This window comes from Pongo pygmaeus, chromosome 3 (assembly GCF_028885625.2).
Source record: "Pongo pygmaeus isolate AG05252 chromosome 3, NHGRI_mPonPyg2-v2.0_pri, whole genome shotgun sequence".
NCBI lineage: Eukaryota > Metazoa > Chordata > Mammalia > Primates > Hominidae > Pongo > Pongo pygmaeus.
The window spans coordinates 123,259,956-123,404,134 of NC_072376.2; the positions used below are offsets into that span (position 1 = coordinate 123,259,956).

At 38.0% G+C, this 144,179-nt stretch overlaps 1 protein-coding gene across 1 annotated transcript; it reads left to right on the plus strand.

The window, feature by feature from the left end:
• Window positions 1–14,250: 14,250 nt before the first annotated feature.
• On the plus strand, window positions 14,251–110,564 carry ENPEP (glutamyl aminopeptidase). The gene is made up of 20 exons (XM_054485806.2): window positions 14,251–15,188; window positions 26,779–26,920; window positions 29,271–29,402; window positions 44,920–45,040; window positions 47,959–48,113; window positions 48,551–48,664; window positions 52,557–52,691; window positions 54,524–54,589; window positions 59,163–59,228; window positions 59,370–59,521; window positions 76,432–76,511; window positions 87,995–88,131; window positions 88,258–88,313; window positions 93,426–93,576; window positions 94,616–94,689; window positions 94,799–94,903; window positions 94,987–95,157; window positions 98,575–98,715; window positions 104,904–104,982; window positions 106,682–110,564. The coding sequence occupies exons 1-20, from the start codon at window positions 14,545–14,547 to the stop codon at window positions 106,832–106,834; spliced, it is 2,874 nt and encodes a 957-aa protein (XP_054341781.1). The 5' UTR covers window positions 14,251–14,544; the 3' UTR covers window positions 106,835–110,564.
• Window positions 110,565–144,179: the final 33,615 nt, after the last annotated feature.

Genomic DNA, 144,179 nt, shown 5'->3' on the forward strand with positions numbered 1-144,179 from the left:
AGAACCTAAACTAAGCAGACAGAATTGGAGGATTACTAAATAAGGTACGTAATAAAGGTAACCAAATATTTATTTATTTATTTATTTATTTTTGAGACAGTGTCTCTTTCTGTCGCCCAGGCTGGAGTGCAGTGATATAATCTCTGCTCACTGCAACCTCTGCCTCCTGGGTTCAGTTGATTCTCATGCCTCAGCCTGCCGAGTAGCTGGGATTACAAGTGTGGGCCACCACGCCCGACTACATTTTGTGTTTTTAGTAAAGATAGGGTTTCACGATGTTGCCAAGGCTGGTCTCAAACTCCTGACCTCAAGTGATCCACCCGCCTTGGCCTCCCAGTGTGTCGGGATTATAGGCCTCAGCCACCACGCCTGGCCACTAAATATTTAATTATATGTATTTTTGCCAAATAGATATAGCTAAAGCAGAGTTTTTCAACCTCAGCCCCACTGACATTTGGATTAAACGATGCATAGGGAGGCTGTCCCGTGCATTGTAGGATGTTCAGCAGCATCCAGGACCTCTACCCCAATCCACCTTCTTCCTCAGTTGTGACAATCAAAAATCTCCAGATACTGCCAAATGTCCTCTGGGAGGATAGCAAAATTACTTGTTTTTTTGTTTTGTTTTGTTTGTTTGTTTGTTTTGAGATGGAGTTTTGCTCTTGTTGCCCAAGCTGGAGTGCAATGGCGTGATCTCGGCTCACTGAAACCTCTGCCGCCTAGGTTCAAGCAATTCTCCTGCCTCAGCCTCCTGAGTAACTGGGACTACAGGTGCACACCAACACGCCTGGCTAACTTTTGTATTTTTGGTAGAGACGGGGTTTCATTCTGTTGGCCAGGCTGGTCTTGAACTCTTGAACCAGGGATCCACTCGCCTCGGCCTCCTAATTTTTTATATTTTTAGTAGAAACAGGTTTCACCATGTTAGCAAGGCTGGTCTCAAACTCCTGACCTCAGGTGATCCACCCACCTCGGCCTCCCAAAGTGTTGGGATTACAGGCGTGAGCCACTGTGCCTGGCCCAAACTTACTCTTGATTGACAACCACTGACCTAAAATAACAATTGAGAGATGAAATAAAAAGAATACCTATGGTGAAGGGTATTCGTTAAAGTCATGCTTGCAGATATTTCCTTCAGCTCTTGGTAGCTTAATACAACAGGCTTTTGTTAGTTGCTCACATAAAGATCAGTTGGTGGTGTGGAGTTGGAAAGGAGGATGTGTTCATTTGGAAGCTCAGGCTCCTTCCATCTTGTGATGCTTCCACCTTCCATATATGGCATTTGAGATCTCCCTGGATGGCAACATGATCTGGAGCCAAAGGAAGAGAGAGCACAGGATTACACAGGTTGTTTTTATACACCAGGTATGGAAGAGAATATACCACTTCTCTCCACATCCTATTAGCCAAAACAGAGTCACATTTCCACAGTAAAGATGGCTGAGAAATTCTGTTCAACTGTGAGTCCAGGAAGATGGGAAATATAGTTCATGAACAATTAGCCAATCACTGCCAATAAGCCAAAAGGTACCTTGAACCTCAAATGTAATTTTGTCTTTGATTATCAAAGGTGAATGTCTACGTGGGTCAAATTAATCAAATTGTTAGACAAATGTTCATGTATTTTATTGCCATGTATGGACATAGTTGCTTTAGAGTCAGCAGTATTGAGTTTCAGTTGTTAAAGAAAAGCAACAAAGCAAATAATTCTATACTAAATGGCACATAGTCATTATGCAAATTATTTTATAGGCAATTGGAGAAAATGAGCAATGCCAGCCTTCAGAAAGACACAGAATAGAAGGATCGAGTATTATCATTGAAATCACAGGAATGGTTCAGAACTTGAATCATAGCCAGAATCACCACAGGAAAATGATGTGGCCAACTTCCTGGATGTGGATTTGGGTAAAGTTACTTTATATCTATAATGCTATATTTGAAACACATAAAAAATTATTGAGAAAGCAAAATAGACAATTAAAATAATCACATAATTAAAATCATCTAAAATTTGAGAAGACTTGATGACTTCTTAAATCTGATTTGTTTAAAAAATAGAATTACAATCAGTTTGCATTAAACAACATTAGTGCATCACACTTGGCCACCTTATTTTTGTTGTTCTTTCCGTATTCTAACATTTGTCATCATTTAACATATAAGCTAGGCAGTATTTATACTACCTAAATTACAAGGCTACTTTCTGAACACGCCAAGCAGTTAGGGACACCCCCAGGACACTAGAGGACAAAAAGTAATGCAATGTCCACCTCAGTTGGCACATGTTGGGGTGGGGATTCTCTCAGTGTATTGATAGGTTTGACACCGAGATAAATATATATGTTGGATCTTGTAGTACAGTTTTCTTTAGAAACTGTATTATAAATGTGATTTGTTGTCAACGCTACCTGCAAAGGTCTGGATAGCCCATAATGTAGCTAAAATACAAAATTATTCATGGGAAGGTCTGGACTAGGCCATAAACAGTACCAAACTCTTTCTATTAGATCTGGAGTCAGCTTGCTATGGTAAGTGGCACCTGGTACTCATAATAACAAACTCATAACTTTGCTGGATGCACTAAAAAGACAGCAAATAAAAGACATCTGGGACCAAGTATGTGCCATGAAGATTGGTTCTATTTCATTCGGTTTCCTTCCTCTTTTCTTCCACCTGAATATGATTACCTTAACTCCCATCTGTTTCTATGATATTCTGAAGTACAAATAAAATTATCTTTTGGGAAATAAAATCAGGAGTTGCAGTACTTGAGCCATCTCTAGAAGCAGTGTGGGGTCTAGGGCAAATCACTTAGCATGTGACCCGCTCACAGTAAACCAAGTCTGCTCAGGAAAAAAACAGTTAAAATAAATATTCAGAACAGCCATGACAAGAAACAAACATAAACTGTGAGCATGTAGCTGAATAGTTTTTCTACAAGTGTGAAGAGAGAAGAGATTTTGCTTCCGTACAAATTTTAGCAGCAACAGTGAAACATTTTTCTTCCTATGGCCTGTCCATCTGAGTCATTGCACTGTACAACAAAGTAAGTCCTAAAATGAGGGGAGGCCAGTATGGGACAGAGCAGCTAGGTGATCACCAAAGAGACCTGCTTCTCTCTCTAAAGGCAGCGTTGTTGATACCTATGTATACCAGCCCCCTCGCTATTAAGAGTAGCCACATGGACAGGGTGCAGTTGGCTCCTGCCTGTAATCCCAGCACTTTGAGAGGCCAAGGCGGGTGCATCACTTGAGGTCAGGAGTTTGAGACCAGCCTGGCCACCACGGCGAAAACCCATCTCTACTAAAAATATAAAAATTAGCTGGGTGTGGTGGTGCATGCCTGTAATCCCAGCTACTCAGGAGGCTGAGGTGGGAGGATCTCTTGAACCTGGGAAATGGAGGTTGCAGTCAACTGAGATCTCGCCACTACACTCCAGCCTGGGTGACAGAGCGAGACTCCTTCTCAGAAAAAAAATAAATAAATAAAATAAAAAATAAGAGTAGTCATAAGATTCCTTCTATTAGATTAAAATAGATTAGAATGGCCAATGAGTATGAGTGAAAGTAATGTGCAGGACTTCTAGGCTGAGGTGATTAGTCATCCAGTGGAAGCTCCTCATGTTCTTTTCTGTGGCATCCTTGGAGGCGATACGAAGAGGGAGGCACCGCAAGATGAAAGGAGCCTAAATCCCTGAGTCACTGCTTGGAAAAATGTTTTCCAATAGAGTTCTCCAACAAAGAATATCCACCTTGAATGTGGCCAGAGTGAGAAATCAAATTTTACTGTGTTCTATCACAGATATATTGGTACTCTTTGTCTCGGCATTAGACTCATCTTATTAACACACAGCGTAATTGGCCAGATTGGGGTTGGTCTGAAGATAGCTGGCAAGTGAATGATATCAAGTGTAAATATTTACAGGAGATTAGAGAAGGATTGATCATTGTGGTCTGTCCGGATCAATGAAGGTTTGCTTGGGAAGAGAAGTAAGTTGGGTCCTGAGAATGTATTAGAAAAGAGGGAGAGGAGAAGAAACCCAGGCAGGAGCATGGTGATGACAATGTGTAATTTACATCTTTAAGACATAAATAGATCAGTTTGGCTTGGAGGTAAATTTGAAAAGGGATTTTGAGAGGCTAGGAACCCTTTGGAGAGAAAGGAAGTGGGGTTTTGAGTCCCATACCAAGAACCTATCTTATCAGTGAGTGGGACTCACTGAAGATGTTTGCATAGTGCAATGGCAATGTGAAAGTGATTCTAGGAAAAAGTGAAGAGATAGGAGAGAAAAAAGAAAAGAAAAACCCAGCTAGTTAATGTGCAGGGGATGAGACGGGTGGCAGGTAGTGAAGGACAGGAAGTGCGAACTTCCTGTTCTCCTCAGCCCTGTCTTTCACTCTCCTATGAGTATCTTGCATTCAGGCCATGTTTGTGCTCCTCGAAGTGTGGCAGCAGTATTATCGTCTACCCGAAAGCCATTTCCCCCTTCTTATTTGCCAACAAATATTCCGACTTTGTGGCAGCAGTGTGTCCTGTTCTGGAGATGAACTGGTGTCATTCAAGTCAGTCGCTTCTATTACATTCCTCTCAACAGAATATGGTTGAAATTACAGAAGTAACTCGTGATTCACCTGGACAAGGCGATATCAGGGGAAGCCTGCTGAGGGCTTCTGGGAAACATCTTCTTCACTGATAAAAGGAAAGAACTACTTAAGAGAAAATCTTTTACTCTTCTTCCCTCTCTCCACTTCTTGCTTTCGAATGATATTGTGATAGTTGAAGCTGTGGCAGTCAGCTTGAGTCCACACAGTAGAGATGGTGGAATGAAAAGATAGGCAGAGCTTAGTTTCTTGATAGCATCATTGAGCTCCAAGGCATGTTGATAGTCTCTACCTCCAGACTCTTTTTTTGAGATAAGATCTCACTCCGTTGCCCAGGCTGGAGTGCAGTGGTGTAATCACAGCTCACTGCAGCCTCGACCTTCCAGGCTCAAGTGACTCTCCTGCCTCAGCCTCCCGAGTAGCTGGGACTACAGGCATGCACCATCACACCTAGCTAATTTTTGTGTTTTCTGTAGAGACAGAATCTAATTATGTTGCCCAGGCTGATCTCAAACTCCAGGGCTCAAGCGATCTACTTGCCTCAGCCTCCCAAAGAGCTGGGATTACAGGTGCGAGCCACCACATCCGGTCCCAGACTTCTTATGATGAGAGATAATTAGATGTCCTTATAGATTAAGCCACAATTAGCTAAGTTTTCTGTTATTTGGAACTAAAAGAATTCCTGATTACTCCAAAATAAATTCCTTCTCAAAAGGTATTAATATCTAAAGTGTTTGTATGCTCCAACCCATGGTGGGCTGTAGCTGATGATTTCACACATGGAAACATATCTGAATCCTGAGTAAAGAGATTTAAACAGTGAAGCTAAGACCCTTACAATACATGCACATAAATATCTTAAGCCCAGATACAAATGATAAACCAAGAATGAAAGAGTCACATTAAAACCCTCTAAAAGCTGAATGGAAAGCAAGATATCAAAGGAAATTATCTAAAATACAGAAGTCAAACAATCCACCAGACTAGCCATCATTGAGGACAGTAGAAATAAATGAGGCAAAGCATTCAGAAGATGGAAGGTAGTTACTGTACCCTCAAGAAATAGTGTTATTTTGCCCTGGATTTGTATATCATTGACCTTAAAAAAGCATCTGTAATGAAAGCTTCAAAATCAGAGATGGGTATAAGATTTCCCCAGACATAAATTTAATGAAAGATTCAAATAAAATCAGTGGGAGTCATATTGCTTATACAAAACGACATACAGCCTGTTAACTGAACAAATAATTTATTAACACTGTAAACAAATATTCTGCCATGAAGACAACTGGAAAATAAACACACAAAAATCTTTGAAACCTTGAGCAAAATACCTCCCAAAGAACAAAAACCAAGTTGTCAAGTATATCTTTAGAAAATCGGAAGTGAATGAAAAAAGAGAGTGTGTTCTTATTCAAAAAGCTAGTATTCTATCTCATTGTGATCCTCTTTCTACTTGAAAAACACCTATTCTGTCCTGAGGCTATGTTTTCATTTGTGTTTTTATTTAGTGCTTTTCCAACATTTGAAGTGCCTGGGACATTATTGTTTTCAATAAATGTTTGTTGAGTGAATACATAAAATCTGCTGTACTCTTTTTCTGTGGCTGCTTTAACAAATTACTACGGACTTGGCTTAAAATAACAGAAATGTATTCTTTCACATTTTTGGAGGCCAGAAGTCCAAAATGAATATCACTAGGCCAAAATCAAGGATAGCAGGGTCGTCTTGATCTAGAAGCTGTAGGGGAGAATCTGTTGCTTCCCTCTTCTGGTGACTGCCAGCATTCCTTGGCTTGTGGCTGCATCACTCCAATCTTAAAGACCAGCACCTTCAACAGCACCTTCAAATCTCTCTCTGCTCTGTCTTTACATCACCTCTGTCTGTGTGTAAAATCTCTCTGCCTCCCTTTTATAAGGACACATGAGATCGTATATTAGGACCTACTCTAATAGTACAGGATAATCTTCCATCTCAAGATCTTAAACTTAATCATATCTGCAAAGACACTTAAAAAAAAACTATATTTTGTAACATGCACAGGTTCCAGGGATTATCAAGTGGATATTTTTTGGAGGGGAGCATTTTTTTTTTTAGCTTAAAACAAAAGCATTCTAAAAAAGTCATAAACTGAAAACAGAAGAGATGCTAAATAAAGAGAACAGCAACAGGAGAAATAATGTTTCTATTACCCATATGGATGACTTTGATCATCTTAATGCAGTTAAAGTCTTTACTTCCAAGGAAAACAAAAATTGAAGACAACTTTATTTGGTTAAAGTTAATGTGGCAATAAAGAAATTTTCAAACCAAACAGCTAGCACTAATAAATAAAAATTGTAAAATTGTAGGCCTTTTCTTTGAAATAAATAATTAATATTACCTAAGGTAAAGAAAGGGTCTATTAGAATTTTTGTGGAGAACATAATCCAAAATAATCATTGCTAGTATAACTCACTTGGACTCTTTATGGAGTAAAGAACATTGGATGAAATAGTTTCCCTATACCAACATTATTTTTGCAGACTCCTGCAGATAGAAGAGAAGAAAATATTGCCAAGAATTCTGATATCATAAAGGCTGAAAGGAAATGTTGAGTAAATTAAACATTTCAGGAAGTTTTAAAACTCTTCAGAATACAGAACTATTATTTAGTGCACTGAAAAAATATATATAATTTCAAAATTCTTAGAACAACAGAAATCTAGACTATATTATCACTATTATTTTTCTCCTGCTGTTTTTATGTCCAACCACTTTCTCCCAATGCATTATTGCACATGAGGGAACTCAATACAAAAGCAGTTAAAAATTATAGGAATCATAAGTGTTTTAGTTTTATTTTGTTTTCTTTTCTAAATATTTTCAAAATCTCTACATGCTGAGAACAAGGCAGGGCTTTACATATATGCCTTTAAGAATATTAAGAATATTCACTATTATTTCTTTTAATGCTCACATTTTGAAGTTTATCCTAGCATTCCTTACCTAATAAATATTTGTTGAAGAGTAAATATTTATTTAGTCAACAAATATTTGTTGAGTTATTGAATGAATGAATAAGTGAATAAATAAATAGTGGCTGAGAAACACTTTTCTGGCAGCGGGGGGTGGGGGGGGGGCAGGAGAAGCAAGTGAAGTGAACAGATTCTCTCTAGAGTGATCCAAATAGCTAACAGGAGCATAATTCTTGCTTGTGAACTGACATCTCCTGGCATTCAGGGATTAGTGGTGAGAGACATTATGAGCATCATTCTGGGTATCCCAGAAAACTGCAGAGAGTTCTCAAATCAGCCTGGAAACAACAAGGAATAGAGAAGATAGAAACTTATTGTTTCACTGATTTTTATTTTTATTTTTTATTTTTTTGAGACAGAGTCTTGCTCTGTTGCCCAGGCTGGAGTGCAGTGACGTGATCTCGGCTCACTGCAACCTCACCCTCCAGGTTCAAGCGATTCTCCTGCCTCAGCCTCGTAAGTAGCTGGGATTACAGGTGCCCACCACCATGCCCGGCTATATGTTTGTACTTTTAATTGAGACGGGGTTTGACCATGTTGGCTAGGCTGGTCTTGAACTCCTGGCCTCAAGTGATCCACCTGCCATGGCCTCCCAAAGTGCTGGGATTACAGGCGTGAGCCACTGTGCCTGGCCTGATTTTTATTTTTTATTAAATTATGTTTTGTGTTTTGGAGGTTTATTTTCCTTCTCATCTATTTTGAAAGTCTTCCTTTTTCCTCTCCCTTTCCTCTGCCTCTTGTCTCTTTCTTCTTCTCCTTTTCCTCATCTTTCCTCCTTCTCCCTTTATTGTGCCAGTCATTAGACAGATTCATCATTTTCCCACCAATAAAAATTAGATGTGGCATGCTGAACATTTTCTGTCTTAAAACTACTCCTGATATCTGAATCAGTTTTCAGCTCTTGGAAAAAGTTAATCTAGTTCACTTAGTCTTAAAACCAACTGAACCTTTTAAAACAGTTGTTGACACCAAATAAAAGATGACAAGTAGGGAACAGGCATTGGAAATACATGTGAATTTACCGGCATCACAAAGAACATTGCCAATATGGATTTAGACCTCACAGTTAGCCAAGTCAGTTGCAATGACTCTCTCCTTTTTCAACTCTCACAGCTCACTAAACCTTTAAAGTTTGGAAATGCCTGAATTGACCAAGGCTGTTTATAGAATTTATGAGTTTAATAATAGTGGCCCTGTGGCTAGATGGACAGAAACTGGTTCAGGCCCTCCTTGTTCTCTATATATACAGTCTAATTTGCAGATTCTATTTCCTCCATTGTGAATCTAGCTTGCCACTTTTTTTTTTTTTTTTTTGGAGACAGAGTCTCGCTCTGTCGCCCAGGCTGGAGTGCAATGGCGTGATCTCAGCTCACTGCAACCTCCGCCTTCTGGGTTCAAGCGGGATTCTCCCACCTCAGCCTCCCGAGTAGCTGGGATTACAGGCACCCACCATCATGCCCAGCTAAGTTTTGTATTTTTGTAGAGTCGGGGTTTCACTGTGTTGGCCAGGCTAGTCTTGAACTCCTGACCTCAGGTGATCAGCCTTGAACCATAGCATTCAGCTCAGATCATTGAGTAAAGGGCCAGCCAAATAATCACACGGTAGTGTTAATTGCTGACTACATTTCCTGAGATGCTCCTAGTGCCCAGGTGAGCCAGCAGCACATGTTATGGTATGGATATGGCTTGTTTGTTCCAACAGAAACTCATGTTGAAATTGGATCCCCAGTGGCAGTGTTGGGAGGTGGGGTCTAATGGGAAGTGTTTAGGTCATGACGACTCTACCCTCATGGGTGGCTTGGTGCCCTTCTGTATTCTACAACAGTAAATGAATTCTTGCTCTGGCAAGACTGAATTAGTTCTTGTGGGAATGAATTAACTCCTGTGAGACTGGGCTGTCATAGAGCCAGGATGCACCTTGGGTTTTGCCACTTTACACGTGTCTGCTTCCCCTTTGACCTTCCCTAATGTTGTAATGGTGCGAAAGCCCTCACCAGAAGCCAAGCAGGTGCTGTTGCCATGCTTCTTGTGCTTCCTAGTCTACAGAAATGTGAGCTAAGTAATCCTCTTTTCTCTATAAATTACCCAGCCTCAGGTATATGTTATAGCAACAAAAAACAGACTAAGACAACACCGTGTATACACAGAAGGCCCAATAGCTCTGTAGGATGTGTAATTCCTGGTACCTAATAGAAAAGCTTTAAATGGAAGCTCTAAGTGAAAAAGAGAGGTGCATACTTGGCCTTTGATGTTACAGTCTACCGCCTATGGGAAGGAATTTGCCAAGAATTTCCTCACCTACTCAAGATCAGATGTGATTTCCAGGTCCTCACCCCAGGGAATGTCTTTCCAGTCTTTTCTGGAATTCGAACAGAGTTTCTCTCAACATTCCTGGCACAGTATGTCTATTAACCCCTCCCATTCTGGATTATTGTTTTTCCTTCCTCTCCTTGTTCATTTATTTGTTCATTTGTTTATTCACTAAAATCAATAAACATTTATTGAGTGTTAAATAGGGAACAGATATCTATTGAATGTTAAATAAGGAACAGATACTGGAATTTTAGTATTCAAAGTAGATCATGATAATGTACGTATCAAAAGGGATGGAGATTGTCATATAGAACCTGCAGTAAACTGTTTTCTTTCACTCCACTGGCTTGGACCTAATAAGCGGAAATTGACCAGCAGTAGTCTTTTGAAATTATTTATATCCAATGTAGATTCATTCAACGTAAGATTACCCAATATCGACTATTTAATCTAGGAGGGTGCCTGTGATGGTGCACGTGCTGGCTGTTCTACCTCTGCTCATCTGGCTGTATTAGGTAACCCTAATATGCTGATCCTCACAAGATGTGGTGCCCTTCATTGGATGCAGTCAGCTCACACAGGTTGGTACTAATAAGATACTGTGGCTAGAACTGGTCTGTGGACTGAAAATCTACACACACCCCCCCCCATATGTGGACTTAGGGTATTTTATTTCTTCTGGCAAAAAAAAATGCATTTAAATAGTATATTCCTTATGGTAGAATTTCAGGCACAGTAGTAGAGCTTTTTCATAGCGGGTGGCCATTCTTAATCTTCCTTAAGTGTACCCAACCCAAAGGTCTATTATCTTCTCTGTACATAAGACCTGGTGATGAGATTGTTGTCTTTCTAAATAAGGGCAAGTTTAAGAGATTTCATATATGTTTGCCACAAGGTCAAGTTTAAGAGATTTCTTTTTTTTTTTTAATTTTATTATTATTATACTTTAAGTTTTAGGGTACATGTGCACAATGTGCAGGTTAGTTACATACGTATACATGTGCCATGCTGGTGTGCTGCACACATTAACTCGTCATTTAGCATTAGGTATACCTTCTAAAGCTATCCTTCCCCACTCCCCCCACCCCACAACAGTCCCCAGAGTGTGATGTTCCCCTTTCTGTGTCCATGTGTTCTCATTGTTCAATTCCCACCTATGAGTGAGAATATGCTGTGTTTGGCTATTTGTCCTTGCGATAGTTTACTGAGAATGATGATTTCCAATTTCATCCGTGTCCCTACAAAAGACATGAACTCATCATTTTTTATGGCTGCGTAGTATTCCATGGTGTACATGTGCCACATTTTCTTAATCCAATCTATCATTGTTGGATATTTGGGTTGGTTCCAAGTCTTTGCTATTGTGAATAGTGCCACAATAAACATACGTGTGCATGTGTCTTTATAGTAGCATGATTTATAGTCCTTTGGGTATATGCCCAGTAACGGGATGGCTGGGTCAAATGGTATTTCTAGTTCTAGATCCCTGAGGATTTGCCACAGACTTCCACAATGGTTGAACTAGTTTACAGTCCCACCAACAGTGTAAAAGTGTTCCTATTTCTCCACATCCTCTCCAGCACCTGTTGTTTCCTGACTTTTTAATGATTGCCATTCTAAGTGGTGTGAGATGGTATCTCATTGTGGTTTTGATTTGCATTTCCCTGATGGCCAGTGATGGTGAGCATTTTTTCATGTGTTTTTTGGCTGCATAAATGTCTTCTTTTGAGAAGTGTCTGTTCATGTCCTTCGCCCACTTTTTGATGGGGTTGTTTGTTTTTTCTTGTAAACTTGTTGGAGTTGATTGTAGATTCTGGATATTAGCCCTTTGTCAGATAAGTAGGTTGCGAAAATTTTCTCCCATTTTGTAGGTTGCCTGTTCACTCTGATGGTAGTTTCTTTTGCTGTGCAGAAGCTCTTTCGTTTCATTAGATCCCATTTGTCAATTTGGGCTTTTGTTGCCATTGCTTTTGGTGTTTTATTCATGAAGTCCTTGCCCATGCCTATGTCCTGAATGGTATTGCCTGGGTTTTCTTCTAGGGTTTTTATGGTTGTAGGTCTAACGTTTAAGTCTTTAATCCATCTTGAGTTAATTTTTGTATAAGGTGTAAGGAAGGGATCCAGTTTCAGCTTTCTACATATGGCTAGCCAGTTTTCCCAGCACCATTTATTAAATAGGGAATCCTTTCCCCATTGCTTGTTTTTGTCAGGTTTGTCAAAGATCAGATAGTTGTAGATATGCGGCGTTATTTCTGAGGGCTCTGTTAAGTTTAAGAAATTTCAAATGTTTGCCACATCTGAGATTTTAAAAAATAATTCCAGTTTAACATAATTTTATGCACATTCTTCCAAATACTTTTTGCTTTTCCTTTCACTATGTTTAGGTAAATTTGAGCCACATTTTTGCCTTTCATTCCTAAGAAACATATAAAAATATTTGACCCATCAAACATTTATTGAAATGTCAGATGATCTTTTCAATAAAAAGAGGGTTTCAAGGGCTAAAATTCAGGAAGTTAATGTGCCAAACTTAAACATGCTATGATCTCAAGAAGTTTAGGATTGCTTCAGAATGTAAAATTAATCAATACAAGATGGGCCTACAATTTAGAAAAACATATCCCTTTTTCCTTTAATTCTTTTTCTGTTACTACTATTTTGTGAGAAAAACAACAGAAATGTTACAGAGTAAAATGGACCTGTTTGCTTTTAAAGTTTTGTTTTTTTGTTTGTTTAGTTTGTAATTTAGAACAGTTTGAAACAACGTTTCTCAGAGTGTGCTCTGTGGAACATAAGGCCCTCAAAAGGTACCTCACCAGAAAAAGCTGTCTTGTCAACTAAATGAGGAAAGCACTCCATCGCGTTTCCTCTCTGGGAGGCTCATAATGTGTGTCACCATCTGGAGGCTCTGCAAGAATGGAGAGTAGTAAAAGAAGATTTTTCACTTTAACCCAGCATTATTTGCTTGGCAAGTAGATCTGTTAATATCCATGGATTGCATACCAAATTTTTCATAGTTACTTAACCCTTGAATATTTATCCTCCTCAGAGCATGGAAGCAGTAGAATGCAATCGTTGATATACGGACTTTAATTTTTTAAATTTTATTTATTTATTTATTTATTTATTTATTTATTTATTTTGAGATGGAGTCTTGCTCTGTCACACAGGATGGAGTACAATGGCACAATCTCTGCTCACTGCAACCTCCGCCTCCCAGCTTCAAGCAATTCTCCTGCCTCAGCCTCCCGAGTAGCTGGGATTACAGACGTGTACCATCACGCCTGGCTAATTTTTGTATTTTTAGTAGAGATGGGGTTTCACCACGTTGGCCAGGCTCTTCTCAAACTCCCGACCTCAGGTGATCCACCTGCCTCAGCCTCCCAAAGTGCTGAGATTACAGGCATGAGCCACCACACCTGGCTGGATATATGGACTTTAGACTCAGACAACCTGGGTTCAAACCCCAGTTCTGCTATTTGCCAGGTGTGTGACCTTGAGCAATCGCTTAACCTCTCTAAATGTCAGTCCATAGCTAAGCTGCCAGTAAATATGAAGTTCATTGCAATTTTTCTTCCTGACCTTGTCATTCAGAAACAAAACGATAGATTTGCATGGATGATGGATTTCCCCACAGGTCAATTTTCACATCTGGAATCTACTTTAAACGTGCTCTACCACATCAAAGTCTAAGGAAGTCAATCTCACTTGGAGGCACACTGCAGAGACAAGCAGTCCTTCCTCCTTGTCCCTCTGTCCTTTCAGACTTCGCCCCCTCTTGTTCCCTCTCTCTTCTTAAGCTTTCCAGCTCCACTACTGCTTTGGCTAATTTCTTTGGGTTCCGCCTCTCTCATTCATCCAGCACCAGCTGAACTGATTTAGGGTTACCTGGCTATGCTTTCCTAATCTAATTCGACAAATATTTACTGAGTACCTAGGTGGTCCTTGAATCACCCTGAGCACCCAATTCCAGGATATGACTTCTCCAAAGACAGAATTGGAATGTTTATATAATATGAGGGGAAAAAAAAATAAAAGAAAACACTTAGCTTCTTTGGCAAGCTATCTGATAAAATAGCTGAAATTCAAGAAGCCCTTTAGTTAGGAGGGAGAGATTGCGAACACAACAGGAAGAAGCCCCAGGCTGAGTGGCAAAGGTTGAGATTTTCTATCGTAAGCACACCTCACCCAAACCCTTCCTCCCTGAAAGCTGCTGACGGAGCTTTGGCGAGGGCTCATCCTCCCGTTGGCTGATAAGCGAAGCCCTGTTTTATATTTAACTCGCTGCAGTGCAGGAGGGGTAGGGGTGGAAATGCGTCGTTTATAAGGGGAGCTGTGACAAACTCCTTGCCAGCCCTCTTCCTCCCACTCGGCTGCTCTTACGGAGTCCTCATTCCACCCCCCTTGTTTCCGCATTCATCCTGAGTGGCTGGTGGGAACGTGAAAAGGGAGAGGAAAAGGCGCAAGAAGCCAGAGAGAGGGGTGTGGGAAAAGCGAAAACAGGCTGCCAAATCAGGGGATTCCTTCCAATTTAAAAAGGAAGTCTGCTGACGTTAGTTAGTTAAATTTAACATCTTTTTATGTGGTAACACTTGACTTCGGAAGCAAAAATGAACTTTGCGGAGAGAGAGGGCTCTAAGAGATACTGCATTCAAACGAAGCATGTGGCCATTCTCTGTGCGGTGGTGGTGGGTGTAGGATTAATAGTGGGACTTGCCGTGGGCTTGACCAGATCGTGTGACTCCAGCGGGGACGGCGGGCCAGGCACTGCGCCAGCTCCTTCCCACCTGCCTTCTTCCACGGCCAGCCCCTCAGGTCCTCCTGCCCAGGACCAGGACATCTGCCCGGCCAGTGAGGATGAGAGCGGACAGTGGAAAAACTTTCGACTGCCGGACTTCGTCAACCCAGTCCACTACGACCTGCACGTGAAGCCCCTGTTGGAGGAGGACACCTACACGGGCACCGTGAGCATCTCCATCAACCTGAGCGCTCCCACCCGGCACCTGTGGCTGCACCTCCGGGAGACCAGGATCACCCGGCTCCCCGAGCTGAAGAGGCCCTCTGGGGACCAGGTGCAAGTCCGGAGGTGTTTCGAATACAAAAAGCAGGAGTACGTGGTGGTCGAGGCTGAGGAAGAGCTTACCCCCAGCAGTGGAGATGGCCTGTATCTCCTGACCATGGAGTTCGCCGGCTGGCTGAACGGCTCCCTCGTGGGGTTTTATAGAACCACCTACACGGAGAACGGACAAGTCAAGTAAATATTAATTTTTGCTTTACCTCCCTTAAGCTCACATATCTGCTTTCCGTTTCTTTTCCTTTCCTTTCCACTTTCCACTTTTGATTATTTTGTTGGTCTGATCTTGATCGGCTCTTGGTTTCCATTCTGGCTGTCCATCTGGGAAGCCAAAATTGTTGCCCTGTTGTATTTCCAAACCCTGTCATAAAACTTGAAAGTAGTGAATGAGCTTCGTAGAGTCAAAAGTCAGTGTGAGTCTTTTATTCCATCAGGAGAAATCATAATATACTGCACCCTATCTTGAAGATTTTCATAAATTATCTCAGGTTTGAGAACTGCCTTTGGTAAATTTCACTAGTGATATTCCCAGGCTATGTAGCAATATATATATAGCAATATATATGAACTTTTAAAGTGGTATTACACTAAATTTATGTGAAACATCAGTAAATTTCAGTTATTATTTTGTCCATTTTTTTTTTGTCCAATGTCTCTTTTTTGGAGAAGAGAGACATTGAAAAATCACATGTGATCCACAGAATTGTCTTTATGTCTTCATCTGGAAAGGAAGACAGGACTGTGTTTTTTTCTGTCTCCTATAGCCAGAACCATGCTTTACACATAGGCTTTCAGGAAATATTCATTGAGTCCACACATCAGTGGCATAGGTAAATTTGGGGGCTTGTTGCTCATCATGCAATATGCAAACCTAATGCTAAGCCTTTTACAACATAAAAGATATATTAAGTAGTTAAATACATACAAATATTTGTATACAAATATCTATCTAGATAGATAGATATTTATTCCACTTACCCACCTATTCGTCTAGCCTTTGTATCGATCAGTGGCTACTACCAGAGCTGTGTTAAAGGCATAAACTCTCTCATGGAACTCCAAAAAACTTTCTTCACACTGTGGATGTAGCCCTTGCATCAGGGAGGAAGGCTACACTACACCTTGTGTTGTCTCTGGACTGCTTTGACCTTTGCTGGCTTAGATTCTGAAGAGGTAAATGATTAAGAAAGCTTCGTGTCACAGTTTAGAGATGTGAGTCTTGGGCCAGTCCACCCACAAATATCCCTTTTTTTTCTGTTGTTTTAAGCATCTTACAAAGCAAGCAAATTTTTTGGTCAAAATTCTTTCTATTGTTTGTCACACAGACCCATGGACTAAAACAAAACATTTAAATATTCCTATATTCCTGTGTGGTAAACTGATAAATTGAGTAGAAGTGATAGTTTGAAGAAAATATCTGGAGGAGTCATGCTTATATAGATCCTATATCTTAATATTGCTAGCAATAAAACACTCTTACCGTTTACATATTTTTTCTGTTCATAAAAATTACATCATTGAAAGCATAAAAATTATCAAAGAGGATAATCAGAAGAATCTGTAAGTAATTTCACTGCCCAGTGGTAATCCCTGCTAGCGTATTAATGTATATTCTGATGTTTTTCTAGGCAATCAAACCTTTAATTGCATTATATCTGTCTATCTATATGCCTTTTTTACTTAATGTCTTGAGAAGTTCCCCTTATTCTTACATGTTTTCAAGAATCTGTTTTTTGTTTTTTATTGAGACAGGGTCTTGCTTGTTGCCCAGGCTGGTCTTGAACTCCTGGGCTCAAGCAATCCTCCTGCCTCCACTTCCCAAAGTGCTGGGATTATAGGCATGAGCCACTGCACACAGCCAAGAATCTGATTTTAAAGATGTGAAGTTATTCCGTTGTTCGAATACACTGTAATTTTTTAAAACAAATTCTATTGTTGAGCATTTGAGTTGTTTCTAGTATTTTATTATTACAAACAAATCACCAGATAACATAGTTCTAAATACCTCTTTGTGTGTACATCTGTTTATTTCCTTAGGTTAGGATATAGTCCTAAAAATAGAATTGCTGGGTCAAAGTGTACAAATATACCAAGATATTGTAATAGTTACTTTGTTTATTGATAACATAAATAATATACAATTATTGAAGAAAACTCAGAAAACAGAGAAAATTATAGGAAAACATAAATTCATCCATAAATTCTTTACCTAAGTATAGCCATTGTCAACATTTAGGCAGAGACTCTTTTAGTACTTTTCTGGACATAGATAGCTGTGGCATAATTATATTACACATAGTATTGTGTAACATGCTTTTTCAATATAACATCAGTGCTTTAATATGTCATTCGATGTTCTTCCACAAATTATTCGATGGATACATGGTAGGCCATTGTGTGACTACAATGTAGTTGATTCACTTTTCCATTAAATATGAGTATTTAAGTTGCCCCTATTTTTTCACCTATAAGGATCTAGAAGAAGGCGCATCCTTATATTGACTATCCTTGTAAATAACTATTTATGAACATTTTCTAATATTTAAGAAAATTCCTAGAAGATGGGCCAAAACTACCTGTGTATAAATGAATGTATGTCTATGTATATATGTGTACATGCATATACATGTATAACATATATATGCATGAACATGTGTATGCATGTGTGTGTGTGTCTTCAAACTGACTTCCAAAAAATATGTCCCAAACTCCATTTCCACCAACAATGTATGAAAGCGACTATTCCTCTGAGCCTTACTAACGATACAATGATTTTTTAAAAGTGTTTGCCAATGGTCGAGGGAAGGGCAATATTCTGAAGAATATCCACCTTAAAGAGATTCTAAAAATTCATTGAAGTGAAAGCAAGTCAAGACTTTTTAAATATTATTGCTAAAACTTTAAAACTGCTTCTTAGATCGTAAAGACAAGAGAAATTTTATCTGAGTAAAACCATCAAAATATTTATAAAATAATAAAATAAAATTTTACACATATTAGGAAGGCCAAAAATTGGAACTATGTAGTTTCCATTAATAAGTTTCTATTATGTACTTTATAAGTCTAAAAAAAGCAATATATACACAAATACTCACTCTCACTCTTTGAGTTATTTTACTGTACCAGTTAATTTTGCTATAAAATATATACCAGAGAGCTGCCCTTCTGAAGCTCAGTTGACTTAACTTTGGATTGGAGATTACGAAATGACGGCAACATTGGTGAGGAAGGCTGATGCTCAGTTCATTTCTCACTGAGGATTGGTGTTCCCAAGTTTGTATGTTTCATTGGGAGCAATTGAAGCTCTCACATTACAAAAGATGCTGCCAGTTCTGTACTGCACACACATGGTTTTGGAACAGATCTGGCGTCTGCTCAATAACCTCATTTAGGCTAAATGGAATACTTTTTGTTTTCCTTGTCTGCAATATTTCAAGCGTATGAGAAAAGTGCATCATGCTTTTTTTTTCTAGCCTGTGAGTAATATTTTGGCAATGCAGCCTCTAGGAGTTCTCATCCACAGGCTCCATATAAGGGCCACCAGAGGGAGTTCACTGGGGGCAGTGCCTTTCTTTCATACTATAGAGTGAGCTTCGTCATATGTGACGTTTGTATCGTTTTAAACGTCATCATAGTAATACATTTGAAGTATGGAGTCAAAATTATATTTTCTGACCTTAATGTAAAATGTAACTCCAGGATTGAGTATTAGCAGTTAGGGATATTAATGTGACAACCACAGTGCAAACTAAACAGGACTGCACTCAGTAGTAACCAAAATTACTTAATTTCTGCAAATACAATCAGGACTTTGAGCTTCACAAACTTCACAGCTACCCAAGTTGCTTTCTCTCAAGATTGAGACATGGGGAAGAAAGGGGACAAAATTTAGAATTCCACATTGTTTTTCTGGGGACAGAGCTGTAGTGGGGCGTGGAAGGAGAAAGTTTGAGAAACATCCAGTCACTTTTCCTTTATTGATCTACCTCTTCCTACTCGCTAGTCTATTCTTCAGGGTCTGAGGAAAATCACTTGGAAGAATTGGAACCTTTGAAATGTTCCTCTGACCACACCCTCCTTCTTCCCATTTTCTCACCATGTTATGTAGGATTTCCAGCTGTTCTCTTCCCTAAAAGAGTTTCCCTCTACTCAAACTCCAAAGTGTATATTTTCTTCTCTCCAAGATTTGGCTTTTCCTTGTCAGCATTTGGATTATGCTTACTTAGCACTTCCCAAAGTATGTACCGCAGAATTCTAGTTGCATGGGGATCTTAGTAGATATTACCAGAAAAATAGCCGGGGAGAGATTCTGTGGCTGAATCAGTTTGTGCAATAATGCTAAATACAAAATGATCTGTTTTGGATTTTGTTTTTAATTATGGAACTTTTCAGAGACTTTTTTTTTTTTTTTTTTTTTTTTTTTTAAAGAGATGAGGTCTGGGCTGGGGTAGAACTCCTGGATCAAACTCATGAGTTCATGAGTTCAAGTGATCCTCCCACCTCAGCTTTCCGAGTAGCTGGGATTATAGGGTTTTCAGAGGCTTTTATATGATAATGTCCTCTATGTAGTTTCCCAGCTATCTGTGACTATGGATTCTTCTGCGGGGTTCCTAAGAGTAGGGATATATGTCTCTCCTTTACTGTTTGGCACACAGTGAGCACTCAAATATTGTCAAATGGAATATATGGAAATATTTTCATATAAGCTCTCACATGACTAGTATCCTCTGGCAAATGCTGAGCCACATTGCATTACCACAGTTCCTCTCCCATAAACGAGCCTAACTTCCACCAATAACATCTCTACATTCCCACTTAGGGTGAAAATTTTCCCTTGGTTCCTTTTCTGCCTACCCTGAGGAAGGGAAGAGTTTATATGTGTATATATATGTGTATATATATGTATATATATATGTGTATATATATGTGTATATATATATATACACATATATATGTGTGTGTATATATATGTGTATATATATATATATATGTACTTAGGAATGCAATCTCCATAGTTTAAAGGCAGAGAAACAGTGGAATTGACAGGAAGTACAACCGGAATTTTAGAGATCATTTCTAGTTTGGGCTTCCAAGGTGTTCTTCGTAGCACTAGTAGGATTTAAGCTGAATTTTGATGTTCTGGTGGGAGTTCAGCAGCAGAGACAAGTGAGAAAGTAAAAGCAGGCAAAAAGGAAAGACACCAAGTCAGAAAAGCAGAGTGGGGACAAGAAAATTAGTTTGTAGGGTAAGTTTATATGAACAGGCTAGCTAGATATCACTGAGGAAAACCCTTATGGAGGAAAAGGAAAAATAGCCATGATAGGCATTATGAAGGAGAAATTACCCCGTGACTTTTTGGATACGGATGGTGAAAGAAAGAGTTAACTCAACTATACACTTGGATATATGAAAGATATTGGAGCAATCCAGGAAAGAGAAGATAAGGATCAGATAGGAAAGGTGATTTCAGGATAGAGAAGAGAGGGCACAATGGAGAAAATAGTTTGGAGGTAAAGTAGTCAAGATTTGCAGATTGATTGACTATGAGGAAGGGTGAGTTAAAGTTATGGGTCTAGGATACCCCAGCTAGCCTTCACCTCAATTGATATTGGAAATAGGTGGGAAGTAGCCAGGTTAGAAGGGAAGGTTGTAAGTTCAGTGTCAGATGTGTTGATGGCTTGTCAGACATCTAAGAAGAGATGACTAGTAGGCACTTGCATAAGTATGTCTGAAGCACAAGGTTAGAGCTTGTAATAAAGATTTAGGAGTTGGGTGGAAACATCGGTGAGATAATCATCATTAAGTGTGTGTGTGTAAGGTGTTCTTACGTGCATGGATGTGTACGTATACTCAAGCACATGTAGTTTCGATCTTGAAATTTTTGTCGTATGTCAGTTTGTTCATTACATTCTTAGATTAGTATGCTGAGCTATTATCCCATTGTCAATAAAAATGTCAATCAAGAATAGATTTTCGGTTGGGCAAGGTGGCTCATGCCTGTAATCCCAGCACTTTGGGAGGCTGAGGTGGACGGATCACCTGAGGTCAGGAGTTCGAGACCAGCCTGGCTAACATGGTGAAACCCCGCCTCTACTAAAAATACGAAAATATGCCAGGGGTAGTGGCACATGCCTGTAATCCCAGCTACTCTGGAGGCTGAGGCAGGAGAATTGCTTGAACCCAGGAGGCAGAGGTTGTAGTGAGTCAAGATCGCGCCACTGCACTCTAGCCTGGGTGACAGAGTGAGACTCCATCTCAAACAAACAAAAAAAGAATACATTTTCTTTTTGGTCTTGTTTACTTGTTGCAGGAGGCTAAGTAAATTTCTTTTATTTTGGAAGCAAGAAAACAAAAAGAAATTTTACTTGACCTTGAATATCTTCTACATAGAAAAAAAGCAATTGGAAAATAAAGTTAAATAACTAACTGGTTCATTCAAACCGCCATAAAAATACATACAGGTCTGAACAATCTAGAGGGGTTGTTTTTCACCAATCTGCTCCTCTATGTAATTCTGGAACCCTTTATTTAGTCTATATAGACCCCTAGCAATTGTACCACCTGTCCTGAATCAGAAGCTCTGTGTTTAAGGATTTCACCCAAAACTTGCTATTTATTTTGCTGGTCCAACATATAAAATTGCTCAGCACAGCCAGAGAGTCTTCACTGGAAACAAAATACCAGATGATTTATGAGATAATTAGGTACCTTTTTTGGATTTTTTTTTTTTAGAGTCAATTCAGAGTGATCCAAGCCATAACTTGTGCCATGGCCCCTTCTCCCTCAGTTTTCTCTAAAGTCACCTTGATCTGATCCACTCAGAGATGCCAGAGAAATGCTCTTCCCTTTTGGAAATGACTAAATTGCATAGACCATCATTTTATCGTGCTAGGTCTAGTAAGTGACTTATTAATGTGGCATAGGGAGGCCCTTGTGGGAAGGTGGTTTACTCCAACACATTTGCCTGGCATGATAATTATTCAGGACGTACCCACAAGTCACTCCTGAACATATTGTGCTATTAGTCAGACTTTTTCTCTTAATTTGCAACACAAGTCATCTGATTTTAATCACTGAATAAAATCTTCCCAAAGAAGTTGTGATCTAGAATTGTTTTGTATTGTTATCTCTTATTCCTTGTTTTCAACTTTGCATACACTTGGAAAAGTTTAGGGCTGACTGATGGAATTTAGGATATATAAAAAGGAGCTTTTGAGTTATTCTGAAGTTCATGAGAAAAAGAACAGGTTACCATTTTAAAAATGCTTATATTGCCTATAGTGTATATACACCAAGTAATTTTGTTCCAGTATATATTGCAGTCAAATGAAATAATTTGAAATATTTCAGATTGTGAAAGTGCTATGTCAGAAAGCACAGTTCGCATTCTAGATTTATAAGATGTAAATTGAGGTATATCCTAACCGCATTATGTAAATTTTAAGGGAGTTTCAAATGTATTACTACATGTAATCTACCCCTTTGCACTTCCCCATAACGCTGTGAGGAGGCCATACATGCTCTGGTGACCAGGTTTTACAGATGAGGACACTAAAAGTCTGGGGTTTTGTGACTTGGTCAAGATCACACTTTAGTAGCTGAAGTGGATTAGAATGTAGGAATTTTTGCTCTTAGAAAAGGGTTTTCCCCATAAAATCATATTGGCTCTGAACTTTAAAAAAGAAAAAGAAAATAAACATTATATAGCTCTTCTGGTTGATGAATGTCACTGTATCTGTATCTGGGTCACTGTGATTGAGTTAGACTTGCTGTGACTGACATTTGCTGAGAGGACCACTGAGCTGGACCAAACACACTGCACAGAGAAATCTCCCACACTGTTCGGTTCCATGTCCATTGGCAAGCTCAGGAATATGCTAGTTTAGGAAGGTAGTTTTTGCCTACAATCAAGCAGAATGGCTTTTAAAAAGAGAAGGTGAGAAAAGGATTGAAAATTATTTTCTTTCCTGGGATCTTAGGAATATATATTATACATATTATATATATATAATATATATTCATATTCTGGCATCCATCCAAGAGTAAAATAGAGTATTTGAAAACATACCCCATGGCTATAGCTTAGGAAAGTGTAATTCCACTCCCTCCTTCCTCTCACCTCCCACACACGAAGATGTGTGTGGTGTGCGCATGCACACGCGCACACTCACACACACTCATCTTCTCAAATTAGTTAGCTGGCATATTTCTGAGGTGTGACTCAGCGGAGACATTCTTGCAAGGAGTGACTTTTGCTTTTCCTCTGCCTCTGAAGACATCAGAAGTCAGAAGAATTCAGAAGAAAAAGGCAGCTGACTAAACATGGGGTTGGAGCTTGGTGGATCTTATAAAACTTTCAAACTCTGGGAAAGTGTACAGGCTTTTTTAGAGTCTGATATATTTGCAATTAACTACGATCTGCAAGATGTTTAGAAACCTCAATTGACTAAACTATTAATGTCACAAAACTAATCAATGATTGTTCTATTGCAGAATGAATTCTTAACTGAGGCTTTTCTTGGGTAACTTTATTGTGACATAATTTCAAACTCAAAGGAAAGTTATAAGAACGGTACTAGGAATTCCTAGAAATACTTAACCTAGATTCACCAATTGTTTACATTTTAGCCTGTACCCCTTCCGCTTCCTTTCCAGAGCACATGGAAACATCCTCTCCCTTTACCCCTTAACATCAGAGCATATTTCTTAAGTACGGGGGCATTCTCTAAAATAAACATAGTGCAGTCATCAAAATCAAGAAATTTAACATTGGTACAATTATCTAATTCACAGTCTGTAATAAAATTTTATCAACTAACCTAATGATGTCTTTTTAAACGATTTTTTTCCCAGTCCAGTACCCAGTCTGGAATGGTGCATTGCATTTAGCGTCATGCCCTTTTAGACTCCTTTAAACTGAAACCAGTCCCTTAGTCCTTCTTTGTCTTTCTAAAGTTAATATTTTTGAAGAATACAGGCCAGCTATTTTGAGAATGTCCCTCAGTTGTAGTTTGTCTGATTTTCCTCATGATTTAAAAATGCAAGTTAAGCTTTTTTTTTCCCCCCCCTCTGTCAGGACTATCACAGAAGTGATGAGTCTCTTTCAGGAAATCACATTAGAGACACATTGTGCTGATTTTAACTATCATTAGTGATGCTTCCTTTGATAGCTTGCTTAAGGTAGTGTCCACCAAGTGTCTCCATTGTAAAGTTACAATGTTTCTCTTTAGGTAACTTTCAGGGAGTTTTTTTTGAAACCTTGCAAATATCCCTTCCTCACCAAACTTTCACCCCCTGGTTTTGGCATCCACTGATGATTTTTTAAAATCATTTTTTCCTCCAAATATTATTAGTAGGCAATCTACTGGAAAGAAGAACTTTCCCTTCTCATCCATTTATTTATTCGTTTTTAAAAAATCAGAGTAAGGACTCAGAGATTGTTAATTTGTTCAATGAGTTATAATCCCATGGTTTATTTTGATGTTCCAATGCTCCCATAATTTGCCAAAGGCAGTCAAATCCTTGGCTGTAATAAATCCTTGAATCAAAATAAAATGCATGCTCTTCTCATGATCTCTGATATTTTCCTGATCTGGTCTCTGCTGACCTCATGTCAAACTTATCTCTGGCTCCAGTCCGTCTGGTTCAGTGTTCTTTAGCCACACTGGACACCTTTCAATTCTTCAACCACAGCAGGTTCTTTTTCATCTTAGGGACTCGCACTTGCGGTTCCTTCTACTTGAACACATTTCCCTGAACCTCCACTTGCCTGGCTTTTTCTCATTATTCAGATCTCGGCAAACCAAGAGATTGTGACTACTCTACCTAATGTTGTTTACCACTTTTCCTAGTCATTCTCTGTCTCTTCCAGTGTTTTATTTTCTAGATAGCTGTCATCACTCTCCTAAATTATTTATTTATTTGTGTGTCTCTTGTCTAACACTCTGTAAGCAGTCTGGAATCTTATCTATACATGTAACCGCCCAATGGGTTCACCTTGCCCACTGCCTAGACAGAGCCGATTTATCAAGATGGGGGGAATTGAAATGGAGGAAGAGTAATTCACACAGAGCCAGCTGTGCAGGAGACTGGAATTTTATTATTACTCAACTTTGTCTCCCCGAGCATTTGGGGATCAGAGTTTTTAAGATAATTTGGCAAGTAGGGGTTTGGGAAGTGGGGAGTGCTGATTGGTTAAGTTGGAGATGGAGTCATAGAGGGTCGAAGTGAGTTTTTCTTGCTGTTTTCTGTTCCTGGGTGGGATGGCAGAACTGGTTGAGCCAGATACTGGTCTGGGTGGTGTCAGCTGATCCATCAAGTATGGAGTCTGCAAAATATCCCAAGCACTAATCTTAGGTTTTACAGTAGTAATATTATCCCCATGAGGAATTTGAGGAGGTTGAGACTCTTGCAGCCAGAGGCTGCATGACCCCTAAACTGTAATTTCTAATCTTGTAGCTAATTTGTTAGTCCTGCAAAGGCAGACTGGTCCCCAGGGAAGGAGGAGGTCTTTTCAGGAAAGGGCTATTATCAATTTTGTTGCAGAGTCAAACCATAAACTGAATTCCTTCCCCAAATTAGTTCGGCCTATGCTCAGGAATGAACAAGTACAGCTTAAAGGTTAAAAGCAAGATGGAGTCGGTTAGGTCTGACTTTTTACACTGTCATAATTTCCTCTGTTATAATTTTGCAAAGGCGGTTTCATACAGCTGCTAGAAAAATGTCTGCAAATGTGTGCATGCATGCATAGTGCTTGTGTGTGCACGTGTGTGTGTGTGGAAGGGACTCAGTATTTCTTGGGTGAATGGATGATATAATAATTTAGCCTGATATTCTTTATGATATGTCTTTCTTAGTTTCGAGAACCCTGAAGGACAAAATTTTTCCTTGTACAAATTATTAATGAATAGAAATTACCATTTCTTTACTTTTATACTTTTTACTTTGCTTCATTTTCTAATAAGCAAATATACACTATTCTCTTACTTTTTACATGTAATATGTTTACATGTAAAAAGTGTATGCTTATTGATTTTTTTGAGCAATTACTCATAAAATAATATTTTCATCTTGAAATTATGAAAATACTAAACATTAACATTTTAGTTTACACAAGCATATGCCTAGTTAGAGCCATTAAAAAAAACGCTGCTGTCTCTTTTTAAGAGTGAGCTTTAAACTAGGACAAAGGTTACTTCACCTAGGAGATTACTCAGCACTGCCTTTACATGGAAATGAAACTGGGGGTTTTGTCCCTGGTGTAATATAAATAACAAAGAATGTGCCATTAGGGACAGGGACTGGGGGCTCTGGAATAAACTCCACTCTGTGACAGAAGACAGCTGTTCACTTCCCATAAGGGCAGTTAGACACAAGCTTTTAAGTTTGGCCTTGTGTTTATCTACTCAATGGGTTTGGGGTGGAGAGAGTACTAGCTCATAATTGGATTTATTTTTGCTCCTCCACAGAGTTTTAGTTATGGCACCAAAATAGCTGTTAGGTTGATGCAAAAGTAACTGTGGTTTTTGACAAATAAATATGTGAATGAAATATCTGAAGCAATCTGACTCAGAATTTTTAAAAAATTTGTTAACCTAAAAATTCCAGGAAAACCTTTGACAAATATTTGATAGTCTTCTAGATGGAACCTCATTTTTAGAAATGTAATAGTTATAATTGCATAGCTGATTTTTTTTTTTTCCTTAGGAATAGAGACATAGGGGTTGTCAGAAGAGGCAGCATGCATTTTGTTTGTGTGTTTGTTTCTAAGGAGCATAGCGGCCACCGATCATGAACCGACAGATGCCAGGAAATCCTTTCCTTGTTTTGATGAGCCCAACAAAAAGGCAACTTATACAATATCTATCACCCATCCCAAAGAATATGGAGCACTTTCAAATATGCCAGTGGCGGTAAGTATTTTTTAAATGCTTTGTTTATGCAGAGAGTCTGTTGATAACATTAGGCCAATTACCTGATTTTCTGTGAAAGAGAACTCATTGAATTCTAAAACTAAATGTGCACTAATAGTTTATTTAGCCGAGTGAAATACATTTTGGCAATCTTTTTCTTTGAGTCCTAGAAGTCTGTAAGGTATCACAGTCCAGTAAGAAAGCCACATTGGTGTTTCTATGCAAGAGACAATGCCATAGACACACACATCAGCTTGGGCTCTGCTTAGCTGCCAGAATCCCTGAGTCGTGACAAATTACAGTAATGACAAACTAATGGAATTACAGACTTGACAATATTTGAGGGCTACTCGCTATTTAGTTTTCAGGTGAATATAAATCCAGTTTTTGTTTTTTGTTTTTTTTAAAAAAAAGATAAAGCTACTATTTAAAAAAATCCTCACTTAAATACTGGGTTGTGGAAGCAAACTCCAGGGAACACTTTGCCCATAGACTCCTTTGGTGAGTGGGAAGTGCTTGTTAAATGTCTGGAGAAAAAAAAACAGGCTATAAAAAAGGATGAGTTCATGTCCTTTGCAAGGACATGTATGAAGCTGGAAACCATCATTCTCAGCAAACTAACACAGGAACAGAAAACCAAACACCACATGTTCTCACTCATAAGTGGGAGTTGAACAACAAGAACACATGGACACAAGGAGGGGAACATCAACACCAAGGCCTGTCAAGGGGTTGGGGGCTAGGGGAGCGACAGCATTGGGAGAAATACCTAATGTAGATGACGGGTTGATGGGTGCAGCAAACCACCGTGGCACGTGTATACCTATGGAACAAACCTGCACATTCTGCACAGGTATCCCAGAACTTGAAGTGTAATAAACAAATAAATAAATAAAATTTAAAAAAGAAAAAAGAGAAAAAATTTTTTAAAAGGCTGATAATTTCTGCCTGTATAAATTATTTATTAACATAAAACTCTTCTCTCTGTTATTGTGTCTCATCCCTATAATGGATAATGTTGTTACCTAAAGTTTCATTACCTCAAAGTTGAGATTTTCATACTTTACATATTCGACATGTAAAAGGGCCAGGGTCATCTTTAGGTATAATAATCAGAAGGACACCAGCCCCAAATTATGTCTCCCATCTTTCTGATCCACTATTTGAAATATTGTCATTAAAATTCACCTTTTTAAGTGATAAAATATTCCTTGAAAAAGCAACGACAAAATAAAGCAAATAAACACTTAAGAGGATTAAAATGTACTCTTAGCAGCCATCCATGCCTCAGTGAGAGTTAATTATCAATTTGTTTTCTTCTAAGGTTTGATTGGAGAAGAAAGAGGAAAGGATAAACTTAAAGTATGACACACCAATCTAGATGAAGTTGGGGGAAAAAATGGCAAATTCACCAATTTCTGCTTAAGATCTTCCCTTATGGCCTTTTCACTGTGCAGAGTTACACTTTACCCTCTACTAGATCCAGATAGTAGTCCTGGAAGAAGGAGAATATTCTGGGTTCTTAGGAGATCAAAACTAACACTACTAGGTTTTTATGGTAGAGTAATGTAGCCTGGAGCCCCACCACGATTATACAAGGGCATGCACACACATGCTTGAAGTGTCAGCCGCACCTATTCTAATCCAGCCTCCCTCACTTAATCTCTTTTTAAACCATCCCAAATAGAGTGGCTGCAGGAGATGTGGAAATGTTTAATAATGGAAACAGGAGTTGGGCAAGTATTCATGGTTGAAGTGTTAGGATTGGTGATCGACAGTGAGGACAGCAGAGCTGGCATGGACAAAACAAGCCAGATAGGTCAGTAGTTGTGTCAAGCAATAGAATCCTCCTCTCTGTCCATGGAGACCGAGCCACTGACTTTGGTGACCATACCTTTGGTCTTTGATGTAGACAACCAAAGATGGAAAAGAGAAGCCAATGTTCCGCTACACCAGGTACAGCAATTGCCCTCCTGCCAGTCGAATCAGCAAGTATCTGAGCACGAGCCTGTTTTTCATTAGGAGATTGCAGTACTCTCAAATATTATGGTCAGCATGATGTGTTTAGTGTAGACAGATAAACTCCTATTCAACTGATAGTCCACTCAAAATTTTATTTCTCCCTGAAAAACCTAATACAGTGTGTAATTCAGTCAGTCTTTAACAGTTCTAAAAACAAAGTAAATTTTCCTATAGTCTTTTCAACATCACCACAAATAGTTTGACCTCTAAGCTTTGACAAAGGACTTCTGGCTAGAAAGCAAGGTTTGGGGCAACCGTTTATTTGTTTGTCTTGCATATATATGATTGATATTTTGATAGATAAAAGTTTATCTTTTCTTTTCAATAGAAAGAAGAGTCAGTGGATGATAAATGGACTCGAACAACTTTTGAGAAGTCTGTCCCCATGAGCACGTACCTGGTGTGCTTTGCTGTACATCAATTTGACTCTGTAAAGAGAATATCAAATAGTGGAAAACCTGTGAGTCTCATTATATTTTAAAAATTTACCACCTATGCATTTGTAGTTAATTTTCTACCGCTTTTGGGTAGTTTTTTTTTTGTTTTTTTTTGTTTTTTTTGGTTTTTTTTCAAACAGCATGCCAGAAAAGCCCATTAGTCCCCAGGGTCTGTGTACTTGATAATACATAGAACAATATAGAAAAATGTAGGCTGAAAGGATACAGGTAAAAAATAAACCAACACAACAGACATAGATATTTATGGCCTTAAATTGTTTCAAGGGAAACATTTGCTGTAAGTCAAAAGCTAGCTCCTAAGTATACCAGCACAAATATATTAAAATGTTTGGGTATGCCCAATGTAATAAAATGTTTGGGTATATGTGTACCTCTCCCAGATATACACTAGAGAGAGAGGAGGAAACCTGAGGTAAAGGAACATCCTTCGAATGACAAGACACTGAAAAGTTTGTGGCTCCATTCCTATATGTAATCAAAATAGGTAGCAACAAAGTATCCAAAAGCATTTTTTAAAAGTATGATAAAATATAAATAAGCTTTTTTAAAAAATATCAAGATGACTAGTTCAACAGTTTTCTTTCTTTCTTTTTTTTTTTTGAGACAGTCTGGCTCTGTCACCCAGGCTAGGGTGCAGTGACACGATCTCAGCTCACTGCAACCTCCACCTCCCGGGTTCAAGTGATTCTCTTGCCTCAGCCTCCTGAGTAGCTGGGACTACAGGCACCCGCCACCACGCCTGGCTAATTTTTGTGTTCTTAGTAGAGACGAGGTTTCACCATATTGGTCAGCCTTGTCTCTAACTCCTGACCTCAGGTGACCCACTGGCCTTGGCCGCCTGAAGTGCTGGGATTACAGGCATGAGCCACCGAGCCCGGCCCAATCGTTTTCTTTTGAAGAACCACATACTTTTACCTAATTAATTTTTTCATTTTGGAGGCCCCCATTTTGCTTATGTCCTGAACATATGTTTAGGTTGTCTATTAGGCCAGTTAATTCACCTCTGTGCCATATATTTTATATATATAAAGCCTCATCATCTTTGCAATATAATTTTATAAGGAGGAAATCATCACCCCCATTTTAGAGATGAGAAAAATTGAAGTTTAATACATTTAGGCTATTTATTCAAGATTACTCAGCTGGCAAGTGGTAGAAACTTAAATTCCAAACTCCTTCCAAATACTGTATCTTGCTTAGCCTTCTGAAGTGTGATATTCTGAAAATATCTTTACCTCTTCATCAGTCACTGGAGGAGAGGGGATGGGTTCCTCTATTTCTGTGAAATGAACAAAGGGAAAATTTGCCTTTGCTTTGGTGTAGTAGGAGTTGATATTCAGATGTCCTCAACCTGGGTTGCCAGCATGCTGCCTATACTGTATCCAAATTATAGCGAGTGGGGGATGTCCACAGACCTTTTCAAAGGGGCTGCATATCATGAGGACTCATCCATATTCTAACTTTCCCTTGCCACATAGGTTGCTTTGATGCAACCTTCAGTCGTGGTAAAGGGAACTACCAGTGGCTGATAGATAATATTGGTATGAAAAGGAAATGGCATCAGAAAGAGGAAGTTGTTTTTTCTAGATTGTGCTGAGTGCAGTCGATGGCATTCCTCTCGCTTAATATAGAGGTGAAAACATTAGTCAAGCTTGTTTTTTTCCTTCAGTCTCATAACAAACATGCAATTTTCATCTGAAGCTGCTTTCTTCACCATTGACAATTCAATTGTATGGCTGTCTTTCATCATGTGCAGGTGTTTCCCACACCAAGTTTTAAAAATTATTATTACATTCTGAGCAAATTTTTCTATTTGAGGTAGAAGTACCAAGAGGAAACAGAAAGGCTAAGCAATTGTACTAAAGATGACAAAGTCTCATAGGTAAGAACAATGCATTTAACCAATCAGCAGAGGACATAGTACTTGGAGTTATTTTCTAATAGTGACAGTGAGCTTGAATTTCCAATATGACTCTATCACCGGGTCCTCTGACCAACGACATTTACTTGTAATATTATACTAACTAGGTAAATCACTAGAGCCTGCACCAGTTAGTTAGCTGGGTTCTTAGGATGGATTTTATATAAAGGATTTGAAGTGACATAATGAAAAAATAGTTTTGCAAAAGATCCCAAAATGTCCTGTAGATGGTAATTATTTCTTAAATGATTCTTCTATGAAAACTGAGAGCATAACATTTTGTCTTAAATAAGTAATGCGTTCCATCATTTGGGAGGGAAACAAACATAATATTGTTTTAATACATTACTGTCCAATCATCTATTTTATAAGAGATCAACAGAAGCCAAATTCCCTTTTGAAACTTCTCAGAGGCTCTGAGCCGGAAAAATTACAAGAAAATGAGATGTGCCACTTTCCCCTTCCTCCAACCCTTCCGTAGAAGACAGGCAGCCAGAGTTTCCCCTCCTGAAAAAACTGTGGGGCCGTTTCCTTTAAAAGTTGAACAGAACCTTATGGGAGAAATTTAAGGCATCTAGTGTGAATGCAAATGCTCCACAGTGAGTTCCTCCTCTTTGGCATTTGGGAGGTTCCCCTCCTGGCTCCCTACCCACTCACTGTAAGTTGAAATCTAATAGTTGACAATCACCCAAGTACAAACTGCTCCTGGTATGATTTCCCACTCCAGAGAGTTACAGAAAAACCAGCCTACTTAAATCTATTGAAATGTAACATCAGAGGAAACTCACACCAGCCTCAGAGTCCTACATTCTTAGAACTTAACAGACAAGCTAAGAACAACCAGGTGTATGAGGAAAACAAGTAACATAAAAGAAAAACATCCAGTACAAATAGAAACACCGTGGGAGTAAATAGTGATAACTGGAGAAACAAAAGAGAATTCCGAAAAAGTCATAACAAAATTAAACATGCACACACACAACCTTTAATTAATATATTCAAAAATTCAAGAATATGATCGTCATAAAAGAAAAACCAAAAAGTGATGAGAAAACAATCAGAAATAGTAGTCAGAGTTTTAGAACATGATTTCCAAAGCATGGCTTGGGTCTGATCCCCAGGAACCTGTTTCTGACCCATCCTTCCAAAACTGGAGCTCAATAAGCTTATAGCTTCTGATCTTTATGTCTTGTTCGCATTTTTATATTTTATCACTAATTTCTGAGTATTAGGATTAGTGGGGTACATCAAAGCATCCCTTTACTGTACCACCTGTACCCAAAGTCCTTTATTACTTTTTTAGTAAAAAACAAAAATAAAAAATGAAGCCATGTATTTGTTATGTACACCATTAATAGGTGACTATTCTTATCCATTCTTCTTCTGACAGTATTATTCTAGTACATTAACCACCTACTATTCATAATTAGATTATACTATGCAATCTAAGAATCTATAATGCCCTGATTCAACTTGCTTGGGTATATTTGCCTCTCTGACAATAGTTCCTTTATATCAATAAACACAGAATCAATGCCTGCATTCTTAATAGTTTAGTTGGAGAGAGTACAGCAGACTTTAGAATTGAGCCATTCATTATGTTTAAAATATCCTTGTTGCTCATGAGAAAAATTAAATTGGTTTTGAAGGTAGCTCAGAAGTCTTTTCACTCTTCATATTTTCTTTTTAAATTAATTGCGTTGCATTTTGATTCAATGCTAAATAGAGTAACATGAAGAGTTACTTAGAATAGTTTAGCAACAATTGAGGCCAGCCACTGATGGAAGGATTTTTTTACAATTCTGCAAGAAATCTATTCCTGTGGCCTTCTTCAGGTTTAGTTGATTGATTAGGGTTTTCAAGTAAATAAAATCACTGAATTTCACCCCAGAAAAACAAACAAGTGGACACACCCTGAACTGTGCATAGTATAGAGAGATTATATGACTTTTTAGTTATGTGAACAAACTGTTGAGTTATTGTTTAAAAAAATATAATCCTATTGTTCCTGCAGAAGTCATCAGAGAGGAAACAATATCCCCAATAAGCATGTCATGAACCTGAGAGTTCAGCACAAAGTTCCCCATTGGAATATATTGCAATTCATTTTCAAACCAAGAACAATGTACATTATAAATATATTTTTGAGTTTTTAAAATTATAGGTTTAATTCATGTACTTTATTGAAAATTTGGAAAATGTAAAGTAGGAAAAAGGAAAATCCCCCGTATTAGTATATATAAAATCATTTGAAGTTGTTAGGTTTGTGATGCCTTCTGAGATACAGTTGACCTACAGTAACTTTCCCAGAATGCTTTAGCTTTGCATGAGTCTTTAAGGAATCAAATTCAGGACCAGTTAAATGGCAATGGTGGCCGGGCGCGGTGGCTCATGCCTGTAATCCCAGCACTTTGGGAGGCTGAGGTGTGCAGATTACTTGAGGTCAGGAGTTTGAGAGCAGCCTGGCCAAAATGGTGAAACCCTGTCTCTACTAAAAATACAAAAATCAGTCGGGCGTGATGGTGCGTGCCTGTAGTCCCAGCTACTCAGGAGGCTCAGGCAGGAGAATCGCTTGAACCCAGGAGGCAGAGGTTGCAGTGAGCCGAGATGGTGCCACTGCACTCCAGCCTGGGTGACAGAGCAAGACTCGGTCTCAAAAATATAAATAAATAAATAAGTAAATAAATAATAAATGGCACGAGTGATTTCATCCCTGAGAAACAAAAATCTCAAGAGCCCTTGAATTTCTTTGGGGGTATTTGGCATCTGTATTTTATAAAGAAGTATGTGCAAAAACAAGAAATTACCTTGTTGGAGATTATTTCAACTCTAGTCAAGTTTTCTTTGGCTTTCCTGAACAGAGGAGGAAGTTGGGAGGAATTATTCACTAAGGGAGTGCTGGTGGAAGATATTATCCATTTAATTAGGTTTGTACTATGACCATATTAATTCTAATATCTCAGTAGAAGGGATTATGTTGTCCTTTCTTCCAAAAATCTTACAGGATGATCGCTGAATAATTGCATCTAGGATTCTCTCTGTGAATGGGTTCTTCCTACTGTCTGTGTCTTCTTACTTGCTTCCATCTTAGTCCATTGTTTGCCTGGATTAGAAAGATAGGCTGAAGGCAGAGTATGTATGTATATATGCCATGGATTTTTAAAAACAGCCTATCTTTATAACAGTTTTAGGTTTTGTGCCATAGACTTTGATTTATGTATTTCTCTTCATAGAAATAATCTTATTTTTTAAGTTTCATTGCTTTAATGCTCAGAGATATATTTTTAAACTTCTTATTTTGAAATAATTTTAGATTTACAGAGAGTTGCAAAGACACAACAGAGTCTCCATGTAACCTTCCCTTAATGTTAATATCTTATATAACCATTTATCAAACATTCGTCAAATCTAAGAAATCAATATAATGCAGTACTATTAACTAAACAACAGTCTTTACTTGGATTTCATCAGTTTTTTCACTAATGTGCCTTTTCTATTCCAAAATCCAATAGATGATACATCTACATTATACTTAGCAGTGCTGTCTCCTTAATTCATTCTGATATATGACATTTCTCAGTTTTTTTTCTTTTTTATGATCCTGACACTTTTTAAGAGTACTGTTCAGGTATTTCGTAGAATGTTTCTTAGTTTGGGTTTGTGTGATATTTCCTCAAGATTAGACTGAGGCTTTGGATTTTGGATTTTGGTTTTGGATTTTGGATTTTGGATTCACAGAGGTGAAGGGTTCTTTTCATCACATCCTATCAGGGGGTATATGACATCCTCATGAATTATTCCTGGTAATGCTAACTTTGATCATTTGGTTGAGATGGTGTCTGCTAGGTTTCTCTGCTGTAGTTTACTAGTTTTTTTTTCATCTTCTGTTTTATAGAAGCAATCACTAAATGCAGTCCACACCCAAGGGGAAGAGAGTTAAGCTCCACTTCCTGGAGGGAGGCGTCACAAAGAATTTATCGATATACATTATGACCACCACAGTGATTAATAAATATTTAGGGAGTGATAATTAAAGGCTATGTGAATATCCTGTTTGTTCTTCAGGTTTTGACCACTTATTGTAGCATTCCCCAGTGGATGTCCACAACAATTATTATTGTGGTGTTCTAAAGGTGATTTTTCTGTTTTCCTCAGAATTATTTTTGACATATGGTCATTTCATTATTTTAAAAAGTTATTTTGGCTGTGGCTTTGCTAAGTTTTCAGAATGAATTTGATTTCTAGAACATTTTAGTTAGTTTTTTTAAATTAATTTCTTTACTGGAAGGGTAATCTTTAAATTGAAGGTTATTAATCTCCTTGAAGGAATCTGTTTAATTTAGTGAGCCATGGAGGATTGCTAATAATTCTTATTTTTTATTTAAATTTACAAAAATATAAACAAAATAAGAAAAATAATGTAAAATTTTATGGGGTAATTTAGATTTTTTAATGTTCATTTTTAAATTTCTTAAAAATTATACTGCAGTAATAATCACTAAGCATCAGACAACTTAAATTTTAACTTAAATGGAAGGTAAGCAGCCAATAAATGTTTTGTGTAGCCTAATGGCCATGCTGAGTACCTTCTCAAACAGCAATTCACAGCAGCTGAGTTCCAACTCAGAGTCTGAACATGTTTTGAACCAGCATAGCCACAGCAGAAAAAAAGGTGTTTTTTCACCTAAACTTCAAACCAAGGTTTTGCATATTCATACTAATTTATCTATGAGGAAAGAGCAAACTAAAATTTAGAAAGAATATATCACATTGATAAGGCAAAACTTAAAAAGAAAAAAACTGATGTATCACTATTCCTTTCTACTAAGTACCCTCCTCTGCTAACTTTCCACCTACCACTGGAAGAATAAAAGAACATAAACTTTATAAAATTTAACACATTAATGGCATGTTCAGTAATACCAGCTATGTACCTTAAATATGCATTTATAGATTTAAAAACAATATAGATTTATTTTCTCTTTCTCATCCTGGCTACCTCAGTATTGATAATGAAACAGTTTCTTCAAACCGATTATTGTATAAGTCTTTATTGAGCATCTACTATGTGCACCAGAGGATGCTAAACCCTGAAGGGAGTGAAATATGCTGATATCTGTACTTCAATTAAGATGTGCACCAGATACAGTCACTACTGCCCTGTGCCACCCAAGTGTGTTTTCGGGTCTTTCTTGGTGTTACTAGCCCTGAGTGCCAAGGATCTCAACTTGTGTTTGCGGGATCCTTTAAGCATGCTCATCATTTAAAATGATGTGACTCTTTGGAGCAGCTCAGATGAGACCTTGCAAAAAAAAAAACCTCAAGAGGTAAATGGTGCTACTTCTGCGGGATGATCAGCAGTGAAAAGTCAGGCTGCTGTCAATAAGTAGAGTGACCATATATTTTATCATCTATAAATATATATATAATAAATAATAGAGGAGGTGTTATTAATTAAGCTGGAACAAGAGGTATAAACAGGTAAGCAACAGATTTACATTCCAGGGACATTCCTGGGCAAACATGAATGTATAGTCACCTCTATCAATAGAAAACACTCAAGAGACAAGCACAATAAGGAAGTGGATCCAGAGCACGGTGGGGCTGCGGCACTTCCAGGTGGAACCATGCAGGGCCCTGCCTGGCTTCTGACCCAGGTGACGGTGGCAATGGTAACGGGCAGTCTGTTTAAGCTGATTCTTTTCTGTTCCATGGTCTTTCCAAGTTCAGGGTTCTCATCTCAGTCCCCTCACACTCTTTCAGGGTCTGTTTCAGGTCTTGTCCCTTCAACCTTCCCTCACCTTCCCTGGCCCAGGTAAGTTTTGTCTAGTTTTTTGAGACAGAGTAGCCTGGACATCTCTTTATTCTCTTTTCAATTATTATTAGAGTTAAAAATCCTGTGGTTTGCTTTTTTTTTTTTTTTTTTTTTTGCCTTCTGTTTTTATTGCTAAAAGACTTTTGAAACCAGGCCCTTACAATCCAAAAAGTTTGGGCTTTTAAATCTGTTGTGTGGGCATCAAGAGCCTATTTTGAAAGTCAAAACCGTAACATTTATTTTTTTCCCCTGCATTTTCCTAATGTTCTTACTGGCAATGTGGACACCACAGTGTGAGTATCAATCACATATAAGGAAGTACGCACACAGAAAATTACAGAGGTTAATAATTCAGTGTATTATCTCTAATGATACTAATACTTTTGATGGGACACATAGAACCATTACATGTCAAACATTTCTTATGCGTTATCTTATTTAATACTTGAAATAACCCTATGACATAAATGCTGTTGTTATATCTCTTTTACAGTTGGGGAGGTCAAGATTCAGTCTTACAAGTAGAGAAAATAGGCAGCATGATATGGTGAAAACAAACTTTGTCCTGAACTCTAGCGTCAGTCCTGTCTTAGACTTCATTTTTCTCATGTATACAATGAGGAAGTTTATTTTCGAATCACCTTCAAACTCTAAAATTATAAATAGAGGTCTACAATCCTTGTCCCAAACCCTCATGGCCAGTTGTATGTTGGAATTCAGAAATTTTCAGATTTGTGAAAGGTAATGTAGTTTGAATACTATATGTTAGTGATTAACTACAGTGGGATTTGGGGCAACGCCTTATAATCAGTGATACTTCTGCAGCAATTTTTTATAGTGAGAAAAATAAAGATTTTTGAAAACCTCTTAACAGTTCAGGTCATATGATATTGCCAAATTAGTTTGCTTAGACATATAAAAAGCTTTTGATTTTTAGAACTCATTGGATTTATTAGTGTGGATTAGGGGTTGTGGGAACTGGACCAGTGAAAGGATTGGGGTAATTATCAGTGATGCAAAGTATTTTTCTATTATTATTAATAATTCTGGATTCATAGAATTGATGTGTGGAGTAAAAGAAATGTTGCATGGAAAATGCTTATCACATTCCTTGAAAAAATTTAAGTTCTCAATAATAAGACTAATAAGTAATCATAATACTATCGCCGAGCTTTGTGCTTGGTTTTGGTTGCAGGGACATAAATAATCATTGAAGATAAAGATGGTGTACAGCCTCATTAAATTGTTCAAGGAAGATTGATCTAGTGCATCTAGTCATGATTGTCAAGTGAAGTCAAGTGTGGCAAAGGGACACATAAAGGAAGTAATGGTAATCAACCGGGAATCAATTCTCATGGACTTAAGTTCTATCTCTCAAATGGTTTGAGACACTTGAATGAAAGGGATAACATTAAGAACTCTAAGAGCCTACATTACAGTAGGCTCCAATATGATAAGGGAAACCAAAAGCTATGTTAAAGCAGATATATCATACCTCCCAAAAGAATATCAGCTGAATAAGGCTGTATAAAGCCCAAAGTTTTTCCACTGATACTAGCTTCATTGATTCAGTGCTTTGAAAGATGACTAATGGTATCCAACAGTAGTATACCAGGTAATTTAATTTGCCTAGGGAAGTTACTGTCTTCAAAAAGTAAATCTATGCATAAAAGTTAGGTTCTTGAAGCCTTACAAACTTCATATTTATGTTTATATATAATGTTTATGTATAAAGTGATAAAGTAGACATACAAACTTTATATTTAAACTTTAATAGGGTTCTTAAATTTAAAAAGTCGTATATGACTCTTTTAAAAGATAAAGAGGAAAGAAAATACATGTATGCATCCCTCCTCACTCCATGTTATTTCAATATGGGTAGTCACACACTTAAAAAATCATCTCAGTAAAGCAAGCACATAAACTAGAAAAATGGCAATTATTAAATAATGACGACAAGTCAGGGGTAATTACCTGAACTTTATCATGGACAGAAGTGCTGAGGCTTAGCAGATGATAGGGGAGAGTCAGTCACCTCTGCCAAAGCCCAGAGAGAGGAGAAGGAGATGCAGATGGAGCATACATTAAAGGTGGGGTCAGAGAGTGGGAAAAGTGTGGTGAGGATGAGTGAAGGCATCAGCACAAGGGAGGATGCTTTTAAAATCACCAAATCCAAACATCACAGATGTTCTGTTGTTACATGGATTACAGAAACCATGTTGGAGCTTTAAATGACAGAAAATGTTGGCATGTTGGTAGAGTCTTTAATATAAAAATGTTTGTGATATATGGTAGTTAAGACACAGTTATGCTTTGGGTAATTATGTTACAAAATTAATGGGCTGTAGCTATATATTCTCTGATTGTTTGGCTCTGTTGATCAAAGTAGCAGTTATAGAATAAAATCTATGACCTGATTTTTTTATGGTAACTTCTGTAAAATATTTCTTTTTTAAACTTTTATTTTAGGTTCAGGGGTATATGTGCGGGTTTAGCTATATAGTAAATTGCATGTCATTGGGTTTTGGTGTACAGATTGTTTCACTTCTCAGGTAATAAGCATAGTGCCCGATAGGTAGTTTTTTCATTCTCACCCTCCTCCCTCTCTACTTTCAAGTAGGCCTCGATGTCTGTTGCTTCCTTCTTGGGGTCCATGAGTACTCAATGTTTAGGTCCCACTTATAAGTGAGAAGATGTGGTATTTGGTTTTATGTTGCTATGCTAGTTCTCTTAGGATAAAAGACTCCAGCTTTATCCATGATGCTGCAAAGGACATGATCTCATTCTTTTTTATGGCTGTGAAGTAGTCCATGGTGTATATATACCACATGTTATTTATCCAGTCTACTGTTGATGAAAATAAGTTGATTCCATCCATGTCTTTGCTACTGTGAATAGTGCTGTGATGAACATATGGAGGCCTGTGTCTTTATGGCAGAACAGTTTATATTTCCTTGGGTATATATATCCTGTAATAAGATGGCTGGATCATTTGGTAATTCCGCTTTAGTTCTTTGAGAAATTGCCAAACTTCTTTCCACAATGGATAAACTAATTTGCATTCCCACCAACAGTGTATAAGTGTTTCTTTTTCTCTACAAGTTTGCCAGCATGTTATTTTTTGACCTTTTAATAATAGCCATTCCGACTGGGTGAGATAGTATCTCATTGTGGTTTTGATTTGCAGTTCTCTAATGATTAGTCCTGTTGAGCATTTTTTCATATGCTTGTGGGCCATATATGAAAACTGTCTTTTGAAAAGGGTCTGTTCACATCCTTTGCCCATTGTTTAATAGGGTTGTTTGTTTTTGCTTGCTGATTTAAGTTCTTTACAGATTCTGGATATTTTACCTTAGTTGGATGCATAGTTTGCAAATATTTTCTCTCATTCTGTATGTTGTCTGTTTACTCTGTTGATAGTTCCTTTTGCTGTGCAGAAGCTCTTTAGTTTAAGTCCATTTGCCTACTTATGGTTTTGTTGCAGTTTCTTTCGGCACCTTTGTCATGAAATCTTTGCCAGGTCCTATGTCTGGAATGGTATTTCCTAGGTTATCTTCCAGGGTTTTTATAGTTTTAAGTTTTACACTTTTTAACCTGTCTTGAGTTGACTTTTGTATATGGTGTAAGGAAGGGGTCCAGTTTCAATCTTCTGCATATGGCTAGTCAGTTATCCCAGCATCATTTATTGAATAGAAAGTCTTATCCCTATTGCTTCTTTTTGTCAACTTTGTTGAAGATCAGATGGTTGCAGGTGTATGGCATTATTTCTGGGCTCTCTATTCTGTGTCATTGGTCTGTGTGTGTATTTTTGTCTTAGTACCATGCTGTTTTGGTTACTATAGGCTTGTAGTATGGTTTAAAGTCAGGTAATGTGATTCCTCCAGCTTTTTCTTTTTGCTTAAAATTACCTTGGCTATTATATTTTTGGTGCCATATAAATTTTAAAATAGTTTTTTCTAATTCTGTCAAAACTATCACTGGTTGTTTGATAGGAACAGCACTGAATCTGTAAATTGCTTTGGGCAGTATGGCCATTTTAACAATATTGATTCTTCTTATTTGATGTTTTCTTTTTTTTAATTATTATACTTTAAGCTCTAGGGTACATGTACACAACATGCAGGTTTGTTACATATGTATACATGTGCCATGTTGGTGTGCTGCACCCATTAACTCGTCATTTACATTAGGTATATCTCCTAATGCTATCCCTCCCCCCTCCCCCTACCCCACGACAGGCCCCAGTGTGTGATGTTCCCCTTCCTGTATCCAAGTGTTCTTATTGTTCAATTCCCACCTATGAGTGAGAACATGCAATGTTTGGTTTTTTGTCCTTGCGATAGTTTGCTGAGAATGATGGTTTCCGGCTTCATCCATGTCCCTACAAAGGACATGAGCTCGATGTTTTCTTTATTTTTGTCTGACTGAGTTAGTTTGGGGAGCCACTTTTGAGCTCCGAGATTCTTTCTTCAGCTTGGCCTATTCTGCTGTTAATAATTGTGATTTCATTATGAAATTCCTGTAGTGTGTTTTTTTTAGCTCTGTCAGTTCATTTTGGTTCTTTCTTATAACGGTTATTTTGTCTTTCAGTTCCTGTACTGTTATATTGTAATCCTTAGTTTCCTTGGATTGGTTTCAACTTTCTCCATGGTTCTCAATGGAATCTCAATGATCTTCCTTCCTATCCATATTCTGAATTCTATTGCTATCATTTCAGTCATTTCAGCCTGGTTAAGAACCCTTGCTGTGGAACTAGTGTGGTTGTTTGGAGGAAACAAGCCAGTCTGGCTTTTTGAGCTGCCAGAGATCCTGCACTAGTTCTTTCTCATCTGTGTGGGCTGGCTTTCCCTCAACTGTGGTGGCTGATGTTCCCTCAAATGTGGTGTAATTTGAGTACAGTCAGTTGATTTCTTTCCTGGATGTTTTCAGAGGACGAGGTGTTTGTGCTGGGTTATTATTTGTGGCTGAATTCATGTCCTTGGTTTCTCAGGGGCGTTATGTTAGCAAAGTATTTTTGGTGCTGAAGTTTGGGCTACGATCCAGTAGATGGTGCTTAAGCATAATGGCCAGTAGTTAGGCTCTTGCTCAGCCGCATGGCTCCTCTGTGTTTCCTATTGATTGCAGCTGTGCTCTCTCTCAGTGCTCTGAAACTGTGGGCTCCTCTCCCACTCGAGTACTGGCTGCAGATCTCAGCTTGGCACTCCTGGGCTGCTCACCACAGCCTTGGAGCAAGCTCAGGCTTTATGCTCCTTCTGCAGCTTGGAGGCAGGAGGGGAAGGGACCTTGGCAGTCACTGTGGCAGAGGGCTTTTCACTGGTCTTTTGGAACTCCACCCCAGAGAAATGCAGAGCCACTACCAATTGGTGCAATCAGCCCAGGTACAGGTGGTTATATTGTGGGCCCAAGCCAAGGGTCTGCCTGGTGATGAGCACGGGTAACAGGAGGTTGTGGCTGGGACAAACTGGCTTATTTTCCTTAGGGTGGCTGCGGCTTACTGGAGATATGATTAAAGCACTCAGGGTCTTTGATCCATACCTAGTCCAAGGGCAGCAAGGGCAGTACCATTGCAGCAGCCATGGCAGAGGGGCTTTCAGTTGCCTCTGGGAGATCCACCTTAGAGAAATGCAGAGCTGCTGCTACTGGGAATGTTCAGCCAGGGGATGGGGCTGCTGCGCTGCTGGCCTGAGCTGAGGTCCCTACTTGGTGAAGAGCTGACCCTGATTATGAAGGGTTGTAGATCACAGATGATCTGCAGACTGACCAGGCTGCAAGGACAGAGCATATTTCTATGGATTTGAGTTTCTCAGAAACAAAAGAGGAAGGGACTGCTTTTATTTTTATTGAATTTACATTAACATCAATCTTCTTTAAACACATTGCCTTCCACTGTCACCAACAGAAATACAGAGAAAGAAAAATGAATTACGTCGTCTCAGACGCATACTGCTTAAAGCATACTGCTTAAAGGGGAAATGAGAAAATATTAGCAGAAAGAACACATTGAGTCTTTCTCCTTCCCATTGCTCCACCTACGGTGGGAGACCTCACCATGATCTTTCAACTTCTTTCACAATTCTCTTTCGCTCACCAAATATTATGTGCAGCACCAAAGCACTGAGTGTGTAGACAACAGTGGAGTAGGTCAAGAGGACTGCCCTTCCTGAAGTTTTTAATGGTAGAGAACAGATGTGTTAGAAAATCTGAGAGTTTTGACACACCAATTAGTTCACAGAAGAAAAATTCTGAGACTCTCGGTTTATGACATGGCAATCCTGTATGAACGTGGTGACTTTTATTTTAGATGGTCAATTCCCTTTACTCTGTTCAATGGCCAAAAACTGGAGCCTTAGTGTCACTCAATTTCTTGGAAAAATACGTGTCATTGTTCACAAAGAGGACAGGAGGGTAATCCAAACAGTTTCACTTTTTGATTGCTTAACAACTATTAGAGAAAATGCATCATCACTTCTGTAAGAAAAAAAACTTCTAAGAATATTGACATGATTGAGTGAGTTGTGCCGTCTTCGGAGGTGAAGATGAACACATCTTTATTTATGCAAATAAAGCAAGAATGCCAATTACCCAATGGATGTGAGAATAGTGAGCCAGCACTGGTAATTTAAGGGATGCTCTTTCAGAATGTGTTCTTTATATTAGTGAATCATTCCAGTGCTCTTTGCTTCTAGGAAAAGGTGGTTCAAGATGTGTGCCTAAGCGAATACCAAAACTAGGAATGCATTGGGAATAATAAAGAGAGTGGGCAATATTTTCTTTTTTTCCTGTTTAAATCCTGAGTCAGCTGTTCTAATTAGGTAAATGGTCTTGAACTTACTAAATGATACATCTTTTGCTTTCCTTGAGGGTTTTGAATCAGGTTGTAGGCTTAGCAGGTATATTTTATTTGAATTTCTCACAAACTTTTAGCAGACACTAGTTGTCTGAAGCACTGCTTCCTCTTTCAGATATTGAGAAATGCCTACACACCTGTAATATTCTTGTCCAGAGACCACATCTGCTTTCACGACACTATGTTGAAGAGGATTCTTGAAAATTTTTTATAAAGTCAGACATGCTTAGAATTGGGGACAAAAATCTGTACTTGGTTTGATTTATAAATTATGTCATAAGGACACAAAGTAGCGACTTAGAGAATTGATGTAGCTTACCAAGATGACTTTCTCTCAGGGAAAGTTTGGATCATTATATTTTAGGCTCTGGAGCTGAATGGTTGGAATATCAGAAGGGTTATTTCGAAATAACTAGATAGAATAGCACAAGTAGATAACATGTATTCAGGGGCTCTTTACATGAGAAAAATCCCATTAATTCAATTCCTCAAGGACAAATGACACAGAGAGAAAGAGACAGAGAAAGAGAAAGAGCGCGCAAGAGAGAAATTGATAGGTGGGTATATGGATGGATGAATAGATAAATTCATAGATTTTAAAAAGATAATATACGTTCTAAGTCAAAAAAATTAATAACATTTTTCAAATGTCTGGGACATTGTGCCAACCGTTGTGTCTTACATTATTTCTAGTCATTAAAATCACTTAGTGAGTTGTGAAGTTTTATTAACATTTTACATAAAATTCCTCCAGAGTCTCAGAGATATGAAGTGATTTATGAGACAACACAGCTAGTATGAGGCAGAATTGGAATTCAAATTAGACATATCTGGCTCCAAAGCCCACTTTCTTTCAAGTATGTTATGCATCACAGTTTTTGTATTTTGTTGAATGAAGAATAATTTTCACTGAAATTTTTGTGTTTCGTTTAATAGCTTACAATTTATGTCCAGCCAGAGCAAAAGCACACAGCCGAATATGCTGCAAACATAACTAAAAGTGTGTTTGATTATTTTGAAGAATACTTTGCTATGAATTATTCTCTTCCTAAATTAGGTGAGGATCATTTTTTAATTTTCTTATTTTTAATATTGCCTTTGTTTTTATCTAAGTTAACTCATTTCTTCTAATTATGTCACCATCAGTTAACAGTTATCCTTAAGTCCTTTTATTATATGCCTACAATATCTTGGGCTCAAGTGAGCCACCTGCCTCAGCCTCCCAAAGTGCTAGGATTACAGGCATAATCAACCATGCCCAGCCTGTACTCTGTTCTTATCTGATAAATATATAGTCTTGTGTTTCCAAATAAAGATGAAAGTATGTGCACAAAATTGCAGAGCTTGGTAGTGATGGAGCCACAAATAGCAACCTAGATCAGTTGATTTCAAAATCAGCATTCATCTCAATACTTGCTCTGCCTCCCTGTCATCAGCGAGTTAAAAAATAATAGGGATAAATGATGTTGTAAGAGTCCCATGTGCTTCCAGTCTTTCCATTGTTGTACAAGGAAAATTCTAGATTCCCCAGCAGTTTAATGAAATACTGGTGCTTCTTCCAGCAATAATTTTTTCTAATACAGAGGGAGACATGCATTCTTCATAAAGCAAAAGTGGGGCTACAACCAAAATGGTGTGCATATGACATTTCTATCAATAGCGGAAATGCTTTATTAATAATCTCGAGAGCTATTAACAAAGACTTTAAATATAACACCCATATAGATGTTTGTGGGGATGAAATGAAGGCAGTAAGAAAACAAATTAGCCAACAGTTGGCCTCCCTGTTTCTGTTTCTGCCTTTACTTTAATAAATTATCAATGCACACAAGGGGAATGCCAAATTCTCTGCATGAGAATGGCTGTGGCTCGGAGCAAGCTTGTAGATGCTGCATGTCTCTTCAATGGATACAATTCTATTTTTTGATTGCTTAACAAATGTTAGAGAAGGAGCTGGAAAAAGAAACAAGTTTTCATCCAAATCAGAATATTGGGCCAGGTGCAGTGGCTCACGCCTGTAATTCCAACATTTTGGGAGGCCCAGGCGGGCGGATCGCTTGACCCCAGAGGTTCAAGACCAGCCTGGCAACATGGTGAAACCCCATTGCTACAAAAAATACAAAAATTAGCCAGGTGTTGTGGCACACACCTGTAGTCTCAGCTACTCAGGAGGCTGAGGTGGGAGGATCACTTGAGCCCAGGAGGTTGAGGCTGCAGTGAGCCATGATTGTGTCACTGCAGTCTAGGTGACAGAAGACCTCATCTCAATTTAAAAATATCAGAATAATATTTAATAAAATATTGTGCACATGAATTTAAAGATCCTTTGCCTTTTATATCAGTTGTAGCACCCAGGATAACCTGAAAAGTGGAAATCTCACAAATTTATAACTCTCTTCTCCTCTCTTTCTTTCTCCCTCTCCCCAATGCCTTTATTCTGTTTTATGTGCATTTTCAACCCTCTCAGAATTAATTATATCTTAGACTCCTTACAAGTGACTTCTGCATTTATTAGACTCCAAAGAGTTAAATATACAAGAATTAGTTAGTTATAATGCCAATACTGACCAAAAAAAAAAAAATGAGATTGCAAAAAATTCCTTTTGTTCAAGGATTAAGTGCAAACTGCCCTCCACAACATTAAGAAAAATATTGGCCCTTGGGGGAGATACTTCTCTACTTTTGAAATGACTGTCTTGTGATAAAATAACCAAACCTAAAAATGACAATAACATGAAAAGGAAACTACTATTGTAATCTTGACCTCTACTTAAGATACATCCCTCTTCATTCTTTTACAAAAAGCTTTAAGAATATTTATTTTGGCCGGGTGTGGTGGCTCACGCCTGTAATCCCAGCACTTTGGGAGGCTGAGGCGGGTGGATCACAAGGTCAGGAGATCGAGACCATCCTGGCTAACACGGTGAATCCCTGTCTCTACTAAAAATTCAAAAAATTAGCTGGGCGTGGTGGCGGGTGCCTGTAGTTCCAGCTGCTCAGGAGGCTGAGGTGGGAGAATGGTGTGAACCCAGGAGGCAGAGCTTGCAGTGAGCTGAGATCGCGCCACTGCACTCCAGTCTGGGCAACAGAGCGAGACTCCGTCTCAAAAAAAAAAAAAAAAAAAAAATATATATATATATATATATATATATATATATTTTAACCAAAAAGAAAGGGCCTTCTCTTATATGTTAAGTGAAAAATCAATTTGTTTTCATTTCTGTGCCTCATTTAAATTATATATAATAATAAAGAAATTACATTCTGTTTACAGTTCATTAACTGGAAGCTGTATTTTGGCCACTAATCAACTGAGCATTTTCTGTCTTGGGATTTAACATAGAACTGATCAACACTGCCTCCTCCTGTCACATATTATGTGTAAGACTATAGAAACTCCTGTTCAACATTTTAGAACTGTAATGGAATCTAGAGAGAATATAGTCAACTCCATGTTTCTCCAACCGATTTAATACATAAAAGCAGATGATAAGCTATTAGATTGGTATTCCTATCAATATTTTATAGAATTAGAGAAAAATGGAGTTTTATATTCTTGAATAATCTGTGTCTTTGGATGGAAAACTATATCTGTACACTTGGAAGCTCAGAGCTTCTAAATACTAATTTGAAAACTTCTCTTTGTCCTCACAGCTTATCCCCTAAAACACATGTAGCTAATAAAAATGAAATACAGAGAGAAACAAAAGACATAAAATTATAGAGGCATTGCCATTAGTATCCTTCTTTAAAACAAAAACAAAGCATTGATATCTGGAGCCAGCAGGGAATGCTCTATGGAAATTTTGAGTGCATTAGGACTGAAATGTTTGCACACATGATTACAGTTCTTTACTCTAAGAAATTATTTTTAGCCTTTTAAAAAACATTCATCCAAATAACTTAATTTGGTAAGAAATGCTGTGAACAAATGGAAAGAATGTATTTCTCACTGGACTCTTTCTTCTTCTATAGATAAAATCGCTATTCCAGATTTTGGCACTGGTGCTATGGAGAACTGGGGACTCATCACGTACAGAGAAACGAACCTGCTTTACGACCCTAAGGAATCAGCCTCATCAAACCAACAGCGGGTGGCCATTGTGGTTGCCCATGAACTTGTGCATCAGGTATAGAATCTTAGCACTGAATCAGCTTGTTTTTTTAAAGTGGCTTAAGACCACAGGAATAATTCAAATTATTTACGACTTAGCAAATAAAAAACAGCCAACTCAGAAAAACTTGCATGAAAATCTTTCTTGGTACTAATAAGTATTTAGCCATAAAGAGACTTTGAACCACATTATTTTGCCTGTAGGAAATACACACGAGGCCTTCATATAAATTTATGTATCCCAGTAATAACTAAATAAAGGCAATAAACTAAAGACAATTTAATATCATTTAAATAATCAGAATAAAGCAGGAAATAAATGTTAAGTACAATGCCTGCCACTTCTGTCACAGTGACAACACTGGCACGGACAAATAAATGTTTTGACATTTTCTAGGCCTCTCTACCATACCCATAAGAATGTAATTATCTCTTTATTGCTTATAATTTCAGTGGTTTGGAAATATTGTGACCATGGACTGGTGGGAAGACTTGTGGCTAAACGAAGGATTTGCTTCTTTCTTTGAGTTTCTGGGAGTAAACCATGCAGAAACAGACTGGCAAATGGTGAGTCCTAAACACATAAACTTGAAATCTCTCTTTTCCTCACGCAAAGCAGATGGAAGCCTTTGGACTATGATAATGGTCCCGAGTCAGATGGCAAGTACAGTGGTGAGCGGGAATTCCACTGTAAAGACAGGGTGGAGCTAGCTGACTTCCACTGACTACACCTTGCCTACAGCCTTTTCCCAGTCCCCAGAAGGGCAGCTGATCATCACAATCTGGGGATATCCTTGACGGAGTCACTCAAAACACATTATCAAGGCAGGAAAAAAAATAGGTGGCATAGAAAATGTTAACTCTGTGTTCCAGAAAGTATCTATATCACTAACCCTTTGAAAAAAATGTCAGAGTCTCATTTGTGAATGACTTACTTTATTTCAGACAGATTGCAGAAATAGTGTGATGAAGAGATAACATAAACTTAGCAGTTAGATTAGTTAGATTGAAGTTCAAATCCTGAACACGTCATTTCTTAGGTGCATGACAGGGAATATGACCTTGAGCAAGTTATATAATATCTCTGAGTCCATTTTCTCCTTTATGAAATGGAACATTGTTTTCTATCTTGTAAGCTTAAAAGCTTCCAAATGTGCATGTAATGACTATATTAACATGTAGTGTGTCCCTCAGAGGCCTAGAATAGAAACTTTTATGAACCCTAAAATTTTTTTTCAGAAAAGCTAGGTATATTTGTTATTTATATTTATATCATGGGAGTATTCTTATCTGATTGCATATATGAATGTACAAATATGTGGATGTGTCTAATTACAAAGAGGTTTTGTACTGTGTAAAATACTGCCCTCTACTGGACAGAACAAAAAAGTTAAATGCTTGAAGCCCTTACAGTTTCTCTAGCCTACTTTACAAAGCGAAAGGGCTAATTTACAACAATTTTTTTAATATATAGAATAAATTAAAATGTTAGTAAAATATGTATTAAAAACTATGTACAATTGAATGTGGTTTACAGGGTACATAATTATGCTTCTCACATCAATTATAGTTGAGGACAATTATAGTTGAGGTTATCTAAAAGAAAGTGTAATACAGACACGACCACTCATAAGTAAAAGGCTGGAAGTCTCCCTGTAGTTTATGCAGATGATTTTTACTTGTTATTGCACAGTGTGAATTGGTAGGGGAAAAAATAATACACTAACCCTTGGGTCCCATACAGGCAAATTAAGATTGCATTCTTCAGGCTGTTTCAATAGCACTGGATTTGGCCATTCCCTGTTTAAAAAGATTGTAGCACTTGATAAGACTATTGGATATTACCATCTAAACATATTTTGTTAAACATACAGCATTTGTGAATGTGATTCTTCTTCATTCTGCCTTCTTGGTACATACAACGTTTTATTCCTTTCTGACAACATTAGACTACTCAAAATCTTTTTCTCCTAACTATGAAATGAACTTAAACCATTTGGTAGCGTTCTCAGACTGAAACCAAAAACGTTCTCTGCCACTCAAAGAACTTTAAAGGACTATTTAAATAAAGAAGTACCATCCCAAGATAATGATGTGTCCACTTCAAACTTGAACAGAATAATTCTCCACTGAAAGACAAAATTCCTGCCTTTATACTAGTTCCATCCAAAGTCAATTGGTAATTTTAAAAGTTACTTCTGATCATAGGCAAAGGGGTATGAATAATTATAGGATTCATGACTTAAAAGTGGTAAGACAAGTGTAGTAGTAAAACTTGGTGGCATAAACACATTTTCATATGTGTTCCATAAACCAGCTACTTTAAAAATCTTATCTACATCTGGGTTTTTTTCAACTATGGAACTATTGACATTTTGGAGTAGATAATTCTTTTTTTGTGGAGGGACTTTCCTGTGCGTTATAGGATACTTAGCATCCCCGACTTCTATTAACTAAATGCCAGTAACCTGCCAGCTCCTGTTGTGACAACTAAAAATGTCTCCACATATTTCCAGGTGTCCCGTGGGGGACAAAAATCTCCTCCAGTTGAAAACCACTCATCTACATGGAAAATTGCTGATTTTATAACTTATTGAAAATAAACTGTATAAATGGAAATTTGTGTTGTCCTTTATTTTCTCCCATACAGTATCCTGAGGTCCTTATGGCAAACTGTTATAAGAAATTATAACATTTTAATATTGTCTAATATTCCAAGTTCTGTGTTTCAAAAGCAGTGGCTAAATTCCAGAAGAATTTGCTATGCACTTCTTAAATGAAATTTAATCACATCGTTCAACACACCAATTAATTCATTCCTTCATCTATTCATTCATTCCTTCTTTTTTTTCCTTTTGGAGATGGAGCCTCGCTCTGTTACCCAGACTGGAGTACAGTGGAGCAATCTCAGGTCACTGCAACCTCCACCTCCTGGGTTCAAGCGATTCTCCTGCCTCAGCCTCCTGAGTAGCTGGGACTACAAGCCCTCACCAGCACTCCTGGCTAATTTTTATATGTTTAGTAGAGATGGGGTTTTGCCATGTTGGCCAGGCTGATCTTGAACTCCTTACCTCAAGTGATCTGCCTGCCTTGGCCTCCCCAAATGCTGGGATTACTGGCGTGAGCCACCGAGCTCAGCCCATTCATTCATTCTTCATTCAGCAAATGGAGGACCCCAAAATGAATAATGAATAAAATACATTTCTATCCCTTAAGGAGTTCTGAATTTAAGGTCTTGTGGATGGAAGGGTCAGATAAATAAAGATTTTTTATAAGTGAGCTCAATAAATACCACAATCATGGACCCTCATTTCACTGGTGAAAAATCGGAAGGCCAGGAAAATGATGTAACTTTCCAACATCACAGAGATAGCTGGTAGCAAAATCCAAAATCACACACACAGTTGGTATAGTCAGTCTTCCTGACACTGAGAACAGGATCTTTCTACTCACCATACCTAAACTTCCTAGGTATACAAAAATAAAAATCCAAGTCAAAATTATCTTGATTGGCAGTCATCACTTGACAGCAGTACCTTTCCTGTTATAAATGAAACCCGCAAAATTGGAAAATGTAAGCTAATACAGCATACTCCTCTTTTGGAAATATTTTTAATTAAGTAGAGCCAATGAAATTTTTAAAGTTAGTAGTGATTTAGCAGAGTTAGATTTCAGAATCTTACCGCTTAAGAATCAAAATAACTATAGCAGCTAATGGGTTAGGTTCTCATTCTGTGCCAGGTACTATGCCAAGTACTAACCATGAATTTTATCATTGAGTCCTGTGCACAGTTCCAAAAAGTAGAGGCCATAATTACTTCTATTTAATGGGTGAGGAAACTTGCTTAAACTTACATGTCTAGAAAGTGAAAAGACTGAGCTTTGAACCTAGGAAGTCTGACAGTACTGCCAGGCCTGTCAACCACTCTGTATTGCTGATAAAACCTAGGAGGGAAAAGAGAGGTGATTAGAACTGAAGGATAAACTGCTAATATTTTCTTTCATTAATTATGAAGTATCCAAATTCCAATAACAAGTTGATATCAGAAAAACCTGAACATCAATATTTGGCAAATTGATATGCTACCTCATTTAATTCTTAGATCAAATCTGTGGGGTGATGTCATCATTCTCATTGCACAGATATAGAAATGAGGCTTGAAAAGTTTGGCACATGACCAAAAGTCATACAGAAGTAGCAGAAGCAGAATTCACAGAAGTCGATGTCTTCTTGGCCTGTCATCTGGGGGAAAAATTAAAAGGAATTATAAGTAGAAGAAGGGAATGAAATCAATATGGCTCAATCAGTGTAAAATATGATTAATTTGAAGACCTAATGTTTAAGTAACTGAAGTCATTTACATTTATTTTCCTCCAATTTTTCTTATATATGGTATTCTAATTTATAAACTAGTATAAAGGAAATACTATATTTCTTTGGCTCATTCTTTCATTTCAGCGTGACCAAATGTTACTTGAAGATGTATTACCTGTACAAGAGGATGATTCTTTGATGTCTTCGCATCCAATTATTGTGACTGTGACAACCCCTGATGAAATCACATCTGTTTTTGATGGAATATCCTATAGCAAGGTGGGAGAAATAGAGCATTGTTTTGAACATCTTCCTGTTTAGTGACTTTTCTTTTAGTGGATACCTAAAAATGGTAAGAATGGTCACACTGTGCCAGTGAGCTTTGGAAAACGGTGTAGAAGTTATTCTGAGTGCTGAATATTCAATAGTTTGTACTTTTCAGTAGAACTGAGTGCTGCTCATTGTCACAGGATTTTAAAAGAGATTTTTAAGAATTTCTCATTACACACTTGTATGTAATTATTTTCATTCTGATAATTGAATATTTAGACTTTAAGCATCACATTTCAAATTGTTTTATTTAATTTTTTAAAAGACAATAAATCTTTTTCTTCTATGTGGTCAACAAGAAATGCCACATATGTGCACAGGTTTTCTAGCAGAACATTTTAGTGCCTGCAATAAACATTTAAATCCAACTCAGAAGGAAATACTTTTATTCCTTTTTAGAAGATGTAAAGATGAATTTGTTAGCATATTGTAGGTGAGGATTTTTTCTCCACTAACATTTTATGAAAAGTTGCTGAAAATCTATAACTCCAAGATTTATGTGACACATTCTGTCCCACAATATTTCATATAGTCTCTCCTTCAAACATATTCCATATCTGTATGTAACATAATTTAAATTTTTATTTTAGTCATTTTCTACTTCAGTTTCTCATGGGTTTCCCACTACACTGAGGTGCTGAGAAGCTACTGCAGGCTAATACATTTTGTTACCCTGAGTGATACCTAAAGCTTTATTTGAGTCAAAAATATTATAATTATTAAAATGAATACTTGAGTGAAAAAAACTTCTATGTATTAGCATTTGAAATTTTTAGCATCGTATTTTTTACTTTCCCTCTCATATTATTCCCATGGTGTATGTTCAGCCTTCTTGTATTCATTTTTCTTTGATATTATGAATGATTCCTTTTATCTTCATGTCAAAATGAAAATTTCGAATCCACTTATAGCCTATTCTAATTATTCACATGGGAGAAGTTTAAATTTATTCAATCATTTTTCTCCTTAGTCCTAGATACTCCTCAGGTTTAAGATATTATGTCCAAGATAAATAAATGTTTCTAGGCCTTTAGCTTTCTAAATAGGTATAAAATTGATTTAGAATGCTTAATAACTTACAGTAAAAATTGCTAACTTAAGTGGGGGGCAGTGTTTTTTTTTTCATTCAGTTACTTGAAAATTGATTTAAAATATTATAAATTGTGCATTTCACTACTAACCTTATAACACATAAAAAGAAAGTACAGGGCCAAGAGGTTCATCAGATTCTTCAGATGAAAGGAAAGCAAATGAGATAGACCACTGAGAAGAGAAAGATTGTATGCCTAAATTATGTATCCATGTATATTAAGCTATTTGACCAGATAATTCCTTGACTATCTACTTCCCTCTGCTAAATCTAATTCTTATTTTCAAGTATGAAAATATATTTAATAAGTTGGCAGAATTTTACCCTGAAACTACTTTCCTCATTCATCAAAGAATGTGATTTTTTAGACTATTTCTCTTTCATTAAGAAAGCCCCATCTGCTGGCTTATTTGCGGAAGTGCAATAATTATTTGAATCTGAAGTCCCTGAAATGATGGCCATTTTAGCAATTTCTCTTTACCTTTTAGTTATTTTAGATGCATAGATACAGGGACTGTGCCAAGTGGTATTTTCATCCTAAAATCATAGAGCCATATAATTTAGCAGAATCATCTTGAGGAACTAATCTCACAAATATGATCATGAAATACTAGTTGCAAGAGTAATAACTGATAATTGTTCCTTACATAGCCTTTATTAGTTTCATTTGTCTTTTTTTCCCCCATTGTAGGGGTCTTCCATTTTGAGAATGCTTGAAGACTGGATAAAACCAGAGAATTTTCAAAAAGGATGTCAGGTATGATTTATTACTTTTAGTGATATCAAAAGTAAACTACATTGATATGTGGCTGGTGAATGTTAAGATACGTGATTAATCAAGGATAATTTCCCTTTTAATCTCTTTACTGAGGCATAGATAATATAGCAAAAGATAAAAAGATGATTTTACATCCAATTGAGTACCTACATTGTATCTGTAATGATCATTTAGCAGAAGTCTCATGGAGAAGTTGAAACAGATTACTTAGTTATTTTTGAAACTCCTTACATGTGTATTAGTCAGCTTGGGCTGCCATAAGGAAATACCATAGACTGGGTGGCTTAAATAATAGAAATGCATTTTTCTCGCAGTTATGGAGGCTGGAAAGTCCAAGATCAAAGTGCTGGCTGATTCAGTTCCTGGTGAAGCCTCTCTTCCGGGCTTGCAGATGGTAGACTTCCCACTGTGTCCTCACATAGCAGAGAGAGAGAGGGAGAGAGAGAGAGCACTCTGGTGCTCCAGTATCCTCTTATAAGGATACTGGTTCCATCATAAGGGTCCCAGCCTCCTGATCTCATCTAAATGTGACACCTCCCAAAGGCTTCGTTTCTAAATACTATCACACTGGGGGTTAGGGCTTATATGAATTTCAGTGAATACGATTCTTTCCATAGCAACATGATATAAACATTTAAATTTATCTATAAAGGTCATCCCTTATACTGAGTATAAGACTTTTCCCTTATTATTAGATTAGAAAAGGCCAATATTAGTACGCTTATTACAATGGAGTCAGTGAATAAAGAGGCTTACTTCCTTTTGGTAACAGAAATGACAATAAACTTTCTGAAACATTTCACACATCCCACTTAAGCGTATTATTCCAGGAGATGTTTCTGTTTCATTTTCGTTCTTCTAACAGACCCTAAGCCAATCGTCCCAGGTTTGTTTTTATTTTTAATTTTATCAAAGTAGCTACAATGTGTCCCTATAACTGCCGTCTCCCCAGGTTGGCCCCATTCCAGCCTAGAAATGAAGTTTTCTTCCTACTCTTTCCCTTCCACCTACATCCTGCCTACTTCCATAACCCAGGTAGTCAGGAGTAGCAGTGCTAACGGTATCCATCCCAGAGAGCAGAAAACAGGTTGGAGAAATGCCCCCTGCTGGCTGCCACAGAAAGTACTTCTTCTGTATGTGATTCCCCAGAAGGTCACCATTCACATAGATCTCACTCCCATCAAGCCTTCTTGTGTGGCATTTAGCCCTCTCTACACTACTCTAAAAGAAAACGGCCCCCTTCTACCCAATAGTGAAACACCTAGGTGATTATTAAAGTAAGAAATAAAGTCAAGATTTCGGAAATATTTGGGAAGTATATCAGCATATTTTAACCCTTTGTCTATTAGTAAAATATTTTGTAGAGACATTAGGTACAAAGAGAGAAGCTACGTGCTTGTGCTTCTGCATACATGAGAACATCTTGTAACTTTTCCATAAGTTTCAAACTCAAATGTTATCATATCTTCCCTCACTGTAAGCATTATTATTATTATTATTGTTATTGAGACAGAGTCTCGCTCTGTCGCCGAGGCTGGAGTGCAATGGCGTGATCTTGGCTCATTGCAACCTCTGCCTCCCAGGTTCAAGCGATTCTCATGTCTCAGTCTCCCGAGTAGCTGGGATTACAGGCACCACCACACCTGGCTAATTTTTATATTTTTAGTAGAGATGGGGTGTCTCCATGTTGCCCAGGCTGGTCTTGAACTTGTGAGCTCAAGAGATCTGCCCACCTCGGCCTCCCAAAGTGCTGGGAGTACAGCCATGAGCCACTGTGCCCAGCCTATTGTAAGCATCTTTAATCAGGAACTCTGTCTTCTATATCTTTACCTATACTGCAGGGCCTAGTTTAATTACACATGTTAAGTCGTCCTGCAAATGTTTGTTAAACGAATGAATGAGTGAATAGCCTACAATAAATTATACAGGACATAGAAATAAAGAAGATTCATTTTCAAAAATTAAGTTAAAATTAGGTTTGTATAGTTTTGATCCTAAATTAAATTGTACTTAATAAATAACATACTTTTGGCATCTTCAGAGCTGGATTCAAATTAAATAATCTTTCATATTGACTTTGATAGAGAAGTACCAAGATTCCTTGAAAATGAATAGCTATCCTAATAATTGAATAAAACTCTCATATTTCCTTTAACCCAGTATCTATGTTATAATTAATTTAAAAAACCAGTTTTGTCTAAAACTAATAATTCTTAAGTTAAAAGTCTTCCTTTAACTGTGATCACAGATGGTGCTAAAAACTGAACTAGGAAGGATAGATATTAATATTTCATGCCATTATAGTGCTATGGAATGAATTTACACAAAACACCCAAACACCCTTTTCCTTCAATCTTCAAACACTAGCTAATATCTGAAAATAGTATATGATCGATATAGGCCACATCCAACAAGCTCTCAGACCAACTGGAACATAGTTCCATAGTTCACATAGTTCGAGCATCCCAACAATATCCTCCTTGAGTTGTCATCATCACTCTATGATTGTTGCCCTGAAATTCCACAGGCTATGAATGGGAGTTCAAGGTATTTCTGTTGCAAATACTAACTTTCTGCCAAAAGTGACTCTTTATTAGCTAACCTGGTGTGGAACTAAATCTGGGGCTGGCCAGTTGTCTATTCTCTTTCGTGCTCATCATCTTGCCCCAAACTCAACCTCCAACAGCAAAATAGGTGCAGGATGGGGGAAATAAGAGCAAAATTATCAACTGGAAAATCTTTAAGGCTATATGTGTACATAAAAGATGTCATAGAGAAGGGGACATTCATAACAATATGTGGTCATGAAATAGAAACCGAGAATATATTCTTCCTTTCTTTTTCTTCTAGTATCAGTAGTACTGTCAATAAGACAGGAATGGGTCAGCTGGAAAATGTCTTTTCCCTTCTTGGGATACTAGTAACAGAAACATTGTTCATTTCCTTTTGTGCTCACTGATTCCAACTAATAATGAACTGTGACCTAGATCATCATGTAATTTTGACTTGAATGATTACATGATTATTCAAGTTGAAGAGGGAAGTGTCTTAATATAGAATATTCAGAAGCACTAATCTAGACAATATAAAATTAGTACCTTTTAATATGCTGATTACATAAATTTCCATTCAGCCGGTGGTTCATGAGAAGCAAGAAACTGAAATTTTAAAAACAGTAACAACAATAACAGTGATGAAAACCACACACACTGATCCAGGGTTCAGAATTCTCCTCATCATAATCTCAGGCAAATCTCTTCACCTCTGAAGGCACCCAGGTAGTTAGGGAGAGCAGTTTCCTTCACCTCAAAATGTGGGAGCTTTATTAAATAATATTTAAAGTCCCTTCCAGTTCCACGATTGCATGTTTCTAAGCTCAAGACCTTGTAGTAGTCAAATAAACTCCTCTAAATTAATTTTAAAAGATACTCAATAGAAATTGTCATCAAAACACAGCTATGGTTATAATTATTACTATGCCAAGTATTCAATTATTATTATTTAAAAATATTAGACATTTGATTTACCAAATATCAATTATTTTATTAAGATATGATGAATGATTTGTGCAACTTTCTGTAATGAATACCTGAAAGTGATTGCTGCTTCTCCCTTCCTTTGCCTGCCCTCTGGTGGTAGTGCCAAGAAGTGAATTAACCAAAAGAACAAATATGGAGGCAGCATTCCAAAGTGGCTTCATCCCTCTTCCAGGCTTCTCGGAGTCCTTCTAATACTGTTTTATCTCTATGCCTGAAAAGAAGAGGAATTTAGGAGGTAATGTGATTTAGGTACAGCACCTACTGAAAATTATAGCAACTTAGACTGAAAATGATATGTGCAAAGTTAACATTAAGAACACTGAAGATGGTTCCATTTCTATCAAAGACCTCCACTTTCAGTCAGGACAATTCTAGAAATCAACAGAGGAGTGATACAGCAGGAACTTAGGAAAGTTTACTGGCAAACTCCAAGTGGCTCCCAGTTATGGGATTAGAAGACTGGGAATTTTTTTCTGGGGATAAATCACACTATATTTGAAAACTCATATATAGAAAGAGGTTTTGTAAAGAAAATTGCCAAAAGAAGCTTAAATCTAAAAGACTTGTACTTTAAAATATTTGAAGAGTGAAGACTCATGCTTTACAGTGAAAAATGTCCCCAATTCATCCACCACCACCACCATCATCATCATTATTATTCAAAAGGTTGTATATTTATTTCCTTACAGCAGAGATCAGCAAGCTACTGTCTGCAGGCCAAATCTGGCCCACCATCCATGTATTTTTTTTTTAAGGCTCATAAACTAAATATGGCTTCCACATTATTAAATGGTTGAAAAAAATCCAAAGAAGAAGAAAATATTTTATGATACATGAACATTGTATGGAATTCACATATCAGTGCAACAGCCGTGCTCATTCATGTACAGGTTATCTATGGCTGGTTTTGAGCAATGGAGGTAGAATCGAGTAGTAGGGGTTCGGTTCATCTTGTGAAAGTATGAGAAAAGCAAACATTGACTTCTAACATGCTGATTATGTTTCACACACAGCTGTACTTGGAAAAATACCAATTCAAGAATGCAAAAACTTCTGATTTTTGGGCAGCACTGGAAGAGGTAAGGAAGAGTATATGTCTCCAAATATTTCTTTGTCTGAGTTACAAATGGCTTACCAATCATTTTCTAATCTAACTATTCTATCCTTTTATTTTCTCATATTTGTTAATTAATTAATCTCCATTTTGTTTTCAATCTTAGGCAAGTAGGCTACCAGTGAAAGAAGTAATGGACACCTGGACCAGACAGATGGGTTATCCTGTGCTTAACGTGAATGGTGTCAAGAACATCACACAGAAACGCTTTTTGTTGGACCCAAGAGCTAACCCTTCTCAGCCCCCTTCAGATCTTGGGTAAGGCTTTATAATGCATTGAAAAAAAGCACAGAAATTTGGCAGAAGTATTGGTCATTTGTTTATATCCTGTTCTTGAGTACATGATGGATGAATGATATACAAGTATAAAGCCACAGTGCCTTTAGGAGAACAAGGAATTCAAAAATAGCCGAGTGATTTCCAGGTTTGAAATGGTGGGCAGAGTACATGCTATCTGCATCCTGTTCTTTACAGATATTGAAGACAGGAATGGAATTACCTAAAGAAATAAACCTACAAGAATAAAGAAAATAAAGGGAGGGGCTGTGTCACAAGTTCTGAAGAAGAAAAGCAGAAGGAGAAATACAGACTGAGGAAAATACAACCAGATAATAATAAGGGAACTTCCCTATCCCTAGACAGGTTCTAGGTTCAGTGTTAGCATGAAGACTGAAGGGTAAGGGTGAGAAGTGAGGCTGAAAATAGGACAATGAATTAAAAGTCTAGTTTCAGGACAATTGTGCCAGTTGGACCCACCCCTCACCCCTACTTTCTCTCTGCCACCTACCATTTCTTTCTCTGCAGAGAGCTCTCAGAAATCTGGCAATGGCTCCAGGAAAATATACAGTGGGCTTGTTTCCCAAAGAAATTGACTAAAACAGTAGAGGAGAGCTAAGGATTTCCATTTGGTTGAGACTCTCAGAGTAAAGCCTCCCTCATTATGTTATTTGCAGGATGGGTGGGCTGGAGCTGACGGCACCCCTCATACACACACGCAGAGCTCCCAGTCAGACCTTCTGCTCAGCAGAGAAACTAACTTCAAAAATACAACTCCCTTCAGACTAGGCAACATAACAAGAGCCTGTCTCTACAAAAAAATTTTAAAAAGGCACTGGAGTATGGTAGTTCATGCCGGTAGTCCTAGCTTGTCAGGAGGCTGAGGCGTGAAGATGACTTGAGTCATCTCAAGTCAGGAGTTTGAGGCTTCGGTGAGCCATGATCACAACACTGCACTCCAGCCTAGGTGGCAGAGCAAGAGCTCATCCCTAAAGATAATAAAATAAAATAAAATAAATAATTATATATATATATACATGCATATATATACACATATATGTATATATAAAATCCCTTCTCGATAATAGAGAGAGTACACACGAGCCACTAGAATCAATTTAATTCTTTCTTAAATATGAATGACAAAGATCACAAGATACATGAAAAAAATTTGGAAGGATAAAAGGTTAAAATTTCATGTGAACAAACAATTCCTGACTTTATAAGATGCATCATTAAGGAAACAAAATAAATGTATGAGATACATTCAGAGAAGAAGAACTATTACACCAATGAACTAGGAGCAGAATGTCTTAGAAAGGACAAATTGAGGGGGGGAGGAGCCAAGATGGCCGAATAGGAACAGCTCCGGTCTACAGCTCCCAGCGCGAGCGACGCAGAAGACGGGTGATTTCTGCATTTCCATCAGAGGTACCGTGTTCATCTCACTAGGGAGTGCCAGACAGTGGGCGCAGGTCAGTGGGTGAGCGCACCGTGCGCCAGCCGAAGCAGGGGCGAGGCATTGCCTCACTCGGGAAGCGCAAGGGGTCAGGGAGTTCCCCTTCCAGGGGTGACAGACGGCACCTGGAAAATCGGGCCACTCCCACCCGAATACTGTGCTTTTCCGATGGCTTAGGAAACGGGGCACCAGGAGAGTATAGCCCGCACCTGGCTCAGAGGGTCCTACGCCCACGGAGTCTCGCTGATTGCTAGCACAGCAGTCTGAGATCAAACAGCAAGTCGGCAGCGAGGCTGGGGGAGGGGCGCCCGCCATTGCCCAGGCTCGCTTAGGTAAACAAAGCAGCCTGGAAGCTTGAACTGGGTGGAGCCCACCACAGCTCAGGGAGGCCTGCCTGCCTCTGTAGGCTCCACCTCTGGGGGCAGGACACAGACAAACAAAAAGACAGCAGTAACCTCTGCAGACTTAAATGTCCCTGTCTGACAGCTGTGAGGAGAGCAGTGGTTCTCCCAGCACGCAGCTGGAGATCTGAGAACGGGCTGACTGCCTCCTCAAGTGGGTCCCTGACCCCTGACCCCTGAGCAGCCTAACTGGGAGGCACCCCCCAGCAGGGGCAGACTGACACCTCACACGACCGGCCAGGTACTCCAACAGACCTGCAGCTGAGGGTTCTGTCTGTTAGAAGGAAAACTAACAGAAAGGACATCCACACCAAAAACCCATCTGTACATCACCATCATCAAAGACCAAAAGTAGATAAAACCACAAAGATGGGGAAAAAACAGAGCAGAAAAACTGGAAACTCTAAAAACCAGAGTACCTCTCCTCCTCCAAAGGAACGCAGTTCCTCACCAGCAACGGAACAAAGCTGGACGGAGAATGACTTTGACGAGCTGAGAGAAGAAGGCTTCAGACGATCAAATTACTCCGAGCTACGGGAGGATATTCAAACCAAAGGCAAAGAAGTTGAAAACTTTGAAAAAAATTTAGAAGAATGTATAACTAGAATAACCAATACAGAGAAGTGCTTAAAGGAGCTGATGGAGCTGAAAACCAAGGCTCGAGAACTACGTGAAGAATGCAGAAGCCTCAGGAGCCGATGCGATCAAATGGAAGAAAGGGTATCAGCCCTGGAAGATGAAATGAATGAAATGAAGCGAGAAGGGAAGTTTAGAGAAAAAAGAATAAAAAGAAACGAGCAAAGCCTCCAAGAAATGTGGGACTATGTGAAAAGACCAAATCTACGTCTGATTGGTGTACCTGAAAGTGACGGGGAGAATGGAAACAAGTTGGAAAACACTCTGCAGGATATTATCCAGGAGAACTTCCCCAATCTAGCAAGGCAGGCCAACATTCAGATTCAGGAAATACAGAGAACGCCACAAAGATACTCCTCGAGAAGAGCAACTCCAAGACACATAATTGTCAGATTCACCAAAGTTGAAATGAAGGAAAAAATGTTAAGGGCAGCCAGAGAGAAAGGTCGGGTTACCATCAAAGGGAAGCCCATCAGACTAACAGCGGATCTCTCGGCAGAAACCCTACAAGCCAGAAGAGAGTGGGGGCCAATATTCAACATTCTTAAAGAAAAGAATTTTCAACCCAGAATTTCATATCCTGCCAAACTAAGCTTCATAAGTGAAGGAGAAATAAAATACTTTACAGACAAGCAAATGCTGAGAGATTTTGTCACCACCAGGCCTGCCCTAAAAGAGCTCCTGAAGGAAGCGCTAAACATGGAAAGGCACAACCGGTACCAGCCACTGCAAAATCATACCGAAATGTAAAGAACATCGAGACTAGGAAGAGACTGCATCAACTAACGAGCAAAATATCCAGCTAACATCATAATGACAGGATCAAATTCACAAATAACAATATTAACTTTAAATGTAAATGGACTAAATGCTCCAATTAAAAGACACAGACTGGCAAACTGGATAAAGACTCAAGACCCATCAGTGTGCTGTATTCAGGAAACCCATCTCACGTGCAGAGACACACATAGGCTCAAAATAAAAGGATGGAGGAAGATCTACCAAGCAAATGGAAAACAAAAAAAGGCAGGGGTTGCAATCCTAGTCTCTGATAAAACAGACTTTAAACCAACAAAGATCAAAAGAGACAAAGAAGGCCATTACATAATGGTAAAGGGATTAATTCAACAAGAAGAGCTAACTATCCTAAATATATATGCACCCAATACAGGAGCACCCAGATTCATAAAGCAAGTCCTGAGTGACCTACAAAGAGACTTAGACTCCCACACATTAATAATGGGAGACTTTAACACTCCACTATCAACATTAGACAGATCAACGAGACAGAAAGTCAACAAGGATACCCAGGAATTGAACTCAGCTCTGCACCAAGCGGACCTAATAGACATCTACAGAACTCTCCACCCCAAATCAACAGAATATACATTTTTTTCAGCACCACACCACACCTATTCCAAAATTGACCATATACTTGGAAGTAAAGCTCTCCTCAATAAATGTAAAAGAACAGAAATTGTAACAAACTGTCTCTCAGATCACAGTGCAATCAAGCTAGAACTCAGGATTAAGAATCTCACTCAAAACCGCTCAACTACGTGGAAACTGAACAACCTGCTCCTGAATGACTACTGGGTACATAACGAAATGAAGGCAGAAATAAAGATGTTCTTTGACCAACGAGAACCAAGACACAACATACCAGAATCTCTGGGATGCATTCAAAGCAGTGTGTAGAGGGAAATTTATAGCACTAAATGCCCACAAGAGAAAGCAGGAAAGATCCAAAATTGACACCCTAACATCACAATTAAAAGAACTAGAAAAGCAAGAGCAAACACATTCAAAAGCTAGCAGAAGGCAAGAAATAACTAAAATCAGAGCAGAACTGAAGGAAATAGAGACACAAAAAACCCTTCAAAAAATAAATGAATCCAGGAGCTGGTTTTTTGAAAGGATCAACAAAATTGATAGACCGCTAGCAAGATTAATAAAGAAAAAAAGAGAGAAGAATCAAATAGATGCAATAAAAAATGATAAAGGGGATATCACCACTGATCCCACAGAAATACAAACTACCATCAGAGAATATTACAAACACCTCTATGCAAATAAACTAGAAAATCTAGAAGAAATGGATAAATTCCTCAACACATACACCCTCCCAAGACTAAACCAGGAAGAAGTTGAATCTCTGAATAGACCAATAACAGGAGCTGAAATTGTGGCAATAATCAATAGCTTACCAACCAAAAAAAGTCCAGGTCCAGATGGATTCACAGCCGAATTCTACCAGAGGTACAAGGAGGAGCTGGTACCATTCCTTCTGAAACTATTCCAATCAATAGAAAAAGAGGGAATCCTCCCTAACTCATTTTATGAGGCCAGCATCATCCTGATACCAAAGCCTGGCAGAGACACAACAAAAAAAGAGAATTTTAGACCAATATCCTTGATGAACATTGATGCAAAAATCCTCAATAAAATACTGGCAAACAGAATCCAGCAGCACATCAAAAAGCTTATCCACCATGATCAAGTGGGCTTCATCCCTGGGATGCAAGGCTGGTTCAATATACGCAAATCAATAAATGTAATCCAGCATATAAACAGAACGAAAGACAAAAACCACATGATTATCTCAATAGATGCAGAAAAGGCCTTTGACAAAATTCAACAACCCTTCATGCTAAAAACTCTCAATAAATTAGGAATGGATGGGACGTATCTCAAAATAATAAGAGCTATTTATGACAAACCCACAGCCAATATCATACTGAATGGGCAAAAACTGGAAGCATTCCCTTTGAAAACTGGCACAAGACAGGGATGCCCTCTCTCACCACTTCTATTCAACATAGTGTTGGAAGTTCTGGCCAGGGCAATTAGGCAGGAGAAGGAAATCAAGGGTATTCAATTAGGAAAAGAGGAAGTCAAATTGTCCCTGTTTGCAGATGACATGATAGTATATCTAGAAAACCCCATTGTCTCAGCCCAAAATCTCCTTAAGCTGATAAGCAACTTCAGCAAAGTCTCAGGATACAAAATCAATGTGCAAAAATCACAAGCATTCTTATACATCAATAACAGACAAACAGAGAGCCAAATCATGAGTGAACTCCCATTCACAATTGCTTCAAAGAGAATAAAATACCTAGGAATCCAACTTACAAGGGATGTGAAAGACCTCTTCAAGGAGAACTACAAACCACTGCTCAAGGAAATAAAAGAGGATACAAACAAATGGAAGAACATTCCATGCTCATGGGTAGGAAGAATCAATATCATGAAAATGGCCATCCTTCCCAAGGTAATTTACAGATTCAATGCCATCCCCATTAAGCTACCAATGACTTTCTTCACAGAATTGGAAAAAACTACTTTAAAGTTCATATGGAACCAAAAAAGAGCCCGCATCGCCAAGTCAATCCTAAGCCAAAAGAACAAAGCTGGAGGCATCACACTACCTGACTTCAAACTATACTACAAGGCTACAGTAACCAAAACAGCATGGTACTGGTACCAAAACAGAGATATAGATCAATGGAACAGAACAGAGCCGTCAGAAATAATGCCACATATCTACAAGTATCTGATCTTTGACAAACCTGACAAAAACAAGAAATGGGGAAAGGATTCCCTATTTAATCAATGGTGCTGGGAAAACTGGCTAGCCATATGTAGAAAGCTGAAACTGGATCCCTTCCTTACACCTTATACAAAAATCAATTCAAGATGGATTAAAGATTTAAATGTTAGACCTAAAACCATAAAAACCCTAGAAAAAAACCTAGGCATTACCATTCAGGACATAGGCATGGGCAAGGACTTCATGTCTAAAACACCAAAAGCAATGGCAACAAAAGCCAAAATTGACAAATGGGATCTAATTAAACTCAAGAGCTTCTGCACAGCAAAAGAAACTACCATCAGAGTGAACAGGCAACCTACAAAATGGGAGAAAATTTTCGCAACCTACTCATCTGACAAAGGGCTAATATCCAGAATCTACAATGAACTCCAACAAATTTACAAGAAAAAAACTAACAACCCCATCAAAAAGTGGGCGAAGGACATGAACAGACACTTCTCAAAAGAAGACATTTATGCAGCCAAAAAACACATGAAAAAATGCTCACCATCACTGGCCATCAGAGAAATGCAAATCAAAACCACAATGAGATACCATCTCACACCAGTTAGAATGGCAATCATTAAAAAGTCAGGAAACAACAGGTGCTGGAGAGGATGTGGAGAAATAGGAACACTTTTACACTGTTGGTGGGACTGTAAACTAGTTGAACCCTTGTGGAAGTCAGTGTGGCGATTCCTCAGGGATCTAGAACTAGAAATTCCATTCGACCCAGCCATCCCATTACTGGGTATATACCCAAAGGACTATAAATCATGCTGCTATAAAGACACATGCACACGTATGTTTATTGCGGCATTATTCACAATAGCAAAGACTTGGAACCAACCCAAATGTCCAACAATGATAGACTGGATTAAGAAAATGTGGCACATATACACCATGGAATACTATGCAGCCATAAAAAATGATGAGTTCACGTCCTTTGTAGGGACATGGATGAAATTGGAAATCATCATTCTCAGTAAACTATCGCAAGAACAAAAAACCAAACACCGCATATTCTCACTCATAGGTGGGAATTGAACAATGAGAACACATGGACACAGGAAGGGGAACATCACACTCTGGGGACTGTTGTGGGGTGGGGGGAGGGGGGAGGGATAGCATTGGGAGATATACCTAATGCTAGATGACGATTTGGTGGGTGCAGCGCACCAGCATGGCACATGTATACATATGTAACTTACCTGCACATTGCGCACATGTACCATAAAACCTAAAGTATAATAATAATAATAAAAGAAAAAAAAAAGAAAAAAAAAAAAAAAAAAAAAAAAAGAAAGGACAAATTGAGAACACAAAAGAACCTGAAAGATTAAATTTCTGATTCTCGAATTAATAGATCAACTAAAAATAAATTTAGCAAATCATCCAAAAATACAGGGCAAACACACATAGAGCTGGCAAATATGAAAGAGAAGACAAATATGAACAGTCTAGCACCTAACAGATAGGCGTTTTTATTTTTTGGCTTTTTTTTTTTTTTGAGACAGAGTCTCACTCTGTCACCCAGGTTGGAGTGCAGTGGCACGAAGTCAACCCACTGCAACCTCTGCCTCCTGGGTTCAAGCAATTCTCCTGCCTCAACCTCCCGAGTAGCTGGGATTACAGGTGCATGCCACCACACCCGGCTAATTTTTGTATTTTTAGTAAAGGCGGAGTTTCACCATGTTGACCAGGCTGGTCTTAAACTCTTGACCTTCGGTGATCCACCCACTCAGCCTCCCAAAGTGCTGGGATTACAGGCATGAGCCACTGTGCCTGGATTAGATAGGATTCTTTTTTTTTTTTGAGACGAACTCTTGCTTTGTCGCCAGGCTGGAGTGCAGTGGCAGGATGCTGGCTCACTGCAAGCTCCACTTCTCGGGTTCAAGCCATTCTCCTCCCTCAGCCTCCTAAGTAACTGGGACTGTAGGTGCACGCCACCACACACAGCTAATTTTTGTATTTTTTTAGTAGAGATGGGGTTGTACCATGTTGGCCAGGATGGTCTTGATCTTCTGACCTCATGATCCATGCACCTTGGCCTCCCAAAGTGCTGGGATTACAGGTGTGAGCCACTGTGCCTGGCCAATAGGCATTCTTTAAAAGGAAAACAGAGAAACTTGGAGGCAAATAATATCAAATACATAATAGAGGACACAAGGATTCTGATTAACAGACCCCACTTAGTAAACAGTACAAACAGGAAAAACCAAAACCCCAAAACACACATAGATACACCCTCACAAAATTTCAGAAAACAAAGACATAAGTTAGTGTGGCACTAGACTTCTCCACATCAACCCTGAATGCAAGAAGCGAATGAGGCAATGCTTCCAAAATACTGAAGCAAAAAATATTTGCAACCTCTAGTTCTATACCCAGTAAAATTAAACCAAGTATGAAAGTACATTAAAGACATTTGCAGAAATGCAGCCCCAGAAAATGATTTCCACATAACACTTCTTTGAAAGTTACTTAAGGATGCACTTTAGAAAGGGTTTTGGGGGTTGGAGGAGAAAGAGAAAGAAAAGAAGGGAGGATATGAATAAATTAAAAAAAAAAGTGAAATACATAGGACACGGGATTCAGGAAATGGTACATCCAACCTAGGAAAGCCACGAAAGGAAATGCTCAGGGTGCTGTGAGTGCCTGTAAGGGCAGGATGACTGGGGCTGAGGTAGGCAATCTCCAGGAAAAAGAGAAATTCTCTCCAGTGGGTAGTGCGGTTGGGAAGATGAAAAAACTTGAGGATTTGGTGAAAGCCCATCCGTTTGGTCAACTATAAAAAAGAAAATTAGAAAAACCCAAATCAAAGATTGTATATAAAAATTATGATCCAAAAATATGAAGCGGAGTTCTCACAAGATCTGATGGTTTTATAAGGCCATTTTCCCTGCTCTTGCTTGCTCTCTCTCACCTGCCGCCATGTAAAATGTCCCTCTCCCTCTTCTGCCATGATTGTAAGTTTCCTGAGGCTGCCCCAGCCGTACAAAACTGTGAGTAAATTAAACCTCTCTTCTTTATTAAAAAAATAACAAAAATATGAAGCAGATAGAATGATTTTATGCCATTGATATAGTATGAGAAAAGGCTCTGATGTTAGAGAAATTTTACTTAAGTGGCTCAGGGGCCATGAAATTGGACCATGGTGTAAGAAATGGATCTCCCCACACTCCTTGACCAACATTATATACAATATACATGCTATAATTTCATAAATATTAGGTATTGACTTTTAACTTTATAATCAGCCAATGGAAAATGTAAACATTTTTGTTATGGTGGCAGAATAAATTGCAAATATAAAGTCTTGACATTGTAACAAGAAAAATCACCTGACAAAAAAAGGACTTGGAAGAGGGAGAAAAGGTGGGAGAAAGTGTTGGGATACTAGTTCAGAGGTGTGCAGGAATGGCTCTCTTCCCAACTTAGTAACATTTTCTTGTCAGTGACATGTTGGTAGCTTGAAAATGCTCCTGATGCGAGTATTACGTGGAAATGAGCAAATACTACATTTTGCCCATATGAAAACTGGGTGTTAAACATTTACCAGTACTCCAGTGGATATCCTCATTTAAGTCAAGAGAGTAGTTAGGACTAAAATTTATGAAGCAAGAAATGGCAGTATGAGTATATTATTTAGAGGCACAATTACAAACTATAGAAAATCTAAAAATAATTTTATTTTATTGAAAGAGAAATGGAAGAGAAAGTAATATATATATAAGCTCAATCACCCTCTTTCAATGGGCAAGTTAATAAATATTGTCTAAATAAAACAGAGGCATTTAAAGTCCAATTAGACTACAAAGGCACTAAAACCAGATCACTTAATAGGGGATGCTTCTGAGCAGGGCTGGCCTGTGGGAAGGGTGAGTAAGGAGATGGTGGTTTTTCAACACTAGCTTTTTAAGTCTTTGAGTAGTGATGAATTTATCTACAAATTGCACACATTAAATTCTCCTGAGCATTTAAACAGCACTTACAAACTTAATCAAGTCCTCTTAAAGATATATCACTTACAAGAAACTTATAAATGTAACCAAATTCTTCTAAACAACACTAGCTAAAATTTTACTGAATTCATTTATAATTTCAAAATACAAGCACCACCAAAGAAGCAGATTTATAAATCTAATTAAAATTTTTTCTATATATTTTATGAATCCAACAAATTAAAACTCAAATATAGTGTATCAAATTTTTTGCACATTTTCATTATGTTAAAAATCAAACCCTTAACAGGATTTTTCTAGACATTTAAATATGGCTACTGAGTTAAGATTTTCTAAGTATTTCAATTAAAACAATTCCAGTATGTCATTTTCTCTACTTTACCAAATGTATTTATTTATTTAATTTGTTTTCTGAGACAGGGTCTTGCTGTATCACATAGGCTGGAGTGCATTGGTGAAATCATAGCTTACTGCAGCCTCAATCTCCTGAGCTCAAGTGATTTTCTCACCTCAGCCTCCCAAGTAACTGGGACTACAGGTGCTCACCAACATGCCCAGCTAATTTGTAAAAAAGTTTTTGTGGAGAAAAGGTTGTTCAGGCTGGTCTCAAACTCCTGAGCTCAAGCGATCCTCCTGCCTTGGCCTCTCAAAGTGTTAGGATTACAAGTGTGAGCCATCACAGCTGACCTCAAATTTTTAAAAATGTTTTATATATTGTAAAGGCTGATAAAGCATGCAAAGCACAGCTGAGGATTTCAAAACTTATCACACCTGCATGAATACAACTTATACAAAAATCTTAATACTATAAACATTTCTGCATAACTAAATCGTTATTTTTGTATGTATTTCTTGGGTGCCAGCTGCTCCCATCTGAAGGAAACAAATTCAAAATCTCAGGAACTCCAGTCCTGGGCCTGGCCCCAGGAGCTGGGATGTACCACTCTGGGGACATCTTCCTAGCCCGGGTTACCCAGCTGAGCCCCTCCTAGAGTGGATCCTGGCAGCATAGCACATCACTAGTCCTCTGGACTTTGTTCCCATTTCACCCATATCCAGTTTATATTGCCCCCTCTTTCAACATTTGAATACTTTGTTTGAGTAGAGAGAATCTTTCACCCATTCCCACCCAGGTGTCCTCTAATCTCCACTGCCTGATTGTCACTGAAGAGATACTTTGTCTTCTTTTTCTCCTTCTTAATGACTTCATTGACATTATTTTATAGTCACATATATAAATTATTGTAAGATCAATTCTCTTGTAGCAATTAGAATAACACAAAAAGATGTTTTAGAAAGTCTTTAATAACTCTAAACTGGTTCCTTTATAGTTACTGGTTTATGTTCTAGCAAATTAGGTTGACCAACTCTAATACCACTGGAATATTTGGATATTAAATCTAAAAATATGTCTCTTGTCAAACAAGCTTCCATTTGGAAAGTTTCGCAGTAATTATTCTCTCTTACTATATGAGTCCACTGATTTGCTGAGCCTCAATTAATTGGGAGAGGGAAGCAGGAAGTGGAGTAGGGCAGGGAGGGTCACAGAAGGCTTTCTTTTCCAAGGATGTGATATTTAAGGTGAACAAATTGGTGTGGGGAAGTGACTGCTCTGGATGTTCAAAATAGAAACTATGGCCCGGCGTGGTGGCTCATGCCTGTAATCCCAGCACTTTGGGAGGCCGAGGTGGGTGGATCACTTGAGGTCAGGAGTTTGAGACCAGCTTGGCCAACATGATGAAACCCCGTCTCTACTGAAAATACAAAAATTAGCTGGGCATGGTAGCACACACCTGTAATCCCAGCTAGTCGGGAGGCTGAGGCAGGAGACTCACTTGAACCTGGCAGATGGGGGCTGCAGTGAGCCAAGATCATGCTACTGCACTCCAGCCTGGGTGATAGAGTGAGACTCTGTCTGAAAAAAACAAAACAAACCCCCTGCCCCAAAACAGAAACTACAACATATATGAAAGCCCCAAAGTCTTGTACACATGATTTACAACACTTATTGAACATTGACCAAGTGGTTGGCACTATTTTAAGCACTTCAGATGTATTTTATTTTATAGTAAATGAGGAATTCGTGGTAAAAGTGATTAAGTAATTTCAAGGTCACACAGTGTAAATGATGGAGCCTTGATGTGAACCCAGGCAGTCTGGTTCCAAGAAACAGGATAGCAGAGAGTGACTGGGAAAAGTGGTGTGAGGTGAAGACGAAGAGGAAGGCAGGGACCAGGTATGCAGACCATGTTAAAGATTTTGGAAAATAGTATGCAAATTGAAGGATTTTAAGGAGATAACTGGCAGGATCACATTTACATTTTTCAAAATTCTCCTCTGGCTGCACTGTGGAGAACTGATCGCAGATCCTGGGCAGTTGGGGAGGAGTGGAGGCAGGGAGACCAGTTAGGACAATATTGCAATGAGCAGCCCACGTGATAGTTGACGGAAACGATAGGCCTGGACTAGGTAGGAGTGGCTGTGGGCTGGAGGGCATGGCAGATGTTCCAAAGATTTTGTTGAGCTAAAATTCCGAATTAAAGAACAATGTGGAAGGAATTCAATCAGGTGAATTGGCAGAGAACAATCTCCTTTTAGAATATTGTTCTCATCTTGCACCATAGTGATCGTAGCCATATTTATTCAGAAGAGAAAGATCCTTATAGTCTCATTTCATGATGAGTACTCTATAAGGGGGGTAACAGAGCCTGTTTCCTGGATTACAATTCAGGGCTTGGAGAAATAAGTCACACTACAGCACACTCAGGTGTTTCCAAAAATTAAAATTGCCAAAGCACTTGACTTTCCAAGGCATCAGAGAATGATGAACTCTCGGAATTATTAAATTAGCTGCTTCCAAGATGCCAGTTGACACCTGAACTGGAGAAGCATTGAGAAAGCCATTGTACTCACCTCGTTGAGGCTCATTTCCGGCCTCTCTTCCTGGAAACCTCAGACACCCAGCCTCCCACACTAAGTGACATTCAGAGAAACTGGGTATCCTGCTATAATGCGAGTTCTGAAAATCAGTAGGTCACACCACAACAAGGGAAAATTTGACTACTTAGACCAATATGAGGTCCCTTCAGGGAGTGTCTGTATACTCCCTGAACTATGCAGATAAGTGTACTCCTTACCTTTATTTTAGAAAGGAAAGATTAGATGATGATGGAGAAAACATTTGTTTTTCACTTTTTCCTCTTCATGATACATGAATTGAAACATAGATCTGACTTGTTTTCAGGTGATAATTCAACTACCAAAATCACAGAATAATCTCTGTGGTTGTTCTGTTAACAACTATAAAGTGTTTCTTTTATAGTTACTGTTTTGTGTTCTAGCAAATTAGATTAACTATTTAATACTGCTGGAGCCTCTGGATATTAAAATTTTAAAAGTATTTCTCTCTTGAGAAATAAACTTACACTGGGAAAATTTCCCAGTAACTGTTACTTCCTCTCATACGTATCCATTAATTTGTTAAGCCAAAGACAGTCAACAATTTAAGCCAAAGACAGTCAACAATTTAAACTAAGGAGTTTTTTTAATTAATGGGGTTGGATTTTTAAAAGCTGCTTGTTGGTTATGAATTTCTCTTCACACAAACCAAACAATCTTACTGCCAAGTGAACTAAATATATCATCAGGGTATAAAATCACTTTTTGTAACAATAAATTTTAAAATTTTATTCACCAAGACTTAGAACATAGAACCGTATTAACATTTATACTGTCTTTAATATTTGTCTTCAGTTTCCACCTTCAGATACCATTTTCATTTTATTTATATCCATAGTTGCATGAATTTTTTGTGGTGGCTTCTCATAAAGTTAATATGTTCGTTCTATTTTTATTTTTTAAGAAGTCATATATGCATAGGAAAAGAAACTTAGAAAAGAGGTTCTTCTCTGTTGAGAAAGTTTGTTAAAAATCAGTAGTAGCTCCTGAACAAATAAGAAAGAGCCTTTATAGCAAAAGGATTCTTCTTTGTTTAAAAGAAGAATTTGATCATAATGAGTGCCTTCATGCACCCATAAAGGAATTAGCTTTTTTTCCAACCCTAACTTCCATCTACTTTCTGTTCAGATGTGTTCCTGTTTGGTAGACAGTGTGGCCAGTTAAGTTGTACTGTGAGTTCAATGATCTTCTCTAAATATTTTCTCACTGTTTAAATAATCCAAGATTAGGAAATTCTTACTGACTAGAACCTTTTTATAATTCAAATGGCTCACCCATGTATAAGTTATTGCTTTAACACCATATCCTCAACCATCTCTTAGAAATGAGCCAGTTTCACATCTCCATCCTGGGATGTCTCTCTCAGGAAAGCATATGTGCCTTTGATAGTCCACTCCATGTAAACAGGCAGAGCGAATGGGAGTAAGTGTGTCACCTTGGTGCAATCAAAGTCAGTTTCCTTAGAGAAAATTAGAGTGGCCATATTTCATACTGCTAGAACCTCTTACATGGTTAGATAATGAACTATGTCTATAAAAATGAATTCTGATACTCTTGAATGTTAGCCAATATGTAGAAAACTCAATTGTTTCATTTATGTAATTTCCATTTCTTCACACTTTATACTCTCAAGTCTGTGATTTTACTCCACTTAGATTACATTAGATTATGTGATTCTAAAACTATAAAATTGTATAGCCTCAACTTTCTATCATTTTTATCTTACGATACTCTTAAAGACCTCAGAGCAGTATTTTTGTACATGAGGTTAGGAGAACAGCTTCTGCCCTTTTGAGGCATGGTGTAGTCCCAGAGGCCATGTTTTAGAGAGGATAGTCAAAACAGGAAATCTTAACTGTGGGCCTAGATCATCCAGACACTGCCTGCTCTGTTGTTTCAGTCAGATTGGCATTGGGGAAAGAAGAGGAAGCATAAAATGTGAGTTTACGTGGCAGCACCAATTCAGCAGACCAGTGAAAGTGAGATATATAGGTAAGATGTGGCGTGTTAGGAATGTTCTTTGTTGGTCTTCTGAGAAGCTGCAAGGGCTCTTAGTTTGGTGTCCCTAGAAGCAGACCCTGAAATGATCATGTGCGTGAAAGTGACTTGTTAGGAAGTATTTCCAGGAAAGATCAGTGGGGGAGCAGGCAGTGGGATAGAGAAGGAAAGGAAGCCCAGCAAAGGTGCTGTATGAAGCAGGCCCTGAAGAGGGTAACTTTGACTCAGTCCTGCAGGAAAGTCCTGGAGCCAGTGCAGCTCATACTTCAGAGTGCTCCTGAAGGATGGGGCAGGAAGCATTCTCACACCTGTCAGTCACTGTTAAGGGCCACATCCAGAAGGACGTAAATTCCCAGGAACTTCTGGCTTTCCTTGCTCAGGTAGCTGGAAGGCAGTCCTCTGTCAGAGAGACCCAGGTATTGATTGTTGGCTGGGAAAGCACACTGGTATCCAGGGTGTACAAAAATGACAAAGGGGGCCGGGCACAGTGGCTTATACCTGTAATGCCAGCACTTTGGGAGGCCGAGGCAGGTGGATCACCCGAGGTCAGGAGTTCCAGACCAACCTGGCCAACATAGTGAAACCCCGTCTCTACTAAAAATGCAAAAAAATTGACTGGGTGTGGTGGCAGGTGCCTGTAATCCCAGCTACTTGGGAGGCTGAGGCAGGAGAATCACTTGAACCTGGTAGGCGGAGGTTGCAGTGAGCCGAGTCCGTGCCATTGCACTCCAGCCTGGGCAACAAGAATGAAACTCCATCTAAAAAGAAAAAGAAAGAGAGAAAGGGGTCTAAGGAGATAAGGGGGAAGCACTGACAGTGTCCACTATAAGGCCCAAGAAGCAATTTATGTGTTGGTTTTATGAAACGTATAGCCAAAAACATTCCACTGCAGTAAAATGCTCCAAAGGAGCTGATTAAAAAAAAAACTCAATGCTGTAAAACACTTCAATAGTTCTAAAACAAGGGATTACTTCTTTCAGGTATATAGCAAAAATATATTCTCCTTGAACGACATAAATTTTGTTATATCTTGAAAAGGTGAAATGTTAACCCTAATTCTCTGTTAGGGAATTGAATGTTGACAGATAAACCAACTTTGAGTTGAAACCTAAACCAGCCAATGGTACGTAGATTCACCTTCTCTCCAGATCTGCATTTTCTGATATGAGAAGATGCAAGAACAAACCAAAAAAAATGAGATTTCAAGACAAAACTCTTAAGTATATATATCAAAATACAAAGTTAACTCCCACCTACCCACTCTGCAAGAAAACACCAAGTAGCTAAAAAGAAGCACTGAAAACTCATGAAACATACTTACCTGATGATTCTTCCCTTGAGCGCATCAGTTCTATTTCTAAATAGGGGATATTTCGAGGAGATTACGAGAGGCTTTAGGGGATGATGATAGTGGTAGAATTTCAGCATAATTTCTAAAATGTGTTATTTCCTTCACGGAGTTTACTATTTGTCTTCTAATTTCTAAAAATGTTTTGTGTTCCTTGATGGAAATGGTAGCAGATTAGACTGTGTGCAAGTACGTGTGTGAATGTTCAATATTATAGCAAGATGTGTTATATTTGTGCAATTTATGCAATATATTTATTCTAAAATGCCAAAGCATTTTATTGAAATAATTTTTTTCATGCTTAGCTAATTTTTGATGCAATTTCTAAATTTTTTAGATTTATAGAAATTGAAAACAGTTATACAGCTTATCTTCATCACTAAAATGTTGTATTAACTACATTAATTGTATAGTATGGACTAGATAATCACTTAAAAGAAAAATATACTTGTCTATTGCTTTTTAGTGATTTTTACTCTTGAAATTTTATCTTTTAGTAATAAAAGTTAAATTTTTCTTTTTAAAAAAATTTTAGTTATACATGGAATATCCCAGTTAAATGGACTGAAGATAATATAACAAGCAGTGTGTTATTTAATAGGTCAGAAAAAGAAGGTAAATATTATTAATTGATTTATTTCTTCTTTGAATTGATGTACCACATTAAACTAATATAAGTATAAAGATGCAACAGTAAAGCTGGAACTTATGTAAACATCAGCTAAGTGATCTCTTCAATAATTTACTGATGATTCCAAATCTTCATCTACAATCAGAACTGTTCTACCTTGCGATATTCTTTTCAATGATTTATCATGACTGACTGATTTATCATAAATACCCATATCCAAAGGAGAAGGGTCACATGCCCAACCATTGTAAGATCAATGTGTAAGTTTCCTTCCTTCCTTCCTTCCTCCCTTCCTTCCTTCCTTCCTTCCTTTTTGCTTTTTCTTTTTATCAGATAAGCCACTGAATTTCTTTAACAGTTGTATGACAAACCTGAGGATTTTTTTCAATGCTCCCATTAAATTAGACCATTTTTTGGAAACATTTGTGTTCTATCTGCATTGATTTATTTTTTCCTTACTTGAAAAATGTTAGAGTTGTATAAAAACAAGTAGACCTTATCACGAAATTCCAGATTGATGAAAAAAAAATAATAGATAAGGCAAGCTTTAGCTGCAATCTCAGAAGAATCCTTCTTTTTATATTTTTTCCATTGTATTTGTTTTGGTGTTTCAAAACTATTTCTTTTCTAAGACAAACCACACTCATCTTTGCCCCGTTTCATGAGGACTTGATTTCAGAATAGTATTTGGTATGGACTTTCACTTGTGTCTTCTTGAGGATAAAAGTAGATCACTCATTTTTTATTTACATATGCCTAGTTGCTCCTGTAAAATATTTTAAAGTATTAATGAGGTATGATTTCTCCTGGCCAATACATTTTTACTGTTTCCAGTAGATTGCCTTTTAAGAACAGCTTTACTGAGATATAATTCACATACCATAAAATTCACCCATTTAAAGTGTACAATCCAATGTTTTTTAGTATATTCACAGATGTGTAATCATCACCACAGTCAGTTTTAGAAACCCCATACCCTTTAGCTATCATGCCTGCAGCCTCCCATATGCCCAGCCCTAAGCAACAACTAATGTATTCCCTACCTCTATAGATTTGTCTCTTCTGGTCATTTCACATAAATAAAAGTGTATATGCAGTATTTTGTGACTTTTCAATTAGCATAATGATTTCAAAGCTCATCCATGATATAGCATGTAACTCTACTTCATTCCTTTTTATTGCCAAATCATATCCCATTATAGGATATATCACCATTTGTTTATCCATTTATCAGTTGATAGATATTTGGATCATTTCCACCTTTTGTCTGTTATGAATAATGCTGCTATAAACATTTGTGTATAAGTTTTTCTGTGGATCCAGCATGTTTTTTTCCACCTTTGGGCCTTTTAAAAAAACGTTTATTGTTAACTGTTTTTGTGATTTTTTTACTATTACTACAAACTACCAGCTTTGTCATTATAGAGGTGAAACTCCTGAAGCCCTTCTGCACAGGGATGGCTATTACAACAAAACTCTCTCTTGCTTATTTATGTTAATAATTATTGTAATACCGTGATAAAAAAAAATTCTAAATTTTTGCAGAATTCCCAGATCAATGCCACTTTGTTTTAGTATTTTATGTTGTGTTTCAGTGCCAAGCTCTATCTTTTGTGGTCTTCTGACCATTTTCTTATTCATAAGTACATTTGCCAGAGGAAAAGGGAGAAGACAGGAAAAAAAAGACATTTTTAACAATGTGTAACAGCACTGATAAAAGGCATAATAAGAATGTTAGAATTCCACTGGAAGGTTTTCAGTGGATTTGGTTTAACTATTACTAAATATTTTCCCCATTGGTCACCATAGTTAATTGAGGATTGGAAGAATATCTCGGCAGCTGTTTGATTTACTGTTTACAAGTTTGAAAGTGTGAATAATTCATCTACCCTAGTACAATTCACCCAGCACTTTCATGGAATGAAGTTTCCATACAAGTGAATTTTCCAGATAACTAAAGCTTACTCAAGTGCTTTGTAAAATGCATTTCAAGAGTTCACAATAGACATTGTTCTAATATGTGTTATGTACTTCTTAGAATATTTGGAATAATAAATTTAATCCTTATTACTAGATTAATTCTTTCAAGCATGTATTGCTTACATGCCAAACACAGAGATAAGAATGGGGGTAGCGCTGGGGCAAAAAAAAAAAAAAAAGAAAAAAGCAATCCTAACCCTTGTGTAGATGGTTGTCTAGGGATGGGTTTGCAGGCAGATGTAATGCTGTGTCCTAAGTGCCTCTGTGGCAATGCAGATCACCAAAAGCACTCATAGAAGCATCAGCCCAGGTTTGGGGGTTCAGGAAGCATTCCTAAAAAATATCTAGGCTGACAGTTCAGAGGCTAAAGATAGAGTATAAATGGGTGATAAAAATTGACTGAATGTAGAGGAGACATGTGCTCTGGACAGAAGCATGACTGTGAAAGGGAAAGAGCAGGGAGTTCTCACACTCCTTCGTATCCCTTTGTCAATACATTTCACACATTTTTTTGTTCTAACTATTGACCTGTCTATGTCTCCCCTCCCCACAGAATATTCTTAGAGGAAATGGAGCTTATTTGTTATTGTTGTTCTGGATCTACAGCAGGCATCTAATAATTGTTTATTGAATAAATGAATGAATAAACAAATAAATGAAGAGGCTGATAGTCACAGAGCTTTGATGACAAATCTGCCTTTATCTGAAACTTCAGAATCATGTCTGGTCACTGAGCCAGAAGCAAACTGGAGGTCTTTTTCTACTTCAAAGTGCCTGCTCCATTTTTAGGCTGTACAATAAGTTCCTGTTTCCTGTTTGAGGACATCTTCAGCTCTCAGCTTAGAGCACAGATGACGAACATGTCCTGAGTGTACTAAATGGGCAACCAGCTCATGTTACCAGTCCTACCTCCCTCCTCTTGGTTTCTTTGATGATTCATTAGTTAGAAATTCTTCAGGCAATAGTGGGACTCTCCCCAAGGTCTTTTATTTACATTTCTATTGTATGTGCTCTTTTAGGCGTTAAAATAACAACTAAACTCATAATTTCTAACGAAAGAAGAGAACCTCTATTACAAAACATTTTCTTGCTACTCCAGTTACCCTGAATAATCTCTCCTGTCATCATCTCCTGTCATAAAATATAGTTTATTTTATCCTGTCAGTTTCATCAGCCCTTATTCCTAGTATTATTACTTTATATTTTAAACAAAATCATTGTTATTAAGCTTCTTATATTCTCTCTTTTCGTTCTTTCTTTCTTTTTTTTGGCGGGGGGACAGAGTTTTGCTCTTGTTGCCCAGGCTGGAGTTTAGTGGAGCAATCTCAGCTCACTGCAACATCTGCCCCCTGGGTTCAAGTGATTCTCCTGCCTCAGCCTCACATGTAGCTGGGATTACAGGTGCCCAACACCTCGGCCGGATTTTTTTTGTATTTTTAGTAGGGATGGGATTTCACAATGTTGGCCAGGCTGGTCTTGAACTCCAGACCTCAGGTCATCCACCTGCCTCAGCCTCCCAAAGTGCTGGGATTATAGGCGTGAGCCACCGCACCTGGCGTCTCTTTTTTCTCAACTAAATTATAAACTTCTTGATGACACAAACTACACATATTTCTTGTCTCCTGTCCGCCCTATTATCAACAAGGTGCTATGTACGTTCTAAGAGTTCAGAAAGTCCTAGTTTAATGAAGGGTTGTTTGCCTCAGAATGCTGTACTTTTAGAGGTTAACTGCATGTATTTTAGTTACGTCTCTATCTTTTAGTATCAGCTGCTATTTTGGCTATTGTTAATGCATCTACATTTAGTAGCATACCACCTTTTTGCATTTAATTTACTGCTTTCTAACATTTAGAAGGATTGAAGGTTGTTATATGGTATCAGCTAACCAATCTTGCTAAAACGTAATATTTTAAAAGAGACATTTCTAAGTGCATGGGATCTGGGTGGGGTCTAAGTTCTAGAAGGTGGTGTAGACTCTACAATAGCTGTTTTCGCAACTCTCACTTCCAGATTTGAGGGTGTCCTCTGGATGGTTTGGACTATCCAGACTGTCCAGTCAATTTCTATCATAGAAATAGATTTACTAAACATCTATGGTAGTTATATATAAATATTTAATACCAAAATAATGATGGGCATGTATTTTTGTATTTGATGACAAGAGGGAAGCACTTTCTTCATTTTTTCAAGCTAAGCCTCATGGAATGCGCAAGCGTTGATTGGATGATTATGGGTTCAGTTTTGCTGGTTTAGAAACTCAATTTGTCAGTTCAGCCCTAGTCAACCAAGTCTTGGAAGATCTACTCATCTAAACCAAACATACAAGAGATTAACTAAGAATGCTAGTTTGTTAATTTACACACTTAAAATATACTAGTTAGTGAATCCGAATACTCATGTCACCTAATTAGGTATCTCTTTCCAGGAAGCAAGTTACTTAGTAAGAATTAAAGGGCTGGGCATGGTGGCTCACGCCTGTAATCCCAACACTTTGGGAGGCCAAGGCAGGCGGATCGCCTGAGGTTGGGAGTTCGAGACCAGCGTGACCAACATGGAGAAACACCATCTCTACTGAAAAAATACAAAGTTAGCTGGGCATAGACATCAACACTGAGGCAAGACCCTCTATCAGTAAAAAAGATTACAACTGGCTGAAGGCTCAGATGTTTGTTAGCATTTTTAGCAATAAATTATTTTAGTTAACATATATACTTTTTTATACATAGCTGCCTGTAATGCCAGCTACTCGGGAGGCTGAAGCAGGAGAATTGCTTGAACCTGGGAGGCAGAGGTTGTGGTGAGCCGAGATTGCACCATTGCACTCCAACCTGGGCAACAAGAGCGAAACTCTGTCTCAAAAAAAAAAAAAAAAAATTAAGGGACAGTTAAGGTAGATTAATTATTTTACAGATGTCTTTAAATTGTGATAGTGTGATATACTGCATTAGCCAGGTGAGTCTAATTATTGCACTTTAGAAACAATCAATAGTGGCTTTGTGCAGTAAAAGTTTCTTGTTCATGCAACATTCTAAAGGAGATATTCCTGACTGTCATCTCTCCTAGGTGGCTCTCCACCAAATAATGACTTGGAAATCCTGTCTTCTTCCTTCTTATGGCTTTACCATCCCCTGCATCTTGGAATCCCTCATTGGATCTTTTGCATCTAGCCCAAAGACAGGGGAAGATAATGAAGGAATCAGGCCTAGAAGTGCATCTATTACTTCTGCCCACATTTTATAGCCAGTTCTCAATCATGTCCTGCAAGGAAAGCTAACATAGTCCAGTTCTGCACCCAGAAAGAAAAGGGAACTGTGTGGTAAATAACTAACAGGTCTCTGTCACATACACTGTTTTCTGTAGGACCAGACCTGTCAAATAGCCTGAAACACATGTTCCAGCTCACTTTGGCACCTACTTCCATGGGCACACTGGAAACACATTAACAGATCTTCACTACCCAACTCTCCTTTGCAGTTATTTTTTTTCAACTACCAAAATTATTGTTAATTGTAATCTTTCCTCACGATAATTGGGTTGCATTTTTCCAGTTTCCTATTCATTGCATGTTATATATTAAAGCCACAGGCATACCTGAGAGATACTGCAGTTTTGGTGCCAAGCCACGCAATAAAGCAAATATCACAATTAAGTGAGTCACATGAGTTTTTTGGTTTCCCAGTGCATATACAAGTTATGTTTACACTATACTGCAGTCTACTAAGTGTGCAATTGCCTTATGTATAAAAAAGTGTATATGTTAACTAAAATAATTTATTGCTAAAAATGCTAACAATCATCTGAACCTTCAGCCAGTTGTAATCTTTTTTACTGATAGAGGGTCTTGCCTCAGCGTTGATGGCTGCTAGCTAATTAGGGTGGTGGTTGCTAAAGACTTGGGTGGCTGTGGCAATTTCTTAAAATAAGACAACACTGAAGTTTGCTGCATTAATTGACCCTTCCTTTCACAAAAGGTTTCTTTGAAGCATGCGATGCTGTTTAGTAGAATTTTACCCACAGTAGAACTTCTCCAAAATCCTGGTGCTGCTTTCTCAATTAAGTTTATGGAATATTTGTAATCCTTTGTTGTCATTTCAAGATGCTCACAGCATCTTCACCAGGAGTAGATTCCATCTCAAGAAACCACTTTCTTTGCTCACTCATAAGAAGCAACTCCTCACCTATTCAAGTTTTATCATGAGATAGCAACAATTCAGATACATCTTCAGGGTTCACTTCTAATTCTAGCTCTCTTGCTATTTTCACCACTCTGCAGTTACATCCTCCATATAGGTCTTGAACACCTCAAAGTCATTCATGACGGTTGCAATCAATTTCTTCCAAACTCCTGTTAATGTTGATATTTTAACCTCCTCTTATGAATCATGAATGTTCTTAATAGCTTCTGGAATGGCGAATGCTTTTCATAAGGTTTCTAATGTACCTTTTCCAGATCCATCAAAGGAATCACTATCTATGACAGCTATCGCCTTACAAAATGTATTTCTTAAATAACAAGACTTGAAAGTCAAAGTCACTCCTTGATCCATGGGCTTCAGAATAGATACTGTGTTAGCAGCTGTGAAAACATTAATCTGCTTGTACATTTCTATAAGAGCTCATGGATGACCAGGCACACTGTCAATAAGCAGTACTATTTTGAAAGGAATCTTTTTTGGTGAGCAGTAGGTCTCAACAATGGGCATACAATATTCAGTAAACCATTCTATTAACAGATGTGCTGTCACCCAGGCTTTGTTGTTCCATTAATAGAGCACATGCAGAGTAGATTTAGCATAACTCTTAAGGGCCTTAGGATTTTTGGAGTGGTAAATGAGTATTGGCTTTAATTTAAAGTTGCCAGCTGCATCCACCCCTAATCAGAGAGTCAACCTGTCCTTTGAAGATTTAAAGCCAGGCATTGACTTCTCTCTAGCTGTGAAAGTCCTTGATGGCATCTTCTTCTAATATAAAGCTGTTTCATCTACACTGAAAATGTTTTTTAGAGTAGCTGCCTTCAAAAATGATCTTAGTTAGATCTTCTTATTAACTTGCTTTAACTTCTATGTCAACACTTGCTGCTTCACCTTGAACTTTTATGTTTGGAGATGGCTTCTTTCCTTAAACCTCAAGAACCAACCTTTGCTAGCTTCCAACTTTTTTTCTGTAGCTTCCTCACCTCTCTCAGGCTTCGCAGAATTGAAGAGAGTTAGGGCCTTTCTCTGGATTAGGCTTTGGATTAAGGGAATGTTGTGGTTAGTTTGGCCATCTATCCAGAGAGCTAGAGCTTTCTCCATATCAGCAATACAGATGTTTCTCTTTCTTATCATTCATGTGTTCACTGGAGTAGCACTTTTAATTTCCTTCAAGGACTTTTTCTTTATGTTTAGAACTTGGCTAAGTGTGTGGTACAAGAGGCCTGGCTTTCAGCCTGTCTCAGCTTTTGACATACTTAACTTACTAAGCTTAATCATTTCTATATTTTAATTTGAAGTGAGAGATGTTTAACTCTTACTTTCATCTGAACACTTAGGGCCATTGAAACATTATTGATTGGCCTAATATCGATATGGTTGTATCTAAAAGAATAGGGAGGCCCAAGGAGAAGGAGAGAGAAAGAGAGAGAGAGAGAGAAAGAGAAAGATAAAAAGAGAGACGGGAATGGCCAGCTGGTGGAGCAGTCAGAACACACACAACACTTACCGATTAAGTTCTCATCTTATATAGGTGTGGTTCATGGCTCCCCAAAACAATTGCAATAGTAAAATCAAAAATCTCTGATCACAGATCACCCTAACAGATATAATAACAATGAAAAGTTTGAAATATTGCAAGAATGATCAAAATGTAACCTAGAGACATGAAGTGAGCACATGCTGTTCAAAAAATGGTGCTGATAGACTGGCTTTGCTACAAACCTTCAATTTGTAAAAAATGCAGTATCTGCAAAGTGCAATAAAGTGACTTCTCTCTAGCACAATAAAGTAAGGTATGCTTGTACACCTTTCTTTACAGGCAGATTCTCTAGGCCACTTGCTGAGATTTAGAATGGACCCTGTAATTGTTATTAAAACAATCACTAATACTTTCTTGAATGGGTAATTTGTTGAAAGTATTACCACAAATGGATAACCAATCCATTTTATTATGGATCATGTTAGCTTTAGTTTCAGAAATTAAAATTTTCTTCTATGACCCCAAAGTCTAATAATGCATTCTACTTGAAGCTTTTAGCTCTTCAAGTATATTTTGCATGTCATTAGTTAAAAAGTACTACTCGTATCTTTCAGTTGTTTTTTGCTTTCTTAAATAAATTGAGATGGGGGTCTTGCTATATTGACCAGGCTGGTCTCAAACTGGTCTCAAGCAGTCCTCCTATCTTGGCCTCCCAAAGTGCTGGGATTACAAGTGTGAGTCACTGTGCCTGGCCTCAGCTGTTTTACCATCAAATGATACACAAAATTTAATAAGAGGTAAACTCTGTAATTTTACATTGAAAAATAATTCACTTAAAGGATTAGTGCAACACAGCATTTATATCACCTAAGAAAAATGTTTTTTTTCTCTAGGAATCTCAGGCTATCATAAGCTGTCTACTTGTCTAAAATTTGTTATAATTATTTATAATAGATAGTAACATTAAAGAACTGTTATCTGTGCTCTGTTACTGAAATCTATCAGGGTTGAAATTAAAGAGGCTCTGGATGAAATTTTGAAAAGGTAATTATCACTTTTCTCTATCATCTAGGCAAATAATAAAAGAAAAGAGTAAGAATTTTCTAGAAAGAGCTCCTACTCAGAAATAACTTATTCAATACTTTTTGGCATAGATAGAACCAATAAGAAACAGAACAAAACAATTTTTAAGTGGATACAGCATTATATGTCCATTAAACTTAGATTTCCAAATATATAAAATGAAATTGCAAGGTGTTTAAAATATAATTTCAAATGAAAAAGGATTACTAATCATAAAAACAGTAGGGTCCCATTATATTTGTTGTGTGTTTGTGCATGTGTGCATATAGAAGATACACACACACACACACACACAACAGGTAAAAACATGCTAACTGTGGTGGGTAATTTTTATATTCTTCTTTATGCTTTTTTGCATTTTCCAAGTGCTCCGTAAAGAATACATACTATTGTTAGAATCAGAAAAAAAGTAGTAAATGGAGTAACAGAAGGAAACATATAGTATATTAGTCCTATATTTTAATCTTACTAGAGTATTTTAGTTCTACTCATTATGTAACTAAACAACTGAACAGTATTTTGCTGTTGACAACTGTTCCAAAAGTAGCATGAACTTGGAAAGTCCTTAACTACTGACTTCCTGGATCTCAGCTTCCTCATCTATAAAGTGAGAAAAATCACAGTAACTCTAGACAGGCTTAACTAGGTACATATAAAGCACACTAAAATATGGCAGTATTTAGATGGATTGCCAGGAACTTCTCAACGTTATTTATATTTGCTTCGCTATTTATAGAACTGGCAGCATATCCCCTTTCATTATAATGGGGATAGCTACCATCTGTTGGATACGTAACACATAACTATGTGACCAACACTTTACCTATGTTATCTTATTTAATCTTCACAACAGCCCTGTGAGGGATTTTTGTCCCTGTCTTCCTTGGGATGAACTGGGACACAGAGGAGTCAAGTGATCTGGCCAAGGTCACACAGCTAGTAAGTCACAGAGCAAGCATTTTATCATAGGTCTGTTAGACTCAAAAGTTCATGCTCTTTCTCCTGTAACATATGGCTTTATGCTTAGCAAGCAACTCTCCTTCTGATACAAACATTCAAAGTGTACAGATGCCAAAAGATTAGCTTTCTTTCAACAACTTGTCCATGGGAGGATGACAAAGAAGGAGAAATTCTACGTGAGTGAGGTAAGGGTTTATAATTTATCAAGTACCTACTCCGAAAGTTCCTAAAGAAACTTATTGTCTTGTTGGAGAGCTTACTTATATATTATGAAAAACTACTGTGTCCTGGATATCTTCCAGACCTTGCAAACACTTCCAAAATTTAAATCATTTCCTCCTGCACTGACTCACCTTCCTCTATTCTCTACTGGCAACACCATTATTCATCCAGTTGTGCAATCCGTTTTCCCCTCCTCTGACTGTCCACATCAAGTCAGAAAAAGGATTTTATTGATTTTACCTGTGATAAGTCTCTCGAATACATCAACTTCTTTCTAGTTTCATCATCTCCACATTAGTGTAAGCCCTCATCCTCTATTGACCTACATGACTACTGTGGACTCCAAATTAGTCTTCTTGTCACTAGAATAGCCTCCAAAATATCTCCCATACCACTATTGAAATCTTTCCAGAAAATAGACTTGAGCATGCTATGTTTCTGCTTAAAACTCTTTTCCCCTCTCATAAGATGGATTCTTAACATGGCATGTGACTCTTCATACTGAGCCAGGCTTTGATTTCCAGCGTCATCTCCTATTTTTCAATATCACAACCTACATTGTTTGTACCTTAAAATATTTGAAACTTCTCAACTATACTATGTTCCTATACCATTATTTAAATTGTATTGTCCATGTAAACAAAAGAGTGTATGGTGTATGAACTGAAAAGTATAGGAGTAATGCTAACAAACATGGTTATATCAAAGCATAGCTATTATTTTAAGTACATATCTTTTACCTAAAACATAAGTCTCTGCTCCTTCAGCATTGGGCTTCTAAAATCTATACAATAGAGCCTGACATATATATGGATGTCGTTTTAGAAAGAATGCTAATTTGATAAATCCATTGATGGAAAAGTATTGTTGTAACCCACTGAAATAGGAAGTAGATGGCTTTACAAAGATAAATAAATTGGAAGAATAAGTATGAAGTCGATTACAAAATCAAGAACGTTTCATTCAGATCTCAATTCTATTGCAGGTCTTCTTGATACAGTTACATTTTAAAAGTGTTGCTGATTATCAATGTATTATGCTGTTTAGCAATAGCCATTTCCATAAACTTCAATGTTGATTTTAATAAACAAAGTATTAATTTTGAGTATTTACATTTGTATCCCCTCCCCAGGATGCCCTGGTGAATATTCTTTGTGTAATCAATCCATTATGATTAGGGATCTATGGACTACCCCTGAAGGCATGGACTTCTTTGTCTTGAGGCATTGTTTTCTTTTATTGATGAATTGACCAGCACAAAATTATTTCACCCATTTGACAAGCTTCTGCCTGTAAAAACTATCCATCATAAATTACAGTATAATTTTTTATATTGCTTATTTCTTTTTTAGCTCACTCATTATAGTGATATTCTAAAGTTAGGCAACTAAGTAAAAATTAGGCTTTGGGTTTTGGATCCAAATCAAACCTGCCTCCTTGAGCTAATATTTCTTTTCTTTTATTTTCTGTTTGCCCTCTGGGTCTAATTTCTCTGTGTTTACAGTGCATGCAAACATGTTGCTCATTAGTGTTTATTTACTACCACAGGAATCACTTTGAACTCTTCTAATCCTAGTGGAAATGCTTTCCTCAAAATAAACCCAGATCATATTGGGTTTTATCGTGTAAATTATGAAGTAGCAACTTGGGACTCGATAGCTACAGCGCTCTCCTTGAACCACAAGGTAAGAGATAGCAATGGTTAGAAACTTTTATTTTTGTTCTAAGAACAGCATCTTAATGATATTAATTTTTTTCAACATGCTTTGCCTTAAGAATTGTTTTTTATCTCTCTTTCTCCCTCTTCCCAGACATTTTCTTCAGCAGATCGTGCAAGTCTTATTGATGATGCTTTTGCCTTGGCAAGGTGCGTTTTAGAATGAGACTAAATTACTTAAAATACTGTGGGTTTTGTCATAAATCTTTTAAAAATGAATTAAACATTGCAGTAGTAATCAATTTTAGCTTAAAATATCCAAAGCCACTATTTAAAACATTATTGTTTTCCTTAACTCTCTTTTCAAAAGTTCACATGAGCCTAATAGTCAAAATACTGACATTAACCCTTAAGGTATACACAAAAACTCACCTAACCTATTGCCTTTGAGTATGGTTTGTCTATATCAGGATCCTTGAGCTAATTAGAAGTGACATTTGCAAATGATCAAAAGTGTATCTTCATAATTTGATTTAATAAAAAGACAATGTATTTTATTAATTCAGTTCTGTGAGCCCAAGCCCAGTGTAAGATTTTATGGCTAGAATTGTCAAATCTTGTTCAGGTCACTGGGGTAAGAAGAATGAGCTATGGTGCTTTAGAACTGATCAGAATTAGGGGACCATTTGGAAAATTTGACTCTTTTTCTCATAGTCTGAAGGTAACCTGCTCTTTAGAAAAAGTGTAGATTGGGAGAACTAAGTAGTATCCATGGTACCTCTATTTTTTTTTAATTCACATAGTCTTAACACCAGTAATTTAACAAGCATTTATTGAGTTCCTGGCACTTTGCAGAAGCTGGGGACACAGCCAGTTTTATTTATCGGGCTTTGTAGTGACCTCATTCTAGATATGAGCAATGTACTAAGAATGAGGAGCCACTTCCCTCAGTAGCCTCCCATGGCCTCTTCCTCTGGATTGGGTATCCTTCTTATGGGACCCTACATTTCCTCATACTATTTTATTGTTACTGTTTATTAACTGTGCATTTCACCCATCAAACTGAAGGTTCATGAGGTTAGGCACCCAAACCCAGCTCCTGACTGTATGTGGCCAATAATAGTTGATACTAAATACTGACTAAATAGAGAGCTGGAAGGATAGTATAGTAGTACTAAAGGCATGGGGAAACTATTTTACATGGAGTTCCTAGATAGTATATTGAAAGTCAGAAAACCTTGACATATTTCAAGGAAGGAATTACGGGGTTCGAAAACAGGCTCTTGAACCCCATTAAAATCCTGGTTCCATATAGCCTTAAGTAAGTCTCTTAACCTCTCTCTGGCTCAATTTTCTTATCACCAAAGTAGAGATGACCTTATAAGACTTCTGTGAGGAATAAATGAGATAATGGACATAAAACACTTAAAAGATTATCTGGCATGTAGAAACTCAATACATTGTATTACATGACCAAAATGCATCAACCATTAATTAGTAGTGAAGATGCGTTTAGAAGAGCTCTTCTGAATTTATAATCTACACTCGTTTTGTAGCTAATAGACAATATGATGTTCTAGTGAATCTCCAAGTTTAACCTCCTGGATATCTAATAGATTATTTTCACTATATTGCAGTATACCACTCACTCATTTAATAAATAAACATTGGCGACTTACCATGTGCCAGGCACTGTGTAGAATAGAATCTGGGAAATTAAATGATGAAATAAGATGATCAATAAGTATTTTAAAACAGAATCATTTAGTTTTTATTTTTAAATTGTCCTGTTCCAAAGCTCAGCTTCTTCACTGTTAGAAATTACAAAGAACTGTACTATCTCTACAGTTTAATTTGCACCACAATGAAGGAGGTCCTTTCTATTCCAAGATGAAGTGAAAGCCTCTTGAACAGCTCTCTCTGAGGAACTGAGTATAAAGCAAATAACTTACACTACTGGAAGACTTTCTCACATTTGCTCAGCTCCTTGGCCACAGCCCCATAAAATTGTGAAGAGCTGTGGAGAGGAAGAAAATGAAACAAATTTGAAATTCAAAACACATGTAGGATCACACAAGAGAGGTAGAAAATACCTGTGCTATCACCTGGCTCAATGATGTTCTGCAGCACATGAGGAAAATGGGACTCGGAGAGAAACAGACTCAACCAGCATTGGTTAGAACCAAGAGGACAGCTTCAAAGACCACTTAAGCTAAGACCACTATAAAGCTTTGGTGGAGGGGGTGGAAGAGAGAAGAAATGTGTAGTTAAATAGGTTAGCAACTGTGGCAGGATTAGAATTTACACAAATCTACTGAGGGATTCAAAGGAATGTAGTAACCATTATATTTAATAATCAGAACTAAATGATACATCTAAAAATAAATGTATTTTTTATTCACCTGTCTCTTCCAACTTGATCTGAAGAGGTAGTACTCTTACTGCCCTGGCTGGGCATATGACTCTTTTGGTCAAGGTAAGAAATTTACCCATCACCACTAGTTCATCCAAACCCTCTCAATTCCATAATTTGCTCAGTCAAGTAAAATCATCAAAGCTTTCTAATTCATTTAAAGCTTCTCCCTGCCGCCAGCTTAGGCCAGGTTCAGGCCAGTCACCTGCAATGGGAATGGGGTGATTGATTTCCTCTTCATTTCTCTGCTTGAAACTTCTACCTCTCCCCAGTCACCGCGCTGCCTCTGGTTTCTCCAAAGTTAAGGCAAAGAGAACAGAGAGGGAGAGTAGGTGAGAGGGAGAAAAATCCAAATGTGGTGCCTACTTTTGGTCCTCTGTGAACTTTGTTGATGTTTAATGCAGATTCTTTTCCTTGTATTGTGTTTTTATGGGATTTTTGTCACCCATATCCATTCCATTGAGAAGGATCTTTCTCCTGCAGTTTCCTTGAGGTGGGCAGGTGGACACTTCTGACCCACTTCTGGTCCATAGGAAGTTGTCATGTATGCTTTGCCTTGGCAATATTTGGAAGAACAGGCCACCCCATGCAGTCCCATCTCTTCACTCTAAGGCCAGAGTAACAGCCAAATAGCCTCTCATCTTTTAGATTTCTCAGGGTGTCAGACACCAAGCCATGGTGCCTCCAAGTTCCAGGAGACACAGGTAAACCTCTTCGAGTGGTCCCACTGAAACCTCTCTCCTGAGCCTTAATTAGACAGAAAAACATCTGGTCCCCTAGCCCTTGGAGGGGAGAGCATTTACAGTGTACTCAGTATACTGACAGCACTCTTCGAAAGGCCTCCACTAAAATGTCTCTCCCTAGTTTCTCCAACATCTTTTATAGGCTGGTGGTGGGCTATCAGCAAAGAGTCCCACAGTCCTGTTCTTGACCATGTTAGTCCTGCTTTGGGGTCCTGCGTCTTTCTTTGGAGCATTGGAGCATAGGACTTAGTCTTGGGGCCTTGCCAAAACAGACACGGAAATAATTCTTCCCCCCACTCCACCCCACCCCATGCTTGTTACAATAGTTTTTGTTGTTTTTTGTTTTCTGTTTGCAATGACTTTATATTGTCCTCTTCCGCCCACTTCTTGCTACAGCCGGGAGAGGGTGGGTGATAACGTAAGGGAAAGCAGAGTGTGCTGGCTGGCAAGGCTGTGGGTGGGGGCAGGAGTCACTAGGTAAGGGAAGAATGGCAAAGAGAACAGCTGAAAGGACCACCTAAGCTAATGATCTAAGCAGAATTTCAGCCAGGTTTCAAGGACCACTGGCTCCAAGGATATCCGAGGTAACGACCATGTTAGCAAATAAGAACCAGCAGGTGAACATCAGTCAAGCCAAAATCATGGACCTTAGATACAAACATTTTTGTAAGTGTTTGCAGAGATGACCAGAGAACAACACAGAACTCTATAAGCAACTTTTCCCATCCTCTCATGGACCTCCCTTAAAGGAAGTGAGAAGATGGGGAATGGGCAAAGAATCCAAAGGTGATTTAGTTAATTGCAAAATGACTGTTTTAAGCCAGAAACCTGAATTTAATTGGCAAGTTCAGTTGAGTGACTAGACAGCTGGGAACTTTTTATGCCCTTCACACCACCCGAAAAACTAGCCAAAGAACCCAAGCACATGGGGTCAGTTTTACTCCCCCAGGTACCTCTCAACCATTTTTATTGTCCCTCTAGAGAGCCATGTTTGACAAGGCACTATACTTAACTACTTAACTTAGGCTTCTCTAAGAAGGACTGTGCAGTCTTTCAAAATTGCACTCAGGAAAACAAAGAACAAACCTTCTGCTGTAAGAGTCCCCTAACCTTCCTAGGTGCCTTAGCTCAATATAGAAGAGCAAGAATGCTCTCATATGACCTTTGTCCTCTTCTCCATTTTATTTGGTGGAAATTTTAAGCTACAGCTTCCAACCTCTCTACACTATAGAATATAGTAAACTTTCATAATTTAAGTCCCCCCTCTCCAGGCTGGGCTCTGACTATATAAACAGAATATTTTTGAACAAAGAAAATTCTCAACCAAGTCTGGCCTTCAGAATTGCTGTTTGCCTATGGACTTAAATGGAGTTTGAGACCCAAAGTTGAGTAAGAATGCTAGCAGTCTTGAGTTGAGTTCCCTAGAAGCAGGGTCAGAAACAGAGGTTCTTGTACTAGTGGTTTCTTGAGAGAGTAATTTCCTGAGACAGGGAGTAAAAAAAACAGGACAGGGAAGTGGGGAAAGCTGAGCTGATTTCAAAAGGTTCTAAAATTCTTTCGAGATGGGAAGAAAGTGGATTCTTTAACCTTTAAAATATCAATAGTATCTTCAAATTTTCTAGAAGAGAAAAATTTACTTTTTAAATGAATATTACTGGGAAGTGTATAAGAAAGAAGATGTTATAAAGGACAATAAAAGTTCAATTTGAATGTTTTAAGCATTCAGGATTAATGAGTACTGTTATTTATGTTTCTTCTTCATAAGCAAATGTAAATAATTTCAACAAAATACATTTATAATGGTGAATTTATATGTTATAATCCACTTGGGAACCTAAAATTTAAAAGTTTCTATTTGTCAATATTAACTGTACAGCTATATAGGCTTTTGTTTTATTTGAAATTTTGCTGTTGTGCTTTTTCAAATGTACATCTTAATGCCTTTCTTCCTCCTTACTATTGAATGTATGAAAGTCCTACTATATAATTTTGGACAAAACTTTTTGATTGGGCTTCAACCAATAAATGCAATTCCTTGATTGTTGAACGGAAGAATCCTTATTAACCTGGAATGCTTTGATCGCCAAAACTTTCAGTTAAATGGAAACTAAAGTCTGTGGTTTTTAATTAACTGTGGGTTTGTTTTTTTTTTTTTGTCTTTCTCAGAGCTGAACTTCTAGATTATAAGGTGGCTTTGAACTTGACCAAGTATCTCAAAAGGGAAGAGAATTTTTTACCATGGCAGAGAGTAATTTCAGCTGTAACCTACATCATTAGCATGTTTGAAGATGATAAAGAGCTATATCCTATGATTGAGGTGACGTTAATGCTATGGTATCTTATGAAAGTAAATGTTTAGCCATTAGTAGAATAGGATGCTTTCTGAGAGAAGGAGCTCTTGGGGACGTAAACCATGTTTGCTTGCCAGGTGGAATCAAAAGAAAGTGCAATGACTTGACTAATCAAAGCAAAACTATGCCGTCTATTCTTTTTCAATTTGAAGTACATCAGAATTTGTTGTTCTGCATACATACCACTTAGGTGCATTTTAGTGTTAGAAGGAATACAACAATTAATATTTTACTTAAAATATACAACATTTTAAACAATAAATACTAATTAGATCTTTTTTAAAATGGACTTTATCCATGTTTCATTTAGAAAAATGAATTATTCTTCTAAAATATAATATTATATCTTCTTATTCTTACTGCTGGTATTTCCACACTGAGATTTTATTATATGTAGTCATTCTAAATACCGTTTCTTTGCTTTGTGATTTCTGTAGCACATACGTAGGACACTTGTAATTTTAAACAAATTCTGGATTCAAATCTCTAGCTCTTCTATTTACAAAATGAAAGATCTTGAACAAATGATTTAACATTTGTGAGTCTTAATTTCCTTTGTACATTAGGAATGCCAGCACTTGCCTGCCTACGGTAATGGGATAGTGAGGATCAAATAATATGAAAGTGCTTTGTAAAACCTAAAGCAATATACAAATATCAGTTGTTTTTATTATTTCATATATGCTTAAACAATCTTCTTAGTGCAGAAAGTACGTTGAGTGTTTTCCTATTTATTACATATGTTAACTAAGAAATAGGGGTTAAAAGGGCCTTACCCAAAGTTTTATAAAACGTTACAGGAAGGTCCAGGACGGTTTATATTTTCAGGATTGAAAAAAATTGCAATGTGATAAAAATTAAATACATTGTTTTTCTAAGGACAAGGGCAAAGTTCTCTGAATTAGTAGGAAAACAGATTATCACAGGGGCTGCTGAGTATAATAATTGGGATACTACTGATATGTAGTAAATTATTACCTATTGTACATAATGCTTTTATTTCAGGAATACTTCCAAGGTCAAGTGAAGCCTATTGCAGATTCTCTGGGATGGAATGATGCTGGAGACCATGTCACAAAGTTATTTCTCACTTTTTAACAACTAAAATTCATTTAACATTTGTTTTTTGTTTTAAGACTTGTTGAAAAGTGCTTAAGGCCCTGGATTTGTGTTTGTTTGTTTTTTAAGGTTACTCCGTTCCTCCGTCTTAGGGTTTGCGTGCAAGATGGGAGACAGAGAAGCCTTGAACAATGCTTCCTCGTTATTTGAGCAGTGGCTAAGTGGGACTGTAAGGTGATTACTCACGTTGTTATGTTTAGAAGACACAATTGAGAAAAGAGTAGTTGAAATCTCTGAAACACTGTTTCTTCTTCTAGTCTTCCCGTAAATCTCAGGCTTCTGGTGTATCGGTATGGGATGCAGAACTCTGGCAATGAGATTTCATGGAACTACACTCTTGAGCAATACCAGAAAACTTCATTAGCTCAAGAAAAAGAAAAACTGCTCTATGGATTAGCATCAGTGAAGAACGTTACTCTTTTGTCAAGGTAAGTTGGGCTTTTATTTCACATATATAAATGGTATTTAATAGTTTATGTGTCACAGTCTCTTTAAGAGTCTGATTAAAGTATGATGTTTTGTTGCCAAAAAAAAATCCATTAAAAGTTATTTTCCCTGCAAGAAACAAACTATCCATGTAAGACTGGCCTAAACAATAAGGAAATGTAATCTCATATGAACACATTCTGGAGGTAGTGTTGTGTGGAGTCCAGTTGTGTGCAGCAGCTCAACATTTTCACCCAGGACCCAGACTCTTCTCTTTCTGATTTTCAATGATCGACATGTTGGATGTCTCATGACTTCCAGAGCTTGAAACATTTTGTTTTTACACAAACATGTGTAATGGAAGTAGAACAGGAGCAAAAGAGTTTCCTCCCAAGGCTCTGTCTCTTATGTCAACAGGACAGTTGTCTCCAATTCCCCTCATAATCCAGAACTGGGTCACCCTTCATCATTGTGAGTCACACTCTGGGTCTACTACTTGATACTTTGCTCACTAGGGTGAACTTGAATTCCTTTGGCTCATTTGAGCCAATTAGAATTGCCTGGGACTGGGGTAGAAGTCTGTTTTACCTAAGATCAAGGATATCTAATGGTATCAGAGCAAAACTGGGCTCTGATACCATTAGTGAGTAGAGAAAGAGGAGTGTCTGCCACAAATGTATTTACGCTTTACTCAGAAGGCACAAAGCTCATCTATGACTCATTTCCCTTTCTGCCTTTATACTCGAAATCAACAAGCTTCTTCCTTAATTCATTTTTTGCTTAGTTATAGTGTCTGAGTTATTTACTTCATTTATTTAACCAACACTTATGGTGTCCTTTCTATGTATAGATATATAGATTGTGGAAATAAAAATGAATAAAACATGAATAAAAATGACATCTATCCTTGAGATACTTATAGCTTCATGGGAGAGGCAGAATGTAAACAGTAAATTACAATGCAATACCAATTTAAAAGGACGACCAGAAGCAGTTTGCTTTTACCAGGTAGAGCCAATAATATACCTCCGGCCTCTTTCCTCCGGGCTATATATTAATTCTCCTGCTCTCTGCCATGACAGTTCATCAAGAACTTGATCATCTTGGCTGGGCATAGTGGCTTATGCCTATAATCCCAGCACTTTGGGAGGCTGAGGCAGGAGGTTTTCTTGAGCCCAGGAGTTCAAGACTAACCTGGGCAACATAGTGAGACCTCGTATCTATTAAAAAAAAAAAAAAAGAACTTGATCATTTTCACATTTCACAAAATATCACTAATTCGTTACTTTGATGGCATTGTGCTGATTGTATTTGGTAAGAAAATTAGCAAGAACTTTAGATGCCTTAGTAAGAACCTTGTGAACTAGGGGATGAAATAAATTCAGGATCCCACCACTTTAGTGCAATTTCTGGAAGTTCAATAGTTTAGAGCATATCACAACATTCCCTCCAAAGTAAAAGAAATTTGTTGCACCTTGACTGACATGCCACAGAAAAAGATTATTTTAGTGGGCTTAGTAAACTTTTTTTTTTAATTTTGGAAGCAACATGTCTCACATTTGAGTGTGTTACTTTAACCATTTACAGAGTCTTCCGGTTTCAAATAATGACTGGAGTAAAGGAAGATTCTGCAGCAAGTCCAGGCTGCAACACTAGCTTCCTTGGAACCCCTTTCTTATTTGAAACATGTGATTGATATGTTGTATTTTCACATAAGTAGATTTACCCACACAATTGCAAGTGCAAAGAAAATGTAGGACCTTGATTTTCTATCTGATTATTCCCAAGAGTCCTCACACTGTTGGGTGATGAGCCAGTGAGAGGGAGAACAACTGATGTTGACTATTTTTGTCTGCCAGTCTAGTTTTTAAACGAGTTGTTAAACTATAATTCTCATTGAAATGGTCTCTTGGAGTAAATGTTCAGTCTTCTAGAGTTCCTTCCCTTCCTCATGGTCCTTCTGCACAGGGAGACATGCCACCCTTGTGGTGATGGAGAAAGAGACCTCTGATTTTTGCTGCTTTGGCCTTAAGGTGCTTACCTATTTTGGTCTGGGCCAGAGTCCACTGAGTTTTCATTGATCACATTTTACCTTCTGGTGCACTATCTGTCATCCAGAGATGAAAGCAGTGGTCCCAGTCACTTGCTTTTCTGTTCATGAAGTACCTGTGCTGTATGTACGGTATTTTTGTTTTCCCATCAGGTCTTCCAGCATCCCTGCCTCTTATTGCTAGGCTGAAGAAACTGATAGGTCCCCATAAACAGGACCCACAAGTCAAAGGAACCAGGATCATTACCTTAAACTCAGTTGTATATTCACCTCACCTTGCCTACGATGTACTATCACTCTCCCATGCCATTTTGGCATAGCACAAAAGTACATGCTGAACTATAGACCTGTTCTTAAGGGGTTGTGTTTTCCAGTTTCTCATGTGGCATGGACTTTATTTAAGCTTGAGTTTTCTCTAGTCTCATTTAGGGTAAATTTCTATGTCAAGTATGCTAAGGGTCTTGATATATTAATAAAAGCATACATAATTTAGAAATATATTTTCTTTTTGACAAAGGCTGACTCTCAGAGGCTCACAACTCAAGTTGAACAGTGATCCCTTTGCTGTAGTTATTATCTTATATCTTCCTAAAGATATAAATGAATTAAGCCAATAGGTAGGATGCCATGGGGCAGCAAGACTTGAGTAACATGAAAATACATCTAATTTATCAGTAGTAGATATCTATTTTTGAGGTTCCCTTGTCACAGTGAATAAAATGTGTGCTGACCTTATTTGGAAACACTTTTTCCATACAATATACACTTGTAAGATCTTGGGCTAGAAATGCTACTCTAGGTATAGCTATGGCATACAATTAAATCTATCCATTTAGTCATTTAATTTATCTTGTACTTATTTGTATTCTTAATTATTGCCAACTAATATAACCATATAGGTTACATTATAGGATTATTTCTTACAATCTAGGGAAGAGCAAACAACTGCTTTCCTATAGAATATAAGAGCATAGATATATTCTCTTAATTTACTGGCTTCTTTTAAAAATCCAGTGGGATAATAGGTAAGCGTGTGAAGTACTCTATTCAATAAATGCTGTTTTAAAATATTAATGGTTAAAATTCTGTGTTTTAAAATTGTTTTTGGTGTTTCTAAAATAATATAATTTAAAATGTTTTATAGTTTACATTCCACTAGTTTTTAAAATCATAGGTTGGTCTTTAAAAACAGTTAAACATATCAGAAAATTTTAAGTTGTCTTTCATCATTTGTCATATTTAATTAACTTTGTCAGTTGATACCTCAAGAATTGAATTGCTGGCATGAAAACTATTTTGTATTGGAATTTAGCTAAGGGTGAACATTAAAAGTTCACTTTGAATTGTTTTTCTGTTTGGCTTCTCTTAGGTATTTGGATTTGCTCAAGGACACAAACCTTATTAAAACTCAGGATGTGTTTACAGTCATTCGATATATCTCATATAACAGCTATGGGAAGAGCATGGCCTGGAATTGGATACAACTCAACTGGGACTATCTAGTCAACAGGTGGGATGATCTGATAATGGTCTGCTGTTCTCTTTGTTTCATACTATCTACTGGTTCCTTCATTTTTCTTTGGGCCACTGTCTCTGACATCTATACAATATCTAAAATGGCATATTATTAGAGGTAAAGGATCATGGTATTGTCCTTCCAGGGAAGCAACATACTAGTTAATTTTAAGAACAGTTTTTTTCTGGAAATTGTTGTTTCAACTGACCTATAGGATTCTGAGATCTGGAAGACTAAATTCCATTATTTTTTGTTTGGTTAAAACAAGTTAATACAATTCTGTCTGTTGTGCTAGTACCTAGCATAATGCCAGGCACATATTTAGTTCTCAATTAATGTTTGATGAAAGCTAGATAAAAATTATTGGACCTGGGTTCAAATTAGAGTTCTATATCATACTGAGCTTATGTAGGTGATAACTATTACCTATCCTGACCAGATAATGAAATTTCAAGTATTTTGAATGGTTCTTAAAAGGCAATTATATTTCCTAGGCAATAGAACTTTTAAAATGGGAACTAGCAAGGACAAGAGCAAAATCAATTAAAGAGATGCCTTTCCAAAATTCATATTTCCTCAGCCCTGTGCAGAAGAAAGATTGCTGCTCTTGGTTCTGATACTCTAAATATAACGCACAATTCCCATCCAAAAGGCAGTTCTTTGACAGAGTATAAAATAGAATATAGAATAAACGTATGTCCCAAATAAACGTATAAACATTGATGAAAGGACCTTTACCATCTGTAATCCCTACATCAGGAAATAGCCTGTGTTATCTCCTCTGAATCTCTCCTGTCAATCCAGCGGCACTGTCTCATTGATAATGACTGCCTTATGAGAAATACCAACTCCAATTATAACTTTTAATTATTTTCTCTTTTCTACCCCACAACTCACCAGAGTGCTATTATGTCCATTTACATTTCTTTTCCTTCTCAGATTCAGATTCTACCTCTAGCTCCCAACCAAAATACACTACATTGCTTCTGCCTATTTGTGATACATTTTTATCTTTTCTATTCTTGTAACTATTGAGTGTCACTGTTCATCCATCTCTATGAAGATTGGTTGGTGTGCATGTGAGTGCGTGTACGTGTGTGTGTGCACGCACACATGTGCATTGTTCATCTGATTGTTTAAATGAAATGCTTAATTTAGAATGAATGAATATATCTATTAAGAATATGTTATTATCTAGATGTAATAGTTTATAATGCATATAAACTGAAAAATATATGGCTAGTGATAAATACTGCGTATTTTGTTTTAATTGAAAAGACCATAAAACTATCTCTTTTCCTGTGGTGTATGGTGCAGGAAACCTATGTAGATGAAGCACAAAAGTTACTTTTGAGTTATTATGAAAAGATAAGTAAATAATGTTTTATTTTGCATAAAATGGCCATTAACTTATTGTTTATCGAATAAATATTTCTCAAGGCCTATTTGAGTAGCTATGCTGTGATTTATTTCAAGTAATGCATTTTTCATTTTTAAAAATTTTTCATTTTTAAAAATTAGTTGTTTCACTTCAGGAAAATTAAGAAGTAGAAAAAAATAGGTTTTACTTTGTCATAAAGTTCATAAGCATCTGGCCTTAAAATAAATGTATTAGGCTTGAGAAATTGATTATTTTTCAAGATAAAAAAAGAAGATAAACTATTTCCAGAAGTATTCCAAAACTCTTGCCCAAGGCTTTAGCATTTCTTCATAATCTAATGATCTAATTCTCATGAGATATTATTTCAAATGGCCCCAAACATAAAATTACATAATAACCACATGTTTAATACACGCAAACACCCAATATTAATTGTACTTGGCTTGAATAAACAGAATTTCCCTATGAAAATTGCATAATAAAAATTAAACAAAAATGAGCCAAACTTTATCCAAATATTTCCAAACACTTGAACATTTTCCAAATTTCAGGATGAATAGTTTTACTATCTCCATTTCTGAACAATTTATTGTCATCCTGAAATAAATAAGCTTCTACTTAAATAAAGCTTTTGTCATGTGATTTTTATGACAACTGATGGCTACACTACTAATGTCCTTGTCAATTTGAGACTTAGCCACAAAGTCCTAAAGATACTTCAGAAATTATTCTTTGCTTTCGTTTCTTCCAATAAACTCTTAGATGAAACCGTGAAGTTGAGTTGACCCAATAATAATGTGGTGTGATTTTAGTTTATGACGGTAGATGAAAAATTAAATCAATAGGACATGATTGAAACCCTTCAAATACTACCTCATAAACCAAACAATTTAATAAGCACTTAAAAGTTTTCTGTGTATTAAAATTATTTCTTTGGATAACATAATAATACTTGTATAAATGTTAAATCCAAGAAGACAATATTTGTAAATTTTTTTCAAATTATTTAAAATATAATTAAATCCTTATTTTAGTTTTTAAAAATAACCAATATGATAAGCATGCAGTATATTTTCCCTTATTTTCTATACTTTATACGATATTAGTTTCCTGGGGTGTACATATTTTGTTCTGACATTTCTGGTATTTAAACAAGTAGTTGCAGTTTTCACTCAGCATATTCATTGCTAATTTCTAAATATGTCCTTTAGACAAAACAGAAATAAATATTACAGAAATTATAGAAGGTCACTGAAAAAATTGTTTTATTAGCTGCAATTAGCAGACTTTCTTTGAATCTATAGAATCTCATCAAAGCAACTCAGTGTGATTTGCTTTTTTAAATTCCTATTTTCTTATCATGAAACTGATATGTGTTTTTTGCACAAAATGCATACAAACAAAAATAAGAGTACAAAAATTACCTGTAATGCAACCACCAAGAAATAACTCCTATTGTCGTATTACTGTTTCTCCTTGAGTTTTTCTATGGCTGTTTACTTAATTTACAGAAATGGAAACATATTACAAATATGGTTTATAACTTGCTTTTTTTCCTCATCATCCTATATTATGGGTGTCTTTTCATGTCTTTAAGTGTGCATCTTCAATGTCATTTTGAATGGCTTAATAATGTTTCAATGTGTACATATATCTTAGTTTATTTAGCCAATCCCTATATGTTGGACAATAGAACTGTCCCCCTACAACTCTACGTAGTGTATTGATGAACAGTCTTGTACACTGAATACTTCATTGTTTTTTTTAATGTCCTTGACAATTTCTTTAGAATACAAGTCATGGTAGAAGTAATATATTGGTTGAAAAGATGTGTTTATTTTTAGGGTTTCTGATAAATTTTGCAGAATTGCCATTCTAAAAACTGTTGCTAATAACTGCCTATTTTCCCAACCCTTTTCAATTCTCAGTGTTGTTATTTTTACGTATCTTTGTTAATTGAATATATGAAAACTGATACCTCATTTTAAATTACATTTCTTTCATCCAGTAAATATTGTGGAGTGCCTACTCTGTGCTAGGCATTATGATTGGCATTGGGAATGCAATAGTAAGGAGAAACAGACCTGGTTCTCTGTCGTCATGAAGCTTTGAGTAGAGACAAACTTTAAGTAAAGAGTCACACAAATACATGTATACTTTATTATACATAAATTATTAAAATATAAAAAAGTTAAGGTCTTAGGCAAAAATGTTATTCAAAATGGTAGACCATGGAATCTAAACTACATAAAGAAATAAATGCAAGAAAAGGAAGATCTGATGGTTTAAGAGATAGTAGGGGTGGGAATAGTCAAAGGGCCAGAAGTCCAGGTAAAGTGAAAGAACAGTCACAGTGGAAACTGAAAGATATAACATGTCATAGAGGGTGACTAAACTAGCAATTTTAGAGGCAGATGACTTATGGATGATCACAAAGTATCACAGGAATTTGGTGGCTGAAGTCGAGTGAAGAAAATATCATCGGAAATAAGGTTAAGGAACTAAGAGAAGAAGTGTTATATTGTTCATCTGTGTGGACCTGGAAATTACCTAGAATGATGGCATGGCTTGGAGGAGTCAGGTACCAGAATGTATCATTAAATGCGAGGGAATAACATAAGGGAATAGAGGTTTTTAAAGAGGCTGGAGGAATGCTGGTCTGAAAGCAGCAATGGGGAGCATGAGCACACTGACTCTATTTCCTGACCCGATGCTACAAAGGATGTGGGAATAGAAACATTCTCTAAGTGAGAATGAGAAGTAGCGTTCCCCGTAAAGGGACAGTTCCAGAGGGCTAGGTGAAAGGGTTCAAGAGCCTGGGGAGATCTAGGAAATGTGTCAGAGGCAAGAAAGTACACACATTTAGGGGCAGCATTACTAATGCCTCACAATCACATTTTATATAATGACTGATGACATTAGGGATGAAACAACATATTGGCTTTAAATTCAGTGGCATCTGTGATAAGAGTGGGCACTGGACCTGGTACACTGAAATCATGCTTGATTACTAGAACATTTTATTCTTTTCCCATTGGTACATTTTTATTCCTTTGCTAAATTCATGCTGGCATATTTCTCCCTGTTACCAATTTGTAAGGGTTCTTTATATGGCAAAAATATTTGCTCTTTATCATATATATTACAATGATTTGCTCTCAATTAGTATTTGGCTTTTAATTTTGTATATGGTAGGATTTTTTTTTTTTTGTATAAAACTCTTTTGTTACCCAGACTAGTCTTGAACTCCTGGGCTCAGTGGATCCTGTCATCTCAGCTTCCCAAGTCACAGGGATTACAAGGCCAAACCATCACCTCCCAGCTCAGTATAAAAGTTTTTAATTTGCATAAAACAAACTATCAGCTTTTATCTTCATGATTTCTGCTTTTGCATATATATATATATAGGAATGGAAACATTTAATACTTATAAAAATTATATATAGTATATATATAAATTTTTTTTTGAGACAAGGTCTCACTCTGTCATCCAGGCTGGAGTGCAGTGGCGCAGTCTTGGTTCACTGCAGCCTCGACCTCCCCAGTTCAAGCGATCCTCCCACCTCAGCTCTGAAAGTAGCTGGGACCACTTGTGGGGTGCACACCACCACGCGCCCAGCTACTTTTTGTATTTTTGTTAGATATGGGGTTTTGCCATGTTGCCCAGGGTGGTCTTGAACTCCTGACCTCAAGCCATCTGTCCACCTTGAGATCGCAAAGGGCTGGGATTACAGGCGTGAGCCACCGCACCCAGCCTGTAATAATTTTTAAGTGTAAAATTTATCCTATTGCTGTGTACATATTTTCTTGTATCCCTCCTCAACATTCCAGGGGTTTAAGGTTTATACATAATTTTGTGGGTTTCTTGCACTGTGATTAGTTGTGATGAGATTTTTTTACCTCTATCACAACCATTTGTGGTCTATACGGAAACTTCTGACTCTTGTTTTTTATGAAAGAAAATGCAAAAAGAGCAGGGATAGAATATCATCTTTAAAATTCTGTCTTGGAACTTAGCTTTAGGTTTCTTTGCTTAGGCAGACTGATATAGATCATAACCCCCAAATGCCAGCAACTAATAAAGCTTTTTGAAAGCAGAATAAATAGCCTATATTTAAATTTCTGTACCAGTAGGAAGATGCATAGAGTATTAGGATAATGATGCTGGAGGTGTTCTGCCGTAACGGAAACATAGAAAGGCAGCCGCTGAAAGGGCGTGTGTGGGTAATTAGTTCTCACTACGGTTAGACTCCTGAAGTGAGTGGTCCAAGTTGTTAGCGTGGTTCTGCTTTGTGAGGCCAGGCCAGTATCCTATCTGCATGGCTGAAGCTGAATCACTGGTATGTACATGTTCTAGCTTGGGAGAAGAGGAGAAAAAAACCAAGAAGTCTAGCAATTTCCCTTTATTTAAGCAAGGAGGCTGCAGTTGAACATTGTGCTAATGTTCTGTTGGTAAGAATTGGGTTACCTGTGGACATCTAGCTATGAGAGAGCCTGAGAAACAGTCTCTAGCAGGGCGCTCATGTGTGCAGGAAGAAAAGAACAGATTTGGGGACTACAACAAGCAGTCTTCCATATCTGAGAGGGTCGTTTCTATTTGTCTACCAAAAGAAGTGCAGAGTTTACTAAGAATTTATCTTGAATAGAATGATTTTAAGTAACATGGGTTTTCTTACTGTGTTTTGCTTACTTTGAAAGTTACTTTTAAAAACTATGAAATAAAAAGGAAACATCTGCATTTAGAGAAAATTTGTAACATTCTGAGCACTTACACTTCCTTTTACTCTAAATTTCTCTCCAGATATACACTCAATAACAGAAACCTTGGCCGAATTGTCACAATAGCAGAGCCATTCAACACTGAACTGCAACTGTGGCAGGTATGAAGATAAATTCCGCTGCATTTGTCCAGGAAGGAGCAGAATGAAACTTTTTTTAAAAAAATTTTACTTTAAGTTCAGGGATACATGTGCAGAATGTGAAGGTTTCTTACATAGGTACACATGTGCCATGGCGGTTTGCTGCACCTATCAACCCGCCATCTAGGTTTTAAGCCCCGCATACATTAGGTATTTGTCCTAATGCTCTCCCTCCCCTTTCTCCCCGCCACTGACAGGCCCTGGTGTGTGATGTTCCCCTCCCTGTGTCCATGTGTTCTCATTGTTTAGCTCCCACTTATGAGTGAGAACATGTGGTGTTTGGTTTTCTGTTCCTGTGATAGTTTGCTGAGGATGATGGTTTCCAGCTTCATCCATGTCCCTGCAAAGGACATGAACTCATTCTTTTTATGGCTGCATAGTATTCCATGGTGTATATGTGCCACATTTTCTTTATCCAGTCCATCATTGATGGGCATTTGGGTTGGTTCCAAGTCTTTGATATTGTAAATAAACATACATGTGCTGAAATAAACATACATGTGCATGTGTCTTTATAGTAGAATGATTTATAATCCTTTGGGTATATACCCAGTAACAGGATAGAATGAAACTATTTTTTCAAATAGGAATGATATTTTCTCAATTCAAATCACAGAAGACATTGAGAAAGAAAGAATTCTTTTTGATTTTGTATTTTTAAATTGTATATATTTAAGGTGTAAAACATGTTTTTATTTATCTTGATAAGTATACATAGTGAATCGAGAAATAATTCTTGTATCTAATAAAATGTACGCCTATTTTTCTTTCTAAACGTAAAACAATTCAAAGAGCCTCTAAGAAAGTTTAAAAGCTGCGAAAGTTGAGGCGGCGGGGGGCTGAGAAGGCCACACCAGACAGTTCAGCTCATGAAAGCATGAAGCATGGGCAGAAAGTCTCGCCTCTCTTGTAAATGTAACTCTGGAACAAGTTGGTCAAGATTTGATTCCATTCAGAATTCATAGTTTTGCAATTTCAAAACTAATCTCAAATCTTTCAGGTTTCAAATATCTCAAGTCCAAAGGAGGAAAAATGTCTATTAATGTTGAACAGGTAGAGATTGTATGAAGTTTCAATATCTGTGTGTTAGATATTAGAATGCTAAGAGTTTTCTGTATGGTAAAAAACCAAATTATTCTTATTTTTATAGCAAATAATCCTAGTATAGTTGAGTTTGGGGTAGGGCTTTGGAGGTCAGAGGGAGTACAGCACTAATTTTAAGAAAGATCTGTTTTATGAGTCCTTAATAAGTGAACTGAAAGTGCATTAAAGTACTCCAGACTCCTGGAGTGAAAGGCTAAGCAAAACCATCACTCCATAGGTGAGATTTTCCAGGGAACACCTTGGGGAATTCAGAGAAAATAGAGAAAGCAGCAGAAACAGAAATGGGCATGCTAGCGATTGACATGCTGCCATCCTTCCCCAAAACGTCAGAGCTTATTTTGGCTTGACATGCTGTGGGGATCCAAAAGCCATGGGTAACTATTGCTAATCTGAGAGATGGGTTCCGTCTGAATGATGCACCAGAGGTGTAGCTCAACATTGTGCAGTGATACTGAATTTCTAGGTAAGAAGGAAGCAAATCCAGTTTGTGAATGAAATTTTTAAAGACTAATTTGGCTATAAATGACAATCCTAATTACTCCCCTCTCTTTTCTAGATGGAGAGCTTTTTTGCAAAATATCCACAAGCTGGAGCAGGAGAAAAACCTAGGGAACAAGTGCTGGAAACAGTGAAAAACAATATCGAGTGGCTAAAACAACACAGAAACACCATCAGAGAATGGTTTTTTAATTTACTTGAGAGTGGTTAATGTATTCAAATGTTAAGAGTTTAATTTTGTGAATCTATTGTTCTCCTCTGAAGCATTTGGTGGCCTAATTTACAAGCACGATGGAGAGAGCCTTATAAACAGATAATGCTTTTACTAAGCACTGTGTTTATATGTCTTGCAAAGCCTTTAAATTGTTCCTCTTTGTTTATGAAGAAAGATACTAATAGAGTACTTAATATACTCAGGGATTTCTTCTAAGTGTACTTCATAAGAGATTCTTTACAAACTGAAGATAATGTAATAGTTATTTTAATACCTTTAAATATCATTCTTTGTATCTTAAATCTGTGAAGTAGAACAATTTGGTCTTAGCTTTACATTTTCAGTACCAAAGAAACACCACTTAATCTTCTCTCTTGATTGATTTTTAAAGTTTAAATACCAGTACTTGAGGGACCAATATTACCATCTTAATCTTTATTTTATTATTCAGAATTACACAGACCTAATATCATTTTATTCACATATGTCTTACTACTTTAAATCCTACCAAAGTAACCTGGGCTTAAGTTTTACTTGAGGATCGTATGAATTAGCCAAAAGAATGGCTGACTGTTGCCTTTGCTCTTATAAAATCAATGAGAACTCTTCTCTCCTTTTAAAAATAAATCTAAATGATTATCTTGAAAAAGTATTGTTTTCTAGTGTCACTTGACTCTTGAATAAAAATGACTGCAGTGTTCCCCAAATAATTTAACACATTGCAAATATGATTCAAGAATCTGGCCTTTTTCAGGCTTGGTACTCTCTTCTCTCGCTCCATTCTTTACAAAGCTCCTTCAAATATGCTATGAAATTAGAGGGAACATAGTGCTTAACTCTGCTCCATGGATTTTAGAGGAAAAAAGCTAAATAATTGGAAACTGTTCAGGAAAGAGAGAAGGCAGATTATTTCTTAAAACTAAATGGAATTAGAATTTAGCTTTGACCTCACCTAGCAATCTAAGTGTGAAAATGGGGAGACCTGTGGGCATCCCCAGCATGACTCTGCATATCTGAGCATATATCTCCTTATAGATCAATTTTATGTATAAACCCTTAGATCCTAATCCATACAGAATAGCACTGATCAAATTTATATGCATGACTTGATTAAAGACATAAATTTCATAGAAGCTGGTGGCAAGAATATGTTTAATATGGCACTTGATACCTCCTAGATCCATAATGTAAGTCCAATAGGCAGAAAAGATGGTAAGTTACTATGTTTCAATCTGCTATATCTAGAAAATCTAAATTTATTTGGAACTTTCAAAAACGTAAGGTAATTTAGAATCGGCTTGATGAGAATTGAAGTATATGGAAACAAAACCTTAGCTTTAACTTTATTTATACAATAATGTGCCCTAATCATGTACTCTGAAACTTTATAAACTTTCCTGTTGCTGTTTCTTAATTATCACTTCTCAATCCATACAGCCAAACTAGTAAATTCAAATGTAGACTGGGTCTCGGGTGGCAGATATAGAAGAAGAAATTTCCAGACCAAAAAATATTAAATATTATTTTAAATTATTTCAGAAGCAAAAACATATTAACATCATAACTTATCAGAAAAACCCCACTATCCTCGTAAGACTTAACTTAAAATTCTGACCACAGTCAGGACCAGCACTTGAAGTCTATGTATTGTTTCAGGTAGGACATATTATGAAGTGAGATGGTTTATCCTTCTGTTTTATGAATTTAATACATTTTAAAAGAAAAATGTTAGTTTAAGGGGGTGGTAAATAAAACAGATTTCAACTTGCCTACAAGACATTCTATTTCATGCCTTTTCCTTTCGTTGTTCTATTTCATTCTATTTTAAGCATTAAACCTGAGAACAAATTCTTTACTTCTTTTCACTCCACATGCGAAAGAACTATATATACTTTGTCAGAATAAGTCTTCTAGACCATCAGGTCCTTCTCAAATAATACCTGGTTTTTAAAAGGCTGATGCCTAATAGATCTATGCCAAGCACAGTTTATTACTTTGCTTGCTTGGTTTTGCACAGTATTCACAGGGGACAAAAAATTTAGTATGATGTTTCCAAAATTAAGCCACAGTAAATTTAAATAATTAATTTTAATTGAAAAAAAATGTAACCATCTAATTTCAAGAATTAACTGGAAAATATGGGAAGCGAGGTCATGTAGCAAAAAGCAAGGCCAGTATTACTGCCTCCCCTCTAGGAAGCCCACTCCTGTATTCCAGATCATTGCTATGTACCCACATAATTATAAATTAGGAGTTTAAATAATAAAACATAGACGTAAAACTGACAGGCAAGGGAGGTTTGGGAAGCAGGGGTGAGATGTACACCTGGGTTGAAGGTAATGATACTCCTACAGCTTACCCTCCAAGTTGGTGAAGTGTTAGTCCAAAAGTAGAAAAAAACAGAGTAGGGGCAAAAATCTAGAACAATAATTCTCAAAGGGAATTGGGGGATGAGAAGGAAGTAGAAAGGAGGGGATTCAAATTACCAGTAGTGCTTTCTAAAACATGGTTAGGTAATCATCATCATCAAACTTTCCTTTTTTTTTTTTTTCAAGCATTTTTATAAACACTAGCACTCCACATAAAATTAATTTTTACAAAACCCCCTTAAAGTAGATACTGTTATTGTTCTTATTTTAGAGTGGAGAAACTGAGATGGAGAAGTTATAGAACTTGCGCAAGGCTATAAAAGTTGTATTTGGCACCAGCCAGTATTTGAACCCAGGCAGTTTATCACTCTAATCTACATTTTAATCTGTATTAGAGTAAAAATATGCTTTTGAAATCAGAGTGACCTGGGTTGGAATATCAACTACTTGGTAGTTGAGTGCTTTTAACCTCTCCATTGTTGTTTCATCTATAAAGTAAGGATCAAAATAGTAGCCACCTCAATGGTAGTTGTGAGGATTAAATACAAAAATGCATGTAGAGGACTTATGTATAGGAAATAACAATCACTCAATAAGTGTTAGCTCTTATTATTGTTACTATTATATCTCCCCATCCCTACTTAAGACACTAGTTTGAAGAATAAAATAAACTTTGGTTCAGGAATAACCAAACCTAAGCAACTGAAGGCACTAAGGGTAGGCTATATGTTAGCCTGTGTTATTGTTCATAAATAGTAATTGCCCTGGTCTGGAAAAGGATTCTATATCCTACCCCATTGTAGTCTAGCATGGTATGTGACTTGCTTTGGCCAGTGAAACAGAGTGGAAATGATGTATGTCAATTTTAGGCAGAAACGTCCAGAGCCAGCACTTGGTTTGCCATGTTCTCCGTGTTTCTTCTGCTCCTAGGTGCAGCAGTATTCCAGATAGAGGCCGCACTATGAGCCTGAATTCCAGGATGAAAACAACATGGAATAGAACTTAGCCAGCACAGAGTACACATGTGCTGTAAATGAGAAATATCCCTTTGTTATTGTAAATCACTGAGATTTTGAGGTTGTCTGTTACTTCAGCATAATCTAGCCTAATATAAACACCAAACTAACATACGCCTCTACCATAGTCATTTATTTCCTGTTCTTTCTCCTCCTCCTTCCTCTATTTCAGGGTTTAGCGACCTTTTGCCTGCCTGTTTTTGTAAGGCCTGAAAGCCAAACATAGTTTTACATTTTTAGATGGTTGAAAAAATCAAAAGGAGAATAATACTTCATGATGTAAAAATTATATAAAATTTAAATAAATGTCAGCATCCTTAAATAAAATTTTATTGGAATACAGCACATACATTCATTTATGTATGGATTATGGCTGCTTTTCCTGCTACAACAGCAGTGCTGAGTAATTGCAATAGATTTTATGGCCCACAAAGACTAAAATATTCATCATCTGGCCCATTACAGAAAGTTTGTTGACACCTGCTGGATATCATCTTTACTCCTTCCCTCCTTTTGCATTCAATTCTTTTTTTTTTTTTTTTTTTTTTGATAGAATCTTGCTCTGTCGCCCAGGCTGGAGTGCAGTAGAAAGATCATGGCTCACCACAGTCTTGATCTCCTGGGCCTAAGTGACCCTCCTGCCTCAGCCTCCCAAGTAGCTGAGACCACAGGTGTGTGCCACCATCCCAGGCTAATTTTTTGTGGAGACAGCATCTCACTATGTTGCCCAGGCTGGTTTCAAACTCCTGACCTCAAGCAATCCTCCTGCCTCAGCCTCCAAAAATTCTTTTTTTTCTTCTTCTTCCGTACTCTAACCCAGAGTTTCTCAACTTCAACGCAATTCACTTCTGGGGCCTGACAATTTTTTTTTTTTTTTTTTTTTTAGATGTAGTCTCGCTCTGTAGCCCAGGCTGGAGTGCAGTGGCACAATCTCTGCTCCCTGCAAGCTCTGCCTCCTGGGTTCACACCATTCTCCTGCCTCAGCCTCCTCAGAAGCTGGGGCTACAGGCGCCCGCCACCACACCCAGCTAATTTTTTTTGTATTTTTAGCAGAGACGGGGTTTCACCGTGTTAGCCAGGATGGTCTCGATCTCTTGACCTCATGATCCACCCGCCTCAGCCTCCCAAAGTGCTGGGATTACAGGCGTGAGCCACCGTGCCCGGCTGGGCCTGACAATTTTTTAGGGCTATTCTGCACACGGTAAAATGTTTAGCACCATCCTTGATCTTTATTCTCTAGTTGCCAGTAACACTTCCTCCAACCAAAAATGTCTTTAGACATTGCCAAATGTCCTCTGGGGGGCCAAATAGCTTCAATTAAGAATCACCGCCTAACCCTAAACTTGTGAATAGAAGCTGCAGGCATTATTTAAGCACCCATAATGGTAAGAGAATGCTGCTGACTTAACGTAGTCCTACCTAAGGTTACAGAAATCAAAAGACCAAAAATGCCTGGGGAAAGGAGCAATAATAAAGAGAATGCTAGCATAAGTCAGGGTTCTCCAGAGAACTAGAACCAATAGGAGCTGTATCTATATATAATTTATATGTGTAAATGGAAATTTATTTTATTTACATATAAAAGAAGATATATAAGACATAAAAAAGAATTTTATGATGAGGAATTGGTTCATGTGATCACGGAGACTGAGAAGTCCCACAATCTGCCATTTGCAAGCTGGAGATCCCAGAAAGCCAGTGGTGGAATTCAGCCTAAGTCTGAAGGCCTCAGAACCAGAGAAGCCGATGGTGTAAATCCCCTTTACAAAGGCAGGAAAAGATGAGATGAGCTCTCCCAAGTCAAGCAGTTAGCAAAAAAGAGGGGAAGGGATGGGCAAATTCCTCCTTCCTTCATCTTCTGTTCTATTCTGGCCCCCAAAAGATTGGATGTTGGATGGTGCCCACCCATGTTGCTGAGTACAATCTACTTTCATGAGTCCCCTGACTCAAATGCTGATCTCATCTGGAAACTTCCTCACAGATAGACCCACATATAATGTTTAATATGGGCACTCTGTGGCCCAGTCAAGTTGACATATGAAACTAGTCATTACAACTGAATAAAGTACTCATTCATTCATTCATTCAAATAACTAATATTTATAAATTTTCTGTTATATAATAAACCCTATTTTAGGTACTGGTTGTCCTACATTAGTGAGTGGATTTAGAAAACAATTGGAAAGAGAAACTAAGTTAAGAGAGTAATGGGATAGGATGAGACAAATGGAGCAAGAAGAATGACTAATTTCAGCAGTTGACAATATGTTGGCCTGATATTCCGCTAGACAGCCCTTAAATATTAACCTTTGCCATGTACATAAATAAAATGTCTATGACCTAATGGCAATTTAGATTGTAAATGGCAATTTAGATGTAAAGATCTGATAGATATTGTCTGCTGGCACTGGGCCACCAATTCTCCCACCTTCTATATCCTGTCCTCCTTAACTGCAGGGCTGGGATGCTAAAGACTGCACTCCCCAGGCTTCCACATGATTTAAGTTCCACTGATGATGTGCAGTTGTATGAGATTCGGAAGGAAATGAGAGAAGAGGCTACTCTTCTTTCCATGACAGTGCAGGGGGAAACAATGTTGAGGGTAGACATGAATTGGCAGCCTCTGAACTCTATGTCCCTGTCTATTTACTAAAACTCTGCGGTGCAGGGAAGCTCAGATATATTCTCATAATGTCCTCATTTCTGGGTGATCTTAGCAGTTTTTAATGTCTGGATCAGAAAGGTGGAGATATGGCACCTTTAAACCAAAAGGCTGGCATGTACCCTCTAATTTCTATTCCTCAAGTCCTTTTAATGGCATGTAATTGCCTAATCTGAAATAATCCATTTCTGCTTGGAATAGCTTGAGGAGTTCCTGAACTGGCACCTGAATTATAAAAAATGGAACTGCAGATTTTGTTTTGGTTTACATTTTCATTTAACTCTGTGTTCCTTTCCTGCCCATTGCCTTTAGCATATAAAAAACTGCAAGCAGGGTCTTTTGCTTGGCACAGACTGATGGAATAGACTGACTCTCAGAGAGTCTACTTCAGCCTTGATAATTTTGGGAGTATTAGAGAAATGATTACATGTAGCATTTGGAACAGATTATTTCCTGTGGTAAAGGGAAAAGAGCTGGAGCAATGTGTTTTTCTTTTCTGTTAGGACACACAGACCTATTCGAATGCACCATTGTTAAAACCATCGATTGATTTTCCTAGTTCCTCAAATGTTAAATGTAGAGTTACCAAATGATATAGCAATTCCACTCCTAAGAATGTATCCAGGAAAAGCAAAGCCTATGTCCATACAAAAACATATACATAAATGTTTACAAAAGGATTATTCAAATAACCAAAAAGCATAAATGGAAATAATTGAAATGTCCATCAGCTGATGAATGGATAAACCAAAGATGGTATAGCCATAAAATGGAATATTATTCAGCCATAAAGAAGAATGCAATGACACATACTTTAACAGGGGTGAACCTTGAAAATATGCTAAATGAAAGAAGATTTTTACAAAAGGCCACATATTATATGATTCTATTCATATGAAATGTCCTGAATAGCCAAATCTGTAGTGACAGAAAGTAGATTGGTGGGTGTCAGGGGTTTGGAATATGGGGAGAGACTGCTAAAGCTTTTTTTTGAGGTGATAAAAATGTTCTAAAATTAGATAATGGTGATGGTTGCACAATTCTGTAAATATACCAAAACCCACTTAACTGTATACTTAAACAGGGGAAATTTTACAGTATATGAATATACTATATTTATCTTTCAATAAAACTACTGTTTTTCCTCCTGGGCATGTCACTAAAATAAATCACAGAGTGGCACTGGCTGAGGAAGAGGTCTTATAGTCCCTGCAACAGACAGTGACAATTTTCCTTTTGTCAAGGTGCTAATGAAGTTTATCTCCTTCAAATTGCTTCTACTTTCATATTTAAGAATTTGCATAATTAATTCTGAAAAATCTTTATATTTTTTTTCAAAGATAAAACCCATTCTTATATTGGATTCTTCATCATCAGGACTCCATGTGATCTTGGTAGAACTGAAAATCACAGAGCTTCATTTTCCCTTACCTCTCACCATAATATCCCATCTGCCAATTGCAGTAGTAAATTCAGGAGTGTTCACTTGATCTGAGCAGAATAGATTAATGTATTTATTCAGGGTTATGGTACATAACTATTAGGGCAGAAAAGTTTCTGTTTCTGCTTGGGTTACTAATCTAGGAGATTCCTGGAGCTGTTGCTGGTCATTTTACTGCTACATGGAGAGAAACCAAGCAGAAAAAAGCTGAGTTAAGAGAGGAAGGATACAGAGAAACCGACATTATTTGGCACCCTAAATGTATTTAATAGCTGCCTGTATATAGACATCCCTTAGATCTTTGAAATAAATGAGCCTATAAATATCAATGTGTAAGCTGGTTTAAATGGTGCCTCTCAGTTTCAATGAAAAGAGTCCCCCAGTGCAATATTTCTTTACATCACCCCAAGAAAAATTTATAAGCTAGGGAAGAATGTTATGGAAAGTAATTGTTAAGACTAACAAAATGAGCCAGTAAGTATTACTGAAAAAAAAAAAGAAAAGAACTATGGAAGGAAGGAAGGAAGGAAAGAAGGAAGGAAGGAGGGAAGAAAATGACAGAAAAGAGGAAGGGAGGGAAACTGAAGTAAAGATGGAAGAAACGCTACAAGTGAGGCCATACTTTACTTGAAAAGGAAGGAAGATAATAAAATTGTCATAATTATCACCATATATCAGCATGTGAATGGAAGGAATCTCATTTCTTTTCCAATAGTTTACTTCCCAAAGGGAAAAATGACAGGCATTTTATTTTTCCATTTGAAAATTTAGAAATAGAAACATTAAACAGTAGTCCTAGTAACTGAGATCAATGTTATATGCATTATCATTAAAATAAAGGCAATCAATTGTTGAAATTCTAGGTCCTTGTGAAATACAAATAAAAACTCTCCCCTTTCACCCATAAACTGAGATTAGTACTGGGGAAAGCAGCTAAACTACACCAGGAAAAAGTAAAAACAAAACGAAGCAGGATAAAATAAATGGCTCAAAAGATATTAGTTTGTTAACTTAATCATGTGTCATATTAAGTTATGTATTTTTAAATGCCTAGAGAAAATTTTAATTTTTATGACAAGCACAAATTTTTAAAAAGTTTATATTATGTGACGTTTACGGGGTGGAGCCAAGAAGGCTGAATAGGAACAGCTCCAGTCTACAGCTCCCAGCGTGAGCGACGCAGAAGACGGGTGATTTCTGCATTTCCATCTGAGGTACCGGGTTCATCTCACTAGGGAGTGCCAGACAGTGGGCGCAGGACAGTGGGTGCAGCGCACCATGAGCAAGCCGAAGCAGAGCGAGGCATTGCCTCACTCGGGAAGCGCAAGGGGTCAGGGAGTTCCCTTTCCTAGTCAAAGAAAGGGGTGTCAGACGGCACCTGGAAAATCGGGTCACTGCCACCCCAATGCTGCACTTTTCCAACGGGCTTAAAAAACGGCGCACCAGGAGATTATATCCCGCACCTGGCTTGGAGGGTCCTACGCCCACGGAGTCTCGCTGATGGCTAGCACTGCAGTCTGAGATCAAACTGCAAGGCAGCAGTGAGGCTGGGGGAGGGGCGCCCGCCATTGCCCAGGCTTGCTTAGGCAAACAAAGCAGCCGGGAAGCTCGAACTGCGTGGAGCCCACCACAGCTCAAGGAGGCCTGCCTGCCTCTGTAGGCTCCACCTCTGGGGGCAGGGCACAGACAAACAAAAAGACAGCAGTAACCTCTGCAGACTTAAATGTCCCTGTCTGACAGCTTTGAAGAGAGCAGTGGTTCTCCCAGCATGCAGCTGGAGATCTGAGAATGGGCAGACTGCCTCCTCAAGTGGGTCCCTGACCCCTGATCCCTGAGCAGCCTAACTGGGAGGCACCCCCCAGTAGAGGCAGACTCACACCTCATACGACCAGGTGCTCCTCTGAGACAAAACTTCCAGAGGAACGATCAGACAGCAGCATTCGCGGTTCATGAAAATCTGCTGTTCTGCAGCCACCGCTGCTGGTACCCAGGAAAACACAGTCTGCAGTGGACCTCTAGAAAACTCCAACAGACCTACAGCTGAGGGTCCTGTCTGTTAGAAGGAAAACTAACAAACAGAAAGGACAGCCACACCAAAAACCCATCTGTACAACACCATCATAAAAGACCAAAAGTAGATAAAACAACAAAGATGGGGAAAAAACAGAGCAGAAAAACTGGAAACTCTAAAAAGCAGAGTGCCTCTCCTCCTCCAAAGGAATGCAGTTCCTCACCAGCAACGGAACAAAGCTGGACGGAGAATGACTTTGACGAGTTGAGAGAAGGAGGCGTCAGACGATCAAACTACTCCGAGCTACAGGAGGAAATTCAAACCAAAGCAAAGAAGTTGAAAACTTTGAAAAAAATTTAGACGAATGTATAACTAGAATAACCAATACAGAGAAGTGCTTAAAGGAGCTGATGGAGCTGAAAGCCAAGGCTCGAGAACTATGTGAAGAATGCAGAAGCCTCAGGAGCCCATGCAATCAACTGGAAGAAAGGGTATCAGTGATGGAAGATGAAATGAATGAAATGAAGCGAGAAGGGAAGTTTAGAGAAAAAGAATAAAAAGAAACAAACAAAGCCTCCAAGAAATATGGGACCATGTGAAAAGACCAAATCTGCGTCTGATTGGTGTACTTGAAAGTAACGGGGAGAATGGAACCAAGTTGGAAAACACTCTGCAGGATATTATCCAGGAGAACTTCCCCAATCTAGCAAGGCAGGCCAACATTCAGATTCAGGAAATACAGAGAACACCACAAAGATACTCCTCGAGAAGAGCAACTCCAAGACACATAATTGTCAGATTCACCAAAGTAGAAATGAAGGAAAAAATGTTAAGGGCAGCCGGAGAGAAAGGTCGGGTTACCCACAAAGGGAAGCCCATCAGACTAACACCGGATCTCTTGGCAGAAACCCTACAAGCCAGAAGAGAGTGGGGGCCAATACTCAACATTCTTAAAGAAAAGAATTTTCAACCCAGAATTTCATATCCAGCCAAAGTAAGCTTCATAAGTGAAGGAGAAATAAAATCCTTTACAGACAAGCAAATGCTGAGAGATTTTGTCACCACCAGGCCTGCCCTAAAACAGCTCCTGAAGGAAGCACTAAACATGGAAAGGAAAAACCGGTACCAGCCGCTGCAAAATCATGCCAAAATGTAAAGACCATCGAGACTAGGAAGAAACTGCATCAACTAATGAGCAAAATAACCAGCTAACATCATAATGACAGGATCAAATTCACACATAACAATATTAACTTTAAATGTAAATGGACTAAATGCTCCAATTAAAAGACACAGACTGGCAAATTGGGTAAAGACTCAAGACCCATCAGTGTGCTGTATTCAGGAAACCCATCTTACGTGCAGAGACACACATAGGCTCAAAATAAAAAAGATGGAGGAAGATCTACCAAGCGAATGGAAAACAAAAAAAGGCAGGGGTTGCAATCCTACTCTCTGATAAAACAGACTTTAAACCAACAAAGATCAAAAGAGACAAAGAAGGCCATTATATAATGGTAAAGGGATCAATTCAACAAGAAGAACTAACTATCCTAAATATATATGCACCCAATACAGTAGCACCCAGATTCATAAAGCAAGTCCTTAGAGACCTACAGAGAGAATTAGACTCCCACACAATAATAATGGGAGACTTTAACACCCCACTGTCAACATTAGACAGATCAACAAGACAGGAAGTTAACAAGGATACCCAGGAATTGAACTCAGCTCTGAACCAAGTGGACCTAATAGACATCTACAGAACTCTCCACCCCAAATCAACAGAATATATATTCTTTTCAGCACCACACCACACCTATTCCAAAATTGACCACATAGTTGGAAGTAAAGCTCTCCTCAGCAATTGTAAAAGAACAGAAATTATAACAAACTGTCTCTCAGACCACAGTGCAATCAAACTAGAACTCAGGATTAAGAAACTCACTGAAAACCACTCAACTACATGGAAACTGAACAACCTGCTCCTGAATGACTACTGGGTACATAACGAAATGAAGGCAGAAATAAAGATGTTCTTTGAAACCAATGAGAACAAAGACACAACATACCAGAATCTCTGGGACACATTCAAAGCAGTGTGTAGAGGGAAATTTATAGTACTAAATGCCCACAAGAGAAAGCAGGAAAGATCTTAAATTGACACCCTAACATCACAATTAAAAGAACAAGAAAAGCAAGAGCAAACACATTCAAAAGCTAGCAGAAGGCAAGAAATAACTAAAATCAGAGCAGAATTGAAGGAAATAGAGACACAAAAAACCCTTCAAAAAATTAATGAATCCAGGATCTGGTTTTTTGAAAGGATCAACAAAATTGATAGACCACTAGCAAGACTAATAAAGAAGAAAAGAGAGAAGAATCAAATAGACGCAATAAAAAATGATAAAGGGGATATCACCACTGATCCCACAGAAATACAAACTACCATCAGAGAATACTACAAACACCTCCATGCAAATAAACTAGAACATCTAGAAGAAATGGATAAATTCCTCAACACATACACCCTCCCAAGACTAAACCAGGAAGAAGTTGAATCTCTGAATAGACCAATAATAGGCTCTGAAATTGAGGCAATAATTAATAGTTTACCAACCAAGAAAAGTCCAGGACCAGATGGACTCATAGCCGAATTCTACCAGAGCTACAAGGAGGAACTGGTACCATTCCTTCTGAAACTATTCCAATCAATAGAAAAAGAGGGAATCCTCCCTAACTCACTTTATGAGGCCAGCATCATCCTGATACCAAAGCCAGGCAGAGACACAACCTAAAAAGAGAATTTTAGACCAATATCCTTGATGAACATTGATGCAAAAATCCTCAATAAAATACTGGCAAACCGAATCCAGCAGCACATCAAAAAGCTTATCCACCATGATCAAGTGGGCTTCATCCCTGGGATGCAAGGCTGGTTCAATATACACAAATCAATAAATGTAATCCAGCATATAAACAGAACCAATGACAAAAACCACATGATTATCTCAATAGATGAAGAAAAGGCCTTTGACAAAATTCAACAACCCTTCATGCTAAAAACTCTCAAAAAATTAGGTATTGATGGGACGTATCTCAAAATAATAAGAGCTATCTATGACAAACCCACAGCCAATATCATACTGAATGGGCAAAAACTGGAAGCATTCACTTTGAAAACTGGCACAAGACAGGGATGCCCTCTTTCACCACTCCTATTCAACATAGTGTTGGAAGTTCTGGCCAGGGCAATTAGGCAGGAGAAGGAAATAAAGGGTATTCAATTAGGAAAAGAGGAAGTCAAATCGTCCCTGTTTGCAGATGACATGATTGTATATTTAGAAAACCCCATTGTCTCAGCCCAAAATCTCCTTAAGCTGATAGGCAACTTCAGCAAACTCTCAGGATACAAAATCAATGTACAAAAATCACAAGCATTCTTATACACCAATAACAGACAAACAGAAAGCCAAATCATGAGTGAACTCCCATTCACAATTGCTTCAAAGAGAATCAAATACCTAGGAATACAACTTACAAGGGATGTGAAGGACCTCTTCAAGGAGAACTATAAACCACTGCTCAATGAAATAAAAGAGGATACAAACAAATGGAAGAACATTCCATGCTCATGGGTAGGAAGAATCAATATCATGAAAATGGCCATACTGCCCAAGGTAATTTATAGATTCAATGCCATCCCCATCAAGCTACCAATGACTTTCTTCACAAAATTGGAAAAAACTACTTTAAAGTTCATATGGAACCAAAAAAGAGCCTGCGTCGCCAAGTCAATCTTAAGCCAAAAGAACAAAGCTGGAGGCATCACGCTACCTGAATTCAAACTATACTACAAGGCTACAGTTACCAAAACAGCATGGTACTGGTACCAAAACAGAGATATAGATCAATGGAACAGAACAGAGCCCTCAGAAATAATGCCGCATATCTACAACTATCTGATCTTTGACAAACCTGAGAAAAACAAGCAATGGGGAAAGGATTCCCTATTTAATAAATGGTGCTGGGAAAACTGGCTAGCCATATGGAGAAAGCTGAAACTGGATCCCTTCCTTACACCTTATACAAAAATTAATTCAAGATGGATTAAAGACTTAAACGTTAGACCTAAAACCATAAAAACCCTAGAAGAAAACCTAGGCATTACCATTCACGACATAGGCATGGGCAAGGACTTCACGTCTAAAACACCAAAAGCAATGGCAACAAAAGCCAAAATTGACAAATGGGATCTAATTAAACTAAAGAGCTTCTGTACAGCAAAAGAAACTACCATCAGAGTGAACAGGCAACCTACAAAATGGGAGAAAATTTTCACAACCTACTCATCTGACAAAGGGCTAATATCCAGAATCTACAATGAACTCCAACAAATTTACAAGATAAAAACAAACAGCCCCATTAAAAAGTGGGTGAAGGACATGAACAGACACTTCTCAAAAGAAACCATTTATGCAGCCAAAAAACACATGAAAAAATGCTCATCATCACTGGCTATCAGAGAAATGCAAATCAAAACCACAATGAGATACCATCTCATACCAGTTAGAATGGCAATCATTAAAAAGTCAGGAAACAACAGGTGCTGGAGAGGATGTGGAGAAATAGGAAGACTTTTACACTGTTGGTGGGACTGTAAACTAGTTCAACCATTGTGGAAGTCGGTGTGGCGATTCCTCAGGGATCTAGAACTAGAAATACCATTTGACACAGCCATCCCATTGCTGGGTATATACCCAAAGGATTATAAATCATGCTGCTATAAAGACACATGCATACATATGTTTATTGCGGCACTATTCACAATAGCAAAGACTTGGAACCAACCCAAATGTCCAAGAATGATAGACTGGATTAAGAAAATGTGGCACATATACACATGGAATACTATGCAGCCATAAAAAATGATGAGTTCATGTCCTTTGTAGGGACATGGATGAAATTGGAAATCATCATTCTCAGTAAACTATCGCAAGAACAAAAAACCAAACACCGCATGTTCTCACTCATAGGTGGGAATTGAACAATGAGAACACATGGACACAGGAAGGGGAACATCACACTCTGGGGACTGTTGTGGGGTGGGGGGAGGGGGGAGGGATAGCTTTAGGAGTTATACCTAATGCTAAATGACGAGTTAATGTGTGCAGCACACCAGCATGGCACATGTATACATATGTAACTAACCTGCACATTGTGCACATGTACCCTAAAACTTAAAGTATAATTAAAAAAAAAAGTTTATATTGTGTTACTTTTCTACAAGAAGGAAAAAGCCTGTCAACTACAAAGCATTATTCTATATTCTTGAATCCTTAGCCTTTTCTGGAATGTACATAATTGTCTAATTAAAAGAACATTATCTGGCTGGACGCGGTGGCTCATGCCTGTAATCCCAGCACTTTGGGAGGCTGAGGTAGGCAGATCATGAGGTCAGGAGTTCGAGACCAGCCTGACCAACATGGTGAAACCTCGTCTGTACTAAAAATACAAAAATTGGCCGGGCCTGGTGGCATGTGCCTATAATCCTAGCTACTCAGGAGGCTGAGGCAGGAGAATCACTTGAACCCGGGAGGCGGAGATTGCAGTGAGCCGAGATTGCGCCACTGCACTCCAGCCTGGTCAACAGAGCAAGACTCCCTCTCAAAAAATTTAGTCTCAGTAGTTGTTTCTGATCATCTAAAATTCGCTCTTGTTCCCATTCTACTCAGACTTCCATCCCCACTCTTCCACTAACACTGTGCTTGCTGAAGTCACCTTTCTAAATTCAGTAGTCAGTTCTCAAGGCAATTCTACAGAAAGCCAAAATAATAATGTCTAAGTACAGACTTAATTGACAACTAGGTAAGTCTAAAGTTAGATTTTAGAATATCTGACAAATAATCTATATTCTTCAGAAAATCTCTAAAATACTCAGTTGAATTTTGGTAAGTTTCATGAAAACAAGTGAGTTTGAGTATACATGTTCTGTACTGCTACTTTCACAGTCAGATGAACTGAGGAAATGTTGACATATTCTTATGAAAGTTGAGAGGTAGCTATCTCAATAAAATCCACTCCAAAAATAGAACCATGGTGCAAAGGTAAGGTTTTCTTACATCAATAATTTTGCATGCATATACTCTAACACAGACGCAAAATTATTAAGTTCCCCAAAATTACAGGATGCAGAACATGGCTCCAGTTGTTTTAGTCTATAAAACGTTTTAAGAAAATATTGCTGAGCTTCCTCCTCAGCCATCTCCCCTTAGAGAAAAATAATAATAAAATAACTCTTGATAAAGTAACATAAAATCTATAACTTTAATCAATACATGTTTGCAATTAACACTTCAAGATAAACTGAATATGTATTATAATTGAAAAGATCTATGTCAAAATTATAACAATGATTATGCCTGAGTGATATAACTGGTTCTTATCCAAAGAGTTAAAGGTCTAAGTCTAAGGATCTATAAAAGCTCAAATGAATATATGCTTTTAGCGAGAGATTTATGCACAACATGATTGTGAAGAGACTACATGCTCTCTAATTTTTCAGAAAAGTTCAAACTTGAAGTTTATTAGGAAGAAAGTTATAAAAATTTAGATACAATGCCTGGTAAACTGAGGAGGGGCTTCAAGATGGCCGACTGGATGCATTTGGTGCTCGCCTCCTTCATGGAGAAGAATCAAAATGAGTAGATAGTCACACTTCCAATAGATCATCTAAGAGAGAACACTGGAATTCAACAGAGAAGTGATGGGAAGCACCTAAAGCAAGTAAGGAGGGGGAAACAAGGCAGCCTGTTCATTTGGGATCAGCTGGGAGGCTGAAGAGTCTCCCTAATGTGGGGAAAGGGAAAATGAGAGACCCACAGCACTACAATTCCCTATAATCCTAGGCACAGGAGAGCCCCTTGACTCTTGAGGGCTTCGAGAATAACATACAGAGCCGCCTGCAGACTGTAAAAAGGCATTGCTCCAGACAGAGAGCTCATGCTGGGTCCCACAAACCACTGAGTCCTAAGCAGCTGCAGCATGGTACCACTTTGAGAGCCCAGCCCCCAGTAGAATGCATCCTGCCCTGGGGCTCAATAGCCTATGAATCTCCACATCCCTGGAGCCCCATTGACACTGCCAGCTCACAGTGGCTACCACCTGGGCTGAGGCAGTAGCCACAATCAGCAACCCTGGCCACCCCAGCAAGAGTGGTTGTTCATGTGTTCTGAGGACAAATTCCACTGTCTGCAGCTGCCATCACTGTGATATTCCCCAACCCCATCCCAAGCCACCTGCCTATTGCTGCTCCCTCTTAATACCACTCTGCCCTCCCCGTTAACAGGGCCACAGTACAGCCACTGTTGCCTCCACATGAGCATTCAGCCAGAGGCCTGAAGATTACCCTCCCCCTGCCTACAAGAGTCATCACCTGCACATACTACAGGGACCTAAAGGCAGTGCTTCCCAGCCTGGATCAATCCCCTACCCTCGTACCTGAGCACACCATCCAAGGACCTAGGGATTGCTCAGCCTAGTCCACTGCTTTTGACACCAGAGCCCTCCTCCCAGGGTCTAAGCTTGGGCTTTCTCAACTTGCTGCTACCAATACATCTGGCACCCACCCACATGTACCACTTGTGGGCCTGGGGACCGATATGCCCAGCCTGTCACAGCCACCAACAACACCAGAGCAGACCTCTTGGGCCCAAGGGGGTCTCACCACTGCTACTGATATCACCCACACCATGCCCACTGCCCAGGGGCTCAAGAGCCTACCCACCTGCCTGGCCCACTGCTGCCATTCCTGGTGTCTGAGCAAGCCATTTGGAGGCCCAATAATTGGCCTGCCAGGGCCCACTAACACCAGTGCCAGCATACACTACCCTGAAACCCAAAGACAGACATGTTCAGCCCATTGCTGCCACCACTGGGACCTAAAGATTGGCCTACCTGGCATCCCACTCCCCAGCAGAACTTGCCTCCACTAATAACTGCACCCTAAGCCACTGAGGAAATCACAGACGCTATTGAAACTGTTTACAGCCAAAGAAATAATATAGAGACTACACTACTGCATGTACTCAGAACCAAAGCCAAAGTACCCTACCCGACCAATGCCATAGATCCATCTTCAAAAAAAGTCCTTTCCTGGGAAAAAAAATTCAAATAATTGGAATAAGTGACTGTTACATCAAATGCACAAATATTAAAGTATGGACACAGGAAACATGAAAAAGCAAAAAAATAAGACACACACCAAAAATAATTAGCAGGAATAGATCTCAGCAAAAAATCTCAGTGAGATACACGGGAATATTGAAAAACAATTCAGGATATGAATGTGAGATTTACCAAAGAGAGATATATCATAAAAATGAACCTAACAGAAATTATGAAACTGAAGAATTCATGGAATGAAATACAAAATACATTCCAGAGCTTCAACAATAGACTAGATCAAGAGGAAGAAAGAGTCTCACAAATTGGGGGCAGGTCTTTTGAAATAATCTAATCAGACAAAAACAAAGAAAGAAGAAGAAGAAGAAAATGAGCAAAGCCTAAGTGACATATGGGACACCATAAAGTGACCAAATACTTGAGTTTTCAGTGCCCCAGAAGGCAAAAAGAAAACAAAAGCATTAAAAACCCCATTTAATAAAATAATAGACGGAAACTCTTCAGGTCTAGCAGGAGATTTAGACATCCAGATACATGAGGCTCAAAGATCCTCAAATAGACACAATTCAAAAAGATTTTCTCTGTGGGACATTATAGTTCAACTGCCAAAAGTTATAGGCAAAGGGAAAATTCTAAAAACAGCAAGAGAAAAGCATCCAGTCACTTATAAAAGAACCCCCATCAGACTAATGGAGGATTTCTCAGCAGAAACCCTACAGGCCAGGAGAGAATGGGATGACATATTCAAAATGCTGAAAAAAAAACTTCCAGCTAAGTGTACAATACTCAGCAAAGTTATCCTTCGTAAGTGGACAACAAGGTGAAGACACAACCTGTGAATGGAAGAAAATCTTTGCAAACTATTCATCCAACAGGGGATGAATATCCAGAATATACAAGCAACTCCAATAGTAAAAAGCTAAATAATCCCATTAAAAAGTGGGCAAAGGGCATGAAGAGACATTTCTCAAAAGAAAACATACAAATGGTCAATAAGTATATGAAAAAATGCTCAACATCATGAGTCATCAGGGAAATAAAAATCAAAAACCAAAATGACATATCATCTTACCTCAGAGTGTCTATAATTAAAAAGCCAAAAGATAACAGATGCTGGTGAGGATGTGGAGAAAAGGGAACTCTTATACACTGTTGGTAGGAATGTAAATTAGTACAGCCGCTATGGAAAACAGTATGGAGATTTCTTAAAAAACTAAAAACAGAACTACCGTATGATCCAGCAATCCCACTACTGGGTATTTATTCAAAGGAAAAGAAATCAGTATATCAAAGGGATACCTGCACTTGTATATTTATTGCAGCACTATTCACATTAGCAAAGATATGGAATCAACCTAAGTGTCCATCAATAGATGAATGGATAAAAAAATGTGGTATATATACACAATGGAGTACTATTTAACCTTAAAAAAGAATGGATCCTTTTATTTGAAACAACATGGATGGAACTGTAGGTCATTATGTTAAGCAGAGAAATAAGCCAGGTACAGAAATATAAATTTCACCTGTGCTCACTCATTGCGGTAGAGAGTAGAATGATAGATACCAGAGATTGGGAAGGGTATGTGGGTGAGAGCAGAGTAGGGGAGGGATGAAAAGAGGTTGGTCAGTGGGTACAAACACACAGATAGATAGAAGGTATAAGTTCTAATGTTCAGTAGCAGAGTGGGGTGACTATAGTTAGCAACAATGTAGTGCGTATTTCAAAATAGCTAAAAGAGAGAACTTGAAATGTTCCAACACATGATAAATGATAAATATTCAAGATGGTGGACACCCCAAATCCTCTGACTTGATCATTACACATTCTATGCATGTAACAAAGTATCACATGTACCCCATACATATGTAACATATTATGTATCAATAAAAAACTTGAATGCCTGGTAAACTAAGAGATCCATAACTTGGGGTAAGTAAAGGGCTGTGCTTTTTTTTTCCTTTTAAATATAAAGCGATAAACTATGCTCTGGATCCAGCTAAGGTTAATCAATGACTGTACATAAAGTTTCAAAATTTAGCTTAAATCCTAAAGTCAAATGTGCAGTCACAAAATGAGAGTAGAACAGAGCAACATGAGACCTATAACATTTAGAGCAGGTGGACTTGATTTATGAAGCAAAGAGTCCCAGGTTTCAATTGAGATCTGAACTTTGTCATTCACCAAATTCATGCTTCAAGTAATTGTGCCCAGGAATCCACTTTAAATCCTGGTTCTGACTGTCATGTTTAAATTTTCTCACATGGATTATTTTTTTTATGTTGGCATTGAGAGGAAGACGTTCTTTATTTTGAGGCAATAAGGAGTAAGATTTAAGTGTGACAAGATCTGATGCGGATGCTTTGATTTCAAATGGTACCTCACACATAGGGCCATAATTTTAGTTGCGCCTTGTTTTGTTAACTGCCAGTCTTTTTCAAACCAACAACTAGAAATTATAACTATTAATTCAAACGTATAGGTATCCACAAAGTAAAATAAAGAGTTAGGTTAATCTTTGGGCTATTTTAGAGACAGTGGAGGGGAAGGATTCTTTCTTGAAGTTTTTCAGAATATTGATCCAAGGGCTACGAGTCCCTAGGAAACTTCTCAGGAAGAAATCTTTCCTGACTGTTAGGTGCGAACTTATTGTAACTCCTAATGTGTCCTATAAAGGGGAGGCACCTTTAAACAGAGCAAAAGTACTGGCCTTTCTCTGCTCCTCTCTCACTTATTCCCTCCTGTTTAGGAGCAGGAATCAGGCATAAATGGGTCAACCTACCCTTTATTTTTTCTTTCAGGGATCTTCTACCTGTTCAAAAAAGCATATGTTCTAATATGCTTTCAGCAATGAAGCAAACTTAGCAATAAAGGCTCCCTATAGGATAGAGGAAGTGAGGATGCAGTTTCCCAGAATGGCTGTGACAGAGTGGCGAGTCTGCCTAATTCTTTGGGTTCGTTGTTATCACCATAAACCTAAGGTATGTCCTCCAATCTAGTTTTAATCTGTAATAACTCCTTATTTATCTCTTGGTTGGCTGAAAATTCAGCTGGAGGAAAAGAAGGCATGTAAATTATGGATGCACTGAAACCCAATATCAATATGGAGTTCCTTCTAGAGTGGCACAAAGCTTTACTTGCTTAGCGATTTTAGTTAACTAATGGCCTATGTAGGATTTTTAGATAAAGGCAGGATTGTTTGACTACTATTATTCAAAAATAGTCCCAATTTTCCACTATTTGCCTCTGTAGATACATCTTTAAATGTATATTTGTAAATAAAACTAAATTGTTAGCTTTTAACTGACATTTTAATAACAGAAGATGGTCTTAATTACCAGTTAGAAGAGACAAAGTCCTAATGGAGATAGAGCTTAAACTTTACCTTGAAGGATAGTAACATATAGCGAGAGGGAAACACAAAAAAAGAAAAGGAGGCTGGAGTTTTTCATAAATTTGATATATGTAAGAGAGAGTGAGGGACTAGGATCCCAATGCAGAAAGGTAAATCTGAATTGGCATAGTAGGGCCCAGAATATGTGAAGTCTTGAAAACTAACCCAAGGCCTTTATCCTACAGGCAATCAAAGAACCACTAAAAATTTTGGAACAGAGAAATAAAATGCTGAAAATAAAAAATTAGAAGGAATAAGCCAGTCACAGTGGCTCACACCTGTAATTCCAGCACTTTGGGAGGCTGAGGCAGGAGGATCACTTGAGGCCAAGAGTTTGAGACAAGCCTGGGCAGCATAGCAATACCCTGTCTCTACAAAAAAATTTTTTTAAGTTGGACAGGCATGGTGATGCATGCCTATAGTCCCAGGTACTCGTGAAGCCGAGGCAGGAGGATCACTTGAGCCCAGGAGGTAGATGTTGCAGTGAGCCATGATCATACCACTGTACTCCTCCAGCCTGGGCGACAGAGCAAGAACCTGTATTAAAAAAAAGAAAAGGAGAAAGACCAATTTAATTTAAAAAAAAAAAAAGAAACAAGACGGACAGAAGTAGCCAGAGAATCAATACAATTAAGTAGGAAGTCTGAAGTGATGAGAGCCTCAACAAACCACCTTCCCTTCCATGTGTCAAGTTTATTTAAAGTAAAACATATGAATGGTCTGTATTTGGTGTGCTACTATGCAATCCTTGATCCACCAAAATAGGATTTCTGCATCTGAAATTGTTCTTGCTAAAGTATCACTGACCTATTAATCACTAACTCAATAGGTGTTTTTTTTTTTTCATTTCTTATCTAACCAGAACAATCATTAGTAAGACGGGCCAGACATAGTGGCTCGTGTCTGTAATCCTAGCACTTTGGGAGGCCAAGGTGGGAGGATCGCCTGAGCCCAGGAATTTGAGAACAGCCTGGGCAACATAGCAAGACGTTATCTCTGCAAAAATTTTAAAAAATAGCCAGGTATGGTGGTGCGTGCCTGTGGTTCCAGCTACTTGGGAGGCTGAGACGAGAGGATTGCTTGAGTCCAGGAGGTCAAGGCTGCAGTGAGCCAAGATCACACCACTGCACTCCAGCCTGGTTGAGAGAGCAAGACCTTCTCTCAAAAAAAGTAAAATAAAATAAGCAAGATGACTGATCATGCCCTCTTATTAGTTTGTTAGGGCTGCTCTAATAAAGTATCACAACCAAGTGGCTTAAACGAGAGAAAGGTATTGTCTTACAGTTCTGGAGGCTTGAAGTCCAAAATCGAAGTGTTGGGAGGGTTGGTTCCTTCTGAGGACTGTGAGGGAAAGATCTGTTCCAGGCCTGTCTTCTTGCTTGTAGATGGCCATCTTCATGTTCACAGAGCATTCTCTCTGTATGTGCATCTCTGTAGCCACATTTTCCCTTTTTCTAAGGATATCAGTCATACTGAATTAGAGACCACCCTAATGATCTCATTTTAACTTGACTGCACCTATAAAGACCCCACCTCCAACTAAGGTCACATCCTGAGATATTGACGGTTACAACTTCAGTACTTGAATTCTAGGGTACACAATTCAACTCTTAACACCCTCCTTGAAATTTTACTCCCCTGGAATCCTTAGGACTCCTTTTTGTACATCTTGGACCTCTCTTTCTCATTCTCTTTTTCTAGATTATTTTCCTCCACCTGCTGCTTAAAATTTAATGCTTTCTATGATTCTGTACTTTTTTTTTTTTTTAGTTTCTGCTTTAAAAAATTTATTTTAGGTTTTGGGGGTACATGTGAAGGTTTGTTACATAAATACATTTCATGAGGGTTTGTTGTACATATTAATACATCACCAAGTATTAAGCTTAGTACCCAATTGTTATCTTTTCTGCTCCTCTCTCTTGTCCCTCTCATCAAATAGACCCAGTATCTGTTGTTTCCATCTTTGTGCTCATAAGTTCTTATTTAGCTCACACTTATAAGTGATAACATGTGGTATTTGGTTTTCTGTTCCTGTGTTAGTTGGCTAAGGATGATAGCCTCCAGCTCCATCTGTGTTACTGCAAAAGACATGATCTCATTCTTTTTTATGGGTGCATAATATTCCATGATGTATATGTACCACATTTTCTTTATCCAGTCTGTCATTGATGAGCATTTAGGTTGACTCCATGTCTTTGCTATTGTGAACAGTGCTGCAATGAACTTATGAGTGCATGTGTCTTTATGGTAGAATGATTTATATTCCTTTGGGTATATACCCAGTAATGGGATTGCTGGGCCAAATGATAGTTCTGCTTTTAACTCTTTGAGGAATCAGCATACCACTTTCCATGATGGCTGAACTAATCTACACTCCCAGCAACAGTTTATAAGTGTTCCCTTTTATCCAAAACCTCACCAGCATCTGTTATTTTTTGACTTTTTAATAATAGCCATTCTGACTGGTGTGAGATAGTATCTCATTGTGGTTTTGGTTTGCGTTTCTCTAATGATCAGTGATATTAAGCTTTTTTTCATATGCCTGTTGGCCTCATCTATGTCTTCTCTTGAGAAATGTGTGTTCGTGTCCTTTGCCCACTTTTTAATGGGGTTGTTTGTTTTTCTCTTGTAAATTTGTTTAAGTTCCTTATAGATGCTGGACATTTGACCTTCATCAGATGCATAGTTGGCCAAAATTTTCTCCCATTCTGTAGATTGTCTGTCTACTCTGTTGATAGTTTCTTTTGCTGTGCAGAAGCTCTTAAGTTTAATTAGATCCCATTTGTCAGTTTTTGCTTTTGTTGTGATTGCTTTTGATGTCTTTGTCATGAAATCTTTGCCCATTCCTATGTCCAGGATGGTATTGCCTAGGTTGTCTTCCAGGGTTTTTTAGTTTTGGGTTTTACATGTAAGTCTTTAATCCATCTTGAGTTGATTTTTGTATATGTTGTAAGGAAGGGGTGCAGCTTCAATCTTCTGCATGTGGCTACTGTGCTCCCTCTGTTTTTATACCACATGCTATTCCCTAGAGCTCCATGGCTGCATGTTTTTTAACTGGCATTGTATAGGGATGCTCTAAAACTTGTATTTGAAGGCCAATATCTTGCCTATACCTTACCTAGACATATATATTCATTTATTAACCTAATACATATTTATTGAGTGCTTATGTGAGTTACACATTATTCCACACAGTAGGTAAAATAGACAATGTTCACATGGACATAATGGGGGAGAGGTAAAAATCTAATAAATATATAATATCAGATCGTGATGAGCTATATTATACCAAAAATAAAAGGCAAAATTAAGGGGATAGAGGGATGAATGCTATTTTAGATAGGGTTGTCAGGAAGGCCTCTCTGAGGAGGTAGCCCTAAAGAGAACTGTACCTCCAAAAGCTAAATGAAAACCTTTCACTGGATAACCCCCAAGCACCCCAAACTTTGTCAAGTTTTAGTCCAGAATGAAACTTATTGTCCACAACCCCCACTAATCTAATCTTCCTGTATTTCTGATTCTGGCCAGTGGCATAATCACTTTTCCAGAAACTTCTGAATCACACTTATCCTATATCCAATTGATTAGTCACTAAATCCTATCCATCTATCAATTTAACTTCTGAAATATCTCTCAAATATAAGTCTTTTTTTCTATCCCCACATTCACTACCTTGGTTCTTACCAATTCTCAAGTAATCTATTACAATAACCTTTCTCTACCCTGCTATACTACTAGCAAAGTAGTCTTTCTTAATGAAAATCTTGGCATGCCATTCGCCAGCTCGCACAGTCTCTTCCTTTCACCCTGTCTTAAGAATAGACTTCAAAGCACTCAACTTGACACTCTCAATCTACTGGGATCTGCACCCCTTCAGCCTCAGTCCTCACTGCCAAGACATTGAACCCTAAGTTCCAAAAGCAAACCGACCAAATACTGTTCCTGCCCAGAGGGCCTCCTGCAAATGTTATCATTTAGCAAATACTTATGTCATTTCTATGATGGTGCTTTCTTTCTCTCCCTATAGAACTATCTACTCCAACCTTTTCTTCCCACAAACCTGTAACACTTATCATCTGTCATTACCGCTATCCATCTCCACTTATTAAATTGTCAGCTTCTTAAGGGCAGCACTCTTCTCAGTTACACCTTTGTAATCCTTGTACCTACGTCATACCTGGTACACAATAAAAATTCTATAACTGAAACTGCAAAACTCTTGTGAAAGAAATTTTAAAAAATCTAAATAAATGAAAAGAGAGTCCACATTCATAGATTGGAAGATTCAACATGGTTAAGATGTCAATTCTTCCTAACCTGATCTATAGATTTAACATAATCCCAATCAAAATCCCAGCAAGGCTTGTAGTAGCTATCGATAAACTAATGCAAATATTATATGTAAGGTAAAATACCTAGAATAGCCAACACAATACTGAAGTAGAAGAAAAAAGTTGGAAGTCTCACACATTCTGACTTTAAAAATTACTATAAAAATACAGTCATCAAGACAGCATGGTATTGGTGAAAGAAGAAACATAGATTAAAAAACACACATACACAGTAGAGAGCCCAGAAACAAGCTACAAAGATAACCAACTGATATTTGACAAAGAAGCAAAGGCAATTCAAATGGAGAGAATGTCATCTTTGTAGCAAATGGTGTGGGAAAAATTGGACATCATATGCAAAAAAACTGAATGCAGACACAGATGTAAGCCTTCACAAAATTAACTCAAAATGGATCATAGGCCAAAATGTAAAATGCAAAGCTATATAAAACTTCTAGAAGAAAATATAGAAAGTGTTAGGTTTGGTGATAATTTTTATATACAACAACAAAAGCACAATCCATAAATAAACTGGTAAGTTGAACTTATTAAAATTAAAAACTTCTGCTCTGTGAAAGATACCGTTCAGAAAATATTTGTAAGACACATATCTGATAAAGGTCTTGTATAAAAAACACACAAAGCATTCCTTTTTTGTTTGTTTGTTTGTTTTTTGGATGGAGTCTCGCTCTGTCACCCAGGGTGGAGTGCAGTAGCATGATCTTGGCTCACTGCAAGCTCTGCCTCCCGAGTTCATGCCATTCTCCTGCCTCAGCCTCCCGAGTAGCTGGGACTACAGGCTCCTGCAACCATGCCAGCTAATTTTTTTTTTTTTTTTTGTATTTTTAGTAGAGACAGGATTTCACCATGTTAGCCAGGATGGTCTCAATCTCCTGACCTCGTGATCCACCTGCCTCTGCCTCCCAAAGTGCTAGGATTACAGGTGAGCCACCACGCCCGGCCACAAAGCATTCTTAAGACCCAGAAAGGAGAAAAAATATGTCCAATTTTTTTTTTTTTTCAGATGATGTCTAGCTCTGTTGCCCAGGCTGGAGTGCAGTGGCACAATCTCGGCTCACTGCAACCTCCACTTCCAGTTTCAAGCGATTCTCCTGTGTCAGCCTCCCTAGTAGCTGGGATTGCAGGCACCTGCCACCATGTCCTGCTAATTTTTGTCTTTTTAGCAGAGTGGGGCTTCACTATGTTGGCCACGCTGCTCTCCAATTCCTGACCTCGTAATCTGCCCGCCTCTGCCTCCCAAAGTGCAGGAAGTCCAATTTTTAAATAGGCAGAAGATGTATATATTTTATCACAATGAAAAAATATGAATACATTTTCATCTACCTCTCTATCTATATCCATGTTCTGTATCTAGTATTCACTAGGATTGTTCATGAATTTTTGATTGTTTACAAGTTTTCTCTTTTTTGGGGCCCATGGTAGAATTGCATCTCCCCACAGCAATAATCAGACATGGTCATTGTACTTGGTTTGATCACTGAAATGTAGATTTAAGTATCATGTGCCATTCTTAAGCAAAAGCTTCCAGAGCAAACAGAACTTCAATGTGTTCTGTTTTCCTTTTGGCGCAGCAACTGTCAAAGCTCTAGATAGTGGCTGCATCAGCCTAGTTTGAGAAGAACAGTTATGTGTGAAAAAGAGCCCTCAACCATACATCAATGGACATTTAACATGAGTAAGAAGTAAACATTTTCCCAGCAATTTGGGAGGCTGAGCGGGAGAATCACTTGAGCCCAGGAGTTCCATACTAGCCTGGGCAACACAGAGATACCCCATCTCTACAAAAAAAATCATTTTTTTAAATTAGCTGGTCGTGGTGGTGTATACCTGTAGTCCCGGCTACTGGGGGTGGGGAGAAAAGGGCAGCCTGAGGTGGGAGGATCACTTGAGCCCAGGAGGTCGAGGCTGCAGTAAGCCCTGATTGCACCACTGCACTGCAGCCTGAGCAACAGAGTGAGACCCTGTCTCAAAATAAATAAATAAAATAAAATAAATAAATAATAAAAAAATAAGAAGTAAACTTTTGATGTATTAAAGTAAAAAAAAGCCTGAACAAACTGTTTACCAATGAAGATCTGAAAGACCAGTAAAATAATCATATTTTACTGATTAAAATATGCAGATGGTAAATTAACATATGAAAATATACTCACCATCATTTGTCATTAGGAAATTGAAAAGTAACATATAACTACAAACCTATTAAATGGCTAAAATTAAAAAACTAGCAATACCAATTGATGTGGAGCAATAGGAAGAAATTCCTTTTTTTTTTTTTTTTTTGAGACAGAGTCTTGCTCTGTCACCCAGGCCGAAGTGCAATGACGCAATCTCAGCTCACTGCAACCTCCGCCTCCCAGGTTCAAGCAATTCTCCTGTCTCAGCCTCCCGAGTAGCTGGGACCTCGGGTGCGTGCCACCATGCCCAGCTAATTTTTGTGTTTTCAGTAGAGACGAGGTTTCGCCATATTGGCCAGGCTGGTCTCGAACTCCTGACCTCGTGATCTGCCCTCCTTGGCCTCCCAAAGTGCTGGGATTACAGGCATGAGCCACCACGCCCGGCCAGGAACTTATTCATTGGTGCTGGGAACACAAAATGGTACTTTTTGGATGAAAATGTTTCTAACAAAGCTAAACATAATCTTACCATATGATCCAGCAATTGCACTCCTAGCCATTTACCTAGCTTATTTGAAAGTTTATGTCTGCAAAAAAACCTGCATATGAATGTCTATAGCAGATTTATGCATAATAGCCAAAAGCTGAAAGCAACAAAAATGCCCTTCAATAAGTGAATGAAAAAGCAAACTATGATAAATCTACAAAATGGAATATTATTCATCAATAAAAAGAAAGGAGCTATCAACGTATAAAAAGGCATGAATGAATCTTCAGTGACTATTACTAAGTGAAAGAAGCCAGTTTGAAAGGGTATGTGCTGTATGATTCCAACTATATACAATTCTGGAAAGCAAAACTATAGAGACGGTAAAAAGATCAGTGGCTGCCAGGGGCTTGAGGCCGGGGGGAGAGGTAAATAGGTGAAGCACAGGGGATATTTCAGGGCAATAAAACTACTGGATGATATTGTGATGGTGGATACATGGCATTAGGCATTTGTCAAAACCTAGAGAATATACAGCACAGGAATAAACCTTAATATGTGCAAATAAAGTCATTTAGGGGCTTTAGAGGGGGTCCCAGATCAAATACAAAAAGTAACCAAAACTAACTGTATTACAAGTACATTTACAACCTCATTTAAAAGGGTTGGGGGAAAAGTGCTGACCTCTGTAACTATGAAAATGAATGAAATTTGTAAGATTGAGGGCAAAATAAACTATACATAAGCACTGTACTTTAGTTGACTGTTATTTTCCATGGGAATATTGGTTAACAATTCTGATCTGCTATACATACATGGTGAAATTGAACAATTACACAAATAGATAGAAGATGGCAGGACCCAGGTTTCACACTACTGGAGTGAGAGGTTACAGACAAGCAAGGGAAGGAGGCTAGAATGAGCCATGTGGTAATGGATTAGAGTTTAAGGCATCAGTATTAACTCATGCTTAGCTTAATGTAGAGACAAATGGTCACATATAGACATATTTATAGCTATGTGTATATATAGGGGTCAGTATATACACATGTTTTTCCTTGCTCTGTCAGTTGACGAACACTGGAAGCAATGACACAGTAGTATGGAGCACATTTAGCACCATTCTCCCATAAAAGAAACCAGGGCTCCTTGGAGAAATGGCTTATTCTAGGACTGGGGCAGGAAATATACAAGATGAGCCGGTAGCATCTTACAGCATCAGAAAGCAAGGAAGTGCTCAAAAACCAAACAAAGCAAAGAAAAAGACTTCATGATTGGAGTGTGTCAGAGGGACACAGAAGCCAACTGAAAGAGCTCCCAGTGGCCAAAGCTGGACCAATTGGACAAGAAAATAAATAACATAGTATTGAATTATAACCCAAAGTATAAAATAAATATCCATGAGTCCATAGTGATATAAATAAATGTATAAATCAATATATGGGAGACACAATCTCCTATGCAGAAGTCCAAATAAGTGATGTAGTTGCTTCTGCCTCAAAGAAGTAAGGCATAGCTATCCCTTCCTTAAAAGCAGACTGTGGGCCGGCGCGGTGGCTCACGCCTGTAATCCCAGCACTTTGGGAGGCCGAGGCAGGCGGATCACGAGGTCAGGAGATGGCGACCATCCTGACTAACACGGTGAAACCCCGTCTCTACTAAAAATACAAAAAATTAGCCGGGCGTCGTGGTGGGTGCCTGTAGTCCCAGCTACTCGGGAGGCTGAGGCAGGAGAACGGCGTGAACCCAGGAGGCGGAGCTTGCAGTGAGCCGAGATTGCACCACTGCACTCCAGCCTGGGCGACAGAACAAGACTCCGTCTCAAAAAAATAAAAATAAAATAAAATAAATAAATAAATAAATAAATAAATAAATAAATAAATGCAGACTGTGCAGAGTGACTTCCTCCCAAAAAATACAGTAAAAAAAAAAAAAAGGGGGTGGTGGGGGAAGATACCTGGGCCAGGTGCAGTGGTTCATGCCTATAATCCCAGCACTTTGGGAGGCCAATGAGGGAGGAACACCTGAGCTCAGGAGTTCGAGACCAGCCTGGACAAAAAAGGGACATGGAATCTCTACACAAAATGACAGTAAGGTGGAGAACCAGAGAAACAATACCACAGCCAGGTGTTCCAGTTCAACATTAACAGTGACAAATCATATTGACGTGTACCCTTGATATGATATAATGAAGATGGCACTTTACTTCTATGGCCATCCTCCACAAACCCATAACCCTAGACTAATCATGAGAAAAATATCAGACAAATCACAGTTGAGAAACATTCTACAAAATGTCTGACCACTACTCAAAACTGTCAAAATCATTAAAAAAAAAAAAAGTGAAAGTGTGAGAAACAGTTTCAACCAAGAGGAACCCAGGGAGCCCTAAAACAACTAAATGTAATGTGGTGTCATTGTTGGGATCCTCGAACAGAAAAAGGATATTAGATAAAACCCAAAGTAATCTGAATGAAGTATAGACTTCAGCTAATAAAAATAAAATTCAATAACTATCAAATGTATGAATGATTCCTTAATAATACTTTTGTCCTTGCTAAACTTCTTTTTTTTTTTGAGACAGAGTTTCACTCTGTCGCCCAGGCTGGAGTGCAGTGGCACGATCTTGGCTCACTGCAACATCCGCCTCCCGGGTTCAAGTGATTCTCCTGCCTCAGCTTCCTGAGTAGCTGGGACTACGGGCATGTGCCAACATGCCCAGCTAATTTTTTGTATTTTTAGTAGAGATGGGGTTTCACCGTGTTAGCCAGGATGGTCTCGATATCCTGACCCCATGATCCGCCTACCTTGGCCTCTCAAAATGCTGGGATTACAGGCATGAGCCACCACACCTGGCCCGTCCTTGCTAAACTTATAGTGTGATGAATTAAAAAGGTGAGCTTTGGCATCACCCAAATCAGATCTGCTCTCAGATTCACTCCTTGGTTGCTGTTGAATTCTGAATGAGTTCCCTTTTTTGTTTGTTTGTTTTTTTGAGATGGAGTTTTGCTGTTGTTGCCCAGGCTGGAGTGCAATGGTGTGATCTCGGCTCACTGCAACCTCCGCCTCCCGGGTTCAAGCAGTTCTCCTGCCTCAGCCTCCCGAATAGCTGGGATTACAGGCGCCTGCCAGCACACCTGTATAATTTTTTTTTTTTTTTTGTATTTTTAGTAGAGACAGGGTTTCACCATGTTGATCAGGCTGGTCTGAAATCCCTGACTTCAGGTGATCCACTCGCCTCGGCCTCCCAAAGTGCTGGGATTACAGGCATGAGCCACCGCTTCCAGCCAAGAGTTACTTTTAAGCCTATTTCCTCATTTTAAAAAAAGTGATAATGTCTGCTTCGTAAAACAGTTATAAAGACTAAATGAGATAGTGGTACATAAAACACCTAGCAGAGTAACTAGCACATAGCAGAAGTTCAATAAATGTTAGAATCCATCCCCTTTGCAAGTTACAATGAGATGTGGGAGTCAAAAAAGCCAGGTGTATTAGTCAGGGTTCTCTAGAGGGACAGAACTAATAGGAGAGATATATACATATATATATTTGAGGGTTTATGAAGTAGTATTAACTCACATGATCACAAGGTCCCACAATAGGCCAAGGTAGCCAGTCCGAGTCCCAAAAGCTGAAGAACCTGGAGTCTGATGTTCCAGGGCAGGAAGCATCCAGCATGAGAGAAAAATGTAAGGCTAGGAGGTTAAGCCAGTCTAGCCTTTTCACGTTTTTCTGCCTGCTTTATATTCTGGAAGTGCTGGCAGCTGATTAGATGGCGCCCACCCAGATTAAGGGTGGGTCTGCCCAGCCCACTGTCTCAAATGTTAATCTGCTTTGGCAACACCCTCACAGACACACCCAGGATCAATACTTTGCATTCTTCAATCTGATCAAGTTGACACTCAGTATTAACCATCAAGGCAGGTCTTGAATATTATGTAGAAGGCTAAATGTTTATTTGAAGTCTCATGTTGCAGATTAATACTTTGCCATCTGACACTTAAGGGGTGGGTATCACTTGTCAGAAATCCAAATACTTCTTATGCAATATGCCTTTGATAAGAAATAAAGCGCTATACACTATTGGAACATTTCATAAAACTTCACCTTGTACTCATCCTGTATTTGCTTATTTGAGATCTAATTATATCTTGCCTATTTAAAAAGTCCTTTCTGAATATCCCTTATTTTATTAAAAAGGGAATGGCAAAGAGAACAACCATTTAATTCACTATAATAGTTAATAAGAAAAGAGATAGAGACAATGCATTTTGGTCATAAATTGTGCCTTAATAAAAGATGAGTTTTCTTTCAAATTGCAAAAAGGAAAATTTAGTAACAGCAACCAAAAACACTGTAAGCCTATGTACTGTGCTGAAATACAAAAGCATAAGCCAAAACTAAGAGTGTCTTTATTTTCAATTTGGATGCAAGCCAAAATCAAACAGAACTGATGTAGTGCCATTCTGCCTCTCCCAAGAAGGAAGGAAGAAAGGAAGGAGGGAAGGAAGGAAAGAAGGAAGGGAGGGAAAAAGAACGGTTCGCGGGAAAAAGACATCAAATAACAGCAAAGAAATGCAACTTCTAAAGTAATCTCCAGTTCCTTACTGGCTGTGAGGAAAAAAAAACTCACTGGATTAGTCCTGACATATTAAGAATTAAGAGCAGCCTCTAGTGGCAGATCAAAGATTTTACAAAGTAGCCTTGCAGAAACCAAAATGCCTTCTATTTTTTACTACTTGCTCTAAGCAAGCTCAGAGCCAAATTAGCTCATCAACTTTTGCAAGTATGAATAATTTCACCCGGGTTTGAGTGTCCTTAATACTTATATTTTATTTATATTCTTTTTTATACATAGTTTACCTGGACTATTGTAATATCATGGTGGGGTGGGATGTGGTGGGGGAGGATTTTTTTTCAAGGAACAAAGGAATGACTGAAGCCTAAATGAAGACAGATTTGATGAACTGAAATCCAGTTCTCACTTATCTTTTTCTATCTCCTTAAATGAGGGTGATCAAAACTAGAAATATCCTAAGGAAAACAGAAATACCTGAGAAACAATGAATTTCCCTGAACTTCATCTTTCCAAAAGGAGCGCCTTTCTCCAACACTGAATATGCCAAATGTCTCGTTTTACACACCTGCGTTTCTCCTTCCTCTGAACTCTATCATCCAAACCCTTGGTTTCTCATCACTTATGAAAATAAAAATAAATGAATAAATAAAATGTTCTTCCTCATCAGTTATTGCTACAAAGACACTGTTATCTTGGGATAAACTCAACACGCCATGATACGGTGTGAGGATTGCCTATCATGGCAGCTGTCCACTATCCAGAGAAACAATCAGAAAGTTTTAGGAATACCCACGGGCAGATTTTTTTTTTTCGTTTCAAATTTTCACAACGGACAGTACCAGGGAGCTGGGGGGAAATTGCTGAAAGCTGGGACACAAACGGGCAACTTAGAGTGGATAGAAGTCACCCCATCTGAGAGACCAAGGAACTTGACCTACCACCAATCACTTCCCTGGACTTTTTTGTTTGTTTGTTTTGACGAGTGTCTCTCTGTCGCCAGGCTGGAGTGCAGTGGCGCCATCTCGGCTCACTGCAACCTCCGCCTCCCGGGTTGAAGGGATTCTCCTGCCTCAGACTCCCGAGTAGCTGGGACTACAGGCGCCCCCCACCACGCCCGGCTAATTTTTTGTATTTTTGGTACAGATGGGGTCTCACCGTGTTAGCCAGGATAGTCTCGATCTCCTGACCTCGTGATCCGCCCACCTTGGCCTCCCAAAGCGCTGGGATTACAAGCGTGACCCACCGCACCCGGCCCTTCCCTTGACTTTTAATCAGGCTTTTGGAGAAAGCGTGGAATAGTAAAAGGCCAAAACAATAGCCTGCCTTCCCCGGGTGTGGACACCCTTCCCGGTCCTCAGGAGCCTCAGAGGATCACTCTCTCCGCCCCTTCCTCTGGGGCCCCGCTTGGGAGCGCAGCCAAGGCGAGGCCCGACCCGGCCAGGGACGCCGCAGCCCTGGCCCACCAGTGCTCCCAGCCCGCCTGTTGTCAGGATTCCGTGCGTCCAGCGTCGGGCTAGTGCCTCCTCCAGGTCAGAGCGCCTTTCCCTCTAGGATGCAGGAGCAAGAGATGTGCGCGGAAAGGTCCCAAGGACGAGGACGAAGCCTCAGGCTTCTCCAAATAAAGGGCGCACTTGGCCTTGGAGGGAAAGGAGGAGGCCTCCGGGAAGGTGTGGAGGAGACTGGAAGCCTTGACCAGCATCGAAATGGGTTCTGCCGACCGAGATTTCTGCCTTGCGGGGAACTTGCGGGGCAGCCACATGGAACCTCATGCGGGTGCCCAGCGTGCGGTACACGAGGCTTCTGCTCTTGGCGGGGTCCAGTGAACTCCAGGAAGGACCTGGGCTGGGTGCCTGGGGCGAGGATTGTTCTTGGCCTGGGACTTGGTCACGTCTCCGTGGAAATATTGCTAATTGTTCCTTCACTTGAAAGACGAGACTGTAGACAAAATCTTTTTAAACCTTGACGGGCCTGTTACTCCCAAGAGCTTCTCTTCAAATTACTTGGAGAGAGAATGAACCATAAAATAATATTGCCTTCTTTCATATCCTTATATAATCATTTAATTTTTTAGAGCTTCTCTGCTTCTCTTACACGTGTGCTTTCAAGTAAATTAATCTAGATTATATTTTTTTATTAAAAATTCTTACCTCCTCATAGGAATGCTACAATGATGAATTAATATTTGCTAAGCACTTGGAAGGCGAAAACTACATAAAATTTGGTGGAATTACTCTTGATACAGGAAAACAGTAACTTGATGGGACTGGTAACCTGTGCTATCTGCATGTTGAATGTAATCATTATTGTAAAAATGCTTTGCCTTTTCAGACAAAGTGGTGGAGTACAGAAATAATTATTCAGGTAATTCAAATTCCCCCAGAAAATGCAATCCTACTTGGAAGAAAAAGTGAATCTCCTCACTGATTTTGTTTTGTTCTTCTTTATTATTATTGTCACATTTAAGTTAATCACTTGTATAAATGTAATCACCTGGATAACTTTTCCATTTTAATTTCTCTTTCCTGTGACTTAAAATGAAGTAAGGCCAGATCTGCATTAACAAATTGAGAATTAAATAATACTTGTGCTTTTACAGCAGCCTCACTATTTTAATTTATATTCAGGTGTTGTAACAGCAATTTAAATACAAGTCCAATAATTTCAAATATCTTACATCTGTATGATTAGTTACACAATATTTCTGACTAGTAGAGAGGAATAAGATTGATAATGTCTAATTTTTCTTAGGTATATGGTAACCAGAGCAAAGATAGGTGTTATGGCTAAAATTAGATTTCCAGTTAAACTTACTTTCCCCAGAACACTTTTAATTATTAGGACAATTGCATTAATTCCCTTCTTTACTCTGCTAATGTCAACTTTGTCATAGCCCTCAACATCACATAGTACCAATTGTGTTTCAGAAATAATCTCAAGAGCTTTAGAAATAAATTATTTTTTCAACACAGAGTTTTTAAATGTAATGTTCTAAAATATCCAGTAAGCAGCTGTAATCGATCATTATTAACTTTCCTGTTTTCAAGCACAGAAAACATTAAAATTTAATATCACAAAAGTAGGCCAGACCACTGTCATCAACATAATAGTCATCATCATTTATATCATTTATTAAATTACTCAGTACAGGAGTGCCAGGAAATGAAATAATACTGTGACTTCACTAGAGGGAGCAATTCTTTTTAGTAAATTGTATTACTTAGCTCTATATATTTAGTCATCCTAGAGTGGATCTAGACATTTAACCTAATTTGAGAATTAAAATGTGCAGAATTCATGAGAGATCTCAGTGAAGATGTACTGTCATTTCAAGAGTTGTTTAGAGGTTTTCTTAAACTGTCTGAGGAGAAAAACAGGGCTTGAAAACACAATATGGAATAAGTCCAAGGTAGTGATACTTTAGCTGAACATCTGTCAGCATTTCCATTTTGTTTTAATTTTCACACATTTGTACTTTTAGAGAAGAAATTATGGTCCACTAAAATTGGTGCAGCATGTAATTCATTAAAAGTTCAACAACAATCACAGCAATAATAGTTAGTTTCCAAGTATCTGGTTATAAATGCAAATAAACTCCAGACTCAATTGAATAAAGATACTTATTCTAGTTAACCACTTAAGTGGCAGATGTTCAGGCGTAGTCACATTTCTGCTATACATTTCTATTACTAGCTATTTATGACAACCTCAACAGTTCACTTAGATTTCCATCCTATTTGATATGTTTCATACTCTTGTTTTAGCCAGGAAAATGTTTTTAAGTAAAAATTAATATGGAATTAATACAATTAATAATATTGCTACAAGTATGACTAATTATATTGTTTTGATTACATGTTAAATGTTAATGTTTAATGACATAGATTTGGCCTTTGAAAATAAAGTAAAATTTGAGTTATTATCATTGAATTAATGCCAAATCTAAAAATACAAAAGAAGCAAAATTTTCAAAAATTGTGGTATTATTTTATTTTAAAAATAATTCATTCAATACATATTTAGTGAATTTCTACCTAATGATGGATACTGTTAGGGTCTGAGGATACAAAGATAAGTAAAGATCCATCTAGGCTCACAATTTAATGATCCTTATAAAATATAATTGTTTTCTAACAATTTAATTCCATTTATGTTTTTAAAAACCTATGTGTTTAAAAGTTTCCTCAAGTCCTTTACTGAAAGGAGTAGCTTTTCTCCTTTTTTAATCACTGAGAAACCATGACAAGGGCTCAGAGGTTAAAGAAAGTTTTAGTCTTCCAGTATATGAGACACGTTTAGAATATAAATTGTCAATTCCGTTTGCTCCAACTATTTGCTACTATTCGTTTGTATGTCTATGGGCTAGATGTTCTTCAGACTGCATTTCCCAAACTTTTCCCTAAAACCCTTCTCAAAAACAAACAAAAAAATGCAATCTGAATACTTGTGCTACTGTATTGATGGTTTTGATCTTGATTTTACCTAGGAAGGCAGAAAGAGAGCAGGTAACTGATGAATCCCTGGTAATAGTGTATTCCACTTAAATCTATCTTCTTTCCTCATTGTATCATCTAAAATATTTTATAGTCCCACAGTGTTATAACAGACTGAGTTAACCATAGGCTTTTGTGAAATATAATAATGTATCAAGGTTTCTGTGAAGTTATATTCCAAAATATTGAAATGCATATCGTTTGTGGCACTGATAGTGTGATTTCACATATTTTTGTGC

Bases quoted from the DNA above. Each gene is read 5' to 3' on its own strand.
- ENPEP (XM_054485806.2), top strand. From the start codon at position 14,545: ATGAACTTTGCGGAGAGAGAGGGCTCTAAGAGATACTGCATTCAAACG. The intron at 54,590-59,162 runs GTATGATTTATT...TTTCACACACAG, and splicing joins ATTTTCAAAAAGGATGTCAG to CTGTACTTGGAAAAATACCA. The intron at 94,690-94,798 runs GTTATTTCTCAC...TTGTTTTTTAAG, and splicing joins GCTGGAGACCATGTCACAAA to GTTACTCCGTTCCTCCGTCT.